We start from the raw sequence: 125,545 nt of genomic DNA, 5'->3' as shown, positions 1-125,545 counted from the left end.
TCAGTTCTCAATAGCTGAAGTTTGGACCAATAGCAATAGTATTTTGAATGATTCCAGCCACCACAAGGTTACAGACAGGGAGAATATAGTTTCTTCTAAGACAGGGTTATTGTGTTGTAGCCTTCCCTTCTTGGAAATCCAGACTTCTACCATACAGCTGAGGCAAAGGTATTACAGCAAAGAAAGGTTTTAAAAAAAAGTAAGACTAAAGCCCTGATTCAGTTGAACACATAAGGTCTACATTATATTTAAGCACATAATTAAGGAGCACTGCCTTCAACCAGTAGCTAACTGACTTGCTAGCAGTAGCAGTGACAGTAATTTTAAGTCCTGACTGCAGTGAAACTACTCACATGATGGACCAGCCTTCTATACCTCTTCCCTAAAAAACATTACAGAACTTTGTAGCAATGGTATATTCTAACCAGTCAATTTAGCTTTGCTACTTTTTGCTCTCTAAAGCTCAGCTGGTGAGAATATGCGACCTAAGAAACCTTTTGGTCTTTTTTTTCTCTGATTTTATCGATTTTGCAGTAGTATGACTAAACTTAGCTGCACTGATTTATACCAGAACAAGAGGCCCTTCACTGCACATTATAGTTGGTACTACTGGCAGTCACAGTACCAGAGCAACAGAGAGTACAACAAGGCTCTTGCACAAATGAGAAGAATCCTTTTAAAACAAACTACATTCTATTAAGCAGAAGTGTTCACGTTTGCCAAAAGAATTCCAAAGTAGAAATTTTAAATAGCTCAGATATACTGTGCCCTCAGAGTGGCCCTGTTTCTCTCCATTAACTATATAAAAAGAATCTAGGGTGAACAGGTCAGATTGGAGTGTCTCTTGCAGATGTCTAAAATTATGTGAGAATAATTCCACTGCTAATAAAATTTTAGACATTAATATTGGCCAGCAATCCTACTTAACTATCCTTTCACATACTCCAGACAAGCATAAAACAGCTAAAGCCACGAGCAACACTCATGTTCCTACGTCCAGTTGCAAAATTACCTTCCTGGCATGTGCATGCCACACACAGCCATGGTAAGTTCTATTTTGCAGACATCTGTTGTCTTCTTCCAGGATCTATCCACAGTGCAGACATAATCCATACACATGAACCTCTTCTACATCTCTTTAGTATGTCTTGGAAAGAATACATGCCACCTTGAGGCCACGCTGCCTGCGCAATGTGGTCCTCAGGCACAATTTCCCGATTTCCCATTGAATTAGAGTCTAAAAGCAGGAAGTCACCCCACTGTGAGGAAGGAGAAAGACAAGCCCCTGTGAGATTTTGAGTGGGACCCTAGAGCACAGGGCCATCAGATGGTGCCTGTCACTCCCGGTAACAGCAGGAGTTAAGAGCACTAGGTTGCAGGCTCTATACGCTGTTCAGCGCACAGCTAGCAACAGCATGAGAATCTACAACCTTGTTCACTAGGCTTGTCAGGTATGAGATATAGCAGCTGCATGTTAGTTTGCCCAAGTGGGGATGTTTGCAGCTGCAGAGAAGTCTGTCCAAAAGAAAACAACAAAAAGATAGGTCTGATGGGAAAAATAAAGGATTTAATTGCAATTAAGAAAGAGAGGGCAGAAACATAGAGTAATACAAAACAATAGGACAACAAGAACAGGTCCTGTACATTCCTTCCTTTGGGATGCCCATCGTTCATCTGAAGTAAGGTGTACTCACTGGGTGGCTGAGAAATAGCTCTGACAGTCTTCCAGAAGAACGGGCTCATTTACTTTGAAAAGGGAGTACAAGTCTGCACTCCAACATCCTCCTGTAGCCACAGGAGCTTGGCCAGCCAAGGTGATGGTTCAGCTGCAGCTCGCAGCAGCTTTCCAGACCGTAGCAGTGGTGCCAGTGATGCTTGCTGAAGCGAGGATGAAGATGTTGGTGTGATGCTCCCAGTAAGCAGAGGTGGAGGGTAACAGGGCCATGCAGATGAGCCAGCAAACCCACACACAGTGCTAGAAATCTGGAGTCCCTGGTGGTGGCCTGTATCCTGGAGGGCTGATGTCAGGCATGGTCTTCAGCAAGCATGCCACATAAAAGCCTTTTCTGGGCTATGCAACAGGTGGAGGATACTCTTACTTGGCTCATCAAAACACAGCCTTCTCCAGCAGGTAAACTGGAAGGAGACCTCTACCAATGACTGAAGAGTCACTGAGACTCATGCATTATTGCACAGCTGGCAGTCCCAGTTTGGGGTTGGCCACCACGTCTTCACTTGCTGATGGTGGCTCAATACAGGCAGAAAAGTGGCCTCAGGGTCACCTGGCCAGCGCATTCCAGCTCCCCTATCTGCGGTAGCAAAGGTATGCCCCATGCAGTTGGCCTCAGTGTGAAGTGCTGAAATGGTAAATGGGTAGGAATGTTCTCCTAAAAACAAGATAAAGACAGAAACAGTCACTGACCTGTTTCTTCTTGAATAGATGGTTGAGCTATTTTGAGCTACAGCATTTTGGATGTAAAACTGAAGACCCAGACTGCCTCTGTTTCATTTTTTTTATCAGAACTAACCATACATTTACCCTTGATCTAAACACAGTGGAAATTCCCTAGAAAAACTCTCTGCCTATGGCTGCTGAAGAAATCTCCTCTTTGGGGATTTAGGGAAATTTAAGAAGATGGGTGAGGCTGTAGAGGCAGCAGATAATCTGTCTAAAGCCTGTGATCTTTGCTACTCTGTGACAAGTTCCCAGAGCCTAAACTAAATGTATGACTGTCTAGGCTGGAGGCATACACCTGCACTGTCCATAAAAGGTACAGACATCACTCTGTAGGCATGCGAAGTATTGTGCACATGAAAGAAAATACTGTGATTTTTGCCTCCAACTTACTGAAGTCACGTGTTGAACACATGGAGAGGCCTGATCTCACAAAGCACTACAGAGAGACCTGGGAACACAGTAGCCACGCTGAGTACTAGAGGCAACTCTTTGTGTACTCTAGCTTCCCCTAGACACTCCAGTCAATGCTGTTTGCAGCATATTCACTCCTGCACTGAAGAGGTCCGTGGATATGTTTCTGAGGGACTTACTGGTCTTCTGCACCAGACCACCACGGCCACATCCCCCTGCATCTCATCTTCCTCTACAGATTTACATCAGTACTGCACATGTGTACACCTGACTGTAAGACAGAGTCCTGCCACTCCTGCATAATAAGATTTATCCAAACTATTTAATAATAGGAAAGCTGCCACCTCCACCATACAGGCTGGGTACAGTCCCTCCGAGAACTTTCAGCCTCTGCCTCCCCGCTCCCAGTAGGCTCTTTCAAAAACTAGAACCAAAGTATGTTCTTCATGCTCCTTACCTGGATTTGCCCTGTCGTGCCCACAGGATGCTGTTTGAGTAGCAGCTCTTCTCAAACCATGGTGAATGCATTGCCCTTGTTTAGATGTCTGATTATCAGGTTTTTGCTCAGTTTGTTCTAGCAGACAGACTATCTGTCATTGCCAAGTAGAACCATACCCATTTCCAAGATGGGGCTCCAGCTGTGAATGGGGGTTGAAGAACACAGAGTATTCTCTGCAGTCAGGCAGGTGATCTGTGTTTGAGAGGAAGGGCTAGAAAAGTCCCTAGTGAATACAGTGAGTGTCAGAGGTTGCAGGCAGAGCAGGATACTGGGGTGTGACGCTTGCCTGTACTCTTACTTGGAGGACGCCAAAGACTGATGACTTAATTTTTTTCCTGATACCAAGAGCATACGGTTTCTGCTAGACGCTGGGGAATCCAGTATGCCACTCTTCCACTCCTAGGAAAGAAAACTGCCTTGTGAACTGGGTCCAGTTAGGAATGGGAAAAACATGGATATGTTGTATTTTGTCCAGTCTGTACAAAAGTATTGCTACAGCAGATCTCATCCACACCAACTGCCATGATTGCTGCAGTGATCCTAAGTGTGGGCTAGTCCCAGTCTGTGTCACTCACTGATCACAATGCACCAGCGGTGGGAATACAGCATCTATGTGAGTGCAGTTACCCTTAGTGAAAACTCTCTCACTCATGAAAGTTCATGTGTGAGCACAGTTTTCCTCACAGTGTGTCTCTGTGCCAACAGTGCCTTCCAGTGTATTACATAGTCTAGCCAGCAGTGCTGTCCATTGCTTTCCCTCCAACATAAGACATTTCTCTCTGTCACAGGCATGTATGGTTGGGATTAGTGAGGTATATGAAGGAGGTAAACACAAAAATCCATGACTGCCACTGGCCATAGGGTATAATCCATTCAAGGTGTTCAAGGATTCTGTTGAGGAAAACTTCTAACAACTCTTCAGTTCCTCCAGAACCTCACCTGGAACCATGCCTGCAAAGAGCGTAAAGTCGAAAGAGCACAGTGAACTTGATGTTGAGTCTCCAAAACCCCCAGTAACTTCACTCTCCAGTTCCCCAGCTTTACCTTCCCTTATTCCTTTTTCTTCTGTCCCACGTCAAAGAAACTCCTAACCTTGTGGCCTAGGAGATCATGGGTGCATGTAGCCATAACACCGTATTAGCTGTAAGTGCTGACAGTATAGGAAACTGGGCAGCATAGGCTGATCTAGATCCTCTAATGTCAGCCATGGAATAAGAGGATGTTTGGAGAAAGGTCATGTTGGACTTGATGTTCTTTGAAGGACCTTCATGCTGACACTGCTCCTCTGCTTTCAGCACCATCCAACAAGTTAAGCCTTTACTGTCTGCAGAATGCCCTATTATTTGTCAGGGCTCATGTTCTATGGAGATGGATCTTGGCAGGCACAAAGAAAATGAAAATATCCTAGGTCCTTTTGCAAAAGGGAGTTATGGCAATTATGACGGAGGTGCAAAAAGTGTTACAGAAGTAGAGAAAATTGAGCTTGAATGTACTGGTGTCTCTCCGTGCTGGAGTCTGTTTTGAAAGACATGTTACTTGACTAAGTAATGTTCAAAATGAGGTGAGACATGTGCTGTTGCTGTCTGAAACAGCTTCAGGTCTTGGAATAGCCACAAGGATGTGACAAAGTTCAAAGGGTCTTCTTCATGCTTTCCATTAGCTTTGACCATCAACAAGTGATAAAATAAATCATCACTATTTCGTTTTTTAATGTCTTTCAGATAAGGCATTAAACCAGAATCCTGACCGTTTTGTGGTCATTAAAGATCTGCTGATACTTTTTGTGTGGGTAAAGCCACATATCCCGGGCAATTACACAGTATCTTCTGTTGACCTGTCCTTATTATAGCCAAGGATGTATCTGACTTTCTATGGTGGTACTGAGTTGACAGGAGCAGTAAAGTGCTCTAAATTACGTGCAATGGGAGAGGCTCTGCAATTTCTTTTCTTTTTTTTTCTTTTTTTTTTCCTGGCTGTTACAGAAAGACAATTTGTCAGCAGCAGCAGCAAGTTTCTTACTGATGACACTATCCATTCATTCTGGGTGCAGACAGTATGTTCCCCCTACAGAAGCCTTGCACGATGCTGCTATAAATTAGATACCCCAGAAATGCCCGATGGTGGAGAGAGAGAGAGAGGTCTTGCACTTGTTTAAAAATAACAATAAAATATACCTCTGTTTTGCCATGCTTCCTCTGCTGTAGGCCTCACACAAGCAGGTGTGAGTGTGCAGGGGTGTGTAGAGGGGATAGGAAGGGGAGATCAGGGGGAGGAGGAGCAGCAATTCCCCCCAGCATCACGAAGAGCAGCGCCCTAGGGCTGCGTCCAAAGTTCTCTCAAGGGGCCCGCGAGCAGCACACCCGGCTCGACACGGCTTCGCGTAGGTGCTCCAGCCCCTCACTCCACAGAGGCCAGCCAGGGCCGCCCGCGCCGGGACCTCCCGCCGGGGAGCCGCCGCCCCCCGCCGCCCGGCCACGCACCTGGCTTCACGTCGCAGCTGAGCTGCACGCCCAGGGCGCCGCCGCCCAGCTCGGCGCCGGCGTAGCCCGGGTCCTCCCCGGCGAACTGCGCGGCGCGCTCGGCGGCGCGCAGCAGCGCGGGCTCGGCGCAGCCCTCGGCGCAGGCGGCGGCCCGCGGGCGCGGGCGCGGGCGCGGGCGCGGCGGCAGCCGGCACTCCAGGCCCTGGCAGTCGCGGCGGGTGCCGTTGGCGGCGCAGGCGGCGGCGGCGCAGGGCTCGGCGGCGGGCGGCGGCCGCCGCAGCGGCGGGGCGGTGTGCAGGAAGGAGCGGGCCGGGCGGCCGCCGCGGCCGCCGCACCGCGCTCCGCGGCAGGGCGGCGGGGGCGCCTCGCCGCAGGGGAGGCCGCGGCAGGGCTCGGCGCTGCCGCCGCCCGCTCCCAGCAGCGAGAGGCAGACGCCGAGCCAGCAGCGAGCCCACCACAGGCGTCTCCCCGGCATCTCCTGCAAGAGAAGAGAGGCCGCGGCGGGTCAGGGAGCCTCCCTCGGCCGGGCTGCGCGAGCCGCGGGCCCCCGACACCCTGCTCCCCCCTGCCCGCGGGCTTCGCGGCTTCCTCTGAAGAGGGACAACTTCGTCCCGCAGCTCCGGGACGAACTTTTCCTCCCCCGCGCCCGCCCCATCCCTCTCCGGCGCAACCTACGGGAAAGTGCGGGGCAGCGCCCGGAGCGAGCGCGGGGCGCGTCGGAGCGGCCGCGGGAGCCGGCCCGGCCGCCGCCGCGGGGACCGACCTCCTCCGAGGGCTGGAGGGGAATGGAAACGTGCAACATTCCTGGGGCTTCGTTAGCATCAGATTTCCCAGGCGCCTCCCTTTAACTCCTTCACCCCCTCCCGGCTGCCGGGGGAGGCGCGCCGGCCCCCGCGGCTCGGCTCCGGCCAGGGGGGCGCTCGGGCCGCGGGTTATTTCTTCACAGCAAGTTTTGCCCGAGGGCTCTCGGGAGGAGTAAGTACACGGCTGGAAGGTCCATCGTTCCGGGCGGTGCAAAAAAAGATGACCCCCGAACAGCAGGAAGAAAGGACGCGCACAACTCAGCTACAAGTAAGATTTCTCGCTCCTGGGAAAATAGTTACTGATAGTTTGGATTCCTTTTTTTTTTTCGCTTTGATCGTCAGAAACCTACACCAAAGATAACAGGGTCATCAGCTGCGGTTTTCTCTGAGACTACCTGCAGCCGCAGTATTAAAAGGAGGAGCGTGTTTGTCTTTAAATCAGCGATACGGCTACGATCGAGGGGTTTTGCTTTTTGATAAAGCAGCTTTCGTGAGCACCTTCCAGCAGGACTCGCACCGATGTGTGAGAAGCAGCAGACCTCTCAGGGGCTCTGGAGCGTGAGTAAAGGCCCGCACCGGGAGCCACCCTCGCTTATCTAATCTCTTCCACATGTTACGAGGGAAGAGACATGAAGTGTGTGTCCACTTCACTACTAACTGCAGCTGCGGCCGTTTGTCTGTGGGAAGTTTGCCAACACGTGTACAATGTAGTACAGTTGGAAAGTATAACTATGGGCAGAAGAACAATTACAGAAAATACTATTTATTAAATCATTAGCTTGCTTCCACCCACAAGCTCAGATGCATATAACCCTTTCGTAATATATTTGCAATGCCTCCGCATAGTATCTTTGTTTTCAGTTACAGAGAGGAGAAATAGTGCATTGTTCTGTTTTTCTCTCTATTAATTTTATTTAAAACTTGTTGGGAATCTCTTTTCTTTTTCTTTCTTTTTTTTTTAATACTGACTGGGTGATGTACTCTTTCCTCTGCTACAGAACAAGTGTATCATGTATATCACAACTATCTGGCCGTTTTTTGACTAAACAGTTTTTCTTTTGCTAACTTGTCAAAACTGAAATGTGTTGCAGCAGCCACAAAGGCTCCAGAGGCACAGAGGGGTGACGTTCCCCCGGCAGACTTCTGCAGGGCTAGTGACCTCCCAGGTTGCAGAACTCCTGTCCAGGAGAGGGGAGCCTAGAAGCCCTGGAAGACCAAGTCCTGAGTGAAGCTCACAAAAGCTCCTAGACTCTGCCCTCGCCAGAAGTGATTGGGATCTTCAACTGCAGTAAGACTCCTGGGTTCACTAGTCCACTACTGAGAGATCCTAGGTTTTCTTAGAGTTTCTAGTATCCCTACAAAGGGATGGGAAAAGAACAAGGATAAACTTCATAGCTTTGTCCCTACAGGGAACCCTAATAGGTAGAGTGCCCTGAGAAGAGGGACTTCTCTTTTCTCGTGGTTCTCCATGCTGTTTCATCCTAAGAAGCAGGCTTCTCTGAGAGCTGAGCAGCCCATGAACAAGCTATCCCCAGGTAGGGCCTGGGCTCTGTGGGAATCCCCAGACCATAGATGCCTTCATGTACCTTGGAAGCTGCCGAGAGCAAAGTTATGAGGTTATTAAGAAAGCAAGCTCTTTTAAAAAGGCCACTATCACGAATTACATCAGTACAACTGCCCCTTTGAGGATGGGAATATGAGCTAGTTGTCTTCACAAGGTCTCTTCTTCACCAGTTTTCTGCTGCTGTAGCATATGATTATTGACAGTTTCACTAGGTCTCTGCCCATGGGAATGCCAGGTGTTAGCTTTTCAGGGACATACTGGAGAAAGCAGCTCCTGATTGACAGTGAAATTTCAATTAATAAATTTTGTTCTAGGTAATAATGAGAACAGAATTGATATTGTTAATATTTTTGCTGAGCAAGATTCTTTAATTTATGTAGCCCTAGACCCGATCCTAGCCCTGCTTCCTTCATCAATTATATGACTGAGCTGAAATCTGCACAACCAGTGGAGTCAGACAGAGGTGCTTAGATGTGTGTTCAGAAGCCTTTCTCATACTAAGTGGTGTTATTCTACAAATGCAACAAAAATATGACACAAAATTGATCATGGCAAAGATAAGGAAGAGCTACACTGATGCACTGGAAACAAGGGTTTAACTGCAGATCACACAGAGATGCTTGAGCCAGCTTTAAATGGAGCAATGTAACTGTACCAATGTGGACTTCAGTATAGACTGCACAGCCAGGTATTTACCCAACTTCAGAGGTGGACTTTACAAACCGTGCTGTTTTATTGTGGCTGTATTTAACATGTCTGCAGGAAATCCAGACACTGGATCCAGACACTGTGTCTCCTCGGTACCAGAATCAGCCCGACTGTAGTAGCATGGAGTTCTGCATGGACAAATTTGTCTTGTGAGTGAGTATGTCTGCATTTTCTTAGGTTCTTTGTTAGGTTTTTGCAGTCAGTAGTAAGCCCATTGCTACCACAGCTGTATTATCCTTGGAATTCATGCCAGTGAATATAAAGCTACCAAAATGCAAATTCATTTTTGGATCATGTTTAGAAATGACTTAGAAAAGCTATGGAGTTGTGTATGATTCCCAAAATAGCTCTGTCTGCAGGTTAATAATTCATGAAACAATATGAGCTGCATAATATTCTCAGTCATAGCATAAATCCAGAGCAATTCCACTGAAATTTCTATAGGTAAGTTTTCACTCTATGCTGAGGCTGAGATAAATAAGAACATAACTTACCTTCAAACCTGAATCTGAAAATGGTGTTTTTACATGGGGAGAAAATGAAGAACCTTTGGATAGACAAACATCGTGGCACTAGCTAGAGTGCTAGACAGTGCTAGAGGGAGTACTGACTCATGCTTGTGTTTTGCCTTTGGAAGTGCAAAACATTCCCATCAGTTTAAAAAGCAGCATAAACATATATACACTTATACTTTATGATTCGAAAATTGTGCATCATTTAATTAGGCAAAACCATGGTGTCTTGCTGATGTCTAGTATATAATATATAAACCATATGACATTCTATAGGTATGTCTGTACCTGTACATAGTTGCCATAGTCAGGCAGCACATATGACCCAGCAAACTTGCCAAAGACGCAGACTGAAGTCAGTGACCTGGCTGCCAAATAATATAAACTAGTGTCTACCCTCCTGTTGCATTTATCCCTGCAAGGATTCTGCATGAGCAGGAAGAGCCAGTGCTTCATGTGTTTGCAAGATGGTTTGGTGTGATGCATTTTTTCACTTCACTGCATTTGGCTATGTTCACTAGCACAGCGGGAGTGGATCAGACCAAAGTAGGTAAGGAGGCCTCAACCTCTACAGCATGTGCAATTTGGGAGTTTTACCTTGAACTTTTGCAATGATTCAAATTTGTCTGGTCACTGGTCTGGATGCTTATGCCATCAGGAGCCCATTTGTGTATGTCCAGAAAAAGAGCTCTCCAGGGTTCAGTTCCTTCAAAGGGGATCTCTCGCGCACCCAGACTGCTCTCTAAACTGAACATAGATGGTCAGTGGGCAAGACTGGGCTGATCGCTTCAAAACTGCTCCAAATCAGAACAGTAATGCAGAAACAGCCCCAAATCCAGTTGCCGAGCGCCGTCTTAAAGTCCGCCTCCAAAACATCAGAAGATCTTCCAGCGTGCCGGGCCGCGGGGCTCTGAGGCCGGCGCGAGGGGTGTGGGGTGGCAGGGTGGGGAGGCAGGCAGCAGGCAGCAGCAGTTCTGCCCTGCGCCACTCCTCAGCCTTTTCCGTTTGTTGTTTTTCACAACCCTTAATTTTTTCAGGCAAAAAGAAGAAGAGAAAAAAACTTTTACTGCTATTTTAGTAAATGTTCGTTTCCAAAGAAGCGTTCTCGAGCAAATGATTGTGATCCCGATGAAACGTGTAGCAATAGTTTTAAGTTTTTCCATTAAAGGTATTAGGATTTTTGCATGATCATTATTAACTAAGAAAAAAAAAAGAAAAGAAAACACGAACAATGAAATCCTGCTACAATATATCTAATTCACTATCAGCTAGGATCTGAAATGTAGTTTTGCTCAAGAGATTTTACTCTTCATTGATGTTCAAAGTGATTTAAATTCCAAAGTGTTTTCAATATTTTCAGAATTGCTGAGTTTTCTGCTTAAAATTCCATTTTTATTTTCAGTAATCTTCAGTTTTATTACTTGTAGGGCTTCAAGCAGTTTACTCTGTATGCTGTAATAAGATTCCTAATCAGAGAACATATTGAGCAGGTGAACAGTATGCATTAGAATTGACAAGCTTCTTCTAAAGGAGTTGTCTTCTACAGATGTTGATACAAAGTGGATAGGCTTCAAGCTCTTACTCCTTTTTTTCTTGAATGATTTTATGTCCTGCACAATGGCATGTAATCGCATCTGTGATGACTAATTTGCCCCTAACCATACCTTAGAGGACTGAAGAACTACATAACAGGAAAGAGCCACATCACTGAAGTACTACTTCTCACTGGTATGTCCTCTGTAAAGAGTTGACTCCAGATCTTAAGAAACAGCCAACTTCCCTGAGATGTCTAGTGTCATCCTTCTACAAGTAACTTTTTACATCTAATTGGTATGTGAAAAGAAATGCAAATTCACAGCTGTCCAAAGGGAGACAATAGACAAATCCACTACCAAACAATGATAATAATAAAACAACAGTCCCACAGGTGTGCTAGGTGTTCACCCAAATTTAAATACATAAAAGAATCGTGTTAGGGCACAAAGATGATTAAAAGACTGGAGCATCTCACATGAGGAGAGGCTGAGGGAACTGTGATACTCAGTAACAGGACAAGAGGTAATGGGCACAAACTGAAACACAGGAAATTCCACTTGAATATATATATATATATATATATATATGTATACATAAACAACTTTTTGACTGTGAGGGTGGTTGTATGCTGGAACAAGTTGCCCAGAGGCGTTGTGAAGTCTCCATCCTTGGAGTTATTCAAAACTTGACTGGAGACAGTCCTGCTGTAGCTTACCCTGACCGAGTAGAGGGGTTGGATCAGATAGTCTCCAGAGGTCCCTTCTAACCTTAACCGTTTATCATTTTGTAAAATAATTTACTGTTGTTCAGTGACATGTAAGAACACGTCTAGTTACCTCACTATACAGGTACTGAGAGTAGGGAAAAAAAGAAAACAACAGTTATTCTGTGTTGGAAAATCAATGCCATAAACCACAAATGAGCCACACTGCCAAAGCGCACCTGCAAGGAAGCGGTAGCCCCACATTCTGCAGTGTGGCTACAAACAAAAGAGAAATCCCCTTTTCTAAGTCACTTTGGGAACAATCTGATTATTAAAGCAATTTCAAGGAGTCATCTAAAATACTTTTAGTATAAGTGGATAAAGAAAAATAGCATCAAAACAGGAAGCTAGTACAAGTTTAATCTTAGTAAGTTACCTGTCTTCTCAGCTGTAGTATAGTTAAAACAGTACAGATATATGAAAGAAGTCTTTTCCTCAGCTGCTGATAGAAAACCAGGTCTTTCACACAATGCAGTTTTTAATTGTGTTACAGCTGAGCTGAAGGAATGCACATACCGTGGGTTGAACGGTGGTGCAGATGCAAGCGGTATGCACATCAGCACGACACTGCACTGGAGCCAATAGGCTTTGTTGGGAAACACGGCTCATCGTTGCATGGTTCTTTACTGACACTGTTTACATTGTTTCCGTAACCCAGTGTAATTTCACAGCACAGCGTGCTGTGTCATATCGGTGTGCTCATTTGCTCAGCACTGGCTCAGAGGGCCGCACACAGCTCTGCAGGCGTCCTCTGTGTTGCAACTGTTTCCTCTAAGTGAGCTATATCTGTCCTTCAGGCTCCCATACTCTGCCCATTCCGGGATTTTTCAGTTGAAGTGTATTGTGGATACACAAGTGCCTGGTCAAGAAGTATCAAATGTTATCTGTGTCCCATTTTAAGGCTTGTTGAGATAAGCTTTCATGAAATGTCTCACTCTTAATAAGCCATCAACTTCGGACAGAAACATTCCATCAGAATGGAGCTTCCAAAGAGATGCATTCATAGCTGGATGACACAACGATAAGTCTTGGCTACACTAGGTGATCAGTATTAGTTAATTATTACAAGTCTCAGGCTTCTAGAATAACAATATTTGGGTCACCTTCTGCTCTCATAATTGCTGATTGTACTTCTTCCAGCAATACCACATGTGAGCACTAACGGCACAGCACAGAGTCCTTGATAATGTATCCATGGTGGCATAGAGAGAGTCTCTTGGACAGAGATTTTGGTGTTCTACTTTGAATGGTTATTACACAGTTAAATGTAGATTACCAAGATACCCAGAAATTTTCCTCATCAAGCTACCTTAACACAGACTTTGGCTTGTGCCAAGGGTCTTTACGTCAAGGTAGTGGAAAACAGGAGTTCTGACTGTGCTGCAAATGATGAGAAAAAGTTTCTCTTGAGCAAGTCCAGTATTAGGTACTGAAAGTACCTGTTCTCTTTACAAGCCTTAATACAGAGAGCACCGTGCTGACAGAGGAATTCGTCCTTGAGGTATATCATACTAAAGTAAATTTAAGCTATTGTGAACAGTGGAGCCGGATCCCTGCACATCTTTTAAATAAATCTCATTTAGTGCAAGAGATCCCTGACTGGTCCATGTGAACTAATGTATTTTCACATAGTATTTCTAATGGCTAGAGGGCAACTTCTAACCTAACCACTTATCTCTCTTTCTCATTACAAGAGTAGTTAAAACATCACTTACTTGTAAAACTGTTCCACATTTACCCATTATAAGATGTTTTGAGTTTTGTATATTTGCCAATTTTTACCTGTTTGGATTGATAAATAATCAAGGTGTTTGTCTCTGGGGAAAGGAAAAAAAAAAAAAAAAAAAAGGTGTAGAGGCCATATAAAAAGTTATATACTACAGTCAAAGAATGTGATAAAATGAATTTACATAAGCTGTCTCAATTCCGGCATTTCATACATCCTGAAAGCTTGATTTTGCAGCCTTAATAAAAGCTTTAGGTTTTTTAAACACCTGTATGTTAAATATTTGGTATAAAATAGATCACTGGCAGATTATCACCTATCAAACTCCATGGCCCCAGCAAAAGTAAACATATGTAAGTATGGTATATGTTCAACTAAAATGCACCACCTACTCTTAGAACATCAAAGAGACCTAGGAAATTGAGATAGTGGCTAAGGAAAATATTTTTAAAAGCTAATACAAGTGAAAAATGAGAAAAAAAGTCCTAGACCCACTGAAGTCAATTGTAAAACACCCAGAGCTGTAAATGATGTCAGGATTTCATGCAGAAAACCAAAGAGGAAAAAAATCCTGAAAACCTGGAGCTAGCTGGATACAACACTGAATTCTTCATCTTTTGAAGTTTTCAAATCACAGCACAATACAATGTTTTTCTAAAACAAAAAATATTTAGCTTAGTGAGAGTATTTGTGTAGCGTTTTTAGGCTTGTGTTATAAAAAAAGGTCAGACTAAGAGATCTAGCATTCACTTCTAAACCTTCTGAACCAGAACTTGTCAGAGTGGAGATAGGAAGAGATGGTCAAGTTTATACTTCTTTTTTTTTTTTTTTTTTTCCAGTTGCTGGATTCTGTTGAAACAAAGAAGTAAACTTACATATTTAACATTTTGAAAAGCTTTTGGCAAAGTTTCCTCTTTATCAATTTATGTTGAAGGATCAGAAACAACAAACATTGCCCAAAAACAAGGAGATAAAGCCAAACCAAGGAAAGTGCTGGCTGCAAAAATTTCCAGTGAATGTTCCACACTAGAGCATATCAGTTATGAACCTGGTAACATTTGTTTCTGTATTGCTTGAGAGAAATGTACAGTTTTTTTTTTTTGTTTGTTTGTTTGTTTGTTTGTTTGTTTTTTTACAAACCCTACATACAAATATATCACCATTCAGCCTTTGATTTTTTTCAGGGAGAAATTGGGAAAAAATCTCAAGCCATAAAAATTACTCTGACTGCTTTTTCCTTTCTTTTAGTTCATCAGAATTTCTAGTTTTCGTGACTAACAAGGAGAGAAACAGCATGAGAGTGACAGGATGGAGCACTTAAGAGATTCTGGTTCTATATTTTGGTTGACCTAACTGATGAAGGAGGATTTTCATATACAGGAGAATGTTTTTTGGACATACTAAAACAAGTGCATGGCTTTGAATAGCTTCTGCAAAGACAGACATCTTTGTACCAGCTGACAATTTAGATCTATACATTTCTGTATGCAAGCATAGAATTAAAACAAGCAAAAGAAGAAGTGAGGGTTTTTGCTTTTTTATTTGGGATAGACTAATTTAAGACTGTTTAAGCCACTAAATACTGTAGACTTGATCCTCATTTACCCCATGTGAAGGAGCTTTAGTACAGACGTGAATCAGGCCCTCTGTGTGTTTCCCAAACTATTATAAATCCTATAGCAATGAATAGATTCTGTATTAACTTGTCTTGGTGCCTTTCAATCAATAAGAAGAATTCAGTTTTCTCCTTAAGAAAGCAACTATACTTTGACTTTGTAAGAGGAAAGCAAATTAACTTCCTTGGTTACTAGTGCAGGATTCGACACAGTAACTCACAAAGTGCAATCCAATAATGCCCCAGTGTCTGGTGGTCTCTCAAGCACCCTTTGTAAACAGTTTATATTGATCTTTGCTCCAAGCTGTGAGATGTTTATAGGTCCTTTTTCAACATGGCTATTTACCCACCAAAAAGACCCAAGACCTTATTTTGGTAATCCTAAAAATAGACCAGCATCAATTACAAAGACTTTTCCTCAACAATGTAGTTTTAGAATAAATTTAAATTCTAAAATTTTGGCAAGCCAAAAACATTATCAGTCAAACTGGAAATGTTTCAAACATGGATTGATCAAGACCCAGCTGAGTTTATTCCGCCCAAGATAAATTTTCATTAGATAGTCCAAGAAGAGTGTTTGTTTTAGCCTCTATTTCTAGAAATAATATTAACCTGGCAATAATACTATTTCTATAAAGCAAGAGGCCTTTGAGCAGGCTAAATATCTGTATCTTTCTTCTCATGTACTACACTAGTTTCACTTACATCCTGTGTTTGCTCAGTATTTTCAGGAGCTTTGTTACAGTTTCTGTGCTGAGGTTAAATCGTCTGGAGGTACTCCAATAGCCAGAGTTTCTGAGAATGTCGCAGGCTAAATAGAGCACACACGTTCACATAACATCTGTGACCTACGGGAGTATTGCCATCCCTGTTCTTCACCCATAAGGATCTCATTCATATATACTTGAGGTCTAGATTTCCAGGGGTTTAAGCATGTTAATATAGCCAATGGGACCCAAATATTTCTAATAATCTGAGTTGACATTGAGCTTTTTAACATTTTTAGGTGCCTTTAAATTCCATTATGAACCTGGTTACAAACGCCCACTGGCAGACTTGGAACCCTGGTTCAGTTCTTCTAAACCTTAGTTTAGCCCTGTAACCTCACTTTACGTGGCTTTATTACCAATCTTCTATCCTTTCAGAGAAAGGGATGACTTCTAGAAGTGTTTGAGACAGATATGTGAGAGAATGAGATACCCAGAGTTACAACAGCAAAAACAGCCTGTAAGTATGTAACAGAAATTAAATCCATGGAAATTTTCACTTTTAGAGGAAGAGGATTAGAGTTTAGAATTAGGATTAGAGTTTAGAATTAGATTTTCATTTCGTATGACCCTTATAGAAGAAAAGTGATACATAGTCCTGTCAAGAAAGATTATCTTCAGTTTATGAGATAAGAGTTGCAAATGTTTAAGACTCTTCTGGAGTATGTGCATGTAAACATTCCTTCACATACCGGTATCATAAGGAAAGGAATTCTCTCTGCATATGAAAGGAGAAGAAAATTTAATATGGAAAAAATGATGGCTAAAGATGCTCAGCAATTACTTTACAACATTCTACCGCCAAAGTGTTGAGTTTGCTCTTCACAGTCTTCATAAAGATCAAATCAAATACATATCACGTAAGTGAAAATACTGTTTCAAAAATCAGTGCATGCCAATTGCTGAATATACATGGAATATATATGTACATTTATATGTTCCAGGTTCACTTGCAATATATATTTTTCCATTTGTCTCTCTATCCAGCTGTCAACTCAAGCTCTATTTTTTTCAGCCAAGGAAAAGGTAAGGCAGTGAATAGTTTTAAGAAAATATTTGCTCCCACATGCTTTGCTTCCAGATTTTAAACTGAACATTATCTCTGAATCAGATCTACATCCAGATCCTCCCAGACCAGCTGTGTCTAGAGTTTGTTGATTCTTTCTGTGCAACATCTCTAAATAGCTGCCCTCTTTCCATATGCCAAAGCTTGAAGAAAACTCTCATTTCATATCCTTACCCTTGGTCTCCAGATGTGGTCTTTCCCCTCTCCTGCATTCATGTTCTTGCTCTGAAGGTTATTTTTCCAGCACAGTGCTTTTATCATATCACTCTACCTCTTTGCGTTTCTTAGTTGGCTCTGGCTTCCCATTTGTATCAAACACAAGCTGCTCATCTTCACTTTTAGGTCACTCCACAGACTCTGCACTCCACGTAACCTCTATTTCACTATCTACTCACCAGCTCTCATCCCTAATTGCATTATGATGCCAGCCTCCTTACCTGTTCTTTAAAATTTACAAGAACCTTTGCATTTTCTCCTTCACACCTGAAAGGTCTACAAAGCTCCTTCAAAAGAGTTTTTGAAATCCAAGTGCAGTGTAGTACCTGTTCTCACTACTATATTACTACTGCGGCCAGCGCCTTAAAAGGCATTATCTCTGTCAGCTGGGGATAACCTAAAAGCTCCTGCAAAGGGACATCCTTTGAAAGTGAGCAAAAATAACACTGAAGAGTGAGATGTGAAGTGTACATAAACAATCTGAGCTATGTTCAGAGATAAAGTGAGCAATGAGATTAGTATCACTGAAGCAAAAAGGGAGCAGAAACAGAAACAGAAACCTCAGCAAGAAAGGCTAGAGCATAAACACGAAATTTCTTCCAGGTGCCTTCAAAGTTTCTGAAAAGTAACATTTTATAACCGAGTTCAGTTCGGGTAAAGGGACTACTCGTGCATAGGGTTAGGTGCTATGAAGAATGAGGCACGGGTACCAAAGTATGGACAGGAGTAAGAAGATATGCTCAACTGTTCATGAAAGAGCTCAAGAGCACCACACAAAATGATAAATCATGCAATTTTCTGCCAACAGTCACAAACCTTTATGTGCTGAAAGGCAGCCTCTTCTCCTTACTACATTTGCCAGCATCAGTGTAACCCTAAATAAGGATAACCTGAACTTATCCACAGCTAGTCTCTTACTGCCCTTTAAATAGCTCTAACTCCTTTATGTGGTGCATTAGAATGAAATACATCTGCAGCCTTTCCAGTGTCTCTTCCCATTGGTCAATAAATTAAAGCACAATTGGCATCCGTTCCTAGGATAGCAGCCTGTAATCTCTCTTATCCACCAAAGGCTTCAGTGTAAGAAGCCATCCATCTCTGCCCAACGAAGAATAGGAGAAGAAAAAAGGGAAAAGGGAGAAAAGGGGAAAAGGGAAAAAAGGAAAAGAGGAAAAGGGGGAAAAAAGGGAAAAGGGGGGAAAAGGGAAAAAGGAAAAAGGAAAAAAAGGAAAGGGAAAAAAGATCTTTTATTTCTATTTTTTTATTTCTATTTTGACATTAATGATGTCAACCATTTTTGATCAACAATGTTGTTTTAGCAGAAACAGATAAACCTTCCTAAATCATAAGCTCTTTCCTTTCATTAAACATATTTGCACTGTATTTTGGTGGAGACAAACCGGATTTGCTCTCTTTTGTTTATCTTAGAGCCTCTAAACACAGTCAGAGATGTAGCATTGTCCAAGCACACTAGTGATTTAGGATGCCACCTGGGGAAAAAAAAAAAAAAAAAGTAGTATGAAAAAGAGGTAAGTGAATAAAGCAATACAACATGTTCACAACTGCTTCCACAATCACATATCAAACAGTGTGTATGCATAATCTACCGGTCTAAATGTGAGTATGGGACAGCACTTCCAAGACTGCTTTGCTGAAGTACAGCCATAAACCAAAACACAGCCCTGTTCCCAGAAACCTTGGACAAAATTGTTGAAGAGCTTGAAGCTGTTTTTTAAGTCTATTTGAGAAAATAATCTGTTTACTTTCAGAGAAACATTATCAGCCAAAGGATTTATCACAATTTTAAAGCAGGAGGAACTGTTTTCCCAAAGGTAAGCTACATTCTACGAAGCATCTTCTGTGAAAATTTTACTCCAAAACCAGAGCCACATTCTCCCCTACTGTGTGCTTCAAGAAATTTACTGAAGTAAATAGTACATAGGAACTCTCAGGCGCAGGAAAATTAAAGTTTGATAAAGCATGTGATTCTGGCTGGAATGTTTAAGCTGTTGAATGGTTTTAACTTGTGCTGCTGGGCCAAAGCTTGCTTTGCCTTATTCTCAGGAAAAGCTCCATTATGGTCAGCAGATGGTTGTGTCACGAGTCAAAAATGCAGTTGACAACAGGACACTCAAGCTATCACAGCAGGAAAATATGACATCATTTGAAATATTCATTGTAGTCACATTCTAAAAATGAAATGAACTGTATATTGCAACCATGCAATGTAAAAACTTGGGTTATTCTCTTGCAGGACTCAAATGGAAGAGGAAGTAAGAAGCCACTTCCTCCTACTAAAATTAAAAAATGCTACCAAAAGAAACATAAGGCTGTTGTAAAGTTCCTCTTTTATGTATTATTGGTTCTATTAAATTCAAAGAGAGATGATATTCAACATTTTTTTTATGGAAAACTTTACCATCAACATCATCTGGAAAACACTGTTAGCTCACTACATCTCTCTCACTGAACCACTCACTGCCTTGTGCGCTTGTGAGTCATGTAAGATGTTAGTCTTGAGCAAAAGCGATGCAACTGGCCACAGGCAGGGTGATATAATTCCCAGCAAAATGGAATGAGAGTCTCACCCAGACTCCCATCTGGCTCCCAGTCATTCGGGTGCAGTCCAGCACCAAGCCTAGGTCATGGAGGGCTGCAGATTTAGAGAGGATGGCACGGTCAGGCTCTGCAAATTCTTCATAGTAATATTCAGAGTTTAGGTTACCTGACCAGGGTATGCACTACCCTTCAGATAATCTACACTATAAAGGTAGAATTTTACGTACTCAGGTGAAATAAAAAGGTCCCCAGGAATCTTATAACATACTCATCTATCAGTAGCAGTGTGAAGCATAAAGCAGCGTCTAGAAGCATGAGCTAAGACAACAGCCACAGTGTGTTAATCTCTAACAAGAAACTGTTTCTTTAGCATTCAACGTACAGGACTGTGGTATGGTGGAAATCTATGAACCTTTATTGGTCTAAGGATTGTTCTCTCTTAAACAAATCTAAAATACTGTTCAGAGGTGGCAAAGAAAGGACACCCAAGCCATATAGCAAAATCCTTTGCCTCGGTTTTTTGCATTACATTTACTTTTTTCTGTAGACTTAACACACACTGCTATTACATTGTTTGGTCTGGTTCACTGGGACCTACCAGAAAGGACCGTCTGCACCCAAATGCCAAAATATTGGCATTCATTTCAAAATACAATGTATTCTTCTACTAATGGAGAACTGGCAATAGACATATGGTTTCTGCATTTTTCTATAAATATTTATGCTAAGGCATCATGAAACGCATTTCTAATATTGAGTAATTTTAAAATATATTAAAAACCAATAGAATAGGTAGAGGGTTTTAAATAAGTTTGTCTAGCATGGTACCAGCTTTAACATGCTTTTCAGTATTTTATAGCACATAAGAATATAAACATTTAAACATTTCACAGGTTCAAAAAATAAATGTAAAGTTATAATTCTCTCTATTTATAATGTGCTGCCCCTAATTGTAGACATGCTAGGAAAAGGTTAGCCATTTAAATATTATATATTTCAAATAGTACTTTAACACAGATGTTCCCTTGACTATGTTATAAAGGTTGAAGCAATGGAAAGAAGAAAAAGCAAATAGCAAAGCCCCCAGAGCAACACATGTTGCGGGAAGGAGAAATTATAATTTTGCTGCATTTGTACTTTTTTCTGTTCCTATGGCTTTTCTTCATATATTTGAGTCTCTCCTCACAGGAATATTTAAATTCTCCCTTTGTTGGCTCCTGTGTGTGGTACATAGTAAGACAGATCTGTCTGCAAAATAAAAGAAAGATGAGTACAGCTCTAGCATAAAGAAGCATACTTGGCTGCAGTTACCCTCCCCAGAACTGCACAGTTTCCACCAGCCTCTCTATTCAATGAACGGAGGTTTCGGTCCTCCAACTTGTCTTCAACCAAGCCTGCTAGCTGTAAAATTCTGTAGGAAAATTATTAAATTCTGAAGAGTACGGTTATACAATATGCAGTTAATATCCACTGTAAGTAACAGCTGTTTGTCCTCGGTAGACCTGCCTATTGCTTATCAGCTGTTCCAAGGAATCAAAGAAATCCAGGCAAAGGAAGGCAGACTGCAGGAAGTATTTGTCTTTCAGTGCTATTCACCAAATAAACTTAATCTGTATAGGACATTGGAAAAAAATCACTCTCTCAATAAGCAGCAATAACCTAGAGGATATGATCAGTAGCTCTGCTGGGCTCAGCACTCAAGCTGTACTCAGATATCCCCATGGACTTCCAGGGTGCTGCTTTTCTTCTGTAAACGTGAGATAACATAGCGAGTTTCTCTCTTCCTTTTTGAAAAATGGTATGCAGTGATCTTAACACACCCACCCACTCGCCTCCACGTAAGCAGTCAGTGAGTAGGTTGCACAGGCAATCACAACGATACTCACTGTTCTAATTTTATACATCATGAAAACCAAAGAAACTGCTGATAGTACTTACTTTTTGAGTATCAGAATTGGTATCTGTGTGAGCACTCACTGGGGAAGCTCACACTTCTCAAACATGCAGACTTAGACATCACTCCACTACTGTGCCCCACATATCTTCAGGCCTTATCTACGGTTTTTACAGACAAGCCAAAAGGTTTTTGGGGGGAGGTAGGGGGTACGTGAACCTGACCCTGGAAAACAAGACTAGAAGATGACGTATGGCTGTGCGCTGCTCCAGTTCAAGCCCTAAGCGAGAAAAAAGCCCTGTGGGAAACCCCATTTCTGTACCATCCCTGTCGGTGACCATCTGTCCTCCAGTCATCAAAGTGGCACAGGTTCTCAGAGCGTCACCGGACTTGGGTGTTCAAGTAACAGCACCAGCCGAAGCTCCCTTCCCCCAGTTTGGCTAGCCAGAATACTGAGCCCTTTCTAGATGCCAGGCTAAATGTACAGATACCTGTCAGACAGCTACCAAGAGGCGTTATTGCAGCCCATCCTACTGGAAACAATCCATTCACCAAATCAAATCACCTGCTAATTTCGTATGCCTGAGAAAGCCCCCCTTCGCAGGGGAGGGCAAGAAGATGACACTCTACCAGTTTTCCCCATCTGCTTCCAGGTTTAGTTCAAGTGCCCGAAGTGAGCTCAGCTCTCTACCTCCTCATGAGCAGTAAACCTCTCTTAGGAGAACCTAAACCTTCTTCTGCAAGAACTATCAGGCTCCTCAGCTGTAGAAAAACAGTTACGAAGATTATTTCTGAAAGTTTCCACCAGTTCCTCACACAGAGTGCTTTTGCTGATGGGAAATAAGTGATTGTGCAAAACCCCGACTTCTCACTTTGTGTTAGGAAAGGAAGAGCAGCTAGTTAACAGCACCACTTGCTTCATACCACCTCTCAGCCCACACACGGTGCTACCCACCAAACGTTACACAGTGTGGCTCCAAGTGACTGCCATATTTGCTATAAACAGCAGAAATTTGTAGCCTTATATTGGCATGCCTGGTTGCAGAAAATCAAATGCATATGCAAAAAGAATATAACCTATTATTTGGATTTAAAGCAAAGGCAGATTTCATCAGATACTGCACGATTTTTCTGGTACAAGATGACTCTCCACTGCACTTTTTAATTTGTACGGCTATTTAAACCACTGTATCTATAAATTAATCCTAAATGAGGGAAAATTGCTCATTGGGATGAGTCTTCAGGAAATGTTACAGATGTTTTCATAGCGTAAATATAACACTGATAATGTTAACATATGCTAAATCCTCTTTTCATTTTATCTGTAAGGTAAGTGTTGAATTACCCATGGAGAGGGAAAGAAGAGTAAATATTACTCAGATTTTGGGGATACTTTCTTACAAGAAAAAATACTTAAAATTATTTCCATAAATCTTTCTGTAAAAAAAATGTGAAAATGATTGGGGGGAGAGGGATATGGGTTTATTCTGAATCCTGAATTACAGAAAAAAAAAAGTGAAATCTCAAAATTATGACTTTTCAATCATTTTACTTAAGAGTTACAATTCCCCAGAATAAAAAATCCTAGTCCTGTTTACGTACCATTATATACTCAAAATAAGACCATAACTGATTCACAGGTTTTCCATGGGCCTTCAGGCAACAGAGTAAATTTTACTGTTCATGTTTATGTAACCAAACATTTAATATGGAGCAAGTACAGGAGAAAGTTTAGCAATGGTATGATCAGACAACCAGCATCAGAACTGGCTCTCACGCAAATTCACATAGGTTGACCTTTGGATGAAAGAAATTTTAAATGATCGTTCTATCTGTGTAAATCATGCTTACAACATTTCAAAAAGTCAGAGAAAATAGTGGATAGGGAAAGAAATCCAACAGGAAAGAAGTGATGCAGGAAAGAGTTGACGTGCTTGAAATGAGTAAAATGCATCATTAATTTAATTCTGTGAAGAGAGCTGGGTAATTCAATCTTCTTTTATCTTCAGATGCCATTTATATTTGCTTCAGTAAGAAGCTCCAAAACCTTGTCCCTACCATACTTAGTTTATCATACATGTGAAATCAAACATACAACATTGATAAAATCAAATGTCCAATTTAAAATGAAGCCTCTCATTAAGCTAACCTTTGTAAGCATTGCCCTGAGCAATAAAAAAGCTTATCTTGTAAAGCTAAAGAAATAATGTTAATAATAAATGCTGACATTTTCAAACAAAGACCCTCAAGTTACAATATTCTAGTTAATAACAAGTACCATTGTGAATAAGTTTGATGAGATTTCAGTTTCCCATTTCATATTTAAAGGCATCTTTACAAGGATGAAGATGAATTCCTTTTATCGTAAGATTAATAAAGCTAATTAACAAGACATGGTAGTCAGACTTTTCCTACCACAGCTGGAATATTTGTTAGGTGCTCAGTAAAAGGAGAACCTAGGGAACCCATTGAACCCAGGGAATGCGGCTTCCTCAGGCATCCCTGGGCTTTGAATCAAGCCCTTTCAAATGTTAACTGTATTTCCAGCATAAAACCTGAATATGTAAATTGTTGTCTGAACGTATTTTGTACATGTAAAAGGTAGCTGCTGACTAACCTGATGCCCTATTGTATACAAAGAAAAATTTAAAAAAATGTGGAAATCAGTCTTCAAATCATCCAGGTGGACAGACCTCTAGTAACTAAGCTATGATCATAAAATTTCAAAACTATTTCTGCCCTGAATTCCTGCAGTTAAAAGTGTGAATGTTGCAGCTTCGCTGTTAATGTTTTCAGCTAAGCTTAGAACCTCTTCTGTTTTCTCATCCAGGCTGAGGTTTTTCTTCAGCTTTTCGTTTTCTACTCTAAGAACCAATGCATACCAGTTTTCTTATAAATAAGAAAGGAGAAAGACTTCTATTTTGAATTTTTTGTAACCAAAAGATGTCATTTTCATTGTCTTATAAAAACAAACTTGCAGAATAGCACTCCTCCCTTTTGTGCTCTTTCTCCCAAGATAATTCCCTACGCCCTAGGGAACTAATTCCCTGTGAGTCACCTTGATACCACTAATTGCATCTCATATCAAGGTTTCCTGATAAAGCAGTGTCTCTGAAAGGGGATTTCTTGGGTTTTTCTGGTGTACTGTTCCCTACATTAAGGCAAGCTATTCTGTCCCTTAACAAATTAAAAACCACATTTGGAAATCAAAAGGATGGAAGGATGGTTGGACAGGAGATTGATCTGGCCAAATATCTGTTCTTCTGCACCTTGAGTTTGGTCATCTTTTTTTTTTTTTTTTTTTTTTTTTTTTTTTAATGGGTAGATTTTTATGATTTACTTGTTACTAACTTCTGAATTTAATGCAGTTGTATTTACATTTCTTTTACTGTCATTTTTCAAAAACTATTTCTGCTCATTTCTTACATATACACTCTCAAATGAAGCTTCTCATCTTTATCCTAGAAAGTCTTACAGTTTATCTTTCTTCCATACTATTGTAAGATCACATAAGAACATAAAAAGTTATTAGAACTAGTTCTTATTTGAAGAAGACAATAGCATAATACCTGTAATTGCTACCCACCTATCTCTATACTTTCTGCTTTCAGCCCTATCATCAAGAAAGATGACAAATAGAGAGAGAAAGTGTTCCAGTATGCCCTGGCATCATATTCTGATGTGTTGATGTGTTTCACTGTGCACAAGTTGCAACCTGCTCAAGGTATTCTGAAAAAAAAAAAAAAAAAAAAAAAAAAAAAAAAAAAAAACAGTGCATCTGTGAAATAAATTACCTGGTATACCCACAAGATCTGCAAATCACCTTGCCAAAGACTTCCACAGTGTGTAGAGAGGGCTACCTAAAGTACAGGATCATTTAGAAATTGCCTGCCTTAAATTAAAATGGTATTTTTTGTACTGTTTTTGTAGTGCGTACCTACACCTTAGACCTCTACACTCAAAAGCTCCATTCTTTCATCATCATAAAAGCCGTTTTATTTAAACAATAACAAAACCCTCCTTTCAGTCGTAGTGTGCATTTTGGTATCACAAAATATCTAACGCATCAGCAGATCTGGGGTTTTCTCTTTTCTCTGCTGGCCAGCGCCACAGCGGCTTTGCAGCGTTACGTGACTCTCTGGCCTTTCTGCTCGCATCCACAAGGCCTGCGGGCTGATCCTGCGCTGCCCTGGACACATAAGCTCCTAGCCCGTGCAGTGGGAGTTCACCCACGTCACATTTAGCTTGTAGGGAAACGAAGTTCAGCCTCTGCAGGTCTCACCGCTGTCAGTGCATAAAGTGACGTCAGTGAAAAGTTGAGGGAGTGTATGTATATTAAAATACCACTTTTATTTTTGCCAGTGGTTTCCCAAAACTAAAAATGTTTCTCTTTGTTCCATTCCAAAACAGATGTTTTTGTTTAACTCCAAATTATCTGCTGCTTTATAGAAACTGCAATGCACTGCAATGAAATGCAATCCACAAGGACTGTGGAGTTTAATACAAGGGCCAGAGCTGAGGGTACATAATGGCAGCATTCATGGCTGCAATGTTATCTACCCAGTGGTCTACTCTCCAGAGATAAGAAAAGGAAAGGAACAATTTGTAACCGCATATATTAGATCTTGAGTCATGCAACTGCCATGAAACACACAATGGTTAGGTGGGTGTGGAGTATGTCTCTTTTTTTTCCTTTTGAAAACAAAAAGTTTGGGGATAAGAGGAGGAGAATGGGCAACTGGGATTCAGGGGAATGATTCTGCTATACATTCATTTTAGTTGAGAAAGGAGAAAACAAATTAGGAAGCATTGTGTGTTTCCACCTGCTTTTGCTGCAAACTTTGTCTCTCACTAACATTAGGACACACATCATTAATCAAATCCATATGTGCTGCAGCACCTCCCTCACCACATTTCTTCCTTATGAATACATGACAGCCTCCACCCATCCCACTGGAACACAAGGCTCATGCTCCTGAATATAACCCAAAAACTCGTCAGATAGCAGTCAAGATCATCTGGGATTTCTGGGATTTTCTGTTTTCTAGAGATGTGCCCTACTCACCTCCACGGTTTCTCCCGGAGAGAACGATACCCAGCTGCTACAGCCAGGTACAGGAAGAGCAGGAGGCAACTGTCATTCAGCTTCTTCAGCTGTGTTTCAGACTAACTCGAGAGAGAAGGAATGAACAAATGTTAGATACAGAGTAAACAAAGGCTCGGGTGTACAAGCAGAATAGATGTTTTCTACATTGTGATAACAATTATCTTGGTTGTGTTTTGACGACAACAAAACAAGTGCAAAATTACTAATACCACAAGGGTGTGGGCATGTTACTGGTAGGTCACATATAGAAGAGAATAATACTTTTTGGTAACAAAACAAAAAATATTCTTCTAAGAAATGTGAAGTGTACACTGCAAATCACTAATTTCAAATTTGATTTGGGGATTATTTAAAACAAAGTACTTAATTTGTAGTTGACATTTTGAAATTATTACTTCTGTGGGCACCATAATGATCCCTAAAATGAAAAAAGAACAATTGCAAAGAAAGTTACCTAAAAAAATATGCATTATCCATGGAATTTTAAACTCCCAAGCCACTAAACCAGTAACTGTTTATTAAGTGTTTGGAAGATTTTTTTTTCAAATGCTAACAGTTTTGCCAAGTCTGGATGAATTTTCACGTGCATGGCCAAAGATGCAGTTCTGACATCAACAAAATCTCATCAATTTTAGCCAGCTTCTCAATGAAGTAATTTGGTATTTTTTAAAATAGCACAAGCAAAACAACGTACTATTCCCTAAATGCATTATTAAATATGGCTGAACTGTCTCAGCTGGAATTTTTAAAGCAATTACCCTTTAAAGCATTGACACATATTTGCACAGTGCAAACTGTGCTGGTAATTTAAAATGCTACCACCCTTCTGCTGCAATTATTGCATCTCCAACAGTGTTGAAGGAATAGAACATGTGATTTCTCAGCTGCTTTGGAGCTAAATCTGGTGTTTTAATATAAAATGGCTGTAAACTTGAGATTAAGCTAAACTGCCCGACTTCTTTTCCAAAACGACTTTGAAGTAATAGAAGTTGAAGATGGTGACATCTTCAGTGAGAGTCACTATACTTCACTGTCAGTGCCTGAGAGCTCGAAGAAAGTTTCAGCTAAAAGCTTTGGTTTGGCCGTTGCGGCCGACAAAAATGGGGCTCAGAGGGCAGCAGAAGCTGGGTCTATTTGCAGTCCTCCTATACACTTAGGATCCCATCGTTTCAGCTTGATGACATTAGCTCAACCAAGAGCCACGCTGAATTTCCTAATTCAAAGCTGCCTTCTAACGCTAAAAAATTAGTGCTGCTCAGCGAATACAATTTAAGTAGACTTCACGGCGGCAATTCGCGACGCTGCGAAGTGGTACCAGAACACCACAAAAAGCAGTTTGCTGCCTGGAAGCGGGGACGGCAGCAAACAGAGAGGCTGACGAGCTCCCGGAGCGCGGAGGGGAAGGAGTCACGCTTCTGTCCGCGGCGCCCGGCAGCGGCGGCAGCTTCCGCCGGGGAGCGGGGCGCCGCTGCCCCGCGGGCGGCGGAGGGCGGGCGCTGCGCGCACCGGGGCGGCTCCCGCCGAGGTGGCCGCCCCGGGGCGCCGGGCAGCCCGCGGGCCGCCCTCACTTCCCCACGGGCGGCGAGCGGGCTCCCGCCGCGCAGGGCTCCGCACAGCCTCCCGCTCGCAGCGTTCCCCCCGCAGCCGCCGGCTCCCCGCCCGCCCGCCAAGGTAAGCCGGGAGGCGCCGGCGCGGGGCCCCGACGGCGCGGCCGCGGGAAGCGCCGCGGGGAGCCCGCAGCCCCCGGGCCGCTCTGCCTCCGCGAGCCGCTCTCCTTGGGGCTGCTCAGCTCCTGAGGGGGACGGGCGGACGCGGCCTGGATGGGTTAAAATACTTGTTGATGCAGCTATGGGCCTTGTTTGCCCTCTTTGGTAGGGCTGACCTGGGCCAGAGCTTCGTTTCGCCCCAGGCGGTACCGGGCGAGCAGGAGATTGCAGGCTGAAAGGCAAAAGCTCCCCTAAAGCAGCCTGTTGCAGGAAGGATCCCGGGGGGAAAAGGAGGGGAGAGCAGTGCCCTGCTTGCAGCTGGACTCTGGGAAAGGGAGTGTGGGTGCCAGGCCCAGCAGACCAAGTGGTCTGGCACGAGCACCCAGAAGCACCCCATGTGAAAATAGAAGGCTCACAGTCCTAAACCAAACACATGGGAGATGGTGGGGTTGTGGCAAAACAGGCTGCCAAGGAACGGAGTTTACTTCCCTCTCCAGGTGGTGTATTTGGCCACTCAGTTTGGGGAAGGGGATGATGTGTCCCTTAAGGGTGAGGACACACAACAACCTCGTGAAAGCCAAGGAAGCCTGACCTAAATGCAATCTCCACAAGCCTGGAGTGTTTTTTCAATCCCGTGTACCAAAAGAGAAGTTACTAACTCTGTTCGCTGGGAAGACGGACGTGGTGGGTAGAGCGTCTTAGGCAGAACATCCTCCAGCCTGGCTTCATGCGTCGTTAGAGACCTGAATGCTGGGATACAGCATATGAACGAAACAGGCACAATGCCACCAAACGGGGCAGGCAGATGGATTTGTGGAGACCCCTCCTCGCCCCAGATTTCTCCAATTCTGTCATTAGTGTGGCTCCAACTTGACTCTAGAATTAACCCTCAAAACCTGCATTTTCAGACTTTGGGAGCCATTTTTCCTTTTTGGCTTTAGTTCCTTTCAGTGAGTTGCATGAAGACCATATTTTGTCATCTGCCCCTAACTTGCCTCTAACGAATGTCAGTTACACATATGACTGCACAACAGCAATGTAGATACAGTGTTTCCCAGATCCAGTTTAATACATCTGCTTTGTTACAGAGAAGTGTTCAGGCCCCAGTGCCTCAGTGGGCTGTGCTAGATGAGCTGCTTTACCTGTGCAGATTACTTCTTGTTGGCCTTTGCTAACTTCATAGATGTTTTTTCTAGAAACTTTGTAAAGAATGTGAAATTTGTTTAAAAAATAATTTGTTGCTTTTTTTTCTGAATCTGTTCTGTTTCTATTTTCCCCTGTGAGCTTTCAAATGAGAATATTACATTTAATTGCACCTCGTGCTTTGTGCAAGCATTACTTAAAAATGGAAATAATTTGATTTGAAATATGGGTTACAAAAGTCTGTGGGAGGTTTAATCAAAAGCATTACAGATATCTGAGTGATCCTTATTGTTTTATATTTTCAGAGAATTCTGATCCATCTGGGAACACATATAACTGGAAAAATGTACTATATGTGAAAGGGTATTTTTAATCATTCTCTGCATTTTTTTTCCTTCTCCTTTAAGTACTACTTGTGGATACTGCAGACTTCTGCTCTTTGGAGGCAAATATGATTATGAAGGCTCAAAGTAATTGTTGAGTAGCTTGTGTTTTGATTGTTCTTGCTGGAATTTGTGGTTATTTGGTGCACAGTGTCTTCAAGTAGAGTGTGATGCCTTTTAAAGTGTTGATTTATTTCATTATCAAGTGGATTTGTTCCAGCTTAGTTCGGTCTTTACAGTGTCTGATTCTCGCTGTACTTGAGCAATCTTTACCAGATCACTGACTGTAACTCACAAACCTATGAAGCAGGCAGTTAAAGTGTTTTTATTTGTTTGTTTATATATATATAGCTTTAGAGGCTAACACATTTGGGAGTGTAGTAACTTGCACAGATGGGATAGCAATATGAACGAGAGCCTATTTGCATGTTGTAACAGCTTAACTCAGTACATGTGACCACAGCCTGAGATTTCTTAGGCAGTAAAGAATTTACCCAGTGTGCTAAGATTTTGCTTTTGCTGAGTTTCACCTTTGCTGTTATCAGAGAAGGAACCGATGTCTTACAACAGAGAGGAACAAAAGGCAGAAAGCTTTTCCTCTCTTGCTCTGCAACATGTGGTGAGATGAGAGCTAGGACTTTAGGTAACCAACCTTCTAGGGATGGAAGGATCAGCAGCTGCATCTGTCTGACTCTACAAAATGTCCAAGCAAATTAGCTGTCCAGAGGCACACTGTATCCAGCGGCAACACTGTAAATCCCTTGAGGAGAAGAAGAGGGGTTGTGTTTCAGAGATAACATTACAGCTGAATTTGGATTTCCTGCATATTCTTCATATATCAGGGACCAAGGTCCTTTTTTGCTGCCTCTGCAAACCATGTGTGTTTTTCTTTGCCACAGATTTTTTTTTTAAATCCTTCATTTCAGCATATCTTGATTTATTTTATAGTATGTCTGTCTGACCTGTTGTGATGATGCCTGCACATTGTTGGTGCTTGATCTAGGGTGATAGCGAAGAAGACTGACTGGTAGTGTTTAAAGGCTTGTACAAAGAGCTTTTGTTTGCCTGAGACAGTATAAAAGCTTTAAGATGTCTAATGCCAATGCTAATATATTGATATATGCAGACCTTCCAAAGCACTTCTCAGTCTCTATAGGCAAGATGCTCTTCACCCAACTTTATACATTTGCATTTTAGTTAGTCACCTGCTGTTCTGAGTCACGTTTGTAGTCTTCAGAGGTAGATAGGTGCTCCTAAAATTTGGTTCAGCAACCCAATTTTACACAACTACTATCAATCATGCTCTCTAAAAATGCCTTTCTTTATTGACTAAACAGAGAGCCTAGAACGACCAGCTCAGATGATAGGAACTCATCTCTCTTTCCATGATTAGGAGTGATCCATGATACAAATTGCTCTTTGAAAAGTTTTCCTTTTCATCCCACCTATTAATCCATGCCTACCCTAGACATTAATGGTATAGCTATGAGGGTGGAAGTTGGTATGCTGCATTGTGAAAGAAAGGAACTAGAATGCCTATTTTCTACTGAAGTTTCTCTAGGAAACTTTTGAGCATCTACATGAATACACCTAAATATTTGTCTCCCTCCCCTTCCCAATATTAATTTATAGTGTTGTTCCTGGACTGTGAATGAAAAAGAAACACAGATGGCTTTGATCTGACTTACAACTTTAATGTAGAAATTCACAAACTGGCTTGATAATGACTTTTCAAGAAGTTTAAATCTACCATTAATTTCAAAGCCTTTCTACCAGTAAAATGACCTGTTAGATCTGTGGCTGGCTAATTACTCTCATAATTTTTGCTACCAGAAGCCACATCAGATTGTTGACTGCACTGTTCCTTCTTGTTGAGCATTGATCCAGCACAACATGTATTTAGCCTCAAAAAAATGGAGTTTAGGTTATTGGGTATCATTTGGGGGGATGGGTGCATTATGAATCCTAGAAGGAGATTCAGTATATTTGAATGGAAATTTTCTGTGATATTTTAATTAGAAATACAGAGATATTTTTTGATAGAAGTTTTGTACTAGATGCATCTTCTCAGTCCATTTCCATATCCACTCTGGATATTTGCTTGTATTCTAAAGCAATGGATGTGGGCTACAAAGCATGACATACAGCACTAATTCTAAAGGATGGTACTCCCTGGGTGTCTGCTATTGCTGATGGGCAGACCCTGTGTGGCTGATATCATTAATAGTGGAAAGTTCTCAGCTGTCCTCAGATAGTCCAACCAACGTAATGAGGAAAAAAAAAGTGGAAACTTTATTGTCCTACACCTAGAAGGAGAGGGGCTGAATGTATGAAGGCCAGATCTGCTTCTAGCAGCATTGCCAGTCCATCAAGCACAGAGAGAACATGTAAGAGCCAAAATCTTAGAGGTGCTAAGTAGATGATTTTGCCTATAAAAATTAGAAATGACCTTCTGAATTCCTGGTTTTAGGACAGTTAGCATGCTACCTAAAAGGCAGCTCACCAGGAGTGTAGGCAAGCTGCACAGGATCATCCAGGTGGCAGTTACCTGCTGCTACCCAGTCCATACTGGCAGCAAAGGAAAATTTGCAGGTCAGTGGCCTTTGTGGCCATTTTGGCGCACTCACTGCATCTTCGCCTCTCTCACTGCACATACTACAGACATATGATAGCTTTTGTCCTGCGCAGATGCACAGATTTTGATTCGGGCTTTCCAACAGTACTAGAGTTCCCAGTTCTCCTCACTTGCTATGGGAGAATTCTGTTGAAGTACAGAAACAAGAAGGATGTATCAGCAGTGTGGCCCAAGAAGTGTTTTTGAAAGTTGATGTAGTTTCTGTCTCTGACTGCACATAAAAAATATCATTTAAATGACAGTCAAGTCTACATTACTGTTCTGCTCTGTGTTTTTGATGATATCTTAAATTTTGGAGATCTGCAGTAGACACGGCTCAGAGGACCTGAGCAAGTGAGGGTACATGCTAAAAACGCGCATGTTGGTAGCAATCCCAAAGGCTGTTGTGGTCACAGCTTAGTTTTGTACTTTGCTGGCTACATCCTCATACCTGAGGGAAAGCCAGCAAACCTGATGTCTGAGAGAGCCAATATAAATGAGCCAGAAGTTCTGGGGGTTAGCCCTAAGAAGGGATTCAGCATGAAAGTAACTGCACTTTTGTCCACAGGGGCCTTGTTCTTGCCTGAAATCCAGCAATTCATATTTGTTACTAGATTGAGCTCCCTTGTCTCCCCTTTGCCATGCTGGAAGTGTTATTTCTTATCAGATCAGAGAAGTTGTTCCTTCTCTGGTAAGGAAAAAGAGAGAGGCAATGGTGTTGCTTTCTCATGGAAAACCTTACGGAAGTGGAAGAACTATACTGGAAATGTCACAAGATGCTCCTCTTCTCTGTTGTGTTCTCCTCCCACGGCTGTCTCCTCTGTGGCAAAGCAGCCATACCAGTACAACAGCCCATCTGTGGGGACTCCAGGCTTCCGCCTTCTTTACAGATCTTTGTCTGACACCCACTGCTCGTATCTGTTTGTGATCTCTTGCATAATGTAGACTGAAAGAAACAGCTTTTCTAGGTGGAAAGATAATACAGGCCTTGAAATTATACCTTTACATTAATGTCTTTTCCTCTTTCAGTGTTCCTCCCCTACCATGAATGTCCTTCTTGACGTTTTATAGCAATAATAAGAACATCTGATTGTAAAAGATAAAGTAGTGAGTCAGAGCTTTTGCGTATGATTAGGACTAGAAATAAATTACTTGTGTGAGTAGACAGTGCCCTCATGGATCTTCATAGGGTATCTTGCACTTACCTCAGATGGCATATTGTAGGAGGGAGAGAACAGATGAACCATTGATTATGCAACACAGCAGCTCCTGAACTTAAATTTTGTCCTATATCTTTTTATTTCTTTTTTCTCTTGCTAAATTTGTATAATTCTTTCCATTATCCCAAATTCATCATCTCTCTGTTCTAGTGGGAATAGGGAAGGGGAGAGGGAGTTTTTTCCCCTATTGTGGGTCCCTGTATTTCTTCTTCATCTATGTGCTTTCTTGACTATCTTTTTCTTCTGGTTACAGTCTATTAATGTAAGATCAATGAGCATTATGGATTCTGAAGCTAAATGTCAAAATCTTCATTTAACAGAGATCTGCAAGACACACTTCTATTGCTCAGAGACTGAGGATAGGTGAATTCTGAGAATAGTTCAAAAGTAGCAATGAAAACTAAATACTTACAGGCTGCTTGATCCGTTCCAGGATGGAGAAAGGCTGACCTTTTTTTCTGGGTTCAAAAATTGCTAGTAATTGTACTGTTCTCATTTGCTGGCAATCTTTAAATACAAGACAGTCTCTATTTGGTGTATGGGTTCTCTACAGCAACATTGGGTAACTGGAAGGCAGGAAGGAAAACATTACCCCAACATTAGCAAACTACAGATTATGGGAAGGAATGTGGAAAGAGATAGAACAAATTTGTGCTATTCAGAGTTGCATTAGTCCACCATTCTGCTCTCCCAGCAGGGCAGGAGCCGGAGGAACCTAAGATTCTGACCCATGTTTTGTGGTCACTTGTATGACTGCAGCTGTTTATACCTGAGTAGAGCTGAATTAGGCAATTAACAGAATATATTTTTCTTCACTCTCCATACTGAAAGCACAAAACAGATGAACCTTGTGGCGGGCAGCCACCAGGGGAAGGTAACACCACACAGCTGGTAGCTGATGAGCTGAATCTAGCTCAGGGAGACGCCCTCGAATTCAGCTCGCTGCCCTTTCCAGGAGAAGATAAGGTGGGGGAATGGAGAAACATCTCTTGTTCCTTTGTACCAGCAGTTTGGTGCATAATTGAGAGTTATTTCTTCTGCCACATCTGTGTTAAGATGTAAGACTGGAGACATATCTCTTTCTATTATTTCATATTATACAGAGAATTTGTTGTCTCTGTATGGTAAGAATGTCCCCAAACTGTTCCATAATTCAGTGACAAAGGAAAAACAAGATGACTGAGTCAGTAGCTATACAGTATTTCTGTAATGTTCTTAGGCCCACAGGCCAGATGGAAGCAGATTGTCTGCAGAGGGGATATGTAAGGAAGAACAGAAGTGGCACTGCTTTCTAGCTCCATGAAAGCAGTCCCCTTTGGGAGTTGACAGGATGTTCCAAAGTGAGATACTGAAAGAGAGACATTGCTCCTCAACTTTCTTCTCCCTGAGTTTGTGTCATAGCATAGGAGTTATTTCTTCCTCTTGCATAAAGTGCTTTTAGCTCACAGACCTCAGCTGCTGGGGTGGACTTGGGTCCCTTCTGCCCTGTGGGATGCATTTTCCAGGGATCAGACTCTGGGTTTGTACCTGGGAGAGTGATTCTGGGGATGAGCCTGGTGAATGAGTTGTGTCACCCACCCAACTTGAGGGCAGAATTCCTGTATGTTCACTTTCTGGAGCTGTCACATAGGCTGCCTGTCACCAGTTATATGTTCTGCCTGTCCGGTCTCATCTTGCTTCCAGAGCTCCTCGATTACTCACTCCTCTGGCCCTGAGTAACTTCCTCCTTATGTACTGCAGATAAACTTTTAGGTAGTCTGTTATCCCTCTCTGTCTTTTTAACTGAGCTTGTGGCACCATTCAATATTCTCGCCAACCTGCCTCACCCTAAAAGCAGGACCCACAGCTACTTGGTGCATGGGGGCAAGGCATAGGCTGGGGGTGGCAGAAGTGATGGTTGCTGAGGCAGTGTCCCCTGAAGGATGGCCTGAGTCAGAGTCCCGTGATGCTCTGCAAACATGTACTAAATCTCTCTCTATTGCCAATGGAAAATCAAGTTCTCAAATATATCTGTGCAAGAAATTTTATATATATATGAGCATATATATATATATATGATGATGTTGTACCCCCGTTCAATTGTTGTATTCATATATCTCTGTCTCTGAGTCTCTGAGATACTGAAATTATCATTATCATTTTATAGCAAAACAAGGGTACAATACAACTGCTGTTATCATTGAAGTGCAGCAGTATTGTTTTCAGGTCTATGATGTCTGAGTCTTTTAGGCTAACAAAGACTCCCCCTAAATTCTGTCCTAAGCTACAGGATTATCCCTGTAATACGTGTGAATAACTGTGAATTTCAAAACAGCAAAAAGAGAACAAGCTTTTAAGAATATATAATTGTATTTATATATGTATATGTATATATATATATATATATATATCCTAGTTATGAAAAAGAAGTAGTAGCTGTGAGTTTGCGATACTCTTATCTAAAGGTGTTTGTACTTATATCTGCATGTATGATTGCAGAGTTAGTAGAGTAGGAGTTTTATAGGTCTAGTTATCAAGTGTGCGTTTAGTCTTGCTAGAGTCCATATGAGCAATGGTGTGATACAGGGTAATAAGGCAACTTGAGTCAGAACTGGTTCTACCATGTATGTAAAAATATGTGTCTGGAGCAATAAATGGAAAATACTGTGAAGTGTTTTATATGGCATGGTCAGCTGAAGATGCTTCAGTGCCCTAAGTAAGCATTAAAGACTGATTCTCTCACATTATGATCCTTATTCACCATTTTAATTTTAATCCAAAACCAAATAGCGTATTCTTAAACTAGTGAGGATAAAACCTTTGCGATTATATCACCCGCTTCCTGCAGCTCCTGCACTAAAACACTTCTGCAGCAGTGTTTTAGTATGTAGCTTTCTGTCCATCATGAGCAGGGTTATGACATGTCATACCCATCCCTACATTAAATATTCAGTATAATTTAAGCTGCAGATAAACCAATAGTCACTGGCACACCAGACTTCCCAGAAGAAGAGGTGATATGAGTGAGAAACTGCTTTCAGAGCTATCTCTGTGTGTGCAAGCTTTTTCTTAGAAAATGCCATGCTTATGAATGGTAGAATATTAGGGAAGGCAGCAATTCTGAGGTGATCTTCTTGCTGTTCATCTCTCCCTTTCAGAATATGACTTAGTACTATACCAGAGGAAAGTTAAATGATATCGGGTCATTTTATGTAGGTATAGTGAAAGAGAAAATTCAGAACATGCTAATTCCCAAATCTGATTTTGATTTTGAAGGCTGGCAGCAGCTGCCATTTGTACTTTGTCACTCTAAAACTTTCTTACCACCTCCTAGAATTAGTAACTAATTGGATTATTATTTTAGGCTACATTCCACAGAAATAGGTGTTTGCTTCTATTCCACTTCATAAAAAGTGACCTGCATGTCTGTTAGGAACTTTTTACTAGAGATGATACAACAGAAGGTTAAGCAACTTGCAGCCTGCTTCACTGAATTTTTTAAGAGACGTTAAAGTTGTCACAGAAGTTTTTTTTCTAGACATGTATCTGTAAAATCATTGTAAGATTAGATCTGTTAGATTTGTTTCAAACTTGGGGTCAATTTGGCCAACAAGTTGTGTCCAATAGTGGTTGGCGTCTCATGCTTCAGAAGAAGGTGTAAGAAATCCTATGCTGGGAGGTATGGTGTCTGTCATGAAAGCTTTACTCAATTCCCAGTTGACAGATCCTTCACCCCCCCCCCCCCGCCCCGAGTCCCTTCCTGAAATGTTTTGAAGTACTAGCACTTAAAGCTGCAACTACTTGTATAAATAAACCAGCACTCCAGCTTGCTAGCTCATCAGTTTTGATGATGATTGTCACAGTTACATTCTGCACATTTCCCAGCAACAGATGTGAAAAGTTTCAGTTTCATTTGATATCCTGTATTTTTATATTATAAGCCAGGAAGAAGTGATGTCTCCAAAACCTTCCTCTAGGTTCTGATGCATTTTATTATCAAGCTACTTTCTCATTTGTTTCCTGTGACAATTAGTTACCCTCTTTGCAGCTTCACTCGCTATGAAGGACCTTCCATGGCCCAATTATTTTCATCTCTCTTCCCAATTCTCCTCTTTTGCGCTCTCTGATAGGGGATGACCAACTGCATATGTGACCATTGGGCTACTGGTGGGTCTCTCCAAGCATAAAAAGTTTCATTCCACTCCAAAAAATGTTTAAGCATTATGCTAGCAGAAAGGTACAATGCTTGTGGTGGTGATCTGGACAGTCAAACAGCTTGTGTTCATTTTTGTGGCAGTGCTACTCTGGCCCTTTAACACTGTGGAGCAGGACTGGGAGATAAGATGTCCTTTAGATTTTTTTCATGGGGCAGGAGCTCTCACTCACATATTTTTATGCTTGCTTTTTGCATATGTCACATCTTAAGAATAATGACACCAATTTGAATTTAATGCATGTGTTTGTAACTCTTCTGAGAGGTCACTAAGTGGCCTGGGTCCTAATACTGTTCCTAGCAAGACCTCACGGTATGCCTGTTACTGATGCATTGCTGTTTCTCATTCCTTTTTGTTTCTAGCCCTTAGGCTGATTAAATTGCATCAACTCAACTGCGACTGAGTTGCAGAGATGGTAATCTCGTTTGTGATACCGTTGGGGTTTCCTGTTCGGTATTGCACAAGGCCTTGAAGCTTGTTTCCTGATCACAAGTGCAGAAGCCTTGGTACCACGTGACTTAGACCACTCTTCCTGTTGAAAAGGACTAGCTTTTAGTAATGCTCGCAGAGGTATTCGAGGCTAACAGGTCAAACTCTTTTTAGTGTATTAAGCTACGTCATGTAGTCACCATGTCAGCTTTGTAGTAGTTTTTAAAATATTTTTAAAGTAGGGTGAATTTTGTATCATTCTTTTACGGCTCATTCTGTTAATTTACTGATTCTATCCTTTTTTTATGTCTCGTTCATAGACATAGCACTGCTGTCTTCTGTAAGTGTGCACATCACAAAACTTTCTTAATTTTTAAAAAAGCAAAATTCTGAGTGTTTTTATTCTCTCTAGTACCTTAATAAATCAAGATGTTTGTACTCATACAGAATCATGTGTTGGTGTTAATAGCAGAGTTTCCATTATAGATTTTCTCTGCATCTGCAGAATTCCTCTGGTATTGGGCGTGAGAGAACTTACTCCCAACTTCTTAGCCCATAGCTTGAGAAAAGGTACAGTTTTACATCTCCATTGAAAATAAAGAGTTTATCAGGAGTAAACACTGAGTTGCTGGAAAAATCCTATGTGAGTCTTGGTAAGTTTAGAAATGCAGTACCCCAGAGTATTGTGGGGCGATCTGGGGCTGTAGGACCAGTCCTTGTGAAAAGGAAGTGGCTGGAGGCTGAATGCGTGCAAGGAGGACTCAGCCACTCTATTTTAAAGAGAAGAATAAATATGTGTGCAGAAACATATTTTTTGAGCTGAAATACAAAAGATGAAATACATGAGCTGAAATACAAAGATGCTAGAAGTACAAAGAATAGAATAAAATACAAGAATTCTTGTTATTCATAGACCTCTTAATTTAGAGTTAAATGATTTGTATCAGCAAAGAGGCTGCTAAGCCTGAAACTGGGAAGGCAAAAAACCCCCAGAGCTAGAAGATGTGGGGGACTTCTGGTAAATGAAGGGTGAATAAATGTACTAATGAGTCAAAATGCAATGAGTTGATATTTTTGTGTTTTAGAAACCTATGAAAGAGAATTTAATATGCATAAACTAAATACTGAGACTTGATGGTTAAAATAACCAGCTGAAGAGAGAAAATGCTCCCACCCTTTAGATGTATAGTATGAGAAATGTAGATATATTTGAAACAAGTTTTCTTGAGGAAATGAGAGCCTGATGAAGATTTAAGAATGTGAAATTTAGGGGGGAACAAAACATAAAGGAATACCTTTTCCTGTATTCATGGTGTTACTTCAGAAAGTGTTTCAAAAGTCTTTTGGAAGGCATTGTTTTGAAAGTCAGTCACTTTAAAAATAGGTTAAAAGTTTCACATATATGCCTTCACATGTGCCCCTCCTAAAAATTTTTATTCTTTACAACCACAATTTCCTCTTTTTGTTTTAGTTCTGATTTTTTTTCTGCTTAAATATCCTATGCCCATCACATGAAGTTTATTATGAAAGTATTGTCATACTTACATATTTTTTTCATTTTTTATATAGTGACTTTAGGGGTTACTATTAGTAGTACTAGATACAGAAAAATCTTACAGAAAAAATACCCTTTAATGGTTATAGAGGTGGACTGAGTATGAAATTCAGTTTTCCTCTGGAGATTGGGCAAATCTTTTCCTCCTTTTGTTAGGAGTGGCACACACATCTGCAGGTTTCACTTTGAGTTTCTGATTTGAATAATTTCAGGGCTATATGTAAAAGCCTGAAGAAAGAATTTGCCAGTCCAATAGACAGCACCATCTCTTAAATGGGATAATTTCCAGCTCCGTGCATTGTTTTTACCTATTTGTTCCTACTATGGCAATCAAAGGAAGAAAAATAGATATGAGGGTGCAGAGGAGTCGTGAGTAGAATGAACTGAAGAAGAGAGTGGATAAGACACTTTCCTGCAGTTGCACCTTTCGGAGGTTTATTTAACTGTCTTTTGAAAATAGCATTATTATTGGTAAGCATTTACTAGCACTTGACAAAATCCTTGTTAAATTTTGAGGATTCTCATGTTAGTTAAGACATCACTTAAAAAATACTTTCTGCATGTGCTTTCATGATGAAGATGTTAACTTTGTCTTCCTAAAACCGATTTGTAAAAATTCAAGAGAAAAAGGTAGATATCACAGAAAGAATGCTTCAGTGACAGCTTTACTTTATCAGTCATCATGATGGATGTCTCTATACTTCATTCTCAGAACATGTATTCAGGCCTTTTCCCTTTCCCCATGTGCTTAAGGTCTCAAAAACCCTAATATTAAATGTCATTTATATGCATTGATAAGGAAAAGTTAGCAGTGACTACTCAGCTCCAATGTTACAGTGGAAATTCTTACAGAATTATTTCCGTGCTGCTTTTTTGTATGATTACACTATTTTTCAGTCATGAATCAAAGATAACTGAAGGGTCATAAAATCATATAATGGCAAAGAAAGCAGCTTTATATTTATTAGAACCTGTAAAAGTCACGTAATTTGGGTAAACTGATGTGTCATCCAATATTCGGTGCTCTTGCTTTTTTCTTCCCTAACTACTAGAGCGGTTAGTCTTTTGGATTTTTTTTCTTTCTTTTTCCAATATTCTCTTTTCAAGTGGGGTTTGCTTTCTGCTGGGGTTTTCAGGAAGCTCTTGTCAAGTCAGGAATGTCGCTGAAGCCTTTTTCTGGTGTTGTGAGGTTTAGTGGCGTTTATCAGTTAACTATGGGATTGTTAGGTGACGCAAGATGCTCTGTAAAATGAAAAGCAGGAAGATTGAAGAACAGGGTACTTGCTGGTCTTCTCTTCTTCCCAGGCTTTGCAACTGTGGGAGTTATCCCTGTCCTCAGTTGATTGCATTTTGGCATTTGTTGGCCCTGATCCTGTAAGGTGCATGCAAACCCAGGGAATCCATAGGACTACTTACGCATTTAAAATTTGACCATGCTTGAACTTGTTATGTGATCACTACTAGAATTTTCTCAATCCCTTGCAGAGTTGTGCTTTTGAAGAAGATGGTATTTGTAGCGCTCATCTTCAGCACCGTTCCACACTGGACACTTTTTTACACTACTTCCCTCCCTGGAGAGGAGCAAATTCACGAGAAGGGGGAAGCGGAGTGTTAGAGAAGCCGTGTCTCCATGGCAGTGTCGTCTGGTGCTGCCCGCACGCCCCCACTCCTGCGGCAGGAGTCCCCAGTGAGCGTCCCGCCAGGCTTGGACGTGCTCTCCTTGCCTCAGGGCTCTCCCTCAGATGCCCTGAGGTTAGGCAAGAAGCAAGTTCTCAGAGTGCGCTAGTATTTGACAGAACTTAGGGGGAAATACTGAGACAGAAAACAGTCATATACTTAATCGTAACCAGTTGCTGCGCTAGATAACACCCAATAAGCTCTTGTTCTTTCAGTTGTTTAAGCCAGAGAAAGCAAGCTTTCAGGACAAAACATCCGGGAGTTTCTCAGCCTTAAACTTTGTTTCCCTTTCCATTTCTCACTAGCAAGATATTTTTAAGATGTTTAAAATACATCCATCATTTATTAGCTAATGACTTCCTATGAAACGTAAATAATAAAAGGTCTGAAGTTGTTGGAACTCATCGTGAGCGTAGAGCCCCAGCGTGTGTTCAAGCATATACAGGATTGAGATTCAGATCTGTTATTAGTTATTCCTGCGCTGTACAAGGAGTTTTCTTCTCAAATTATTGCAAGTCAGGAGCAGTTGTTTTAAATTTAACTGGGAAAGCATTGTAAAAGAGCACTGTATATTCTCTGCTTTTAAGTGTTGCTGGCTTTGAAATGAATTTGTGATGATTCTGTGTGGGTTCCTCCTTTTTAGATGGAGCAAACGTGTGATGATATTGATGAAATGTTCAGCAATTTACTTGGAGAAATGGACATGCTGACCCAGGTAAGTACTTTTTTTATTTATTTATTTATTCTTTTTTTTCCCCTAGTAAATTAGAAAAATAGTTGTTAGACATTAGAGAAAAGAGACAGCCTTTCTGCAGTTTTCATATTTTTTCACTAAATAAATACATATAAATTATACATATAAACTGAATTTCTCTATTTGGCATTTAAAATGAGAGGCATGAAAAACAAGGTGATATCATTGCAGGTTAGATGATGAAAGAGAGCTAACTGCTTCTGAAAGATACTTTTTCCAAAAAATACCAAATGAGCAACTTAAATTCTGTTTAGACTCAACCACAAGAAGTTGAAATATTCAGTCAAACAGGAAGAGTTTGAGTCTGCAATTTCACATATGAACATTTTGCATGCATGGGTGAATGAGGTGTAGCCTGTGTGTCAAATGTAAACTTTGGACGTGAAAACGTTTATTCTTATATAAAATATATGTATCTGGCAAAAAACCTCATCTTTAGATATGCCAGAATATTAAGTTACAGCCAGGGTAACATTCAAGAATTTATAGAGATATTATTGCCAGTGCAGAATACACTCTTGAGAGGAAACAATAAAACATCATGAGCCCTTTTCTAAATCAACAGTCCTGGAACATTTCCTCTAAAATCTGATAAGGCGAACGTGTAGTTCTAAACTACAAACTGAATAAATTTGTGGTATTTTAACATATGCCTATTTGAAATGCCTAAGCTGTTGTTTTGGATTCTGTGTGTGTTTGCTTGCAGCCTCTGTTTTGGGGAGTCTTTCCTCTCGGTAAATCCTCATGCCTGCCAAATTAAAGGCCAATAATTCTGAGCCACAGAATAGGAATTTTGCTTAAACCATGTGAGCGTCAAGATATCATATGATAGTCTTAGCTATCAAACCATAGTACTTAGCCGCCCGTTGCCTTCTGACTTCTTAATGTTTTTTTTATAACCATGTGTTTACAGTTACATATACATATACAAACACACACATATACACATACATATATATATATATATACACACATACGGATGTATGTGTGGGTGTGTACCTACACGTATCCCAAGGCTGCTGTTAATCCCCCTGCTCTCTGCAGTGCTGGCCTCACCTCTCCCCTTGGCACTGGAGGGGAGAAGGAGACAGTGCATATCTGAAAGCCTGAAAACTCTTTCTGTCGACAGACTTGCATCTTTTAATTCCTTTAGCCTTGATTTCCTAAACCAGTCTGTAGATAGTTTTTCACACTTTCTTCCCCATCCTGGTTTTCTGTTCCTAAAGTGAGTGTAAATGACAGAAACACACAGAAATTCCCTTTCATTGCATGAAAAGGCAGAAAAGTAAATGCAGAACAGGAATCAGGGTTTTCTGCTATTTTTAAGTCTTTTTTTAATTTTTTTTAGTATTTCAATTGTTTTCTGTTCAGTTTCTCTTTACTTGTACTTTCTCTGCTTTCATCTTTATTTCTGCCCTTTTCTGACCACTATAAGATGCTGTGACTTCTTATTTTATGTTAATAATGAAAGTGTATCTTTTATACTCTTACAGTCTATCTCACCAATATATTTTGTACCCTTTCTTTTTGCACCTTTTTTTTTTTTTATTCAGGCACTGTAAAACTGCCTCACTGGCTTCCTTTCTCCCTCACTTATTTATACTGTGTCTATTTTTATGAGAGTAGCTATTAACAGAGAAGCAGTGTTTAAAGTTGACACTGCTTTGGTTTTCAGCTCTGTACAACTTCAGAAGAAACCAAGATGTCTTGGGTGGGAAATATGTGAAAAGAGCTGCCAAGAAAAATATTTGCATTAATTTTCATGGAAAATGCCTGTCAGTTGTAGGCAACTCTTAAGAAATGTAAATGCTCCAGGTACAAGTTGAATATGAATAAAATGACATACTGTTGCAGCAGAAGGCATGCATCTCACAGGGGTGTATAAACAACGGTAGAGCCTGTAAGGTATATGAAGTGAGGGGTGAAGTTACCCTTCCATTCTGCTCCGCATTGGTAAGCCCTCAACAGGGACACGATGCCCAGTGTCAGCACTGTGTTTTGAGAAGGAAGAGCATCAAGTGGAGAAAATCCAGAGGAAAGCAGTGGCTCTGATGAGAAGGAGAGGAGACATGGCTTATGAGAAAAGGTTGAGCTGGTTTGTTTAGCTGAGATGAGACTAGATAGAGAAGATGAGACTGATAACAATCTTAAAATACATAAATGGCTGCTCAGAGCAGAAAGAAGTACTTGGTTGTCCGTGTCGGCAGAGGGTGAGGCGATGAGAACGGCCTTCAAGTGCAGCAAAGGCAGTTTCAGGTAAACATCAGAACAGAGGTTTAATGGCAGGGATAGAGATCCGGGCAAGGAAGCAGTAGACTAGGTTGGTAGAGTAGATGCTGGAATATGTCTGATCAGAGGCTTTTCTGCTTTTTTTTTTCCCTTTTCTTGTTCTTTTTTTCTGTTCTTTTTTCTTCTTTAGAAGAGGCTAGCTCTACATTTGTCAGGTATGACCGAGATATAGCTGGTCTGACAGGTGGATGTTCTATATAGCCCCTTGAAATGCCTTCCAGTCTTGTTTCTGCAGTTCTAGCACTTGGTTATTAGAGCTATCATTTCCTCGTTGGAGAATAGAAGGAGAATTTATCTTTCTTTCTCTTCATTGTATACACTTTTCCTAACTTTACAAACCAGTGGTTCCCTAAATAACAAGCTATGAGCTGGGAATTCTCTATTTAACTATGCAGCTTTGTGGTTTACATTGCAAACAACAGCATGTTTTTTCAAGCAGCAGGAGAAAATAACAGCTAGATTTTGTGTCTGTTTAGTAAACAAATCACTCTGGACCAAGCAGCAGTGCATAGCTCATGTGTACACATTCACAGCTAAACTCTTTTAAACTCCCCTTCCAAAAAAACCTCACCAAAACCCCATAACCAGTTTGGCTTTATCCTCTGTCTTTGCTGGAAACTACTGCAACATCTGCTGTGCCCTAAACCATGCCCAGGTGTTGCCTGGCAGAGTTGTGACTGGTGTGGGCCAACATTTTACTGGAAAGCATGAGAGCCATTAAACAGTTGGCATGTTTGTGAGACAGTGCTTGAGCCCTTATCCCAGCTCCATTTGGTTTACTAGTCTAGGTACAACTTCAGAAACTAGTGTGTGGTATTCTGTTCCTTGAAGAAGAATTAACTTCAGTAGACACATTCAGGGTAAGTCATTGACAGGTATTAATGTCTGTAATAGAAATAATGTCATCAGGCATCTTTCTTTTTCTTTCACCTTAACAGAGTTTGGGAGTGGAGACTTTACCATCTCCATCCCCCGAAGTGGCCAACAAGGAATTTAGCTTTACAGTTGGTTTTAAAGATTTAAATGGTAAGTAGCCACAAGGACTCTTTTGTACTTTTGGTACTTATTTAAAATGTATCACAGCAAGAAATGAAAAGGAAACCTCAAAATAGTGCTGTTTTTGTAAAAACATTGCTGCTTTGCTGAGAGAGAGCACATTTTTGTGTCTTAGTTCTCACTCGGTTCATGTGTGTCGGCTTCAAAAGGGTCTGATTTTCTTTAAACGGACATTGCCAAGTCCTCTATGCATTTGTGATTTTTTTCTTGAATTAGACTCTTCAAAGAGATTAAAACCACTGAATCCACTGGTTCTTAAAGAACCATTCTATTCTAAAGCAGCTAAATCATCCTACAGGATGTCATTCCACAGGATATTTTTTTTTATGGCCTAGTTTAAACAAGTCAGTAAGAAGTTACCTATTAATTTCCAAAATAAGAGTGTATCATTTTGTCTTACACTGTGACAGAGAAAAGACATATAGTAAATATTGGAATATTTAGATCTGATTGATAAGATGCTTTTGAAAAAGAGACTACCTGGTTTGTTCTTTTGCTTAGTGGCACCTCAAAACCCTGCATTTCACATGAAATACGTCACAGATGTTGATCACCCAGTTGTGCTATCAATGTCATGCAATTTCTTAAGTCTTAGAATTCTCAGATTCTGATTTTGCCTCATTTTGATTTTAGAATTTTAGAATGGTACTAATATATGAAGGTATTCTTGATCTAGGGCTCAGTTATGCAGATTGTAGTGTACTGTACCAAAACTTGCCAAGTTGTATACTTAACTTCAGCTGTATAAGCAGTCTAATGGGAGCTAACTGAGCTTCTTGTGTCCATATCACTAAGCATATGCTCAGGAACTTTGCTGGATCAGGGCTGGATTTTGAAATATATTACAGGCCTCAGACCGTATCACTGAAAGTGAAGCTTCCTGTCTTGTCTAATTTGTATTCATTGAATTCTTTGTATTCTAAATTTGAGTATGACCAGATTAATAGCTATTTGCAAAACACATCTGTTTTCTTTAACCCATTTAACAATTTGTTTTCTTTCCCATAATCCTTATAACTTAAAGTAACCATATTTCCTACAGTTTAATCTCCGCTGAACTGGAAACACACCATTTTGCACTGCATTCACTCCAATATATTTGGTGGTTTTCTTTACAGAATCCCTAAGTGCCCTAGAGGACAAAGACCTTGATGCTTTAATGGCTGATCTTGTAGCAGACATAAACGAAGTTGAACAGAGAACGTTACAAGCCCAGAAAACTACTACTGGCAATCAACAAAGTAAAGTCACTCAGCCTTCAACAGGCTTGGATACTGCCACTTCTTGTATGTCAAGCAACTATGTTACCGTTACTGGACAGTTTGGGGACGACTTGCCGCCTCCACCTCCAGACCCTAATTTAGACCTTCCACCGCCGCCGCCACCACCTCCTCCTGAGCCACTCACTCAGGTAAGCAGATATCTTGGATTTGGCATCAATGCATGGCCAAAGATCTCACTGTTCTGTGTTGGTTCATTGCCATCTACTGCTAGTCTATTGCTATTGGTGAGCAGGTTCAAGAACTATCTGCTAGATCTACCTCTGGTCTAACTAATTTCTTCCAATAGGAAAAGCTGCTCAATTGTGCAAAACTTAGCATTTGCTAGTACACTGGTACACTGTGTGCAAGGCTGAGCACAAGTACCTCTCTTCTAATCTCAGCACTGGGGTTAGAACCAACTCTTGTTGGTCTTGTCATTGAAGGAAGGTAATGAATACCATCTGCAATATGGGACACTATTTAGGAGATGCCAAAGTTATCAGTAGGTACTGTTTATAAACAATTGGCTTACCTGTATGCTCAAATTTATCAGAGTTGTCACAGCCTCCTCCACGTTTTTCCCACTTGCAAATCTGTTTTAACTACCAAAATCAACATGGTATTTCTAATAGATGCATTTAAGATTCATTTCTTCAGCATGAGGTTGTGGAGAGGGAGATAACAGAAGAATTCTACCCTGTCACAGTCATCTGGGGAGAATGTGTGCATTAGAAGAATGATGCAGTAGAAAAAGCATGAATTTGAAATGAAAAATCCAGAAGAATCTCTTTCAGAATTTTTTTTTTCTTATGCAGAGTAACTGTGATGGACAGGAGTTGTTTACATTTAGGGAATGGAAAGTTTAGAAGGTTTTTTTAAAAAAGTGCTCTGTTGGCCCATCTGTAACTGACTGGTCAATCCAGCTTAAGATCTGAGCAATTCATTGCTATTTAAAATTTCACATAAACTGAATATGAATATCCTCAACATCATTGCTACCTCTATGTTTAGCATCATACAGCAAACATTTAGCAAAAAGAACAGAAATCCAGTGCGAAGAGGGCCTTTTTGATTATACTAGAAGGCAACTCACTGGATAAAGCTTCATTTAGGATATGCAAGCTTTCAGTGCTCTGTTTGAAGAGTGAAAACTGTAAACATGAGGGAGGAACTCTGCCTTTTTTCTGTATCTCAAAGATAACAGTTGGATTCCTATCTTAAAGGAATATCAATATTTGTAAAAAGAGCAGCTAGACCACAGAAGTCTTTTATTTAACTGGTATAACTGATATGGAAGAGGTGCTGTCAAGAAAAATTCTGTTGCATGGCCTGCAAGTGTATTCCTATGCTGATTTGGGAAGATGACCTTTAAGGAAATATCAAGCTTCCAAATAGTCTGCTTCTGAAGCTGAGGAAGTATGGGCTGGAAGAGTGGCCTGCTAGATAGGCTGAAGATTGACCAAACTGCCAGCCTCCAGGGATGGTGATCAATGGCTCAGCATCTGGCTAGTGGTTGGTAGCAAGTGGGATCAATACTGGGGTTCATATATAACATTTTCATCGGTGATCTGAATGGTGACAGAAAGATCATCTGCGAAAGTCCTGAGGCTTTTAAAGGAACTAGCTGACATAATCAATGGCAGAGTTTCAGTGCAGCGGCACCTGGAGACCCATGAGGACTGGACCAGCAAAATCTTCAGAAACTCAGCTAGGAGCAAAGTCCTGCACCCAGGGTGGAAAAAACTCATGAATTTGTACAGTCCAGGAGACAAGTGGCTGAGTAACAACCCTGCTGAATGCAGCTAGGGTTCTGGTGGGTGCCATGTTGAATGTGACCCAACAGTCATCTGGGCAGGGGAAACTGGGCTACGTTAGGAGGAGCATGGCCAACAGATTGACGGGAGAACTTATTCCTCTCTGCTTGGCATTAGTGATGCTATACCTGGAATACTGCATCCAGGTTTAGCAGTGGAGATACTGGAGAGTGTCTGGCAGAGAGCTGAGATGGACAGGGGCCTGGAGCACATAACCATGAAGAAAGGCTGAGGGAGCGGAGCTTGTTTGATCTCATAGAGGAGGCTAAGAGATGATCTAATGACAACCTGGAAATATTTAAGAGTAACCATGGAGCTGATCAAGCCAAGCTCTTCTTGGTAGTCATAGATGACATAACAAGGGGCAACAGCTACCTGCTGTTCCTTTATAGTTTCAGACAGAACACTAGGAAAACCTTTTTCACTTTGGTAGGTGGTGCAGCACCGGAACAGATAACCCAGAGAGGTCATATATATCTCTGGAGATTTTCTAGGCTTGGCCAGGCAAAGCTGCAGCTGACCTGATACAGTATTGGTGGTAGTTCTGCTTTGGGCAGGGGGTTGGACCGCAGATCTCCAGAGCTCCCTTCCAACCAACATTTCTATGATTCTGTGAGCTAAAGCCCACTGCAATCAACAGTGCTGAACAGTCCTTTTCGTTGAGGAATTCATTTTACATTTTCATTTATTTCATACTCTATTTTTTAGTTTCAGGTCTCAGGTAGCTCTCATGTGGCTAATTCTCTATTTACTGGCATCCTGCAGTACCTGAGGGTCAAACGAGATTTCTAAGTGAAGAGGGGACATACTTACTAAACACAGCTAAACACAGCTGGAATTCTATGTGGAATAATTTGTCTGGAAATCACCTCTGCCTCGCTCAGTTGCAGTGCTCCTAGGAGTCTGTGTGCTGAGTTAAATCTCTAGTAATGTCTTCTGGTCTCTTCCCAGAAACTAGCACCATAGGAAACAAATACAGGTTGATGGCAGAGAAGGATGAGAAGAAGAGGCAGGAGCATTCCCAAAGAAACTCTCTGCAGAAGTTGATTTCTTCAGAAAGTTCTACTTATTCTCTGTTACCAGTGATAATCAAATACTGGTGGCCTCACTGCTGTATGGCATACACAAAGTTGCCTATACAGTTATTATCTGTTATTCAACTTTGCAATTTATATAATAATCATTTAAAATGAAATACAGAAAACTGATTTCAAATTAGTATTTAGTCTCTTGATTAGTGAGTATTTGCTTCAACATGATACTTCTGCTGAGAAGAATGAAGTGCAGCTGTAAATGGGGTATTTTTTGTTTTGTCAAAATCCACATTACCATTTGCCTGGTTTCTTGATAGGTAATTTCTGAGCAAATCATGGCTGACATTTTGTTTAGCACTTGTGGTTGTCTGTAGTCAAATAAACATAGTGTTATAACATTTGTACCTTTAATACCAAGACTCTATTTCTTAACCTTTAAATGTCCCAAAATTAAAAATAAGTATTTCTTTTAAAGAAGTAGTCTCGTAAGTTGCCATCAGCTCTGACATTTCTTTTTAAAAACTGTCCTTAAGCTAAATAGGTCCTCTATGTTTTCCAGGGCATTATATAGATGAGATTTTTGTATGTCTACTTGAAGATCCAGAAAATGTGGTGATGAAGTTGCAGTGAGAAAACAAATCTTTCAGCCTGTCAGAAGCATTTGTTTGTAACAGTGCTAATATTTTCACCTATGTCCCAGTACCTTTTTCTATCTTGAGAAAGACAAAGGTTATGAAAGTGTGAGAACCCTCAAGTGAGATTTTTTTTTCATGGATTTGTACTTTGTATGAACTCTGTTCGACATAGGTCACATGGAGGTGAACCTGCCTAGGCTTTTCAGCAGAAATCCTGCCTGCACTATACTCAACCACTTTGGTAAAGAAATTTTTCCTGCCTCTTGCAGAGAAATGTTTTGAGATGGTAAGGAGAAGAGCATGCTCTGAGAAGCTGTATGCTCTTCTCTCTGTAAAACATTCAGCCTTACTGGGGAAGACTCTCAGGTTGTTCAACCACAGATGCTTTTTTGGGGTGCTCAGAGTTAATCATCTGTGAGCTGCAGGGCTGCTGCATTGCAAATTTCATTACCTTGTGGAGAAAAAGATATTTGAGAACCTATTGTCTGACATCCATGGAGAATCTGTTAACAGCAATCACACTTGAAGCCATCTCTTTGAGGTTATACACCTTGCCTTGTATTTTTGACCTCCTATGGGATGCAAGTATCCAAGGGAAGCTGTGACAAAATGGAAAGATGTTTAGTGCTGTAAGAAGGATGTCTGTCAGGAGTAGTTTAGTCATGGCTGAACCTGCCTCTGGGCAGGGGCTGAGCAAGATAACCTTCTTAGATAACCTTCTTAACTCTTTTCTTGCTGTGATTCTGTGATATATCTGTAAGGTATTTGTAAGAAGGAAGTGGTGGCAGTGCTCAGTTAGGCCTACATGTTTCCTGCACGTGCCTCTCCCATGAGCTGCAGGCATCCTGGTCCTGGCCTTCTCATAATCCCAGGGCAACTAAAATGGTGACTTTATGATAGAAAATGGTGGATGAAGGTAACACAGAAGCTTTTTTCATGGAAGCAGGACAGAAACTGCCTCTCAGTTACTGATCGGAAGCTGGATGTGCCTTTGAGTGCCACAGCACAAAATCCCACCCCTGTAAAGGAAAGGGGGAAGTGTGGCATTGGAAAAGATCAAGAGGGACAGTACAAATCAGTGAAGAGAGAGAATGCAAAGTAAAGGCAGCCTTCGTTATGAGCAGCAGGGATTTAATGCTGGAAAGAAACAGTAGCATTAACAGTCCAGGGCAGCACCAGAAACTGCAGTTACTTGCTGTCCAAAATGTACTTTTCCAACTCTGCAGGTCTCGCAGGGTGACTGTTGGAAGATAGACGGCAAGAAGAAATGATTAGGATCTTTATACCGGTCACAAAGGTGACAGTAGGCACTGGCATCTGCTTCGCATACCTAAAGCTCTCAGCAGCTGAAGATCCAGAGTACACTAGAATCACATACTTCACTGATGTTAAGAGAGGAGCATGATATTGATGCAGCCACCTTGTAAACCAAGAGCCTGGTCATACTGAAATCAGTACGAGTCTCACAGTGGCTGTGTTAATGTGAGTGGGTCCATTACCAGAATAAAAGATCGTGACTTCACCCTGCTGAAGGGGATGCTCCTCTCCAGAAGTACACAAGCAGTTAAGAGCTTGTGTGTAGCAAGCAAAGGAATTCAAGTCAATGAACTTATTTAACAGAACATCTCAAATTGAGTGTCATTATGGCAAACCAAGTTTTTAGTAAGAGTCTAAAAGCTCTAGTTCTCTAAATCCTGTTGAGAGAGAGAGAGTTTTCTTTGAAGCAGCTGCATCCACAGTGCAATGGAAATTTGAGTTAGATCTTCCTACATCTTCTCTTATGTATCAGCTGTGACCCATATGGAAATACAGAAAAGCCCAGTTTTCAAGCATTCCTGCAGCATATGAAGAACTGATCATGAAAGAGCTGTATGACTGGGCAACAAAAGGAAGCACTGGACTTCTAAATCAAGCCTTTAGGCTGGAGGGCATTAACTCAAGGAAAGCCAGGGATTCCATGTAATAATGAAATTTCCCATGACAAGCCCAGTTTTCTGGATATGAATAACAAGAAACAACTCTTCAAGTTTCATGTAAATGTAAAACTGCTGGCCTTATTTAATAAAAAGTATAATGAACAGTTTGTGTCTTTTCAGGAAGAACAAGAGGCACAGGCTAAAGCTGACAAGATAAAACTTGCTTTGGAGAAACTGAAAGAAGCCAAAGTTAAAAAGGTGGGACTTAAAACAGTGAAATGCTACTATAATAGCTTCCAATTGGGTATCTATTGTCATTATTCTCAATAATAGAGTTCTTGCTAAGATAATCAGGCTTTTTCATATTTTGCCTTTGACCTGAAACATCAAGTGTTACCCTATGGAGCTGTCTTGTCATCTGAGTGTACAGAAGTTTGACTGTACAGAAGTCTCTAGGAGAGCACTACCTCTAAGGGCCTTAGTTGCAAGCAGACTCGGAAGGCTCTACCTATTTTTTTCCAGTGTCGGGGCAAAGCCCACAGTACTGATGTATTACTTTAGATGATGTGAATGTACATGAAAATATTACTTACTTGCATTGTGCTAACTACAACGGTATATTCTGCACTGGCTGTCGATAATTGAATAAATTAGGATGTTGTTGCTAAATTCTTTCATGGCAGTGCAGCAGTCTACAAGAATACTAGAGCTGGCTTTAGACCAACAAATTATGAAACTAGAAACTTCCAGACAGTGTCTTCACTGCTGCAATCTGTTATGTAAATATGTCCTGTCATTGTGAGTTTCCAAATCTCTACCCATCACTGTAATGTGTGGTGTGGGGGTACCCTAGGACTTCAGCTGAACTCAACAGCAGCTGTAGATGTTTAGTAACTCTGAAAAATGAGTGCAGAGGAAAAACAGCTGTGACATTTCAATTGTGCTCAAAGAGGAGATGGGAAGTGTCTGAGATGCAGGGCTTCCAGGAAGGATTCAAAGTTTCCAGTAAATTTGAGGCTCTCCAGACTTGAGATGACTCCTATAGAACACTTCCACCCATGTGCACATACTACTGCTGAGGGAACATTCTGGGAAGATTTCCCCAAGGTTATCTTTGGAATGAGCTCTCTTAAAATGACTGTCCATTGCTCACCTTCATTTCCTTGCAATGTTAGCCATTGTCCTTTGGGTGGAAACTTACTTATCTTGAAGGCTTTTTGGGGTTTTTTTGCATACTGAATATTTGAAACCAACAAATAGAAGTAAAACTGAGTCTTCTTTGTGGCTAAGTGACATCTGTAATGAAATTACTGTCATTTTTTGGATTCCAGGGAAGTTTAAAGAAAGTTGCTCTTTGCAGTTTTACAAAAGGGTGCAATCTGCCTGCATGTTTCTGAACATTCAAAAGAATATAACCAGACAAAATTCTCATTTTCCCTGAACATGTTTTAGATTATGTATGTACAACATTTCTTCTCTATAACATGTGCTGCAGCTGAGCTGCTTATTTTAGAGAGGCATATACACAAGAGTTGGAATCAGAGCAAGTACAGTGGTTTTGTTTTGTTTGCTTTTCCTTTTCAGAGGCAATGTAGTTTTTCTTTTGGGGATCCTCACTTTCTGCTTCTATCTCAGCTTTAACAGAGGTTCTCTTTGTTGTACCAAAGCCTCTTATACAACTATTTTGAAATAAGGGGATATTTAAATAAGATGACTTGAAGAAGCCCTCCCAATTCACCATTTTTTTCATGCTCTGTGTATAGCTTCTGTAGATGATTGTTGTTCTGATTTCAGTACAAGTGGAGGAATTTAAATACCTCCATTTTTTCCTCATTTAAAACTAAATTAGGCCTTTCTGCATTTCTAGCCTTTTTTAAGGATGCATTGTCCTTTTGTGCTTGATTACCCTATCAAGCATTTTCCTTAATTGCTTATCTAGTAGATTTAGAGAAGAGATGAGCTTCTACTTTCTCTCCATAGCAATTTCACCTTTCCTGAAGTCCTGCACAGGACGAAGTTCGATTTCCTTTTTTTCAAGAAGAGATCTTTATTTTGGTGGCAGCATAACGTGAAAGCTTCCAAGCTGTAGTATTCCCTCAGCTCCCTGTGGAACAGGGTGCCTTTGAAGCAGTAATAACCTTCTGCCTTAATCTTTCTTATCTATGTTAGCAGATTCAGACTGGCCTTTTACTTGCTTCTGAAATTAACTGACTCTTCTGTGACTCTTTGCTCAGCTGGTTGTCAAGGTGCACATGTACGATAACAGCACAAAGTCACTGATGTTGGACGAGCGTCAGGTGGCACGGGATGTTTTAGACAATCTCTTTGAGAAAACCCATTGCAACTGCAACGTGGACTGGTGCCTGTACGAAACGTACCCAGAGCTGCAAATTGGTAAGTGGCGTAGTGACAGGGTCCTCTTGGAACACATAGCAGATCGATACCGTGCTTCCTATGGTATGGTAATCTTGAAAAGTTAATTACTAACATTTCTCCTGCCCTTGTGTCTATTTGTGTTTGAGGTTTTACTGTTGAAAGACTACCTGAAAGAGGGGGATGTGGATGTTACCTGGTCTCAGAGTGTAGTTGGTGTTGAACATCCCAGGGGAAAGCTGCGGGTTGCCGCGGGAGTGCCCGCAGGCCGTTCTCACCGTAGCATGGAGCCCTCCAGTCCTCGGTGCCGCTACCCGCAGAAAGCTCCCTGCTTGCTGCTCTTCCCGTTATTCAATTTTACACAACACAGAGGGGCTACGTGAGTTTTACTCTGTTTGTCAAACCCTCCCAGACCCAAACACATAAGTACTCAACTCTGCTCTTTGAAGAGGGGATGCAGCACTGAGGGGCTGTCAGCAGGCTCTTGTGTACTTGGCCAAACAAATGTTGTAATTAAACAAGACCATCCAAGAAGCATTTCAGTCACTTCTAATGTTTCAGTTGCTGCAGTCATTTGCTTAAGTGCAGTTGTGAACAGGACATTGATCTTTGACAGGGCTGCAACTCTGCTGGTGCTGCCTTATGACTTAGGAAGTAACTAATGTGGCCTCCAAGTCCTAGGAAGCAGCTGTGCAAAACTTGTGCATTGTATGATGTGAGTTTTGTTTCAGAAAGGCTTTGATGCCTAATTAAGGATGGAACATTCTCTCCTTGCAAGTTGTTTCAGAGTCTTTTTACTGGCGAGGCTGAAAATGCATTCACATCAAAATGAAAAGGAAAATTGCTGCAACTTTCTTACAGGGTAGCGTTTGACCTAGAGAAATTGGAAATTATGTTTGACCCAAAGAAACTGGAAATTGTCGAACAGTCTTTTTGCATTCTCAGTTTACAGATTCCCAGAAGAAATGTAAAAATGCACAAAAAAAGTTAAACATCAGTATCACACTCTAAAAGAACCCCAGGAAAAATGATCATACAACACTAAAACAAAGAAATGTAAAAATGGCTTGGAAAAAGCCTGACTACTCATGAACAAGAAGATATTCATCTGCTTGTAAGAACAGCAGAGACAGTAACTGCCAATGAGTTCTTTCTTCTCCATTAAGATGATACGTGAAGCAATATTGACAGATTCTTTTCTACATGCTAATCTTAATTAAGATTGGAAATGTTGCCAGGCCCTGAAAGTTTCACGGATGTTACTTTGAATAATTTTTGAGTGCTTTCATGTCTTGAAAAGTTGCTTCTTTTGGTCCGACAAGACTTAGACAAACATTTCTGAGCATTAGAATTACATCATGCAACGGATTGTTTTCTGAAAGTCCATAACCATTGAACAAAATTTACTTTTCATAATCTGGGTAGAAATTTTGAATTTTCCATCATACAACTGAAATTGAAGGTATCAGAAGGGTCATGTGCTACAAACATTGGGGTTAATGATTAGACTTTTAAAAATTTTTACTTCTTTTTTAAAACATGTTTCTTTAGTCTCAGCTAATACTGCGTACTTTGCACTGTACTAATCTAGTAAAGAATTACTCTCATACTGAATAAAAACTATTTTTAAAAGCCAAGATAGAAGAAGTATAGGAAAGGAAATAAATCAGTAGTTGGTCCAGAAAGAAAGAAGAAGTCTGCAGGAGCCTGTTACCTGGTCCAAATGAGCTGGGAATGGAGCCCTTCTGTTTGCAGAAGGAGATTTCGATTTGCATGGAGTGGTGCATACTCCTGTTTCCAGTAGGCAGGAAAATACATTTCATTTTGTGTAGAGTAATAAAAACGTAACTATTCTTTATTCCTTTCAAGTGCCTTTCTGTCAGTTCTACATTAGCTCTATCACTATCAGCCTGCTTAGTAGACAGGCTTTCCTGGTCTTTCCCTTTCTACCTGTTTTGGATGCTGGAATTTAAAAGAAAATTGCATTCACTATAAGAAGCAAAATCTAAGCAGCAAGTATTCTAGGCTAGTGAACTGATATTCCAGAAGGTCCAAGCTAGTTTTATGTCAGAAGATCCATGATAGAATATCTCGTGTATACTGATATTCTAAGAGACCATTGTTGTAAATAAAATGAACTATACTTTTAGATTAATAGCACATTAAAAACTATCATGAATGTTTTCAGTAGTGAGATCATGTAACACTGGGTACGTACCAACATATATATTTCTTTTTAGAGAGAGTAAACTATCAACTATAAAAAAGATCCACCTAGTCATTGTAAGATCATAAGATCAGACCTTTTATATAATAAAAGCCTGGAACTGGAAATGAAACAAACTGGATGTGGCAGAAATTAGTCCTCACTAAAGAACACATGACGAGAGAATAAATTTTTGCCTCTCTCCGCACTTATTCTCACGTTTGCATTTCTTTGATCCATGATTTGGCATTGACATGTAGGACAGCGTGTGCACTAGATATATTCCATACCACCTACAGGTTTGCAAAGTAGGATTTTCCTGCTGTAAAATCTTTTTCCATCTAAAACGGAAGAGCTTAGGAGATATTGCTGAAATGAAACTTTTACCTAGTTTTTGTGTATTTCAAGTGCATTATCTGAGTTTCCTGAAGTTTTTAAGGGTAACTATTTGCCACTCTCTCTGTCATCAAAATCTCAAATGTTGTTTGACTGCTTAACACTGTGCTGTGACAGAATTAAGTTAACAATTTGAGTGCTATGAGTGAATTTATTGCTTCAAAATTAATCTAAATTAAGTCATTGTGTACTTTCTGTCCCTCACTATAATTACTGTAGGTAGGTAGGTTTAATCTTACAGTTTGAGAATTATTTTATAGTTATCCTGGAATATAAGATGCTGTTTACCCTTCAAGTGATTACTTGGGCTTTATGTAGTGCTCTTTATTTCCAGTTTATTGCAGAAATACCAATTGCTAAATGAAACATATTATTATCACAGAAGTATTAGCAAGATAACAAAGCTCGTGTTGTTAAGAAACTACAATATATGTATGGACTGGCCTTGAAGTCAGTCTGCAGTTTATGAAAGTCAGCAGTTGTTTAATTCCCGCAAGTTAGTTTTGATGGATCACACTGAACTCTTGTCAAAAATAACAAGCAGTATTATCGAAAGCCCACAAAATACGTGCTGTGTTATCTTCTCTTACACTAAGCCAATCTAGGCTGTTGAAAAATGTGGTCAGCAGAGACCACTGAAAGGGGAGTACAGCTGTTCATAGGAAACTGCCAAAATCGTACTGAAAATTAGAGCTGGGTGATTTTTCTTTTCTTTTTCTTTTTTTCTCCCCCTTTCTGAAATACTAAATTTCAGAAAAATGCAGTTTGGGTCCTTCCAAAATTACTTGTGAAATCAGGATGACATCTCTTTCTTTTTTTTTTTTTTTTTTTTTTCCCCAAAGGGGATTTATGTGACTGCTAACTTACTTCGTAAAAGTAAAACTCCAGAAGGAGAGGCCAGGAGTTTCCTAATGTCAGCATAACCTGCTGGCTTTTTTTGGGTGGAGGATTTGGTTTCCAATCATCCAAATAAGGGATAGAATTGACACTATGTCTCCCAGATCTCTGGTGGGGTTTAACTGCTGATATGCTGAGTGAAAGAATAGTTCACATTGGTTTATCAGTTTATCTTCTTGTTCCCTTAGTTTTGCTGTTTCTGGTTTTAAATGCGGTTGCCTGAAATAAAAGATTTTATTCTGAGTGCATAGCATTCTTCCTGCTGACAAAAAATGATTTTTCATTTGTTTTAATAAGTTAAAAAAAAGAAAAGAAAATTAATTTTCAGATTTTTTTTCCACTTTAGTACCCAAAATGAAAATATATCCCCCAACCATATGGCAAATCATAGGGAGGGAAAAAAAAAAAAAAAAAGGAAGAAAAAGGAAAACCATTGAGAGACATAACCATCCACTCCTGGTGGGACAGAGTTTCCATCCTGTACAGTCTCTGGCTAGCAGCACAGAATTGCGGGAGGACTCCAAGAGGGTGCCCGTGCTGCATAAGGCATGTTCTGTAGCGGATTTGCCCTTCCACCAGACACTGTTTTCATGTGGTTTTGCACTTTTCTGAGCTGTGGAAAAGAGGGCTGGGCTCTCCAGTTCTGACGAACATGAGCTAATTATTTCTTTCTGACACTGGAATTTCCATCTGCAGCCTTGGGAGAGGGGAGAGAGGGTTTGTGTGTCTTACCTTACCCTTTTTGTCTCTCCAGAAAGGTTTTTTGAAGACCATGAAAATGTTGTTGAAGTGCTGTCACACTGGACTCGAGATACGGAGAATAAGATTCTGTTTTTGGAAAAAAGTGAAAAATATGCTTTATTTAAAAATCCCCAGGTAAGGTAACAAAATATTTGGAAAGCAATCTGCAATTATTTTATTTAGTCCATATGTTGTGTATTACACTGTTAATTTGCTCTGTCGGCTCTAAATTAAAGAGAGCAAAATGTGTACTTTCAGAAAAAAAAAAGCTGAAGGATGTGAAAATCAGTTCTTTCTATTCCTTTCTGTTAATTTTAAAGCATTTCATCAGCGGTTAAAAAAAAAAAAAAAAAAAGAGAGAGGCATGTAATTCTGCACTGGAACAAGCTTTTAGTTAGGTACAGCTCTCAGAATTGCAGTGAGATGGGACAGTTGTAAAGATCTGATTTTTGTCAGTACTAAGGTTTCTACCACCGTTTTCACTGATGAGCATCAGTATTTCCTTGAAGGTCTAATTTTTGAAACTACATAAAAAGAATGCTGAGTACTAAAGAGAGACTTTACCTGGAAGACTGGGTAGAAGAATTGGAATTGAGGAGATTGGGGAGAAGTAAACTGTGCACATTAACTCTATAAAATGAGGATCTCTACCCTGACTGCACCAAGCTGTATAGCACAGATCCATATACAAATCATTTCTTTCTTGTGATGTGTGGTGAAAAGCATGCATAACAGGCGATGGATTCTTTGGTGCTGTACTTTTTTGCTTTGTCAGGTATCTATTAACTTTTTGAGCATCTGGTTTGATCCTTAGGGCAGCAAGACAAAAATGAGTAATCCTTCACTGTAGAAAAAAATGAATCAAATACATAATTTGGCAGCAAAGCTCACTCAGCTGTTCAAGTTTCTTTAAATTGAGCCAGTATTTCAAATAAAACCTGCAGAGAGGAAGTTTCCTTCATTCACATAACAAGTAAGCACAGAAAGAGAAAGAAAACTTACTCTTCAGCATGCGTGGATTAATGTTGACTTTTTAGTATTAAACAGCAAAAGCCAGTTTTGGAAATAAAACATACGTGATGTCTCGGGATATCGTACTTTCTTGAGCTGTTAAACATAGGTAGCAGCAGAGGTTAGGTTGTATGTTTGACTTGTACACCAGTAACGTTGTTTGCTGTGGCCCAGGGCAAGGTCAGGAAGCAGCTCGTAGGGAGCAGGTCTTTGGTGAGGATTCTGCATGTTTTGATTGCAGTGACCATTAGAAATAAACATGAGCCAAAGCAAAACTCATATAAGGTCCTAACTCTGTCCTGCTGCGCAGGAATGTTCAGCTTGCTCTGGACATGTTTGCAGTCTTTGAGCTTCAGCATCTCTGTGATAAGCCCTAAAATGAGCAGCCTGGGGAAACTGCATCAGTTGTGACTATCATACTGTTGAAATATTTTGGCAGCAATAAAGTCTAACCACCTGTCAGGCTCAGTAAATTCAAATGTTGTGAGGCATGCAGAATAGTTCAGTCATATCAGCACTTTTTCTTTTTGGTGGAAAATAATCAGCATTGTACAGACAGAGCTCATGCTGGATTACAAAACGTGGTAAAAGAGAATATATGATGTGCAGTGAGTCTGAACAGTAAACCAAAGCAAATGCCAAGTGGGTAGCCAGGAGAGCATGTGGTTATATAGCTAACTAGTTATGGAAATTGTCATGTAACCAATGGGAAACTGAAATCCAGTGCTCTGGTGGTGTGTTCTGAGAACTTTGGGCCTCCTCCTCCTCCGAGCTCAGGTTATGTCGAGGTTACCTCATGAACTCATCCTGGGAGCACTGAAATTAGAGTGCTTTTTTTGACAGAGCCAATTATAATGCAGCAGCGCTGGTGATACTCGTGTTCTGGGTTAGCGCTCGTTCTGTCAGAGGTTTTCTGTGGAAATGGACGTCTCAGTTTTGTGACTTGTGATTTTTTTTTCTAGAAGAGAGCAGCGCAAGTTCCAAGGGTATTCATGCACCTGAGTTTATTCTTAGACAAATTAGCAATTGAATTAGTGCTTTAAAAAAAAATCTGATTACAAAGGTATCTATATTGCATTGTTAAAACAGGCCCACCATCACCCTAAGTGGACCTCTGGAGGAGATCTGTGAGCTGTGCTATGTATTCATTATTTCTTTCTATGAATTAGACGTATAACTGATATAGATTAAACAAGAATTAATTAAATATTTCATTTTCTAAAGAGGAACTGAGGTTTTGAAATACAGGAATTGTCCTCTATGTGTGTGCTTGCAATGTATTGCTCAGCTGATAGTAGTGGCTGTATACAGAAGATTGTCATTCGTGTCATGCAGACCCTCTCTAATATTAATCTGTGGCTTTGCTTCTTAAAACAAACTTTGAAAGTATTTGGAATGCATTTTGCATTTTTTGCAAAACCCTCAGGTCTCCTCCTCTTCACAGAGACAGGCACGCTTGCACCCTCTCCTCACTGTAGTAGAATTTACCCCGCAGGGAATTTGCAGTAAAACACTGCTGCACGAAAGGCGTCAGTGACTCGTCTGTAGAGGCGGGAGGTCACGAGTCTGTGACAAAAGAGTGAAACAGAAATACGTATCAGCACACGTGTGAAGAAAATGTCTATAATGTAGGAAGGGTGACGCTCTGTCACGTGGTCCAAGGATGCGGTGCTGACCTTTGAGAGGAAGGTTGTCGCTTTCAACAGCTCTTTTTAAAGAGCTCAAAGAATAATTCTCAGCTTAAAAAGGCTATAATAAAATGAAGGATGTAGGAAACACTTTTGTTTCATTTAAGCAAGGTTATTTGTAAGGGAGAGCTGAGTCTGAACCCCTAACTCTAAGTGCTAGTCATGCTTTTAAATCATTGCGTATTTGATTTTTGCTTACATGAATTCTAATTTCTTGTGTTTCCCTATTGCTGGTAGAAGCAGACGAGAAATTCAAACAGTTCAAGTGACGCCACTTGCATGTTCTGTACATTTTTATGTATTTTTTTTTGTCCAGTATTTACAAAAATTAGTAAAAATCTGGTTACAGTGAGTACTTTATGCTTCTGCTCCCACACACGTAAATCAAAAGCAAGAACTATATCCCCCAAACTCGTACAGGGAATTCACGTTTTGTTTCTTCCCAAAAGCAAGAGTACTGAACAGCATGAGAAGGATGTGGAACAAGAACTCCTAATGTCTGTCTTAACAGGCCAGCTATCACAATTCCATGCTCAAGTATGTATTTTGAAGACAGTGAAATCTGGCTGGTATCTAGCAGGTGATGCTTTTATTTTTAACCACCTCTGCCAGCCATTAATGACTCTGTAAATCAGGTGTTTTTCTCTCCACTGCTGCCTTCTGGAGGGGACAGAAGTGTGGCACTGAAAGTGACTGTTCAGTGTTCTGGCAAATGCACAAATAAATTGAAAAGAGGGAGGAAAAGTATTTTTCACTGTGCTCCTAATATTTAGTGATCTTAGTTTCTTTTTGTATTAGTATATTTCAGACCAGGGTGTAGTTTCAACTTGAAGATATTACTTGGATAAATAGTTTTCTTTTTCTGCCTTGGGGTGGTAGTACAGATATAGTCTTTACACAGTTTAACTGTTTCACAGGCAATTTTTAATCAGCCTGTTAAGCGCTTTGTTTGTAGCTGCATCCTTTCTTACGTATGGCTTTCATTTGACCTGTATTCCCTCTTCTTTAAATATTCAAAGATCATCATCCATAAGGTATGAAAAGTTAGGTGTAGTAGTTTTCTTCAAACATTATAACATCAAGTAAACAGAGTTGAAAATGCATTTTTGGACCTTTAAAGTGCTTTGCCTTTAGCTTCATATCCTTACCTGCCTTGTGATCTTCAGAGCGATCATAGGTATCTCCTAGTATTATCTGCATTTTTTTAGGACACTCAGCACGATACGAGACGGGCTGCAGGTGTGACCGCGCGCTGCTCCGTTTGTCCCGCGTGAGCCGTGCTGCGGTCGGCGCCCGGTCTGGACGGGCCGGCTGCAGCCCGCGACTCGGCGAGCCGGCCCGTTTCGCCTCGTTGCCCCGGCGGCTCATTGCACAAGGGAGACGGCCACCAGCACGGAGCAGCTGCCTCATGTGCCGTACGCTGCCTGGCCTCTGCTCCTGTGGACCTTGCGATCTCCCAGGAAGAAAACAGCTTCAGTAGACTGAGAGCAAAAATACAATCCAGGCGGCAGGAGAGGCCGAGGGAGAGGACTGCCCTGAGCACCTGCCTGGTGCTGGGTGCTGACAAGTAGCTGCTGCGTTTCAGCTTAGATGGAGCAATGTGTGAAAGGAGACTAAGGCAGAAGAGGGGTGTTATTTTATGTAACAAAATCTTTTTACAGATACAGAGATTTGGAGCGTGGCTCAGAAGGTTTGGCAGTGCAATAGTTACGGCTACTGTTTCTGCTGTGATCCAAGTTTGGTTTGCTTACGTGTGACACGAGAGAATTTTTTTTTTTTTTTTTTTTGGAAACTATTCAAAACCATTTCTGTGTTCTGCTGTTGTCTGAGGATTATACAGTGGAGAGAGATCTGTCCTGAATTTTTTGCCTGCCTCTCCACAAATAGGAAATGGCTAAGCAGAAAGACTGTGTGCAAAAACTTGTGGAATTTTGCAGATTACAGTACAAAGCACAAATTAACTAAAGCTGGCTATACAATCTTTACAGGAGTTCCCTGTGTGCATGTGGAATTCCCTGTAGTGTAAAACCAGAGATGAGTCATCAGGTAGTTTTGCCACTGTCCTACCCTGCCGTGCACAAGCACAGGGGAAATGCTGGCATAATGTCTCTCATGGCTGTTGTACCTGGCGAGCAGGACACATCAAAACTGCCTCTGTTGCTGGTCCAGGGTACCCTGGCACAGGGACAAGTTCAGCAAACAACTGTTCATTTCTACAGCAAATAACTCAAATAGAGCGCACAAAGCAAACCCAAAGACAAAGTGTGCCAGTGTGCTTTGGTTAGTTTAAACATCCCTTTATATTCTTGGGTTATCATCCCAAGAGGATGAGTACATCCTGTTAAGTAAGCTCAGCTGTCTGCCAAAAGAGAGAAACCTTCTTTTGGAACTAAAAAGCAGTTAATTCTCGCATTTGTGGACTTATGCAGAGAGCTGCCTGTAGACAAATGTTGTTGTAGCAGTGACCTGACATCCAAAATCAAACATGCTTTTCCCAGTAGTGTCTTTGGACAGGAAAGAATTTGCCTTTTACCATCACCTTTGACTACTGGATTTGGAATGACCTCATGTGGACACATAATCACAGAATGGTTGAGGTTGAAAGGTACCTCTGGAGATCATCTAGTTCGACCCTGATGCTCAAGCAGGGTCATCTAGAGCACGTTGCATGGATGACATCCAAGTGAGTTTTGAATATCTCTAGAGAAGGAGAGTCTACAACCTCTCTGGGCTCTGTCACTCTCACAGGAGAGAAGTTTTCCCTCATATTCAGATGGAACTTCTTGTACTTCGGTTTGTGCCCATTGCTTCTTGTCCTGGTGCTTGGCACCACTGAAGAGAGTCTGGCCCCATCCTCTTGACACCCTCCCTTAAGATATTTGTATACATTGATAAGATCCCCCCTCAGTCTTCTCTTTTCCAGGCTAAACAGGCCCAGTTCTCATAGCCTTTCTTCATAGGAGAGATGATGCAGTCCTCTGATCATCTTTGTAGCCCTAACGGGACTCTCTCCAGTAGTTCCTTATCTCTCAGCCCAGAACTGGATGCAGTACTCCAGATGTACCCTCACTAGGGCTGTGTGTTGGGACAGGATTACCTCCCTTGACCTGCTGGCAACACTCTTTCTGATGCAGCCCAGGATACCTTAGCCTTCTTCATCACATCCTGCCATGCTCTGACAACATTCCTGTATTCCTGCCAAGTGTCCCTTTTTCTACATTGTGTATACTTCCTTCTTCTTTCTGAGTTTGGCCAGGAGCTCCTTGCTTATCCATGCAGGTCTCCTGCATGACTCTGCTTGACTTCTTACTCATGGGGATGCGCTGATGGAGGAAGTGATGCTTGAATATTAACCAGCTCTCTTGGAGCCCCCCTTCCTTCTAGGGCCCTAGTCCATGGGATTCCTCCAAGAAGGTCCCTGAACAGGCCAGAGTTTGCTCTCCTGAAGTCCAGAGTTGTGATCTTTCTTATTGCCACTTGTTGACACATGTGGTTGCCTCCTATATGATGAATGCTTCTGATCAAAAATAGGAGACCACACACTAAGAAAACAAGTACAGGGTACAATCTGCTTCCCAGGTCCTCAGCCACTGGTAAATAGTAAGCACCATGTATTTCCAGATATCAGGAAGGCAGAGACATAAAGGAGGCACTCAGTAATAGAGGAAATGCGTGTTGACAAGTGAAGATGAAATTGTACCTCTGTGTAATGTTGGTTTGGGTGACAGAGCCCTGTTTCCCTAACAAAAAAGCTACTTTGTTAGTGCTCTAGCATGGATGTCATTACAGACTTTGTTTCTTTACTATTAACTGTGTAGGCACAGGGTGGTCTGTGCTTTTGCTAAATAAATGCCAGATGCTTGGACGTGAATCAGTTGTAATAAGCAAACCAAGCTTCTCCTGTTATCAGCACTGACGTCTGACCAAGGCAGATGAGTGGAGTAAAACTGTGCCCAGGCTGTTTGTGCTGCTGTAAATCCTGTATAAGAATTTTAGTCTGTTTCCGGTGGAAGCCCCAGTTTCTTTTCTTATGTCCGTACTACAGATATGGCAGAAGTATAGGCTGAATTGCAGGTGGCTGTGTTTGATGTCCCCGTCTGACTTACTGTGAACTTTTAAGAAAGTAGTTTTTAAAGAACTGCTTTTGAGATCATCCACACTCCTTCCCCTTCCTCTCCTGGTGCCTTCTGAAAGCCATCTGCCCCAAGCTTTGCATTCTGGCAGGCTGCTGTTCAAAACACTGCTTGAAAAAGAAGATGTGGTTGTGTGGAGAAGCAGTTTCACTTCAGATAAGCCTTTTTGCTGTAAACATGGGATGCTGGCATGGCAGGCTCACTGATTGTGTGTTTATTTCACATGATGTAGCAACAGCATGTTGCTTCCTTCGTTTGCACACTTCCCTTGTCTTTTGGTAATGTTTTGGTACTAGGGCAAGACTGCATGCACGTATGTAGTTACGTTCTCATAACCTTGAGGCATGTATCTCACTGAAGAAATGGCGAGGGGATATGAAATGTCAGATAAGCTCTGCTGCTTTTCTTCCTACAGAATTGCTGTCATATTACAAAACTACAGAATTGGGAGTACTTTTTAAGTAGATAGCTTTCAAAATTTGCCGAGTCTTTACAATTTTGTCTGTTTCCTAGAAAACGGGTTTTGTTGATTCCATGCCCTTTGTCCTGCAAGCCTAACTTTTTGACTGATTCCAGGGAAATCAGTAGGACTGTCCCATGCATCAGGTGTTTTCCAAACCTAAGCTTCTATTCTAGACATCCTTTTCTTTAGAGGATGTTCAAACACGAGGGTTTTGTGTGTACCATCCTGGCCTCTAGCCCATAGCTCCAAATGCTACTCAACGCATGGCCTAACTCCTTGATCCACCTGCTTTCTTCCCGCGTGGCTGCCTTACCGTTTGCAGGCAGCTGGTGGCTGCACTGCCCGGTCGCGCTTGCTGTTGGGCTAAGCCCATGGACGCGCTCCGGCCAGCATATCCCTGAGCCAGCGTTCCCACTGCCTGAAGCTGTACCTTCTTCCAAGGGTTCTGTACAATCCCTGTCCAGTGTACATGCGAAATTGTTTCTGCTGCTTGCCAGTAGGTGAGTGTATGGTTGTAGGCAGCTGGGTGCGTGAGGCTTGCTGCTTCCTTGCCTGCAAGGGCAGAAGACCTTGCGTCCTCTGAAGGCTGTAGCTTCAGAAAGCCACTCTCCCAGAGGTGGGGGACCCCTTTTGAGACATTGGCCCATGTTTCAAATGGTGATCTGGACTGCATGTGCCAATCTGTCATGGTGGTCATTTAGTACACTGATTTCTTCTTGGTTTTCAAATATTTCCTTGGATAAAAATACTTTGCAGGGATTGAGTTTTAAAAGTAGGGGGAAGTAACTATGGGTGAAGGCTCCTGAGTATAAGCGCTTGTTGTTAAAATGAAGAGCTGAAGTATGTCCAAAGCACCAGATATGAGTGAGGGCAAGCTACCAAAAATGTGTTGCTAAAATAAAAATGCTTTCTAGTTTTAATATTGCATTTTCTCCATCATACCTCAGTGTGCAATATAATGTTATGTTCTCTAACACCTCCTGTAATAATACAGGAAGCTATGCAAAATGGAATGATAAAATCAAACCTGTTGCTCCAGAAAAACAGCCAAATAAAGACAAGGCCTAAGCCAGTGTTTTTAAAATTGGGGGAGGCTGTATGTACAGAGGCAGAAGTAATTTTATATTACTTTTGAATTAAATTCAAAGTAAAGAATTAAAACTCAGGAACAGACAGTCCATGATTAAGTCTGTCTGTAACAAGAGGAATCCTTAAACATCTGCCTCCTGTATCTATTAGTTGGGCACCCAGGATGGAAAGGCTGAATAACTATTGAGTGGGCTTGTAGTGATCTGCTTATTTGTACCGCTGTCTCTATAACTAACATCAATTTCTTTTCTGTCTTAATCAGCATTTCTACCTGACAAACAAAGGGAAGAGTGAAAGCAAAGAAATGAATGAGAAAAACAAAGAGGCTTTACTGGAGGTAAGCCAACTTTCTAGGTTGATGATGCAGCCATCGCCAACGCTGCCCTGTAAGAGCAGAGCTTCACGCTTTGCGGGCAAATGTGTAACAACAGGAAGCTCTGTGATGGCTGATAATAGCGGTTTTGTATCTAAGGTTTAGTTTGTGACTTTGCATCTGCTGCTCACCACTAAGAATATGGATTCTATCCCTGTGTATATTTATCAAAGAAATTAAATGTTGGAGAATTATTTTGTTGTTAGAACCCAGTGCTATGAAACTGTTTGTATTTAGTATTTCTATGAAGATTAGTACCATGAAACCAGCAAAAACAATGTTGTATTAATCTGAATGATAAATCCGAATGAAAGAAATACTGTGCAACATCGTTCGGCCCTTTAGAGCCCTTGTGACTTCGTATTCCTAGTAACAGAACTATTACCTTTAGAGTGGAAGTAGATGTGCTTCTCATGACCTCAAATTATCAGCTGTGCTAAAACAGAAAATGAATCTTTTCATTTTTTCAGGAAGTCTATTCAGTCTCTTGCTTTCCCTGTTAAAGTTTTAATTCAGTTGTGTGCTTTGAGAGAGAAAAATCCAGAGTTATAAGAAAGAGAAGATTATCTCAGTTCTCCGGGGCAAGCATTTTGGCTTTGATAAAAGTTCAGGAAAAAGATGCTGTTCCCAGGTGTCTGGGGATTCCCCAAATCAATTTCTCATCATGAAGGCACCAAATCTCAACCAGCAGAAGTCTTGGTAACTTCTAAATGAGAACATGAATTGTGTTGGCATTAAAAAATGCTCAGCAGCAGGTCCTTCAAGCAAAGTAGTATGTTTTGTTCAAACAGTGTTGCAAATGCTAGCATGCATTTGAAAGTGAAAGCAAAGATTGAGGGGGACTTTTTTCTCTAGCTGTTTCTAAAGCCCTAAGTGCTCTCTAAAGACAATCTCTAAAAGAGTAAGTATTTCTCTACAGAACCTATAGATACAGCAGCAGTGAAAAAACAAGTGGTACCAAGTATTCACTTCTGTTGCCCTCACTGGGCACATCTTTGTCTAGTAAAAGCCTTTTGCAGGTTTTTCTTGACCTTTCAGAAAACAGGCAGTTTGCAAGCCTTCTTCACCTGTGTGAGCATGCAACTAGCCCAGCCAAATTACCACATTATTTCGGAAAACTTTCATTTGCTTGTCCAGGGTATTCAACTCCCTTATAACTGTGTTTCCCGTATTCATGCATTCACTGTCACAGGAAATGTCTTTATTTTTAAAGGGAGCATTTTTCCTGCTATGTATTAATTTGCTTAAATCCATTTGTTTTGTGTAATATTATTCATGTTGCACAGGAGAGCTTCTGCAGGACATCTGTCATTGTGCCAGAGCTTGAAGGGGCCCTTTATTTAAAAGAAGATGGAAAAAAATCCTGGAAGAGGCGTTATTTTCTTCTACGGGCTTCTGGAATTTATTATGTACCCAAAGGAAAAACCAAGGTCAGGAAGCCAAATAAGCCTTTTAGCAATAATACAATTCATGGAGGTGAAAGTGAAGAACTCCCAAGGTGACATTTTAAGAGCAGTGTCTGGTGCATCTGAGAGGGTTTTTTGTTTGTTTGTTTTAACTTTGGCCACGTCATTTGTGCAAATATGAGAATGTTGTCACTGAATCTTCTCACATTTCCCCCCTTTTCATAAAAGCATTAATGAAATAGCGCTTCTTCAGAAGTCAATGAGGGGGGAAAGAAAAACAATACAGCGCCCATCAGCTGGTGTTACGCTGCAAATAACGCTTCACTTATACAGTTTCTTTGTGGAAGAATGTTTTAATAATTTTCAAATAAGCTCATTTCTTGTCACAGAAAGAGGAATCTGGCTTTGGTAAGAACTTTCTGTGCTAGTAACCATCAGGCAAAAAGCATCTTTTATCTACAGTGGTCTTTACCTAGAGAATACATTCATCTTTTACTGCTTTTTAAGATTGCCCTTTGTATAAAAGAAGTGAGACAGAGGTGTCCATTTGACAGAATTAGATGCACTGACATTTACTATTGCAAAGTATTTTAAGAGTCTAAATTACCAGCCCTGAAGAACCAAAGCAGTCCTAGGTATGTTGCATATGAGGGCAGCTGGCTGCTCTTTTTATTGCGACTTTACTTGACCTTGATACAATGTCTTTCAGTCCTCAAATCTTCTTGCACACACACAACATCTTATTAATTAAAAATTAGAACTCTATTTGGAAAGCACTTGAGAGAAGAGAGTATTTGAGTGGTCAAATGAAAAGGCCATCTAGGACATTTCATTGTAGACTGCCACCACCGATGGCCAGCAGCAGAGTGCCTAAGCAGGGCAAGCATGTATGATACTTCGCTAACCTTTTTTTTCATCTTTCAGTGACTTTCCATCATAGTTGAGATGTGGAAAGTGCTTTCCTTTTTCTGCTGGTGGACTGCAAACATAGGATCAGGGTGGAATTAGGCAGTCACCTTGCAACAGCTGTTCTGGTTTAACACTCTGTTGCCTGTCAGTCGTTGCAGCCTTTGTACCACCTTGCCTAAACTGAGCCGTAGTAAGGAACTGTGGGAGCGCTCTGAACCCGCTGCCCTACCAGCCTGGCCAGTCACAGTGATTTAGCACTTTGACTCAAATTCTTTAGGAGAGAGTCATGGCTCTTTAAGATAGTGCCACGCTCACCTATTTGCTTCAGTAGCAACTTCAGCAAAAGGATGTTGTGTCCATGCATCGGCCTGTCCAGATACAGTCTCTTAGCCCAAATCTACATGGCGATTTAAGCTAATGACTGGACTCTGTGTTGGAACAGCTGAGGTTCAGGTACAGATCTCTTTTGGGGAGACAGTAATCTCTGGTAGGTGAGCAGTGTGCAGGGAGGGCATGAACATCTTAAAGCACTGCAGCAGGATTCAGGAGAGCTCCTCAGCCAAGTTCATCTGAAGTCAAGGTGGGGACACTCATGGGACTTGCCACAGTGGTTCAGCTGTGAGTACAGTGATCTTTCGTTGAGGTACAGAAACAAACAGCTGGTGAATAATAATATCTTCAGTTGCTGCAGCGGTTTAGAAATTCATCATATGATTGTGTTTTCATTTTTTATTAAAAAGTAAAGAAGTCTGGTGTACCTTTGGCACTTTATGATGGATATAAAATATATTGCAAACCTTTGAAGATGTAGGAACACTTTCAGATAATTTTACAAACTTTTTTTTATTATTTTTTAAACAAACAAGGCATCCTTCAGCATTCTCATCTTAATTTCTTTCTTCAGCATTAGTCTACTTGCATGTGATTCAAAAAAGTACTGTTAATGGACAGGACTGCAAAACAGCAGAACTGAAATTGCAGACAATTTAAAAATTCGTTTCTATTAATCTGGTCGGGTTAAAATTGCAGAAGTAGTGGCAATAAGTGTCTTTGATTGTCCCTTGTGTGAAAATATGTTCGTTACTTAGAAGAAAACAACAACTGCATGTATATTAATTTTAGCTGCCATAAACAGGTCTAGATAGGGCTAGATAGAATCTATCCAAATAGAATATGGAGACTTTCCTCTCCTCAAAAATCTTACTAGCAAACCCAGTTAACTGCGGAGTTTATAAATGTATCAGCATAAGTAAACCCAGCTGAAGGGCCTATCTTAATAAAACTAACAATAAGAATGATAGCAGCACAGAATAATCATCATATGCTGAAATATAACCCTGTTCTTAGCAATAGAGAGGGAACGGGATTTATTCTCTTTTTTCACATTTTCAGGATTTCTCAGTTTAGCCAGCAGTGACTAGCTGACAGGGCCATTTTTGCATTTCCCTCCAAAGGATAGCAAAAGATATGCTTTGTGTGCAGAATTCTTCTGCACAGAGAAGTGTGCCAGCAACAGATACCTTGTTACTTCAGCAACATGTTATGAGTGAGTAAATATTATGATAAACAGAAAAGGAATGGTGCCAGGAAATTTGAGAAAAATCAAAGCAGAACAGATGAAATATGTGTTTATTTCCTGATGAGAGTTTACATTTTTTAACCAATATGAAGGAAAAGCAAGATCCTAAAGTAATTTAGAACACAAAACCTTTTTTCTCTCCTCAGAACTGTAAGGGCACGATTAGGTCTATATGCATTTTACTGAAATTATTACTATGTTTCTTCTATTCAGTCTTATTAGTCTTTAGCCAAAATCTGCACACAAAGCACGGAACCACAGTAAAATCAGAACAGCAGAAAAATGTTAGTGGTACATATTATTCTCAATATATACTGACCCTCTTCCAGTTGTTAGATTAAGAGTGCATATGCTTAAAATTCTTCTTTAGTCAACTCCATGACAATTAAAAAAAAGTAAAAAAGCATCAGCATTCATGCACTTTGAAAACAGTCCTTTAATGAGCCATGTATCAAAATTTAATTCCCTCTAACAATGGTGTGTTTGATTTTTATTTGTAGACATCCCGAGATCTGGCATGCTTCATTCAATTTGAAAATATGAACGTTTATTATGGTACTCAACACAAAGTGAAGTACAAGGCACCTACAGATCACTGCTTTGTTTTAAAGGTAATATACAAGAAAAGGTTCTGCAAATGTCATATACATTTTTTTTTCATATGCACATATGTTAATATCAAACTCCAAGGATCCTGATCTTTTATGGGATAGAATGCCTTCTGCAAAATTCTGGCTATTTTCTACTTCAGTTAGTTCTTGATCAGCAACATACCCTAAGAATCTTCCTAATTTTAAGGACTGATAGTCCTATGATTATGGTGTGATCATAGCTATTGAATAATTTGTTGAACAGAGATGCAAAATCTTGCATCTCAGATTGCATATTTTATAGCAAGACTATTGTTGGCAGGATGCCCAAGGCCTTTGTTCACCCACTCATGTGATACCACGACGTACCTGCTGCCGTTCCCGTTGGTAACAACGCAAACAGCCTGGGAATTCTGCCTTCCTCTCAGGAAAGGAACAAAAAGCCATGGTTTACCTATAGCTCCAGGTAGTAGGAATGGAGCTTTGTGGTCCCCTGGAGTATTGTATGTTTCTAGGGCATTATACTGGAGTAATTAGATCTTGATTTTTATCTATCATTAATGCAATTACTGTGTACAAGACAGAAGATAATCTTGTTGCTGCTTCTCTAGCTAAGTGCTTTGCAGCACAAACAAGATGTTGGAGAGCACAGTATCTTGTCAGCTCAGAAAATAGTCACAGGAAACAGACTCACAGAAGAGGTCAGTTATAACACCACATTTCTGGTTGTAGCTGCATGTTTCTAGCACTTTGTACAGTTTCAAAATGTTTGCTAGCCTAATTTACATGTGGCCAAGCAGAAGTGGTTTATAGGCTCAGACTAATTTTCTGTAACAGATGTTTCTAATTAACACAGCTGAGATGTTTAACTACTGCAATTCTCCACAAATGTCTCTGCAAAAAAGGCTTTATCATTATTTTTAAAAAGGGGTGCTCTTTCTGAAATCAGCAAGTAAGTTTTATTTCTGAAAAACACAAACTTAAATAAAAAAAGGGTCCCTAAGATGATTAAGGAACTGGAGCATCTCTGAAGTGAGAAAAGAATGAGAGAGCTGGGATGGTTTAGCATGGAAGGCTCAGAGGGATCTTATCAATGTGTATAAATACTTGGTGGGAAGGTGTAGAGAAGATGGAGCTAGACTCTTCTCAGTGATATCCAGTGTCAGAAGGAGAGGCAACGGGCACAAATTGAAACACAGGAAATTCCACTCAAGCATAAGAGAACACTTTTTGACTATGAAGGTGGAATAGTTTGCCCAGAGAGGTTGTGGAATCTCCATCTTTAGAGATATTCAGAACTTGACTGGACATGGTCCTGGGCAATCTGCTCTCGATGACCCTGCTTAAGCAGGGGTGTTTGGGCCAGATGCTGTCCAGGTGCCCTCCAACCCAAAGTATTCTGTGATGCTGTCATTCTGTGAAAGTCTGTCTTTGGGGGTCGGTGAAAGAGGAGCAGCCAAAGCCCATGCAAGCTGTTCTGTGAGGATGGCTCCAAAATCAAAGGAGATTTTTGCATTTTGGAAAATAGATCAGTCTGCAGCCCATATTAGCTCCAGTAAGCTATTCCACCATTTGGAAAGCTTTTGAACAGTAGCAGACTACTACATTTTTTAGGAACTTGTATTTTTCTGAGTGCCCTGAGGAGCTCTTTGGAATCTGTTGTCTTAAAGCAGTTAGCAGTCATCTGCTAAGTTACTTATTTTGCTGTGTCTAAAACTTAACACGGCACTGCCCAGCTTATAGGCAAAAGATCAACTTGTGCTTTACAGTGACATAAAAATACAAGAATTTAGCAGTTACAGCAACATCTTGTTTCTGTGCAAGGCAGAAAATCCTGCTGAATTCAGAACCAGCTTTGAGCACTGAGTTGACAAAGCACCCAATTTATTTCTGATGCTGCTAGTTAAGTTCACTGGCATCCTTACTTCAAGAATAGAAGAAATGTTCTTTGTTCATTCAAGGGGTAGCAAATGGCCAGTGAGTTGGTCTCAGCTGGAGATGAACGTGACCTCATGTTTGAAGGAAGCATCCCTTCTTTTCTGCCAGTCGCCATTTGAATAATGAGCTCTCTGAACAAATAACTGGGCTAAACTCAATAAAATTGTATCTGCATCTTAAAGGTAGAACATTTGTACCTGCTTTCTATCTCATAATACTTGGGAGAAAAAATACGATATTTCTTTTCACCTCCTCCCCAACCTTGGTCATCTCTGTTTAAAGGAGGGAAGAGCCCTCAAGAGAGATTGTATGAGAGAATTCCTGACATTTTTGCACCTATGTGCAAGGGACTGTCAGGAATTTCTGGGAAAGAAGAATGCTGTACCTAATGCTAACCACAACCCTGGCAACATGATTTTCTCTAGAATGACTACCAGTCCCAGCTAACACACAGAATATGTACCTAAATGCAAAACCAGTGAGCAGGCAGCTCCCTCAGTCCTGTGCCTTTCCTAAACCAGCCATTTAATTTCAACTTCATTTGTCATACCTGGGCTAATTCGCTGGTGCTGGCTTGGGTGCTGACAGTTAGACTGCTGGTGTTAACAGCAACAAGATTATGCACATCATGGGCTGGTTGCTTTGATACTTAGTCAGCAGATGGGATGCATTTTGGAGCCTGTGATGTTGGCAGCTGCATCCAGACCAGCTAGCTTAAACTAGCTCAAATGCAAATATTCTGGGCTGCAGATCCATCCTGAAGAGGGCGTTCTTCCTGCAGCTAGAGAATTATGATGAGTTGTCTGTGCTTGTTACCCATAATTTCTCCCTGTCACACCAGCACCCTATTGTATATCCTTTAGTTCAGATCAAAAATGGAGGATTTTGTGTGTGTTTGTTAAGTATAAAGACACTGAGGAGATAATGGAGAGAAGTATCCTTTGGTAGTTGAGCACCAACTTAACAATGCATCTCAGTGTCTGCTAGCAAAGGAGAAGACATTTTGCTCAGCTCATTCAGGAGTTTCGTTTCAGAGGCAGGAGAAAGCCCAGCTGAGACTAACCAAAAAGAGCACAGGTGGCTCATTGGTGTGGACCAGAGCAGCATCCCCTTTAGCTGTCCCTGCGCAGCAAAGCAGTGGCTAATCCTGAAGATGAGAGTGCAGACAAGGGCAGAGGCTAATCCTGAAGATGAGAGTGCAGACAAGGGCAGAGGCGCCAGTGGAGCTGGATTTCAGGAATTCTTAGGCCTAAATGTAACATGAAAATTTAAAGATCCCACCCTTCACTTTGACATCAGATAAAATCAGTCTTTTCTTAGTAGCAATGAGTGGGTACAGTGGAACAGTAATATCATGGCCTGAGGAAGCTATCCCAGAACCTCAGTGTGCAGAAGAGAGTAAAGAAAAGGGCAGCCAAGTGTGAAAGAAGACGCTCACTAAACCCAGCATCTGCGAAGGTCAGGGCTGTGGATCTGTTGCCCAGCAGAGGAGAAGGGAGCCGGTGGCAGCACGCTTTACCTGCCACCCCGTGGAGATGGATGGCAGCTCTTGGAAGAGAAATGGAAAGGGAACAGAGATCTCTGTCCATGGAAGAAGTAATTTTGTGCACCACAGCAAGTGCACAAGTTGGAGGGGTTTGGTTCCTTAAGTCTTGTTTGCATTTACAAATGCAAACATTTATATTAACATTTTTATTCACGGATTCCCTGTAGATCTTCTTTTTCACCATTTACTACGTTATTTGGGGAATGCTGTAGAAATGAATGGGACCTTTTGTGATTTATTTTATATTCAGAGACTGAAAGCCCTTGTCAACAAGAGATTCCACCTTGAAGGAAGGCATCTGTTCGTCTTCCTAGTGACAGTTTCCATTGCACTGAACAGAAATTGTGATCACAGTAAAATGTAAAGTTTATTTTGTGTGTTGAGTGTGTGTGTGTGCGTGCTAGCCCAGGAGCTGGTTTTGTTGTGCCATGTTTAAAGTGCTTCAAAGCAGACAAAAAGCAAGGTAATCTATATGCAAATTTGCTAGTTTAGCCAGTCTGATGTGCCAGTGACAAAGAGTGAATTTAATTATAGTCTATTGGTGCTGGTTGTGCTTGAGTAATCTGGAGGTAATGGTGCATAATGCTGAATTAATCTAGGATGAAAAAATTGGTTTCCTGGGGATAAACTGAGACAAAGGCAAATCATCCTCTATTTCCACAGATGTGATCTATAGAAGTTTTCCTGGTGTAAATTGGAAGCTACCAATTTTTTAAAAAAATTCTAATGACCCACAGAATTTTGGAAGTAAATTTTCAAGAAGAATAGCTTCTGTTTCCAACAGTGGAGCTATTCCAGCAGGTAATTTGGTGTTTAGTTGCTCCACTGCTCATTCCTTCCTCCTCCTACCGCATGTGCTCCTTTGCAGACTGAGTCATTTACATAATGCATTCAACAGAATGGCATCTAAGGGCGTAGAAGATGGGTTTTAGCAGTGTTTGAGACAGAAGATAGTGGGAAGAAGAACAAATGATTAGCAGAGGAAACAAGGATACACAACAGGAAATTTTCTAGTTCTTTATGTGAAAGTTTTGGAAACTATTGCATTAGCATGAATGCTTCAGATAAATACTTCAGTTTAAAATTCATTGTTAGATAAACTGGAAAAAAAAACAAAAGTAGAAATATTCTTTATTGCAGAGCACTTTCAGGTATATGGAATTATGGACTTAGTATGTGCACACAATTTTGCAAGAAAATGTGTAAACAATATAGAGAATAAGGACAGGGAATGGACAGTGAGAAAAGGAGTATAATAGCATTTCTGTTTTATTTGCTATGTAAAGCTGTCCTCTTTGTTTACAATAGCTTTTTTCTTTCTAATTAACTAAAAATGTTGCCTCAGAAATTAGAGAAATTTAGGTCTGAAGAATAATTCCTTATAGTTGCTATTTCAGCTTTACAGCTCATGCACATGTCTTCAAATGATCAGGTAAGCCTGGTCATTTTAATGCAAGGAGGGATAGCATCAGGATTTGACTGCATTTAACAGCAGGCAGCGGATATGAAAGAATCTGGAGCCATTTTTCAAAGGTGCTGGGTATCGATTCTTTCAATCATAGGAGTTGTGAGTTCTTAGCTTTTCCAGGAAGCAAGCTCAAAATAGCGTAAGTTCATCACCAGAGTGTAAGGTATCCAAAAACAGTCATAATTTTTGGAAAATTTGGCCTAAAGCCGAAGCTTTTGATCCAAAACTAGTCATTTATTTTATGCTTCCGGCTATTGTTTCTGCCTCAGGGAGTGAACAATGATTCATATATTTTTGGGCAAGGAATCCAACGAGATGCCTGAATAACTTCAGTTTACTTTTCATCTTCCATATTGGAAGAAGGTGAAGTAAGAGAACATTTTATTAGGATAATCTCTGATTTCATGCACACACAGCCTGACCGCTTTTAGTCATTTGTTTTGGCACAGACCATAGAAACCACATCTTTCAGTTCCCATCGCTTTAGGTTTTCAATGTCTATCTTGTTTTCTTTAGGCAAAGAGTTTACTTTGTATCTGCAAATGTAATCAGAGCACAAATATTTTTTTAAACCTCTCAAAAAAATAAGCTCTTTATGTTCAAATGCTTTCTTTATCTGTAGATAATTGATACTTGTAAAGGAGACATTCAGTAAAAGGAGAACACTCAATTCTGTTCCAAACCCCTTCACTGCTTCCCTGGTGGAGCACAGCACAACCTTTTGCAGCCTCGTGTTTGAGGTGTTCAGGCCGTAATGAGTAACTGATGTCCAACACTTCCAAAAATCAAGCCAGACTTTCACCTGTGTCAGTTTCTCCAGCCATAAAGTGTCAATGACGCTACCAATTCATCATTATTAAGAACTTTGTCATCTATAAAGGGCATTGCAGTTAGACTATATTCCATTTCAGTGCCTATATGATTGTTCTCCAGGCATTATACCATGGGAAATTCTTTTTCTGTGAGAAAAATTCTAGAGTCCCTTTCTATTTGCATTTTACCACTTTTCATTCAGACTGTGACTTCTGAGGTCTTCCAGCCTCAGCCGTTCTGTGAGGTGACTGCTTTTTCGACGTTCTCCTTTATAATTCAGTGTTATGACAGTTGTTTCAGAGGAAAGGGAATAAACCTTTTCAGAGAACATATTTTCACTTTGCTGACAGAGGATTGTAATGACATTTTCTGCACACAGTACACACTACGTAACAAAATAATTTCTCTCTCTCTACATGTGAGGCATGTAAGCTGTGGCATACCCAGGTTAGTGTTATTTTGTCTAAAGATGCAGTATTTTCTCATGTGATCCTATCATGACTGACATTGCTACAATCTCTGCTACTCTCACAAAGAGGTTATTACAGGCGCTATACATACAATTTAGCAAAAATGAGCATCCATAGGAACCAGAGCACCTTACCTCTGTATTCTGTAGTAAACAATTATCCTGAAACTCAGGAGCTATGAGGTGAGGAAATTGGTTTACGTGGATCTTCACATCAAGTCATTATTTCCTGGGACTGAAGGCTGTCCCAATTCCTATCTGAATTGAACATCCTAAGTCAGCATTTTTATGCAGTATTTCATGAATTTTGTATGTCACCTGAAGTTTTTGGTGGAGATCTGAACTTGTAACAGTTGTGATCAACAGCAGAGACTTCTGCCACTTGTGCAGACAAAACAATGTCACTAACCACTACTTCCCAAGTGAGCAAGTTCCTGGAGAGATGTGTGTGTGACAATTCTTAGCCAAAGCTTTATGCTTTCCTATCTAAAGTTGCATGTTTCGTGTATCTGCAGTCCACAGGAAGCCAAGTATGTCCATTTGAGCTGCTTTGTAGTAATCTCTTACAGGTATGAACCCTCGGTGTTGATCTTAGTGCTTTCTGATGTTCAGACCCATGGCCTGGCTTTGTACAGAGGTGCAGCAGGCAACCTCTGCTCTTGTAGCATGTAGCAGGCCTGATCCAAAGCCCAATAAAGGTGGAGTTACTTCCAGCCTAGTGCAGTGGGCTGTGGGTCCAGTACAAAGCTGTGTTTCATGTATTATAGGTAAAGTTACCCATAAAAAGAGAGCCAGTGACAAGAACTCTCTTTTTTTCTGCCAGAGTGATAGTATGGTTCTTAGCTGATGCTAAGAAACAAACTGCCAGCAAGGCTTTGAGGCATTTAATGTTCCTTATGAGAAGTAGGTGTTCAGCATATTGCTAGTTTGGATCCTGATTGACAGAATATATTTGTGACAATCATTTGATCAAGTAACTGACTGAAGTAATCTAGAGTAGGCCTCCCTGACGAATACCAAGAGTTAAGTTAGATTGTCCTAGCAGAGAGGACCTCAGAAGAACGACTGCATGGACCAGGAGTCTACCGGCTGGAAAAGAGATGACTTGTCAGGAATGTGATGTGGGTTTCTTGGCTTGTGAGTGGCATGGAGAGGTAGGGCTAGGGATCAGTTGGTCAATGTCTCTTCCAAAAGAAGAACATAAAGTGCAGCTAGTAGCATCCATATTCGGAGCAAAAGGAGGTGTTTCTCCATAGATTGTGTAATAGACTGTGAAAATTGTTACTAGAGGTTATGTTGTGGATGCCAGAAGTTTATTTGGGCTCAAGAAAAAGCTGAAGTACCTCAAAGAGGTACTTAAGATAAATCTGTGGAACAATCTAAATACAAGTAAAGCACATTCTGCTCAGAAAATCCCCTGAGCTGAAAACAGTTGCAAGCAGGGAGAGTACTGAGAAGGAAGTATCATGTAAGCTTGTCCTCTTCTTTCTCTTCTCTCATTTATGCCACTGTCAGAGTGAGGTTACTGGGCTCGAGGACAGTTGATCTGACCCAGTACAGATGTTCTTGTGAAACTGAGATTTTGGTGGGGTACCCCAGCAAGAAGGCCTGCAGCAGCCCCTCTGACTTCCCAGAGCAGGGTTGTCCGACACCGCCACCTGGCTTGCTGTATACCATTTCCTCCTCTGCTCTGTTTATGCAGAGTGTGCTTTCTCCCAAATGTTTGCATGAATTGTCTATTAAATTAGAGATTTTTTTTCTTTTAATAAAGTTGGTAGATGTGGTTTCTGAAAATGAGGGGAGATATATGGGGTCATTGGACTGTTCTTAGTTGTGAAAAAGGAGAAGAAAATCCTTGCTTTTATCATTTTGAAAGCTTTTTGATGCCATCTGCTGGGTTCAGTAGGACATAACACATTAGAGCAAGATTGCTAGGTGCTGATTGAAAAGAGCTTGAAGAGTTGAATTTATCCAAGGTTGCAGTGTCTTTGCTTGCTTCTCCTGGTTCTCTTGGCTCTGTTGGTGGTAAGGCAACCCATGTCCATGAGATGTGTACTGGGCTACACAGATAAGTGCCTTCTTATAGTTTCCTTTAAGTGATATTGTTAAGACTGACTTGTCTAATGGTTTTAACTGTGTTTGGTCACACAATCAAGAAATGGTAGAAGGAAACAGGGAGTGTTTGTCAGTGTGTCCTGTCCTCAGTGCAGGAGTGGACACTGCTCTGAGCAGCCCAACAGCTGCCTGCAGCATGGGCAGATGTTGGGTTTGCTCTGCAGTTTGGATGTCTTGGGGGCAATGAGATGATATCCCCGGGCTGCAGCATGAGATGTCCCTAGCTCTCACCTTGCGAGTGCCCACGAGCAAGCTAAAAGAGTAACTATGAGTAACAAGAGTAAAAGAGTAACAAGAGTATCTATGGCCCATCCAGAGGACAGCACATGTTCGTAGTGCAGTGCAGATGGCCAGCTATGCATCTGGAGAGAAACAGGGAATTCAGCTGTGACAACGTCCCTGTGACCTGTGTTCAGACATGTAGCGAGTTTTAATGTAGTTACCACAGCACTGGCTTGGGACGCTGCTGCTGCTGTGAGTCCCCACTACAGTAATATCCTGATCACCAGTGTGTTCACTCTTGCTCCAGAGTTTGATGGTGCAGGATTTTGGCTTCCGCACTGGTTTGCACAATCCCATGGTCTCTCCCAGCCCCTGCTGCTCATGCCCTCCCCACGCCACCATGCACCCTGTCCCCACGCTGTGTGTGAGGCCATGCTGTACACTGCTGAGTTAAAAAAAAAAAATCCTCCAGCTTGACAAAATGGGTTATTTTTAACCCAGCTCAGTTCCTTTTTTCAGTTCTCCCACATGGCCTCACAGACAGTTGGTCAGCAGAAGCGAGGGAGGGCTGGTGTCCACAGTGCTGGGGAAGGAGCAAGATCTCTGCTCAGCACTGCTTTTGAGGCTCCTGTGTCATCCAGCCATGGCCAGGTCTGGGTGTCCACGTTGGGGAAGTCCCGGACACCAGCAGGCGTCTGCAAAGAGACACCTGGCTGCCGCATCAGAGCCGGTGCGGAGGAAGGGCAGCCCGGGCCGTCAGGCACCGCTCTGTGCGGGCCCTGGAGGACGTGGCCGGGCTCTGTGCTGCCCTGCTCCTGGGCCTTAGTGATGCATAGAGAACGAGGGTCCTTGCTGTTGGGTGGTGTTGGGTGGGAGTAAGCTTTGAATTTTCTACTGCTCAGGCAGAGAAGAGAGTGGTTTGGTTCTATCCTCAGAGCATACTTAAGTGCACTTTGAGCGTTAACCAAGTTTCACTAAATGTGCACCTAAAATTTGAAAGAATATTCATCAAAATGAATGCCTGAATGAGGGTTAATGGAGCCTTTGGCTTTTTTTTCATTTTTTCCTTATGTATCAAGAGATGGCCATGTACAATCTCATCCATGAATCATCCATGCTACTAAAATCTGCTGTAGCACAGGGAGCAAACTCCTTCTGAATTTTACTGAGGATATTCAAATTGCAGGCAAGGAGTCAGCCTGACATTTTGGAAGTTTTTGAATTGCAGTAGTATGCTGCTACACACCATACTATGCTGAGCAGTAATGGAGAGGGGTTAGATTGCGTCCGAAAGAACCAAAGGAAGAGGTTTAACCGATGCCTAGGTTTCTGAAACTGTTACTTCCGACAGTACTGCATCGTGAATAATCCTCTAGCTACAGCATGCAACAGTTTTACAGAAGTGTTGGCAAGTAACAGCAAGAGTAAAGCAGAATAAAACTTGTAGGAATAAGGCTAGAACTAGACAAAAAGAAAGGCAGTGAGTTGAGAAGGGAAAGCCTGTTTCAGCTGAGAGTTTATGCTTATCCAGATTTAACATGCTCTTTGAACAGTAATCCTGTCCAGCCTTCAGGCTGGATGCCTTACAGACGGCAAGCCCCAGGGAGAAACATACTTCCTTCCAGTGTTTATACATTGAGTGTTGGACCTTGAACCATGGCATTTCTAGACTTCATTGACCTCTAGATCACTACTAGATTTCTATAACTCTTGAATTCATATTATAAAGTATTGAAATTATTTCAAGCAAATGCTCCTGTTGATAATTCACATGTAGTTAGCAATCACCATCTGTTTCATATTTTCTTATGCCCTGTTTTTACTTTTCTTTTCAAATCACTGTTACGTTAGCTTGGTACCATTAGGCAGCGTTCGTACCAATGTCAGTGTGGTACGTTCACTCTTTTGTATTGTGACTGATCTCTGTGTCTAATTGCATGAATTAATATCTTTCAGCACCCTAGGATTCAGAAGGAGTCACAGTATATCAAATACTTATGCTGTGATGATCAAACAACTCTGCATCAGTGGGTAACGGGTATAAGAATTGCCAAGGTGAGATTAAAAGTAAATTCCTTTAAATATGTTTCCTGTGCAATTGTGAAGTCTTGCCTCCCTCAGGTCATCGCCAGCTGGAGGTATGACTGCACCGAGAGTGTACATATATATTCATGCTAATTTTACTATAGAAAGGAGGAGCAAAAGGCCATGCTTCAGCATTTATGAAATGCTCCTGTACACAAGTTATCAGTATGTTTTTCCCATTAACACGTAAGAGTAAATTTTGTAGCTACAAAATTAACATACTCCTAAAACTCATACCACGGATACGTGGCATAATAGTAAGATGCTGCAGTTAAAGACGGGCAGGCTCTGGTCAATCCGACTGTGACATTTTAAAGACACTTTTACCTAAATTCTCTAGCCCACCCTCTTCAAAAAGATCCCAATTCACAGCCCATTTTATTTACCATAAACCACTCAGGGGGATGAGTTTATACCAGTATACTGGGCTATGAGCTGCTGTTGTTAGATATATATTCTTTTATGCCAGTTCTGCTGCGAGGCAACATCCAACAAAGTTGCAAGTTGGACAGCAAAGTAGTTCATGTCTGACCTTGCCAGAGCTTTTGTCTGGGATGCTAGAATTCAGCATCCCAAGTCTCCAGTCTGAAAATGTAATACTTGGAAAGCACTGGAAAAGGGTATTTACAGAGCATGGTTGGTTTTAAAGCCAAATTTCAAGATGTTTACAAATACTGAATTGAACATAAATTGTGCGAGTGATATTAGTAGGACTGCATCTGGCTGTGGGGATTCTTTTTTTTTTTTTTTTTTTTTTTTTTTGTGTGTGTGTGTGCTATTGTGGAGATGCTTTCCACCTGGTCCAGTACAGAGACGGGGCAACACTTCTAGAAACAGCTGCTTTTTAACAGAGCTGGGTGGGAAGGAATAGGGGCAGAAATCTTGTCTGACAGCAAAATGAATGCTTGACTACCTCATGCTTAACGCCATGTCGTATTGTTTTGATCGTTTTGCAGTATGGCAAGACACTATATGATAATTACAAATGTGCAGTGAAGAGAGCTGGCCTGGCCTCTCGGCGGGCAAACCAAGGGACGATGGAACCAGCTGTCTCTACGGGATCTTCATCCACAGGTACCAATGCTGTTAGAACAGCTGAAATCACAATTAATGTCGTCTTCTCCTCAGCCCCCATCATGAGCAGTGCATATAGTATGTGTTCAAAAAATTACCCTATGGATTAAGCAAGATAATGACTTGTTTTAGAGAGCCCAGTATAGCTCTGACCTGTAACCAAGCTTGCAGCAGTGCACTTCCTTTAAAACTACAACTTTGAAGACACAACTCACCAAAGGCCATTTTAAATCAAAACACATTTCTACACAGTTTAATAGGAATTTTTCTATTGACACTTGTATACAAATCCATTTTCCACCCTCCACATTGTCCTGACTGATGGTCCATGTCTGAAGTTTTCCATTTGTCCATCTCCAGTCGGGGAGTATCAGAGCTTTTATTCCGGTGGGTAAAAGGGATGAGTGGGCTATTCTGAGGATGATCATATCAGAAAGATGTTATTTTAGGGTGAGCCACACTCTTTCCTTCTTTCCTTGTCATTATCTCCCTCATGGGGAAGGGTCTGCAAAGGCTTTCACAGACTCCTCTGTACAAATAACAATTGTGAGCATTAGGAGAAGGGGGAAGAAGGGTTTGGGTTAGTCTCTACCTTTACTTTTCTGGTAGCTTCATCCAGTTGCTGTTACCTATTTTATCATCATACAGATACACTAATGCATGATACTAGCTGTAACTTGTGTGAATGTTTTTAGTTCACATACCTAAGATATGCTTTATTTATTAGGGAGAACGTGCTGGCCAAGTACATAGTGCTGTAACAACAGTCAGTGTTGGCAATTCCCCACACCACTAACTTTATAAATTTTCATATACGCTCACAACTCAGAATCTTCCAAACACCTTCCAAAAGCCCTTTTTCAGTATATGTGAGAAGAAAGTGGGCTTTCTACTATGGCTTGAGTCAAATCATGGTAATAAATGCATGTTTGGGGTGGGAGAGACCAATAACAGCCCTATTTTAAGATCAGTGGACTTCCCGATAGTCATGTTGAGTGATGGGCACAGAGTGATTTTAGTTAGGGTGGCTGCGACACAGTCATGCAGTATTTAGTGTTCTGATGTTGATGGCAGTAGAGAGGTGGCTGACCAGTGTGACTCCACACCAGTGCTGAACTAGTTACTGGATACTGGCAGGATCACAGCCTAATTAAGTATATATACATCTTTATGACTTTGACTCCTGACTGGAATCCAGGAACGTTGCATATGATCATAAAAATATACTATTAATCTTAGCTAATGGATCCCATTAAATGGTTAAATAGCCTGAAAAGATTTTAGACATATATGTTGTCTCTATGGAAATGTCTGTGAAGAATCATTAGCTTTTTAATTAAGTGATTGGCATTCTTGCTGTCTTATAGTTAACATTACTGGCCTACATAAAACCTGAGGGACCAACTATAGTGCTATAAACTGGACTGCCTGACTGAACAGTTGTCAGCTCCTGTTTTGAAAATGGAAGAAAACATGTTTTCTTCTGTTTTCAAATGTCTATATAGGTTGATTTTGGCATTGGCTAAAATCTGCTATAGAAAACTACAGTCCTGTCTGAGCTTAGAAGTGGATTGTACTCAAATAACTTTATTGACCACTAAAAGTAATGCTGAGGGAGGCAGGTGGAACTTCTATTCTCACATCTTATGTAGTCTGTACTCCTTGATCACAGTGCTGTGACCAAAACTTGTGTGGAGGCATATACCCCAAACCATATAGTCTATGGTGTTGACATGTCCCAAGTGCCAAACAAATCTCAGGCAAAGTATGTTGTTTTCATGTCTGCCTCGCTGTGTATATCATTGGACACTCCAATAGCAATGTATTTGTGTGCCAGCACAATATCGTGATGGTCAAAAGATGAAGGATGCTGCCCTTTGCAGATGTGCTGTATTGCTACAAGGCTCTTGGGCAGCTACATTTTGCATTACATTTGCACTAATTTTTTTTTGTTTGTTTAAAGCAAATATTACTTCAGTATAAAAAATTGCAGAAACTGTCTCAGCAAGTATACTGTAACATATAAATTAAATCTCCAGAGAGAACAGTGCATGGACTTACAGTCTGGATTGACTTGGGGTTCTTTGGCTGGTTTTGTGTATAGCATACATATAGGTATAGGGCAGGAGCTGCTGCATTACATGTTGCCAACAAATCTTACATAGCTTATGAAATACACGTTCATTAACAGAAGAAGAAACAGATTACTGTTTAGCTATGTCCCAACCTCCTGGTATCCAGGTAGAACACTATACCTTGCGGTATGTAATGGGGATTTCCCTCTGCCTGCTCTCATCCAGTTAAAGCTCAGCAGGACTGAAGGTGATAACGACTGTGAGCAGCATGAAGGCCAGACTCCTACACTACTATGGGGAGTAGATGACATGAAGAGAGATGATAATTTGCCTCACTTGAATGCATGACCTCAGAACTGACAGATTCACATCTCTGCTGAGCACTTACAGCCAAAAGATTGTTTTGTGCTCCTTATTGAAGTTCCATGTTAGTCCTTTAACAACCACAGATTGTAGTCTGATCAAAATGGCATTTTAAATATATATATTGGACTACATGTAGGTATAAAACAAGGACTTCAGACTATCTCCTGTTATCCTTTGAAGCCTAAGCAGTCCCTGTAAATTCAGTGAACTAGGGTGTAGTCTTAATTCTCTGTTGATTGTGTGATTTGCAAGTATAACAATAAGAATATAGTTATCACACTCACAGGACCTATTAATCAGAAAAGTACTCCATTCTTAAGAGAATTTAATTAATACTGCAGCACTCCACAAACTTTAAAATGCTAAAGATGGGCTTATAACATGGAAGGCCAGAGAGTGGCCTTAACTATACCAGTTTGTTTTCTGTTCAGTATTCTCCTGATGCCAGTTCCCCTTCTCTCTTCCTGGGTCAGCCTTACCTGTCCCTTCTATCATCGCCAGTTTACAAGGGTCAGAAGAAAAAATACCTTTGCTTGCCATAGCTTTTACACACAGAGATGATTTGTCTTAAGTCTTTGTAATTCTGCCCCTTGCTTTTCCTGTAGGACTGTCAGCTGCAATCATGCAAGCATGTAGACAGTTATTAGTTTTAATGTAAAGTATCATGTTTGTTTTCCTTACGTGAAAAGTCACAATACAGGCCCAAAGTGGGAACCAGACATCATCATGCTTTTTGTTGCATTATGTATAAAACCTGCAGTTCTTTGGTGGAAGTTGGAAAGACCTTTTTTTATAGCCTTTTTCTTATTTTTTTATCTGCTGTTTTGGTTACTATCATAAAAACAATCTTCTTTTCCCTCCCTCTTCTTTGTATTTGTCCACAGATGCTGTTCAGGCAAATGGACAGATTCTCCAAGTTGTTCCTCCTTCCAGTGCAGAGTTTTCAGAGCCTCAGAAGAAAGCAGACACATCAGAGGTACTGGTCAACAGCTAGTACTGGTGAACCACTTAAATTTCACTAGTGAACCATTTCTTCAGGTTTTCTGTTCTTCTCCCCTCAACGTGCCAGTGTACAGTAGTGACAAGATTTGGCTCCTGGGGAGGGGCTGGCTACTTGCAGCTCCTCCTTCCTCATGCATTACACACTGGATCACAGTGTGCATGTGTGCAGAAGCCAAGGAGGCACTGATGGAGGTGAAGGCACAGCCATTCACCACACATTCTTCAGCAGATGCATCTGTGAGTTTATGTAGCAGAAACAGGGAAATGTCTACTGGAACAGTCTCAAAGAGTCTTTGCTGCCAAAGCCTTGGTGCCATTTTCTATCTCTACAGGAAAACAGGCTTTGACGTGGTAACACAAAGGTTGCAGTAGCATTTTCAGCAGAAAACAATGCCGCACCTTCAGGTGTGCACATAAGAAAGGAGAGGAATTGTGTAGAAAGACGAACACTACGTACTTTAATTAGGATGTAAATGCACACCTAAATTAATCTCCAAATCTTCCATAATGTGTCCTACCTTGTTCCTATCATTGAATTCCTCCTTAAAAACACACTATTAGTCTCCTCTGAACTGCACTTCCTCTTGCCTAGATTTTATTCTCAGAATTCAGGCACCAGTTCCTCTTCATTTTGTCTAATTTACTTGCTTATTTTTAGGGAAGGAGAGAGAGAGAGAGCAAGAGAAGACAAGTGTGCTATACATAGTTAATTCCAACATTAGTCAATACAGCTGACTACAGGCTTGCAGAGCACTTTTCTCTAGAGGAAGCAAACTTGCTGTTGTGCTCTAGGCACAGCTTCTGCAAGCTTGAGACCAAAGGATCAAGTTGAGATCTTTCAGGGTACACTGTGTTACAGTTAGAGCACTATGCCAGCCAGGTTTAAAGTGATAAAATAACATAACTCAAACTGAATGTAATACAAAAGCTTTTATGTTCAGGAGAGCGGACTTCTCCACAGATTTACAAGAACAGATGTAAAAGCAGAAAGTGCATGTCAGATTGCATGATTTTATGGTAATTGTCAGCAGCTACCAGCTGCCATCTAAAAAAATGGAGGGAAAATTATGTTCCAATATTGCCAAATGGGCTTTATTTATTTTCAGAGTGTTGACTAGCAAACACAACTTGAAAGATAAGCCACCTAAATGTTACTGGATTTTTTTTTTTTTTTTTTTTTTTTTTTTTTTTTTTGCTTAGAGAAAGTGATCAGAGAATTTAAATGCCTATAAATGCCTACTAACCTTGCAAATGTGGCTAGAACTTAATCACTTCAGGGCTTTTATTGGCATATGTTGTTCCAACAGCAGAGAAGGTGTGTGGGTGTGCGTACACACGCATTTTACACAACAGGCAGAAGAGTCCCTTCAGCTTACCAGTGGTGCTCACCCATTTACCAGAGGAGCAGCACTTTCCTCTGCTGTGCACTGCACAGAATAGGCACAGGCTGCTTCGGCCACTGGTTCGCCACTGGTTTGCACAGTCCCCCTCCCGCACAGAAGGGAGCCCAGCACACCACCGCACAGGTGAATGCAGAGTGACGGGGACAGGGAATCTAGACGTACATGCTGTAAAATCCCAAATAGCTTCACCTTCTCCCCAGCTTACTACTGCTGTGACTAATAACCGGTTTGGCAGAGACTGGTAACTTCCTCATCATTTCAGCTTTATCCAGATACCCAGCAGTCCCAGCTAGAGAGGGAGATAGAGGTACAGTGGGGAAGAGAGCCAAAATGATGACATCTGCTTTTTATGTCCTCAGATCTTGCTCAGTGTTTTTGGATGTAAACACACACCACTGAGACTTTTTTTTTTTTTTTTTTTAAGTCTTCATGTTCTCAGGGAGTGAGCAGCAGGGTGGAATATCAAGGAAGTATTTTTATGTCTTACTAACTGCAACTATTTTATAAGCATTCATTTTATGAAGGCTGCACTTAAAGAAATACTACAGATACTTTTAACAGAGCAATGCCCATTGTCTAAGCCCTACTGGCAGCTAGAGAAAGAAAACAAAATATTGTTTGCACTCTTTTGTCAGAATGTACTCTACCTAATTTCACCATGTGTCTATTGCACTTTTTTTTGCATATTTTCACACCATTTCAGTGTTCTTAGGCAGTGACAGTAGCTTACAGATGCACTGTCTTCTCCTTTTATTCCTTCTGTTTGATAAAGGTGAAGTCAAATGGTATCAGTGCAGCTGGCCTGGCACAACCAGTGATAAGGCCACAGAAATACCAGAATAAGAAAGGCTCACTGCAGCCTCCTCCTCCACCTGAAAGGCGGTCATCTGCTATTGCTGCTTCACCAGTTCTACCCTCCAAAGCCAAACGAGACAGCGGCATCTTCCTAACAGATCCAGACAGTTTTCCAGCACCACCACCTGCACTGAAGATTGATCTGCCACCACCACCACCTGAGTTCTGTGAACCTCCTCCTGATTTTGTGCCTCCACCACCACCATCCTCCAGCAGCGGTAATGGAGACTTGCCTTTACCTCCTCCACCTCCACCTGTCTCCAGTAAGATACCACCTCTGACAAAGAAACCTGTGCCACTTCCTCCAAAAAGGCAAGAAATCACAGCACAGGATGGAGAACCAAGGCCAACTGGGCCACCTCCGTTTGGGGGTGGAGACAGACAGGCAGATTTCATGTCTGATCTCATGAAAGCTCTTGAGAAGAAAAGGGGCAGCAGCTCCTGAGCTCTGAGGGCAGATGGACTTTAAGACACAGCTGTTGGTGTGTGTGGTCTCATGGAGGGTGGTGCAGGCTGAGGCCCCACCACGAGGAGTTCTCTCCCAGAGCAGCACCCACAGTGCCAGGCAGCGAGTGAAATGCACCTTCTGTGGCTGCCTTGTAAGAGAATTAGAGCTGAAGGAAACAGTACTGTTTCTCATAGGGATTCTGAGAATTGGGAAAATCTCTTCTCAGAATTTCTCTTAAAGACACTTTTTTATAAAAAGACACTTTTTTTTATAAAAAGAGGCCTATCTTAAAAAGAAAAATCTCAGCTAGATTACCCTCAGATGAAAGGCAGGAGAAGGGCTATTCCCAAAGAGCATCACCCCGAATGTTACACACCACTGTTTCCCTACACAACTCCAGTCATACTGTCTGTACTCACAACTGCTCCCTTTAAATATCATTTATTTGGCTAATTTTAGATAAAGACAAATTTTTAATCGCAAATTGTTGTATTTTTCCCCTCGTAAGTAGGGCTATTTTTTCTGCTGGTTAACATTTACCTTTAAACTGTACCTAGAAATAGTCTGTTTCCATGAAGATTTCATAATTATCTTGTAAGAATGTGTCTCCTCCTACCTACTTTTTTTCATTTGTTCTCCATTTTAATTCTCCATTGTCATTTAGGTAGTGTTCATTATTAGTTCTCAAATAAAAATAGTGTCTATTTTATATCTGCACAAAGTGTCACAGTTAATGAACAAGGTTTTTACTGGAAATTGGTACCACAGAACTTCAAATATTTTAAAGATTTTGCCTATATCTTCTAGATTGCTTGTTTTAATTTCCTCCAATATTTATTCCTCTCATGCACATGCTCTTCTAAGATTCCATAAATAACATACTGCTTTTTTTTTTTTTCCAAGTTTGGCACCATGAAAGTGTATTAGACATAGGAGAAGTTTAGAGCTACCTGCATCCATTGCCTTCAGACTTCATGGAAAAAATGCCAGTCACCCTAGCAAGTCTCACATTATTGCCGAACAATTCACTTTCTGATTTTGGTTAGGATTAAATCTCCCTTCTGGCCTAGTCAGCATAATTTGGAAGATAGCTGGAATCTCACAAACTACCTGTTATTGGGCCTTATCAGTTCCTGCGACCAATGTATCAGAACTCCTCTTGTGGGGAATCTGAAGAATAGTTTCAGGTGGGGTGTGCTTTGTGCTTGGAAACTTTAGACATTTCCAAAATTGAGGCACCGCATTGCCACAGCACGTCTGTACAGGAGGAGCGCTGCGTCTTGGCAACATTTGCTGGAGAGGATCACAAAGCCTCACCAGTGCAGTACATAGCCCAGTGAGTCTCTGGCTTCCTTTTTGAAATACTTCAAGTCCTTTGGAACATGAGTTTTACAGGTACATTACTCTGAGACATAGCCATAAAAGTGTGGGTTTTTATTTAAAAAAAAAAAAAAAAAAAAAAAAAAAAAAAAAAAAAAGATGTAAAAGCAGCTGACAGACCAGGAGGAAAAGCTGCACTGCTGTTTGTCAAAGTAGGATTCCTAGGGCCAGTGCAGAAGTGGTGGTGGAAGGCAGGGGAATGACAAAAAGCTGATGACTGTGCCCAAGCCTGGGAAAGTTTGGAGTCATCTCTAGTGCCAGATGAGTCACTAAAAAACGTTTATAATAATGTGAAACTTAGTATCTTTTCAGTTGAGACAAGCCATATACTTTTTCTGCAGCAAGCTTGTCCATCTCCAGTTACTCAGGGTATAGTTATTGCACGGACCTTTCCTTTCTCCTTCCTTTCTGTGGTCTGTCAGCACATTAAGTATTGGAAAAAGAGGTGAAGCCCACATCGGGAATATGGGGGTAAGGGTACGTTATGACTACGGTTAATCATTTCTTTGCTCTGCAGCCATTGCTTCTGGATCTAGCATTGCTAGCAAGATGCCAGAGACTGTATACCTGCATCTCTTGCTCAATAAAAGAGTAGGGTGCAGGCTTGAGCACTCACCTAGTGCTCACCTACACTGCCTAAGTGTGCCTCAACACAGTCTCAGACACGATGCAAGGACAAGACAGGCACCATTCCCAGAAGATAATGTGGACAAGACTAAATCAGGTTTGACTCTCCCTATATGGGTCTGCTATCATGTGAACACAACCAATTAGGGTACCTGTTCTGGGGCAAGGGACTAATTCCTGGCCCTCTTATTTACTAATACAGACAGAGCCCATGCAACTCTTACTGGTCTTCCAGTTTTCTCACTTTCACCAAAGTGAGGAAGAAGCTCTCATGAGGCAAGCCATGTTCACTGATAACAAAAATGTTACCTAGATGTTTTGAACTGACAAGCTAAAGCATTCAAAAGATAGCATCTCCAAATAGGCAAACTAAGAAATGCTCTCAAAACAAGTGCAAGGCTCATAAGCATAGACAACTAAGTACAAGCCTTAGTTCTAAGTGCAGAAGAAAAAATGTTAGCTAGAAGTAGGAGGTTTAAAGAAAAGACTAACTTCCATTTTTTTCACACCTAATTGATTAAACAATACAGAGAAAAATGCTAAAGAGCTGAGTGTCATTTTGTGAAGAGTTAAGTGTGCACCTCTGACACGCACAAGAGACACAGTAATCTGCTATCCAACCATCTCTGTATCAAATGGATTTTCTTTTATAAATATACACCTAGCATCAAAATAAAGCAGAATTTGCCTTTAAAGAAGCGTTACACAATAAGCTAGTTTGAGTTCAGTCTTACATGGCCTTCTTAGTGTTCACTCTTCTCACAGTGCCCTGCCTCCTGCCCTATTTCTTCCCTTCTCTTTCGCTACAGCAAATTCTTTTCTTTTTTCCATTTGCAGTTGATCATAACTCATATACTTAACAATATTACACAAAAATTTGAGCCCTCCAAAATAAAAAGAATCAAAGCCTACAGAAGACCCCAGAGATCAGTTAAAATGCTGAGATGATTAACCATCTATCAACAGTCTTGTGTAGGTACATACTTAAATTGAATTTTTGAAATAAGCACTCAAAAGCAGCTTTCAAAGAACAGAACACAACTGCCATCCTAATGGCACACAATTATCTGGCATTATTTGATGGGAAAAACTGATGCTGCAAAATATGTATTTTATGTATATAAAACCTTTCTTTCCCAGACTATGCTTTACAGAACAGAAACTTAAAACATCTGTAAAAAAATAGAAATTAGTCTCTCCTCCTCTAACATATTGCCATATGAAATTGTTTCATTCCTGCAGAACTAGGTAATATTTACATTATTAAAAACAGAATTTTAGCCTGAAAAGATCCGATATCACAGCATGTTATTTTTAACCTTTTTCCATACCTCAAAAAGAAGCAGTTTCAGCAGCTTTTTCTGTTGGGCTATTCCTTCACTCTGACATGGAAGGACCTACTTCAGGAGGTCAGTTTTCCATCAGACTTCAGGAAGTAAAAAGGCAGATTTGTGGGGCAATGAAAAATCCACCTGCAGGGGATCACCACTGCTGATACACATAACTGTCCTCCAATATTGAAAAAGGCAGAGAGTACAAATAATCACCTGGTTAATTACCCACTACAGTACTTTTACTCCCAACCCTTTCCTACACCACTGTTGTGTTTACATACTATGAAGGAAGAGGCAGGATTTTAGGAAGTATATCATGAAACACAGAATTAATGCTTATGTTGTAATAACATATCATCACAAGCGGAAAGGGAGGTGGCAAAAATGCAGAGCATGATACAGGCTCACTTCTGTCCATTGACAAAGGATAGTTAACAAGGCAGTACTGAGATAACCGTGGTCTTCATGTGTTCTTCAGGCACTCATTTTTTTCAGGTGCTTGGTCACTGGAAAAGTGGACACTTATAAAGATTTCATTGCAAAAGCACAGAACTTTTACTTAGGATTATCATTAACAGTCTCATGGTTTATGAATCATCACCGCCAATCCCACAGTGACCAAGAAACATGCATATTCTATTCTGCTTGAGGAAGACAGATGCAGAATAGAAGAGACTCAGTATAATTAAGACTCATGGCTTTTCACAGTTTTGCTGAATACTCTAAAGTGGTGTGATTACTGTTAACAGTTGACATAGACTATTACCTATGTACAATGATAAAACTAGAAAAATGGAGATTTGCTTCTGCATGAACCAAAGAAAGAGGACATAACAATCCATGAATGAACTCCCAGAAAAGAGAAGTAAGGCTCTCCAGGGCAAGAGGAACATGCAAAATCAGCTTACAGAGCTGACTTCAGCATTTCAGATGTTTTTCAAGAATCTGAAAAAATCCTTGTGATGAACAAAGTGAGCAATACATGTCACTGCATATGAAATAGCTTTCATCTTCTGTTGTTATATCACGACACTGGAGGTTTCCTTTACCCCATAACTGTGGTTGAGATAGAGGTCTACTTTCTATTGTCACTAATAGGATTTAACATTTATAAAATGCTCTGAAGAAAGAAAGTAGCATAAAAATGCTAATGCATTTATGCTATTATTCTATCTGCTAAAGATGTAAAGGTAGCAATTTTCAGCCCCCACCCGCCCTTCCTCCCTCTCTCTCTAAAAAAAAAAAAAAAAAAAAACACGCAAACAGATGTTCAGTCCCACACAAATTAGAATCCTTCCCTTTCAACTAAGTGAAAACCAGGACCCAAACTGCAGTGCTCCTGTATTTTCCTTCCACTAAACAAATTTTCTTTGAATCACCACTTATTTGCAGTGCAACTCATTGCACTCTGGTCAGTAAAGTTGATATTCGCACATTTAATCACATCATGCTATTTCGTTTCTGTAATTACCTGAGAGCAGATATCCACGCCAGTGTTTCAATAAGCTGGGAGTGTTGCCCACTGCTGAAGGGCTTTTTCAGAAAACTCCCCTGCTAGCTCACTGCTTTTAACTAGAGGTGTTGTCAGCTAGAGTACTAATCCCAGGGAGAGCAGAAGAGCACTTCTTACTTTCACGGGGAATGCTACATTTCCACAAAGTGAGGCTCCTTCTTAACAAGTATTTGGCCTCTTCTCTGGCTTCAGCTTTGTTTTCCTATTATGTAACTGAAATGCACTACACCACTCTAATCCTACAGTGAATACACATGGATCATTATAGTAACACACACACTACTCTTGTAAAAACGAGTTGGAAAAAAACACTTAACTTACTTATATTTCAGCTTGCCTCTCTCAGTAACCTTCATATGTAAAAAACGGTAAGCAGCTACAATGGCACAGCTACAATGCCTGCACAGTTACAAACAGCAGCTGCAAACTTTCACGTTGAGGGCTGATCTATTGTGTCCGGTGTTGAATTCCTCCACATAAACACATTTTACTTTATCCATGCTAAATTCTTAAGTAGAATGGTTACATATTACTAGTTTATCAAGGCAACATATTTTCTCCCTTTAATCCCATCTAACTCACTATAGCCAGAATGCTTACAAACAAATTTAGATTACTAATAGATAAAGCAACCTACGTCTAGATTTTGCAGTGTGTCTAGTCTCCTGCACCTTAGTTGCAGGATTAGATATTCCAGGAAAAGATAGACTTCACTTTTATGTTTGGACCATGCTTAGAAAATGGCTGGCTCTGAGCAGAACAGAAACTACTCTTTGTGGCTTAAACAAATAAACAAAAAAATCTATATTTAATATTCAAGTGCTCTTGCAAAAGTTATCTTCCTTGTGATTGAACAAGCAGGAATACCATAGAAATTACATGTACATCCTAAGATCATACATAAGAACTGAAAGATATATACTGAAAGTATTCCATTATTGTTGTCATTACTGCCAATACAAAATCACCAGAAATCTGTTTCGTTCCACATTCTGGGGAAAAGTGTCATGAGTATTTAACAACTATTACCTTACCGTGAGAAATATTTAAGAACAATATAATTTCTCAAAGCAACAATAAAGAAAACTGAACCAAAGGATTCTCTGAAATTTCTGAAGTTTTAAAATGGAAACATAAGAAATACATTTCCATATATCCTAAAATTGTATTGTATATTAAAACATGACCTTGCATTTCTTGCATCCTCCAGAGCACTCTCACTACCAGCAGATTACTGAGCTTCCAATACTGGAAAAAATATGTTGATGAATGACACATCTAAGACAGTATTCTACTAATAAAGTTCATAGCCTTGGTCCATGGATCATCTGAGGCTCTTAAATACCCCCTGCAGAAAGCTCACTGCTCTACTCTAGAGGTGTCAGCCACAGTTTTGAATACAATCACTAAAGCTGCCATTTAACCCAGACTGAATTTGTGTAAGTTGCTCAAAATTTGGTCAGGATTTTCATGAAACTGTAGTTAAATAAATACACACTGTGCCTCACATTATGATACTATTATTTATATTTGAACACCTGTATGTCAGGAGTTCCTGAATAATTGTGCTGATTACAGTCATGAAAGGCATTCAAATATATTTTGTCACTGAAAGATTTCTAATAATACAGACCTGGTTTTCCTGTTAATTATATTTTGAGGAACAGATTTGCAAAATGTTAATTATGCCACTGAATAGCCTCTATTTCAGAGTCCAGTGGCACTCAAGAAATTTGGAGATTCTAGAACAATCCATCTGGGATTTGAGAAGAGCCAAGGTAATGTCAAGAAGTAGCAGAGCCCTCAAATAAGTGATTTTTGCTGTAAACTTTCCAGTGTAACATTGCACCTGATTGATTATCTAGCAATTTGGCTTAATCATATGCTCTTTTTTGTAACTTGTAACTGGAGTATCAAACAAAAACGAGTAACAAGACCCAATTCATAAAACCAAGACTAGTCTCTTGCCTTTGCTACGCAAACGATTATTATATAACAGTTTCAACCAAATTTTAAATATTTTCCCTATAACAGGTTTGTTAGCCCCTTACAGCAACCATGTGGCTGGATATGAAAGGCACACATTGACCTCAATATGTTCATAATGAGATACTTTCAAGAAAGTCCCTTTCCATGCCCAACCAGTGGAAATTTCCTGACTCATATCTGTGCACCATTGATCTCCACAATACTATCAAAGATAAACTTTCAGAGAGCATCAAGCTAGGTGTGATAGGCACCTGACTCTGGCAAAGAGCACCAAAAGTTATTCTTGGGCAAGTTATTCCTGAGGTAGACAAACTCATTCCCTACTTAATTCAATGTCCTTTAAATCTTTTTTGGCAGTTTAATGGGGCACAACAAAGGCAAAGAGAGAAAATGTAGTAGGATCCAAGTGTAAGAATTGTCCCTTGTTCCAGCTCTGCAAAAGGCTTTGGAACATTTATATTTTTGGAATACAAACATATTTGGAGAGTGTGTCATAGCAAGTGAGAATATTCCTCAAAATACTGTATAATTAAAACTTGCACAGATAGATTTTAAATTGATCAGCCATTAAAACTTACTGAAGATCCAACCAGTAAGACTTGAATTTTTGAGAAATTAATTGTTATAGTTTGGCAGCATTGTATTATTGAGACTCAAATTAATGCACAACTGAAAAATTATAAATGCCAATATAAATTGTTGATGCAACCATACACAGTAGTCCATTTCCTTATTTTTATAAAGTTGGTCAAGACTTCATCTAGACAGTAGCAAATTCCAGTCTCTAAAGAATAAAGGAGAAAAGTTCCTGTGGCTTGATTCCTTAATCCCATTTGAAGGCCTGAACTCTGACCTTGATCTTTTTTCTTATTCGGTCAACTTTTTCTCAGGATGAACAGCTTACTTTAAGATCCCTGGCCCAATCTGGTGGACGTACCGAGTAGCCCGCTTTCTCTGCAGCCTGTTGTTTATGAAAAGGATGTTGTAAAACCTGCTGCAGGAGGTGAACCTGGAAGCAATTAAAACAGGTACATTTTTATACAAGATGTTTTCCTCTAAATAAGAAAAGTCTCTGCTACGTCATACAAAACAACTCTTCTGGCTCTAGAAATTATTCCATTAATTGCTTACTATTATTAGTACTATCAGTTTTATAACCAATACTATTCATATTATAACTGATAGTATTAATAATCTTATTAATAGTATCAATAGTTACTGGTATTACATAGAGTACACTGTTGTTCAAAGTGTAGCATGGGTTCAAAGTGTAAACAACAATTTTTTTTAAATAATACAAATATGTCAAGAAATAAATAACCAGTTTTACCTCTGAAAAATCATTCAGATTCGCTTTTTGTATTGCTGATTCTGCTATCCAGTTCCTAAGCACATACCTAGGATTAACAGCTGAAACCAAAAGTAAATCATGTTAAATTCAGTTACACAAGTTCAATAAAAGCAAAAGACAGCACAGAAGCCACTGAAACCTGCGGGAAGGTTTAATTTGCAGTTCAAGAAAAAATGGCATAAGTAGTAAAAGAATTAATCCATTCATTTTTATATGGATTTTTTAACTCACAGAAATACCAGTACCAAAGTACCACTGCTTATATTTAATACGAAGAATTAGAAGAAGGATATTGAACTTCACCCTGATAGGAAAAGGATTTCCCGATAGGAACTTCAGCAGAATTTTCAAAAGCAATTAGTTTACTAAGGCCTGGTTTCTTGTATGTTTTCCCAAAGTCAGTAACTGGTTATTCCATGAAGGGATTAGTGATATTGGAGACATTATCACCTGTGGCCTTGAAACCAAAAGTCTGTGATTTATGGCCCTTAAACAAACTTCCTCTTCTTCCTGTTCATGTTCCAATAGATTTTCTATGAAATATATGTTAGTTCAAACCTTGTATTTTATGTAATATGAAATATTTATTTCCAAATAATGTATAGCTGTATAAAATCTGTAAAAAATCTGTAGTTATATAAAATATTCTTTTAAATATGCTTAAAGCATATTTGAAAAAGAATATCGGAGAAAGCACGGCATTCATCAAAACCTAGCATTTCAAAATCATCTGCTCACACCATCCCACATTTTGCTGTATTCAATTCCTCAAATTAATTATGATCTTATTTTATTTACAAATGGTAAATAACATGAAGGGGAGGATCAAAAAACTATTTAAGATACAGATTAAACTTAATCTATTCCCATTTCCCACTTCACTCTAGTCTTCTCTCTTTATACTGCTTCTTCAGCTTGCAAGGATAATTTGTTTATGCTGCAGCTGACTGTAGCAAGCTCAAAGACAATTAACGTCTCTGAGAAAAGCTATGACTTGCTCTTCCTAAGGTTTTGTCGTCAGACAATAGCAGGACTTCATAAATCTTTGATAATTCCCTGGACAGAATGAGTGCTCAGTGCAGCGAACAGACTTTTCTGTAATATGCACTGCTCTGAAAAGCACCATTTATCCACCTAACAAAATAGAATTTACTGAAGTTATAAAATCAGTGAACAAACACTTGTGTAATTATTTTATGTATCACAATGCAATTACATTCTTTATGTTGGAAAACAAATTATAGCAGTTCTAAGCCACAAGATTTGACATACAGCAGCATTATACAATAGGTCTTTACACGATTTAGAAAAGTAAATGACAAAAATCATTTTCTGCTCTAAGTATTGAACTCCAACTGCTAATGTTCCTGTGAGAAGAAAGGTGAAGCTCTTATAAAATAAGAATGTGGGCTGAAACCAAAGCACCTCATCAAGTGGCACTGTCACTTATACAGGCACAAAGCCAGACAAAGGGATGTTCTCCCTGCACTATGAAAGTTGTCTAGGTAATCTAATGACTTTCTAGCACAATATGTAGGCACTGGCTTCCTTAAGAATCAAGACTGAGATGCAATCAATCTAGATACAGACATTCTTCTTTTTAACATGGTAGTGTCATTCTATCTGTAGCTGTACGTACTAAACAAAAGCTGACAACTCACTGCTGGGAACCCTGGCCATCTCCATACAGTCATACAACATCCCTCCCTAACAACTAAAAAAAATCTCGGCAAAATGATTTGCTCTGGACAAGCACTTGATTTAACCCAGTAAAGCGCTTTTCAGCAGTTAAGTATATAAAAAAAAAATGTTAAAAGGGTGAATAAGTTAATATGTGACTCATGGTTTTAACGTGAATTATCATTTTTTGTATGATTCATATTAGCAGAAGAATATTCGTCCCAGGAAAATATTTTTAACCATTGCAAACTGACAAGTTCACAGTGGAGATAAAAAGATCTGGAATTAAAAACAAGTGACAAAGAATTATGAAAGAATAAGATAAACAAGATAAAAAAAATGCAGAAGAAATTTTGTAAAAAAAAAAAAAAAAAAAAAAAAAAAAAGTGCCTTTATGAGAGCATTATGATTTATCCTACTTTTTTATATAAAGAAATAAGATGATAGACTTGTACTGAGATTTGGATAAACTCCTAAGGATCTAAGTTTATGCAGTACAAGATAAAGCATTACTAAGAACTAAAAACTAAAGGATGAGGAAAAAAAAGTAAAGATAATTGAAAAAGTGACCAACTTCAGATGCTTCAACGTAATGTACTTTGGGACTTGAGGTATCTACCAAACTTAATAATGTGGGAAAGGTGATGAATAATGAGAAGCAACGTACCCGAGGTCCATCAATAGTAAAGACAGCAAAGAAGAATTTAGCGGGACTTCACCAACCCATATAAAAATCTACAGAGCCATGACAGTTTTGTATTTAACATGAAATGCTGTGCAGAAGTGACACAGTTGATTGAGTTGAGCCATTTTTGTCCTGCAATTGTATTGACAGGAGACAGTTGTAAAAGCACATACTTAAAATAAAACAAACAGTAGCATATTAACATCAGTAGCCTACTGGGAATTCCTGCTAGCTCTGCTCTAGGAATATGGAGTAGTAAAGGAAATTTAAGTACATCATGAATCTCCGCACACTGAAATCTGGATGGCTACCAAAGCTGAGATCAGTAGCACAGCAGAAGCATGTCTCTGGGGGAAAAACCTTTTCCTCATTTTGCCTGTCTCCTATACCATAGGATCCTCTGAGATGTGTTTGGAAAAGCATGATGCTGTTTTGCAGATCATCCCCAAACTGGGATTCCTTCTGATTTGGGATGAAAGCTCAAAATGTTATAATCTTCTCTAAAAGCAGATTCAAAAACATCATAGAAGAATAGAAGTCTGTTTATATAGCTTTTAGGAAGAAATTTTACCTGAGGAAAGTAGGGGGCTGGAAATATTGAAAAAGCAGGTAAGTGCTACTGCTGAGACTTCTTAATGCTACCAAAATATAAATAACAAAATAAACACCACTGTGTTCTTCTTGTTGGCTGCTTTCATATTAACTTTCTCAAGATGCATGTAAAATTGTAAGAAGTGTTCTTAAAAACAGATGGAGCCTTAGAAAATGTGGATGCAAACATGAAGGTCCACAGCAGTGATAATTTGTGCCTTGTGTAGTCTTTACTCTCTTACTCCCATAACTCCATGCGAATTCCTTCCATTCTTCTCCTAAAATAATTAAAGCTTTTGAAGAGAGTGACGAATCAATATCTAACAAAAAAGTACAGCCGTTTCCATTAGAGATGCAAATAAACACCCTGCAGAGCAGTACAACAGCAAACATTATAATACCTCTGGTGGAGAATTAGGTCAGATCCTGCATTTGCTTCATTCCCCTTTGCACAGAGATTGTCAATTGTTCATTGCTATTTACAGGCATTTTTTTTTACAAGTTTACCACAGTTCATTGCAGATTCACAAAAAAAAATTTCTGAACAATTTTCAGAATTTCAGATCCACTGTTGGTGTTGTGATACACAGCTAAATCCAGTACCTCTACCATTCTGTATTTAGAATAACCAGCAGAATTAAAGTAAATCGGGTATTTGATCACTCAGAATCACACCTTCCTTTCACGAGTAAGGCCCAACTCTGCAGGTGCAGAAAAAAAAATAGGGTGGTACCTATCAGAAACCTGAATTCTTTATAAGATATAGAAAGTATCTGGACATACTTGAACACTCTGACAGGTCCTAGTCCAGTGAGTCAGGATCGAGAGCCTACCAGAACCTTTGTGTGAACAGTCACATTTCGTGTGAACTGTCACATTTCCAGATGGCTCAAGGGAGCAGGTGGAGATTTAATGAAAAGATGTTCCTTACACTCAGGAGAAGCAGGTAAAGCAGAAGAGGAAGGGCACCTATCAAGAAAAAAATCAAATCGTAGGGGCCCTTTAAGGGAGCCGTATAGTTTGTAATGAAGAATTACAGCTTTGAATAGCAGCCAGAACATATCCACCATTTCAAGACATCAAGATGAAGCCCAGCTTCAGAAATCACAAGATACACACAACCAGCCAGTAATTCTTAAATTTTTAAAAGGAATCAAAAGGAAAAATAAATAAATAAATAAATCAAGTCCACTAGCACTAAAGCATGTGTTAGAGAAGTACTGTGAGAAAAACCTTGCAAATAGTTAACAAGACTCAAGGACAAGGGGGAGAGAAAAACAGTACTGCAAAGGATAACCAGCTCCGGCTAAATAACCTTGATGAAACCACAGCGCTTTGAAGATTGCGAGGGGTAGGTAAGACAAAAACAGCAGAATAACCCAGAAGTGACCTTAGGTTCATTAAGGCTTATTAACATATTAAATTTCACACCCCTAAATGAATAATGAGATGGAAATGACATGATAATGATGTTACCGCCTCTTCTTCGCTTCCTATGCTAATTAACAAGAATGTGAAAGCGCAAGTGCAGAGCGATTACCTGAGGTAATGAAATTGTAACCAATAGAAAGATTTGTATAAAATACTCCCTGAAAAGTGTGTATAAATCAAGAATGAGAGGGGGAGAAGGTGTGCTAGCTTTGTGGATTTACCACCTAGCACCCATCTCTGCACAGAAATGAAATAAACAAATATTTCGACCCTGTGTGTCTATCGGTTGCTTGCACACCGGGTAACAGAACCCAGATTTTGGGACAACACATGCATCAAGCCAGAGGCCCAGCAACTCCTGACAGGGAAAGAGGAAAGAAAAAGCAAAATAAATAAATAAATAAAATAATGTAAGCAAAAATAAAGAAAACAATAAACGAGAGTAGACAAACAAACAGGACAATGAGAGTTGATGCGGAATAGAACATAGCCGGGCTGCTGAGTGGGATCACTCCAATCTCTACAGTCGCATTTGGTGTGACATTGCTTAGAACCGCCTTTACGGATACTGCTAGGAAAAGCCCTCTGGTCTTCATGACCTGTGATTTCAACCCCCTGTAAACATGAACAGACATGTGCTCTATCATTCAAAGATAGCAAAATCAAGAGAAGAGCAACTCAGACTAGTAGCCATGATGCATTTCCATTTTCTCATGCTCTTGGACATCTGTCAACTAATATGCCTATGACTGTATTCACAACAGAAAGAGATAAGAGCCAGACATTTTCAAAGGGGAAAAAGATAGTCTTGATATTTAGGAATAAAATCCAGATCAAGTAATCCTACATGTCTAGACTTCAAATCTAGATGGTGATATTTCTCATTTCAGCTTAATTTCACTGAACTGTTCAGAGAAGTAGACAAAAGCAACCACTTTAAAACTGAATATCGTTTTTCTGTTTTTAGGAAACAAGCAGCAAAATGCTTAATGCTGCATAGCAGAAAGAAGAGCAGTTTATTATAATACAGAAGAGTAAGCTGTACTTCACAATTTTTGGATCACTGTTCAGACTGTTTGGCTTTAAGTAGATATTGAAGTTAAGAACAATATCGCTTACCTTCCAAATGACTAAAATAATAACATGCACTCATGTTCTATCTAAAGAGAAATGACACTGCAAAGATGTGAGAGGTTTTTTGATTTTTTTTTTCACATATAAATGAATCTCATATCCTCAAGTTAGTTACCTGTTTAAGTTATCTATATTTCCTCAAAAATGCACACAATGAAATTAAGGTTTTTTATGAAGGGAAAGGGTGGTTCATTAAGGAAGAAGAGAGCCTTACTGTAGCCAAGGAACTTCATTATCATTAGACTTATGTAGGATGTATATATGTATACACAGGCCTAGCCAGATGCATATGGCTAGATCCTAATCACAACCACACTGGGTGAAACTGGAGGTAGCTATAGGAATTTATAGTATTACAAGATTTGCAGCAGTGTAATGAGACTAGCATTTCTCCTCTTCAGAAAAACAGTACATTTCAGTGCTCCTCAAAAGGAAAAGTAAAGAAACCTATGTAAAATAGCTAGTTGCCATCACCAAGCATACAAATTTCTTTGGACTGTTATGGGATTTAGCTTGGAAAAGCAAAAAAGATTCCCACAAAACACAATCATGCAGTTATTCTCCATACTACACACAAAACAAGAACTGAATCTTGCACAGTCCCCCGGAAATCAAGCAACTTGCGGGTGAGGCAAAAAAATTCCTCAGAATAAATTAAGAAAAAAAAGGGGGGGGGCAGGCCCTCTTAGATTTTTCTTATATCATCATGTTTGCTAATCTGTCTGATGAAGAACCGCATCTGTCCTCAAACTGCTAACTTGTCACAGCCACAATAACTTATTTAAATGAAAATAACTTGGTGCCTGGACTGTGAGTTTTGGGAAATACATTTTTTATCAAAATATTTCTCATTTTCTGAAGAGCTCTAAATGCATAACTTGTTTTACTTACTTGCCATTCTCTTTCTTCTTTTAATGTCAGAATCATCTTTGTTACTGTATGTGAAAAACAAACCAAAAAATGAAAAAGGGTAAATGTCAGTGTTGTTCATTTTATTTTTCTTACTCATGCCATATTTTCCACTTTCTCTCTTTCACTACAATAACCATCTACTGTAAACAGAAAGCAAGCAATTAATTCCACTGTTGGAACGACAAGAACTAAAGAAACAGTAACTGGATTTTTTTTTTTTTACATGTTTCCGCTAGTCCTTTTTCAAGGTCATCAGCCTTGAAATATTCAGTTCCCATCTTTCCAGAACCAGAATACACACACTTCCTCTGGGTTTCCTCAAAAGAAAATTGTGCATCCAGCATACAATGGCTGATTGCAATTTTCTGTAATTAATAGGTTTTGTTTCACACTGTAGGTCTAACTTCTTGTACTCCACTCTAAGGTGTAAGTGCAAATATTATATAGTTATAAATCAACATAAATGACACTTATGCTTCCAGTGGGTTTTGTAAGTTCCAAATCTACAATACAGCTATGATATATAACATGGCTATACATATAATCTCAATCTCTCGATCTCTCTCCTTTCTCTCCATTTTTATATATCTATAGATCCATAGTACATCTATAACACTAAATATGAATAAAAAAGTGCTGTGCACAAATTCTGGAGCATCCTCAGTTTATCCAACTCGGTTTTTTGTTTAAATCTGAAATTGACTTAGCTAATGAATGTTATGTTTATTTATTTATTTAAATATTTTATATGGATTCTATTAAAATCATTAAGTGTTCTGCTGCTATGTTCAGGGGAGGCAGTATAAATCTTTAAGAATAATTATACTTGAAAAATATTGCACACTTTTTTCTAAGTTTTGCTTCTGGCATTGATTTCCTCCCTGAGAATTGTATTAACAATCTACAGTTTCCAAGTACCCGATACATATTTCGTTTCACTACTGTTAGCCATGCACAGCACACATCACAGAGAAACGAAAGTGTTCTTTATTGATTTATGACAAAATATTTGGTAGGAAGTTCTAACGCAAAAGTCACGAGCTATGCAACACCGGAGGCTTCCACATACAACGTGTGCATCACAACTGGGCAACTTTCAATCCCTACCATTCTAAGACAATACTATTATATATGCAAAGCAGATTTTGGGGGAAAAAAGTATTAACAGCAACAAGACACTATCCAGTCCTATATATTTTCACAGCCTGACTTTCGGATTTCTAGAATGAATCCAAGGACTTATATTTTAGCAAAAACTGAAGAAATCTGACTGAATGATCACTGAAGGACAATAAATACAGATCACTCCTCCCGTGTCATTTTGTGTTGAAACAGAACTACAGTACAATCAGATAATAGACTACAATTATGTAGTTGTTACGGAAACTAGCAGAATGTAGAGTCATACAGACAAAAAGACTTATCAAAGCATATTTGAAGCCAGGTTACTGGACCCACAAAAGACTATGAAAAATCTGACCAAAGTCACTGTAGATTGAATTTGCCTCATACACACTTGCTGTTACTTTTAAACCTGAAACTGCATCAGACTTACCGATTTAACCTCAAGAGGTACATAGTAACCCATTCTGAAAATAACTTGTGTTTAGCCAGATCCTGCAGAGCCCAGAACTCCTAAAGAGAAAGAAACTGTTAATGGCAGATAATCAGAATATTATCCCCATTAAGCAAAAAACAAAATGAACAAACAAACGAAGAAAGGCTGGGGAGAGGCGGGAAAATACAACGAACCTCAACAAATTTCCTCCCTCAAAACTTTACTAGTATCTTTTCCTCTATATTCAAATTATTTCTTTTTGCTACTATGATACTTCCATATTAATCTATGACTGTTATGGTGAATCCCATCGCAATACCTCCAAGACTTCGCTCCTATTTTTCTTTACTTTATCCTTTGGCTGATTTTATTATTTTTTAGGTGCTACTCTCTTCTGAGCTTGGTACATGGATCAGAACTATTTGTAAAGATTGCTTTTTTTCAAAGTTGTGGTGTATGGCGAAGATACTGTTAAAGAAAGATGGGGTGTGGAGAAAGAGGGTAACCTGAAGTCCACAGGCTAGGATAAGATTGTGGACATTAACAGAGACAGGAGAAGGGCAGGAAGGGAAGAAGAAAAACTTGGAAAAGAAAAACAGAGAGTAACCAGAACTTGGGGTTACCACCTCCAGTGCTGGACAACAACCACAAACTAGGCTTCCCTGGCAGGCTACACTGAGTTAGTAACTGTGTTATATTGTTTAGTTGAAAGAAAGTAGCCAAAGCTTACAGACAAAAAATGAACTTCACAGAAAGAACAAATTGGAAAGAAATGAACATAGACAAAAGGAGATAAAACAGCAGATATACAAAAAAAGGGGGGAGAGGAAGTGCAGTATGGGAAAATAAAAGCAGGAATGAAACTAAGGTTCAATCGTATCATTTTTTTCAAAGGAATGGGAGTTTAAAAATATAATGAAAAACACATTTGAGTATAAAAATGAGTTAAAATTACAGAAGTAACTAATAGCTGAGCGTCCAGCACATGGATAGCAGATGAACATGGGTATCAAGCATTTCTTCCAACGTATGCAAGGTTAGGCTGCTTTAGCAGGAATATCAGAATGTTTCCAGTTAATACTAGAATGCAAGGATTCCTGCAGTGCTCCTGAAGGATTCTGGCATTTTTAGATGAATTATGATGTGCATCTAAAAGAAAATATTTAAGTGATCTATAAACCAGCGGCAAGTAAATCTAATTTGCCACTGACAAAGTGTTGGCACATGAGTAAACAATAGGATAACTTAATTTTTATGTTAAAAAAATCTTTAAAAAAATATATTTTTTTTTTTACTTGCAAAAATTTAAACCTATTTTACTACATCAGTTTCAGGAGTCAGAACTTGTGAGCTAAATTATTTAATTGTCTGAAGAAAAAAAAATTTAAAAAATCATCTACTTCTAATGAAAGCTGCAGCAGACAACCCTCAGAGTGGTAGCAAGGTCACAGTTACACCACGGGAAAGACAACAAAGCTTCCCAGTTAGAGCCTTCAAAGAAGGGGACGTGGAATTGCCATGAATGCCACTACTGCAGCAGTCCGGGAGTGACTCCACAGTCATGGGAGAGGCTTCCATTCCACATGTACAGCAACATGTACATTGCTAAGAAATGGAAAAATCCCTCTTACTCTATGACAAAAATGCCCTCTCTTACAAACACATTCATCTCTTCTCCATACAAATGATTAACTCCACAGCTGCACTTCTTTGCATTTTTGTTGCTTACCACTAGAACAAATCTCAATTTGTTAACCATTAGTGGCTTCAGGCTCACAGAAGAAGTCAGATAAAACCTCTTACTTAACGAAGGAAAGGACTGAAAAGCAGAGAATTTGCTCAAGATCACTTAATTATCTGGGACATAATTAGAAAAAGAAACAATAATTTCTCACTTTCACCCAATGCTTTTTGCACTAGGTCATTCTGCTCCCTGAAAAAACAAAACAAAACAAAACAAAACAAAACAAAACAAAACAAAAAAAAAAACAAGCTCTCTTGTCTTAAATTAGATTCAAAGACAAACAGAAATGAGCCAGAAGTTAGGGGAGGACAACAAAGTTTTGCAGGTAAAGTGACTAATACTTGTCACATGGAAAAGGTACTATTTTTTGGCTCAGGTGAAAAGGTCTCCTTTATTCCTTTCCAGATCTGGTACTTATGAACTTTCTTTTCCAAATTTCCATTCTACACTTCTATGCAATTATCACTTGGTAAACATCTTACTCCAGTTCAAACATTTCAGTCATACTTCCATTTCTGAAGACTGCACCATATGCAGGCTACGAAGTTCATCTCTTTCCACTGCTGGAAAGCTTAAATCCCTTTTATTTTAATACTTGGTCCTTAGCAGCAAGTTAGCAGCAAGATAGGATGGAAGTGTAAACTGAGCAGGACCTATGCTATGCATTCCTATGCTTTAGGTGACATTTAGAACCAATCTTGTGCCCAGGGAAGGCAGAGGCCATGACAGGCTGAGATTCTAGCAAGAGTATGAGGTGGGATCTCACTTGTCATTAGATACTCAGACAAGCTGATGAGAACAGAGGTTTAAGCCATCTGGTAATCCACTTTAGGTAAATTTGATGGGTCCAAGACTGAAATTGCTCTCTTAAGCCCTGTTGAACTTTGCTTGCATCTTATGAAATACTATCAGAAGGAATTCTTAAACAAACAAAAAGCTGTGAGGAAGAAAGCTCTTACTAATATTTCAGCTGTAAAAATATTGTAGATACTCAGACAACAATTCAGGCTGGAGAAAGATCTTTAATTGCAAACAAGGTCCTAAGGGTGGCCAGGAGACCCATGTTAAACGAGAAGACAATCACATTCCCATGTATGCATGAATGTTTATGACTACTCATATCATACCTATACCAGAGGCTGAAAATTTGACTTTTGCACTTTGTTAACACATCCTTCATTATGAGACACAGACTTAACAGGGGATGACAGCAAGATACAGGTCCCTTAGTCTCTCTGTCCCTTAATGATGCTACAATTGCATGTGTTTTTCAGGAAAGTCACAACTCCAGGAGACCTCCATTGTATCGGGGTCTTTCATTGTATTAGCATTACATCCAGCCTGATTCAATATTGAGTATTCCTAAAATGGGGTATGTCTATTGATTAATACCTCAGGAATATGGAGTTTCTTTAATTGGTCTTCAGTAATTTCACTGAGCTGTCGAAATGTCATTGTAAAATCAGCCTTCACATCTTCCATGAGCTAGTGAAATTAACACACTTCTATCAGTGTTTTTAAAGTATTAGATATCAGTTCTGATGTTTATCAACAAAATTAGCACAGCCAACTCACATTTAGAAGAAAAGCAATCAAATAGTTATCCTCCTCATTCTCCCCCAGAAGACCCAGTTTTCTTTTAAATAGTTCTGTAAAACTGAATATAGTAACAATAGTAAATTGTCACCTAACATATTTTAAATATTGTAACCACCAATTTTAAGTTCTAGAACATACTGCATGTAGTAGTGTTTACTATATTCCTCTAGAATCTGTGAAGCTCTGTAAAAACAAAAGAAATGTCAAAATTTTCACGTATTACTGTGCTGTGTACAGCAATCCTGCTGTACACAAAAGGAGGAAAACTTCTTCTGTTTGCTCTCTAACAACTTCCATATTCTGAATCAACTGTGATACATAGTGAAAAAAAGATTGAAGGAAAATATTTTAGTAGACCTCAAATACATAAACAGCTGCTGCAAAGAAGAAAGAAACATGATCTATCTTTTGTTTCCACAGTGAGTAAGAAGTCATGAGTTTAAATCGCACAAATAAGATCCATATTAGGAATCTTTGTAGTAGGTTATTAGAATACTTACTCATTACTTAAGGAGATTGTATGAATGCATAAGTAGGCATCTTTAACAACAAATTAAACAAAGTTATAAGAGGAAACTACAGGTAAATGTCCTACCTTAGGGAAAGGAGAATGGCCCAGACAACATCTTGAATTGCTTTCCAGCCACATTTTGCTATGATTTATGACCAATAGAAAAAAAAAAAAAGTCTTCTCTTCCCTCCACATTATACTGGCCAATAATTAATCCAGAATCAAATTTCATTTAGAATCTAGATTTTAAAAACTAACCCCTCTCTTTCCTAAGCAGATGGCGATTAAAGTCTCTCCCATCTCACTAGTTCTTTTAAGCGTTAAGATATTTTAAGGATTACTTACATCTGCTTTTGCCTGGGATCCAATAAAGGTTTTAGAGCTTGTAACAGCTTGTTCAGATTAAACAGCCCAACATTTGCCTGGTTTCCTATTTTATACCTCCTTTCATCATCAGATGTGTTTGGAACAAAATCTGTTTCAAACAAACAAACAAACAAAAAAAACTTTTCTACAATGGAGTAATTAGAATAAATAACCAATGTTAAAATAGCGATGTTCATTCATTTTTATGTTTAAACAGCAAAAAAAAGCCCTGAAGGTACTAAATACTTAAACTCAGAACACAGCCTATTTATTTAGTCTAGATTAACTCAAGATCTAATATTTGCAAAGCTAAGGGATATACACTTCGTGAACAAGTTTCCAGAAGTCACAAGGGGTATCTTCCTACTTGAAGATACAAAATAAATTCAGATATTTAAACAGAAACAGACAATTTTTACACAAAAAGCAATGCTTTATTCACTGTTGTTTACTACATACAACAGACCAAATAATCATACATTCAGATTCTGGATCAATATACATCTTTGGAAAAGTAATGCATTAAAAAAAAATAAATAAATAAATAGGAAAAAAAAAAGCCACCTGAACAAGATTTGTTTTGTTGTATATCCAAGCTTTATATATTCAGTTCTGAAAAATCAGAGGTAAGATGTTCTACTATACAAGTCCACATCTGAGAGATAATAAATACGCTTACATTCTGGATACTCTAACAGCACCAATCTCAGAATGGATGCAGTGTGAACCCCGACAGAGATCAGATGCAGCTAACCTGATCAAAACATATAGCATTGCCCGAATTTTCTGAGGATAGTAATACTAGATGGAGCATTAAAGGGAACACACCTGTCAGATCTGGTGATCAGTTCAAATTTGAAATTCTAGTTCTAAGCCTGGTTCTAGGGTAAGGTCTAAAACTAGGAACACTCACTTTTAAAGATTCAGTTTTGACTTCTTCAATATGATATAAATTGTGTAACATCTATTCTCATGAGACTTGATTAATTTGAGACTGCAGTCTCACGAAAACTGTTAGTAAGATAAACACTTGGTTCTGAACCTTACTCAGATGCAGCCTCCAAACAACAACCCAAGAATGTGCATTTATGTACACATTGGACCTACATCAATCAGTCCCAGGTGGACTGCATTCATACAGCAGGAAAAGCAGTCTTTCTTTGAAAGTATACAGCTAGCTGCAGTGACTACAAAGATGAAGCATGATATATTCGAAATCATACACAACTTTGTTTGCTTATGGCCATACTCAAATTTAGTTTTCTAGGTCTCTCTTGTAGCATCTGTTCAACTGACAAAGTTCAATAGGAAAGATTATGCATGGAATTGGGTTTAATAGCAACATTTCATCTGAAAATTTTTAGAACATGAAATGGAACTTGTATACTATATCATAAAACTGGCCTTCGATCTAGAACGTAACTGGTCTTTCCTAAAACACTTCAGACAATAGACATACTCATGATGCTTCTGATAATAATTCAGTTTTCATGCCCAGAGAAATTACGTAAACTAATCTATTTTAAGTCAAAAGACGCACTTAAAAACATGCACTATACTCACTTGGATCATAGGAGTCCATAAATCCAAATGGACCATAATCTATTGTTATGGATAATAAACTGAAGTTATCTGTATTGCATACACCTAGAATGAAAAAACAGCAAAGAAAAACACAAATAAAATTCCATCTGAATTCTGTAGCCTAGAAAGTTTGCTGTGAAATCAATCCAACAAACCTAGTCAACATTGCAGCAGTTACCTTTCAGAGATCAGATTCTGGAAAATAATCTCGTTTCTTTTTTTCTTGACCTGGCAGGCATTTTAAGTATGAAAGCTAGAAATTGTTTTCTACATTATCTTGCTTCTAGTTTCTACACCTAGGTGGCACTGTTTCCTTTTCCTTTCAATGCAACATGGTGTTGAAACAGTATCTTGCACAACTGATAAATCTTTTTATTTGCAAATTGATGTGTATGTTGTACTAATAACACAATACTATTTTATTTTTCATAATATAAATCTGGAATAAAGGTGAACAACACTCTATCCTGTACACTATAAAAGGTCAAGCTTTTATGCAAATATATCAAATTCAAAGTAATGAAACTTTTATGTGACATCAATACATGGTCTATGTACATCAGATAATCACAGCGATTCTGAGGAGCTCCCATTGTTCCCTTCTTTGCTTCTGTCAAATACAGTCATACTTTGAAAAATTAGAAAGCTCTCTTAACTGTTAATGAAAAGCTTGTATAATAGATAGCAGATACTGCTATAGAGAAAGACGTCAGAAAGACTGAAGAGAATTAAATGTGACAGTATAAAAGTCATCTTTAAGTACATAACTATAAAGAGACACTCCTGTAAAACAATACTACAATAGTATCTACTGCAGCTTACCATGTGCAAAACCCACAGACATCCAGAGGGCAATCAGATTTGCAGTCTCTAACACAACTGCAGAGAAAAATTCCTAAAATCAAATACATATTTTACTTCAAATCCTCTCAATCAAAAATACAGAATACAGTAAACAACATAAAAATTTATTAACTTTAGAAATGTTCCATATATTCTATTTTTAAATCTGTGTCTATGTCTGTCAGGACTTTTTGTTCACATTCTTAAATGATCTGATTTGCAAATTAAACTTGCCCACCAAAGACTACGGTTATACAAACATACACAGATACACTAAGAGAAATTATCAATTCTTAAAGGGAACAAAGACAATATATATACTATATTTATATAAGGAAGAGTATAATTCATCACTCCCATGACCACTGTTCACTTAGTATCTGAGCAACAGAAGGAAAAAAAATGAAAATGGAAGACTATCAACAAATATTTACACAATATTAAAATATTAAAAATTGTGAAAAAGAAAGAACTTTCATATTTGATTTTCAGAGAGAAACTACTAGAAGTAGGGTTTTTTTTTTATATAAAAGAGTATTTACAAACTTCTGCTAATAAAAACTTAAAGCTTATTTCAAATTTTAAGATTTTTTAAAATTGCAGACTTTGAAAAGCTTTGTATCTTACCAGGTATCTATTTGAATCATTCATTGCTATTGATGGAAAATGTTCCTGGATGACAAAGTCTAGCAATCTTCTGTAATAAGAAATGCATAATTTTTTAAACACAATTGGTACTTCCAGAACTGATAATTCAAAATTTTTATTTTTTCAACAGCTAAATGCTGATCTACAGCTTTCTGTAATCAGTTATGAGAAAACTCAATTTATTTACTGCAATGGGTTTTGGATTAAACCCTTTAAAATGCTTAGAGATAAAACTTAATGCTCCAGTTATAAATATGAATGGAGAATCATAAAGACTTCAAACTACTCTTAGGTTAAATTTTAAGAGTACAACAGGATCTGCTTTTACATGCTGTAACACCAACTTTTTACCAAAAACAGTTTGTGTGTTCAAAAAAAAGGCGTATCATTACAAGGAATAACTCTATACTAGTATCAAAAATTCCCCTTGTAGAAAATTTTATGGCTGAATTTCTAGGAAGTAGGGTTATTTGTCATAGTAAGTGGCCATTCCCAAAACAATGTTACATAAAGTTGCTGTATGTCAAGCTTGGGAAATTGGGATACATGAATAACAATTGCAGTAGCTGTCAGATGCTCACATTTACAGATCTTTAAAGCAGTCCCTCTGGCATTCAGTACATTTAAGTCCCCTATCAGGCCCTCTGGTAGTCAGAGCTGGAGAGGCTGCAAGTACCCCCTACAAGTGGGATAGAAGATCCAGGCTAGAGCTGGACCTGCGGATCTCTGCTGGTGTTGCAAGGCTATGAACACAAATATCTAGATTTTACTTTCTAATCAGATTGTTGGAACAAATCACCAAATTCCCCTTGAACTGTGACAATTTTATAAGAGTATCTAGCAACCTGCCCCATTCAAGGTGTGTCCAACCTATTACCGCTAAATTTTAACTGGTTATTCCAGGACATCCTCTTTCAGGAGGAATCTTTTCTGAGGAGGAAGCACAGACAGTCACAATGGCCCTGACTGCTCTTGGCCACACTTTCTGGGGGCTCCCTCCAAAACAGGCAGGAAGGTGTCATCTACTCTGCACGAGTAGAACAGATTTGTACAGGCTCATTGAATCCAAGAAGGCACAAATGTTTCAGCCAAAAACATGTGGTACAGTTGCATCTTAAATTCAGTTCCTTAATTTAGTCTTTCAGTTTTACAATAAAAATCTGTCACAAGACAACTCTTGCAGGAAGTTGTCTTGAATGGCCAGTTACTGTCATGTACAACTGCTGCTACTTCTCTTTTTTCTTTTTTAAGCACCCCACAGAAATTTTTATTGTAAGTGATTATCAACCAGTGCACAGCCCCTGAGGAGAAATGGCCAATACATCCTACTACTTTGAAGTATTTACAGTAGAACTAAAAACTTGTCAGGCCAATTGCTTGAAATGGAATAACACAGTTCTATCACTAAATTAAAATTGCTAAGAGGCTTAAAATTATACAATTATTTATTATCCAATATACTTTTTCTAATCTTACATGTTCTTGGAAAGCATACATCATACAACGTACTTAAGCTACTGATGTATTTCATATTTCTGTTAATTTAGTTTCACAGGTTATAGTGAGAAATTTAGGAGTTTATTCTATATATTTACAAGTTCCTCTTAAACAAAAGCCATCCTGCACACACAGTTAGTTACCGGAACTATTGTAGCTATAAAGACTTTCTCATTTTGTAAGACCCAGGCCTTTAAATATACACAAGGTTTTTTATCCTTATGAGGTAAGATCATTCGTATGCTTATTAAAAAAAAAAAAAAAAAAAAGTAGGTTTTATTTTTAAATTATGTAATCTTCCTTTCTAAACAATTTATGTCTAAATTCCAACTCTATATATTCATTCTAATATGTATTTGACTGTTATGACAATTAATATAGTTACTATGAAGATTAAATTCGAACCTTTGTAAATCCAGTTCCCCTGAATGTGCTAAGATCTCCAAGGATCCTATACGAAACCATGATTTGGCAACACGGAGCACTATTGCACCTTAAATATAAACACATATGTTTAAATGTAAACACAGTTTCAGAAAATTAAAAAAAAATCCCATAATAAAAGCAATTATATGTTATTTATATAGACACATAATTTACATATCCATACTTAAATGTGTATTTTTATATGAATGCTCAGCATATAACAGATGTATAACATTACTACACACACATTTTAATGATTAAGTTTAATTTTCTGGAAAGTAATTGATATTCTTACTCCTCCATATCTTCATATGTTTGATAGGATGCACTACATCAGCAACCACAAGCAAAATTCCAGTGTGGCATTAACATCAGAATTCCATCAAAGATGCCAGCAACAAAGGAAGAGCCAACATAACTCACCTCTGATTTTTACCCACATTGGGTCACCCAGATCTTTTTCAGAGCAGATTTATATGATGCAGCAGTGGCACAGTCAAAGTAGTATTCCAACCATTCCACTACTGCTAGCAGAACAATGGAAAACATGCCTCGCTTCCAACGTAATTTTTGTAATGATATTTGAAAACAAAAATTATACCCCTAAAACAGATATCTCATGACAACAGCTCTGATTATGCAGCTTAATTTCTTTATGCTAAGCAATGTTTAAGGTTGATTTTCTCAAAAGAAGTTTTATATCTAAATAACTGAGATGAGATCTCACGTATGTACTTTTTTAACCTATATGTTCATTACCTCTTTCTTTCTTAATATTTCCATTGTAAAACTGGTCTCTCCACACCACATCATCACTTACAACTAAGCTGTAAGAAACAAGAAATTCAATTTTTAAGAAGTTATCTTAGCAAAAATAATTTACATTGATGACCAAGTCATATTTTATATAAATTTATATTTATTTCTTAAAAGAAATAGGTTTTTTGTTGGCATAGCTTTGTCTTAACAAATGACAGACAAACAGTAAGCTAAGGCTTACCACGCCTATTATCCTTCATTAGTAAGATGCATTCCTCTTGTATATATACAACATTGCCTAATTTCCATTACCTACACTGTTCTGAGGCAGGAGGTTTCACTCAAAAAACCTATTGCATTCAGCTTGGAATCTTAACAAACAATTCACATTATGGTAACATAAATGTGACTTGTGACTACAAGTCCCCTGAGGAAGACAGCAAACTTGGGAAGACAGAGAAATTAGAAAACAAACTGCTGTATCAGACTGCAGGGTTTTTTAAAGCAATCTCTTTATCATTTGCCTTAAAATTCTGCACTTTCTATAGATTTTCCTGTTTTTCTAAACGTTAAGATTTGTGAGTGCTGAGAAGACGAAAAATAGCTTTTTCTAAAATATTTCACAATTTACACTCATCTTAGAAAATAAAATACGTAATTTTACTTTTTTTTCCACCTGTTACATCAGAAAAAATAAAATGGAATCAATCCTAACCAGCCACTCAAGGGCACCATTTTCTTCTAAGCTTAACATGTAGGAAGTTTTCTCTCCAAAGCAACTGAGATTACACTGACAATCCAGTAGAAGCAATGCTTGGTGCTGTCTTTTGGAAGAGATCTTGTCAGAGTCCTCTCAATAAGCACGGAGTGTAGTACAAGGAAAAATCACCTTGTTTTGTATAATTCATATCTTTGCTTGCTGATAACTGAAAAGGGTCTTTCTCTCCAAAAATACGTAGGGGGTGTGCTATTGAAAACTTAATGCAGCTAATTACAGCCACCCACTAGGTAGTTGAAGACTGTACAGAAGACAGAATCGAACTCTCCTTGGAGGTACACAGAAAAGGACAAGTGGCAAACCTAATACTTCATTCATAAATATGACTGAAGACAATCATACAGAGTTGAAGCAACTCCTAAGTATTACATTTTCAGAGCACATCAGATTATGTTTTTACATACTTTAGTATGTATTATTTGTGTATGCATATAAATATATGAAAAAACATTATAAGGAATAATTCATCTCAATTCTTATACTATAAGGTTAGCTGCCATAGTAACTGAGGGCTCCAAATTATATTATTATTCTACTCTGTTATTTTTGAATGCATGTAGTAGCCATCCAAACTGAATGTTCTCTGTTAACTGCAAAGAACAGGCAATCACTTGTTTCAAAGAGAGGAGGGGAAAAAAAATCTAGGAATTGAAATATCAAAAGCATTGCTTTGTAAACATTTAAAAGTACATTGAATAAAATTCTAGAGGCTGCAGGATGGTTTGTCTATTCTTTTGCTCTCTGTGACGCTGCCACTACTGGAGCTGTATTGATACAAGCAATATTAAGAAAAAAATAAAATTTCCAGATTAGACTCTTCTGGGAATAATCATGTACGATTACTATATCTGTAAAAGTAAGTATAAAATGTGCTGACATAAATGAGATGAAAAACCTTAACCATTCAAGAAAAACAAACATTTTCAAAAACAAGGAACAACCCTCTATACTAACAAAAATAGTGCATGCATCAGAGCACGAGGGGAAAGAGGTGGTCAGAAGAATAATGCTATTAAATTTTACCATTTTGAACAGAGATATACCAAAAAGCTTGTTTCTTTTTGATTATGAAACACTTAGCAGGATCTCTACAAAATTCCTGCAGAATACTAGAATTCCTGTTATTACTGACGGAAAACCCATGGAGCCAACAGCATTTGTTTATTTATTAATACAAGAGATGGACCAGCATCTCTTAAGAGCTGGCCAAATCACTGAACAGCCAAATAAACATATCTACATTCTCATTCTTTTTAAAAAAGAGTTTTCAAATGGCCCTTGCAGTTGAGAGGTAACATTACTTGAGAGAAGGCTGCAGCAGACTGGCTGCACGCACAACTGCAGGAAATGGAGCACTGAAGCTGCGATTATGTCAGAGAAGCTGGAACAGCACTCAGAGAGGGATGGATGGGTTACACCTCCCCCTACGCCCAGCTCCAGCTTAAGGGCTAGGCTTTACTTTCCTGAGCACCATGATTGCTGTTCTGCAGGAATATCAATGGCCATTTCACTTTGAGAACTACGTATACTAGCTCACTTTTTTGATTCGATGCATAGCACTGCTAACTGGAAGCCCCAGTATACGTGAGTAAAATGGTACCATATGAAGAAATGTTCTTTATCCGGCAGTACAGTTCTAAACTGTAGCATCCTACTGAGAGTGCTTACTTGAATTCAATAGAGCAAACCAGCCTGCTGGGTGTTCTGGGGTAAGATATGAGGCTCTTACCCACGCTTTTGCCAAAACTTGACAAGAACTCTGTAAATGCATCTCACCAGCCTCCACACAACAGCATCCCATTGGGAAGAATATGGATATCAGTCGGGGTTTTTTCCAAATTAAGCCTTACAAGCAATCTGGAAAGCTTGTACAGCACAGTCAGGAGAGCCAGACATTTAACCAATTTGCAAGCAGAACTAAGGCACACTATACTCAGTAGAATTTGTGCACAGCTGAGGAGTAATTTCGTATTGTTTTTGCACTGAACAATTTGTTGAGACAACAGCAAAGAAAGGACATAACCTTGCCAGGTGCTTTCCTGCTGATATTCAGACAGACTTACAGTTTTGCATCAACAGTTAACAGAAAAAGGTCCCAAGGTGAAGTCAGTGAACAGACCATTCAAAATGTCATTTACAACACTGCACTCCAACAGAGAAAATGTGCAAAAATTAATGCTAGAGAGATTTACAGCCACTTCTGTGTTCTGCACAGAAACTTAGCCATGTAGCAACTTAATACAGGGCTTTTTCTGCAGAACATTTTTTTTTTAAGGTCTGAAATTCTGAAGAACAGACATGAGACCACTTGGAACACAAAATAAAATTTAAATTTTAAACACAATCAGCAGAAAAATTCAGTTTACTTAATTCTAAGAAAAGATCAAAAAAGTGCATTTATTGGCCTTCTTTGATTCAAGCAGAATTAGTTCTAAATGCATTTTTATGTTTTTTAATGAATTTTTATTCTTTTTCAATTTAATTGGGAAAAGCAATAATTAGAAGAAGGATGTTTGTATAAATAAGGACTTGAGGACAATTACCTACATTAGTTACTACCTCCAGAATTAATATCTATTTTATTTGGCTAGCAGCTTTTTCCTACCAATCTCAAAAGCCATAAGCAGCTGAACGGAAAGAGTAAAAATTCCCAATACGTGACTACGACAATACAGAAATTGTCACTTTCTACATTTGCCCATTTGGCCTGATTCTTCAGAAACTCATCTAAATGCTTAACTTAAATGTATTAATAGATTCACTCATTAACCAGGTAAAATGTATTAATAAACTCATGCATTATCCCTGTACCCTAACAGCATTAGTAATATTTACAAAACAGGAATCTAGTCCTCCTGTATTTGCTAGGCTTCTGTCAGGAAACAGAGGAGAGAACAATATTTTCTTTAAAGAGAAGAAACTGATTGCAGTACCATACAAATTGGAGAGCGGAGTTAGTGACAGATGTTATTACTCAAAGTAATTTCCACTTTTTATTTTCTTTACAAAATCAATTAGATTACAAATTAAGGTCATTCAGTTAAGACAGTTTTATAAGTGAATAACAGTTGTTCACCACAATAAACATGACATTACACAATATAGAGTTTAAACAAAATAGTATTTTAAACTGTACCACAGATGCAAATGAATGACTTAATTGCTGGAGCTTATTATTACTGGAAAGTGTTATCTAAAAAACTAGAGGGATATATTTTTTGCATATGTATGAAAAGAAATATCTGTCTTCCTAGACATCAGCTGTTTTGCTTTACTGATGCTCAGTTAAACTCAGTCACAAAATTACTTGTAAATAAGGATACTGTAAATAAGAAAAGAAAAATACCTAGCAGCTCTGCTTGTAGGAATCCCAAGATAGTGCATAGCCTCACTACATAAAAATTCTCGCACAGAAGAGCGAAGCACTGCTCTTCCATCGCCATTCCTATAGAATTTAGAGAACAAGAAATAGATTGTAAAACCAAGTCAAATTTAAAACCAAAAACATTATTTACAAATTAACTGCAGTTTACCTGGAATATGGGGTCTTTCCTGAACCCTTTAACTGTAGTTCCCACCTCTCACCATGCCTGAAAAAATACCATTACCGTTTATAACAATATACCTTGGGGAATTCATGAGTCAATTAAATACTATATAGAAGTAAATCAATCATAAAATATCAAACCTGTTTGTATATACTCCAATCAAGTGGGCTCTTCCATCACCCAGCTGACCTGCCCAGACACCAAACTGGGAAAGCCAAAAATAGTCATTTTCTTCTTACTATCATTTATAGCAATTAGAGTACAACTCACACACTACATATATGTGTAGATTCACTGTTATCTACGCAATATAGTGACACATATGCTCTAATAGGCATTAAGGTTTTGATCCCTACAACTGTACTTCCATACTCACAGAAATAATGAATCAGAGAAGCACAGAAAAAGAATAACGCGGGGAATTCAAACATTTTTTCTCTACCTTCTAGCTACTTAAGTACAGCTACAGCCTATACATCAAATTCCACTCTTATTCCATGAATAACCTCATGCATGTCAATTAAATTTAACTATAAGTAACCATGGTATTGCTGATTTCAGTAAGGCTCTGTATTTCTTCGCTCCTCTGAGCCGACACTTATCACAAATTAGAGCCTGTTGGGCTGCAGGGGCGCTAAGCACACTCTGCAGCTATCCCAAGTTAAAAGATAATTTGCTTCTGGCATAAACAGAAGCAGAGAAAGCAGACATGGTACCATGAAAGAATATTGCAGTTCTCTCCTATCTGCATGCAGCCGCTTATCGAAGGGCAAATTTGCAATCTAAGTGTTCATAAGCATTCATATGACTATAGATTGTCAGGATATAACTCACATGACAAGTCCTATATGATTTCACCTGGAAGAGTATGTGTTTGGGTTACCTGATGACCTCCATATCTGTGTGCCAATGGAATAGATCCGAGTGTCACTTTTTCACCACTGATGAACTGAAGAAAATCAGCTTTTTCTTTGACAGATATATCAAGATCTAAAATATTTTCAAGAACTTCCTGGAGAGGAGTGAGAAAAAAAAGTGGTAGTTGAATATGACCAAATTTTCAATGGCAATGAATGTGTTTTCAATACAGGTTCTGTTATTGAGAGATACGTCCCAATGTATGTGCAGAGAATGAACGATATGTTGAAATATGCTGTATGTTTAAAGTATATATTAATAATATGCATTAACAATAAATAGTATATGATACACAAATATTTTAGTACACGTATTAACAATTAAAATACGTATTAACAATCTTTATCAAAAATAAAAGAACAAAAAATAATAGCCAACCTTTGAAACAGCTACAAGAAGAACTCTAGATTTAAAAGGTGTAGGATAAGCAACCGAAAAAATACAGTTTCTCACATTACGGACATAATTTTCCTGGATAGGATCAATTGGAAAAGAATCTGTAAACAAAAAAAGGCAAGAAATCTTTAAAAAATAAGAATTAGCCATATACTGTAGATATATGTCTCCTTAAAGCCAGTCAAAATACTTTAGAAACAACAAAACCCGCCACCCTTTACCACTACATCATGCAGTAAACTTGCACAAAAAGCTAGCCTAAATAAAATTTAGGATTTTATTTTAGAATTATCCTAAATACATTCAAGATTTTACGCTGTTCAGGATTTTTAAAAGGACTGAATCCTGCAGTTGAAGAAATAGATTGTTCACGCCAATTTTAAGTGCTAACCCGTATTTAGGATTAGTTTGGATTAATCCTAATTAGAACAGTCTCAGGGCCGTTTTACATTGCATTTAATTATATGGAGCCTTAAAAGATATTTTCTTCAGATAGAAGAGTCAAACTCAGCTACACCCACAGCAGAACCCCATAATACAACACCCGCAGATGAAGTCATTGTATGCTGATAATTGTGGGTAGGTGATACACACACCATATGGCAGTGACAATGACCAAATAATGTGGGGAAAAAAAAAAAAAAAAAAAAAAAAAAAAAAAAAAAAAAAAACAGCCTGAAGTCTTCTCCGAGTAATGCAAACAGCAAAAGAAAGGGTCAGAGCACATGTTTCTTGCTGTAGCACAACCTATGTACTCCAGTGATTTACGTCTTCCCTCAGAGGTGCTCTGCACCCTGATCCATGATAAGAGAGCAGATAGTGTTTTAAAACACCAGGTTAATAGTATGTATTTTAACGTTTTTATAGATTTTTGCTTACAATTATCTTATGATTCCTCATTAAATATAAAACCCCGGTAGCTCATAGTCACTCTTCTTAAAAAAACTTTTAAAAAGTTAATTATACCTCTCAAGGCTGTTAGCAACAATTTTCAGTACCCCTAAATAAAAATCCTGTTTTACACAGCAGCCACAAGGTGGGTCACCGATCCCTACTTCTCAACGCTTGCCAGTAATTCTACCACCCGTAGAAACGACTCGGCAGCGCTACCGCAGGGCCCGCGCTGCCGCGTTGCTCCGCGCAGCCCCGCAGGCCCGGCGGCCGCGCTGCCCCGCGCCACCGCTGCGCGCCAGCCCGCGGATGGCACTGCCGCGCCTCTCCGCTGGGACGCGTCACCAATTCCGGAACAAAAAATTGCTCCCCACGGCCAGCCTAAGCCGTAACATTAAAAGCAGCGAGGGGTATTCGGCTGCTGCTTCCTCGTCACCAAAGATCAGCCCATCTCTCTCTGAGTAACGGCCGCTGCCGCGGGTGCCGGGCCCGCCGGGGCGGGACAGGTACCGAGGAGGCTTTCTGAGGAGAGGCTCCACGCCCGGGGGCCGGCGCCTCCCGCCGGCCTTCCCCAGCGCTCGGCGGCTGCCTGCTCCGCGCAGAGCCGCGCAGCGCCGCGGGCCGGGGCGGCGCACGCCGGCTCCGCCCCGGGGCCGCCGCCCCGCGCCGCCCCCGCCAGCCAGGCCGCGGCCCACGCGAGCCAGGCCGCGGCGCCGGGGGCGCCAGGCGCCCGCATGCCGAGCCCTGCCCCGGGGGTGGGGGGCGCCGCCCTCCCGCTCGGGGCCTCCGGTCGGAGGGAGGCGGCGGCAGGCCCGGATGTCCTCCCGGCCCCCTGCGGGAGGCGGCGGCGGCGGCGGCGGCGGCGGCGCTTCCGCGTCCGGGTCGCGGCGGTGCCGGCGCGGCGGGGCTGGCGGACACCATGGCCTTGCGCTGGTGGTGGCGGTGCGGCGCCTCCTGCCGCCGCGCGCCGCCGCCGCTCGGCTCCCTGCCGCGCCTCCCGCCGCCGGGCCCCGGCCCCCGGCCGCCGCCGGCCCCCGGCGCCGCGGTGAGTGCGGCGGGCGCCTGGAGGTCACCGCGAATGAATGGGGCGGGCGGGAGCGGGAGCGCGGCGGCGGCGGCCCGGGGCGCGGCGGGAGCCGCCGAGCCGCTCGCGGCTCCGCGCTGCGGCCCGCAGGCCGCGCCCGCGGCTCCTTCGGCCCCGTCGGGTGACTTTGTTTTTCGGTGAAATGTGTGCAAGGGGAAAACGCCGGCTGTCACCGAGAGGCTCGTCGGTATTAACCTGGCTGGCAGCCGGGCCGCGGCCGAGCCTGGCGGGCGCCTTTCGGCCGGGCGGGCCGCGTGCCCGCGGGTTGCCTCGGCTTTGCCTCGGAAGCGCGAAGGGTTTGTGAAACTCGGAGTTACAGCGCGGAACCTCTCAGGCTCCTCTCTAGGTGGGAACGGAGGGAGCGAGTCTCTCGCTTGTGAGAGACTTCGAGAGTATTTACACGTGCGTTTTAGTTAGGGCTGTAGTGGTTTTGGAGGCGTCCTTCCGTTTCCTTCGCTTATGCCTTCTGCACGAGACCAAGCTGCCATTCCGGCTTGCGCTGAAGTACTCTGGCTGTACAACACCATGTGTTACAACACAAAACAGCGGTGTAAAGGAAGGAGACTGTGCCCTCCCTAAAGGAAGGGCAGGACGAGCTCAGGCGTTAGCAAGCAGGAGGAGGTGGTAGGAGTTGTGGGAGAGAAAGGACCTGGAAACCTCTTGGCCAGGGGACTGGCACTTTGTTTCGCCTTTTGGACCCTGAAGTCAGATAGCAGTGAGCTGCAAATCTGTAACAAACGATGGTTCCTGCCTTCCAGGGCTTGTCTGCTTGCCTTCGTTCGTCCTCCCCTCAAGTGGGGAGGACAGAAGGGTGCCCTGGAGCCCGTGCTCTTGTTTTACTCCCTGTGCGCAAAGCGGGGGGAAAGGGATGTCAAACTGTGTGCTAGCAGACTTGGAGGCACAAGGAGCAGATTTAGGGAACTCTCCTGCAATTTTAGAGGGGTTTTTTTTAGACGCTTCTGTGCAGGTTTTAGGAGCGGGTCAGCTGAGTGAACATGCAATTGCACTGATTTCTGGGTGGGTCAGCCCTATGCTGAGCCCCCAACTCAGGGTGCGCTCGGGCTGTGGGGCTGGACATGTTCCTGGCAGCACCGCTGTGAGCAGAGCAGAAAGAGTTGTTTCCTTTCTCAGGCTGTCTTTGCTGGAATCATATACACGTGCCTCAGTCTTCTCCCGGGCCCCTGGTCTCTGTCTCTGAGGAAACCTTTTTGGAGAGATTTGCTGGCTTAGGAAGCTAAGTTCCTGACATCTGGCAAGGAAAAAGAAGTGTGTGTAAATTATAATAAGAAGCAAACTGAATTACAGTTACTTCAGGGGAAAATAAGGACATATTCTCCTATAATTGGTGTGGTAGTTTACAGAAACAGCAGTTGTCCTCTTCTCTGTGCCTTGACTGGTGTGGTCTAGGCTTATTTTGCAAGACAGGAAACGTTTGAAAAGAAACTGCACCTTCCATATGTACAGAAGCAAGATTTTATTAGTGTAGCCCTTGGAAGTTAACTGATGCACCTTCTTGGCTCCTCCAGCAAAGGGAGAAAGTTCAACATTCCTGAATGGAAGAACCAGTTTAAGTCAGAAGTTAATGTACATGTTGGCAGTTATGTCGCACATGATATGGAAGGAGATTATAAGGTTCCTTTTGCTGCTGGGTTGTTAAAAGGTGGAACTGCA

The 125,545-nt window shown here is 40.0% G+C and overlaps 2 protein-coding genes across 2 annotated transcripts; one reads left to right on the top strand and one right to left on the bottom strand.

Moving 5' to 3' along the window:
- Nucleotides 1–28,214: 28,214 nt before the first annotated feature.
- On the top strand, nt 28,215–90,763 carry APBB1IP (amyloid beta precursor protein binding family B member 1 interacting protein). The gene is made up of 14 exons (XM_062567688.1): nt 28,215–28,355; nt 42,248–42,319; nt 45,586–45,673; nt 46,822–47,114; nt 52,545–52,622; nt 54,599–54,758; nt 58,991–59,112; nt 67,624–67,698; nt 69,021–69,164; nt 72,129–72,239; nt 82,746–82,844; nt 83,831–83,948; nt 87,274–87,365; nt 89,567–90,763. Exons 2-14 carry the CDS (start codon nt 42,248–42,250, stop codon nt 90,092–90,094), a joined length of 1,980 nt encoding a protein of 659 aa, XP_062423672.1. The 5' UTR covers nt 28,215–28,355; the 3' UTR covers nt 90,095–90,763.
- A 6,796-nt stretch (nt 90,764–97,559) lies between these two features.
- LOC134135913 (protein adenylyltransferase SelO-like) lies at nt 97,560–123,526 on the bottom strand. The gene is made up of 18 exons (XM_062567601.1): nt 123,301–123,526; nt 121,882–122,000; nt 121,469–121,597; nt 120,726–120,790; nt 120,571–120,627; nt 120,384–120,482; nt 116,260–116,327; nt 115,480–115,567; nt 113,557–113,626; nt 112,909–112,981; nt 112,066–112,149; nt 110,482–110,611; nt 109,602–109,683; nt 109,419–109,511; nt 106,280–106,359; nt 104,704–104,747; nt 98,271–98,350; nt 97,560–97,949 (listed from the first exon to the last, which is right to left on the bottom strand). The coding sequence occupies exons 1-18, from the start codon at nt 123,524–123,526 to the stop codon at nt 97,827–97,829; spliced, it is 1,710 nt and encodes a 569-aa protein (XP_062423585.1). The 3' UTR covers nt 97,560–97,826.
- Nucleotides 123,527–125,545: the final 2,019 nt, after the last annotated feature.

This window comes from Rhea pennata, chromosome 2 (genome assembly GCF_028389875.1).
Source record: "Rhea pennata isolate bPtePen1 chromosome 2, bPtePen1.pri, whole genome shotgun sequence".
Taxonomy (NCBI): domain Eukaryota; kingdom Metazoa; phylum Chordata; class Aves; order Rheiformes; family Rheidae; genus Rhea; species Rhea pennata.
The sequence above is the reverse complement of the archived record's forward strand: the minus strand, read 5'-3'. Positions and strand labels throughout refer to the sequence as shown.

What these genes read in the sequence shown, in the direction of transcription:
- APBB1IP (XM_062567688.1), top strand. Translation starts at nt 42,248, where the DNA reads ATGGAGCAAACGTGTGATGATATTGATGAAATGTTCAGCAATTTACTT. An exon ending in CTCCTGAGCCACTCACTCAG is followed by an intron (nt 47,115 to 52,544) that starts GTAAGCAGATAT and finishes GTGTCTTTTCAG; the next exon opens with GAAGAACAAGAGGCACAGGC. An exon ending in CTTTATTTAAAAATCCCCAG is followed by an intron (nt 59,113 to 67,623) that starts GTAAGGTAACAA and finishes TGTCTTAATCAG; the next exon opens with CATTTCTACCTGACAAACAA.
- LOC134135913 (XM_062567601.1), bottom strand. Translation starts at nt 123,526, where the DNA reads ATGCGGGCGCCTGGCGCCCCCGGCGCCGCGGCCTGGCTCGCGTGGGCC. An exon ending in AAATATTAAGAAAGAAAGAG is followed by an intron (nt 115,568 to 116,259) that starts GTAATGAACATA and finishes TTTATATTTAAG; the next exon opens with GTGCAATAGTGCTCCGTGTT. An exon ending in GTCTGTGGGTTTTGCACATG is followed by an intron (nt 112,150 to 112,908) that starts GTAAGCTGCAGT and finishes TTTTCATTCTAG; the next exon opens with GTGTATGCAATACAGATAAC.